This window comes from Paramisgurnus dabryanus, chromosome 3 (assembly GCF_030506205.2).
Source record: "Paramisgurnus dabryanus chromosome 3, PD_genome_1.1, whole genome shotgun sequence".
In the NCBI taxonomy this organism is placed as follows: Eukaryota; Metazoa; Chordata; class Actinopteri; order Cypriniformes; family Cobitidae; genus Paramisgurnus; species Paramisgurnus dabryanus.
The window spans coordinates 33,128,829-33,273,007 of NC_133339.1; the positions used below are offsets into that span (position 1 = coordinate 33,128,829).

Sequence of the window (144,179 nt, forward strand, 5' to 3'; positions counted from 1 at the left end):
AAAAAACTATTTTTAAAGCTGCTAAAGGTTAAATAAGCTTCTTTTGTTTTCAAGAGCGAGGTTTGATTTTATGAGTTGGCACATCTTCTGTTTTTTATTCTTTACATTCTCCACTATACCAAAGAATCTCCCTTCATTACGTAAGACTGTATTTCTTTGGCAAGGTGTGCCTAAGGTAAGTCGAGCTTTAATAAGGGGATGAAGAGGGGTGTGGAAATGCCAGGCTGCAGGGAATATATAAGCTCAAACACCAATGATAAAGTCAGAAAGATGAAGATGTTAATGAAACTGACATTGGTCTTTGTGGTCACTCTCCTTTATAAAGGTAAATGCATTTATTTTAATCTTTGCATCTAATTTAATGTTGTCTATATTTTAATAACCCAGTATACTGTACTTATAAATGATGAATAATAAAAGCACGCTGATGTAGACATAAGGATTACAGTGTTAATCTGGCACAGAGATTATAAAAAAGCATTAGAGTATGTAGCATGATCCTTCTTAAGATCAAAGTTTAATTTTGTTTGTTTGAGATTTACGATTGAGCAATCCATTAAAAAATTATTATTTTAAAATTTTAAAAAAAATAAATAAAAATGCACCTCTTCAAAGTGTAATGATGTCAATTTAAATCTATAATTAATAATTATATTCACAAATGCATTATTGAAATTTTTGATTTGGTTTAATTTTAAGTTACTAAGCATTTTGCAATGCTTTTTTAATGTTGCGTTAAAAGTTACAGATGTCTGCTTTAGCCATGCGCAATTATGAAATTTATTCCTATAGCTTAAAGAATGCACAAATGTTATATCTCAGCATCTTTAAATTAATCTTCCGTTTCCTGAATTTACAAAAATGTAATGACATTTTATCATCCAACTACAAAAAAGTATATTTTTTCTGTCATAAGTGAAAGCAAGTCATCCATTTCAAAATAAAAAATGACTTTTTGTCCTCTAAATGAATATGTGCACGCACAATTATGTTTTTTTTTATAATTCAAACATTCTTCATATCAAAAGCTTTTAAAGATAAGAAACATTTCAATTAACTTTCAACCATTTACTCTCATAATGAAAGATGTCTTGAAAATGTACTAAATTTAAAATGATTTTTATGACATTTATTTTATGGGCATCGACTGTTATCTAACTGCTAAAACAACAGAATCAAGCTTGTCAAAGTGCTATTAGAGGAAATAACCTGTATGCATGTGTATAATTAAATCTGACTGAACATCTTAACAAATGATCTTGTTTCTTTTATTTTCAGGGTGTGACTGCCAACTGGATGGTAAATAATTTATCATTTCATAATGCTAGCATTTTTTAGTAACAACGCCATACCATTGTTCTTTGAGAATCAGTCTGAAATTCCTTTTCTTTTCTCTAAGTGTGTGGCAGAGCTCCTCTTAACACTAAAATAGTGGGGGGACAGGAATCTCAAGTCGGTGCTTGGCCATGGCAGATTAGTTTTCATCTCAAAGAATTTGGCCACATCTGTGGTGGATCACTCATCAACGCTCAATGGGTTCTGACAGCAGCTCACTGTGTCGTAAAGTAATATATTCTCAATGTTACACATCCATATTGCACTAATAAAATCAATATTTCTCATGCATGAATGTAATTATGGTGTGTACAATGTCTTTCCCTTCCTTCAGTAATCTTAATCCTTCAAGTTATTTGGTGTATCTGGGCCGACACAGTCAGGAACTACCTAATCCATTTGAGGTGGCCAGGAACGTATCTCTAATCATACCGCATCCAGCCTACGACGCAAACTCTAATGACAATGACATGGCTCTTCTTCAGCTCTCCGCACCTGTCAACTTCACAGCACACATCGGTCCGGTTTGTCTGGCAGCAGACGGAAGCATATTCGGCAATGGCACAGACATGTGGTTGACAGGTTGGGGCAACATACAGTCCGGTGGTAAGAGCAAGAGAATATTTACCTTTGCTTACCTCTATATTTCAAGACACATTATATTTGTCCAGTCTCATTTAAAGTTGCAATCCCTAAAATGTTTGTTTAAAAATTAACAAAAGTTGTTATTGAGCAAGAAAATAAATGCACATTGCATCTGTTGTTGGCAAATGGCATTTACATGAGCTCCACCCACCAAATGTCTGATTGGACCACAATGGCTTCAGTGGCACAGGCAGTCGGCCGTATGGCTTGTGGGACTGGATTTTTACACAGTGTCATTGGTTGTAATCCTCCTTTTGATGACTTTATTTTCAATTAAAACAAAGTCAGTGTTTTAAAAGTGGAAATAAAGTGTTTATTAAGAGTTAAAGTATATATAGGATAGGGTTAGGGGTCGGTGTAGGAAAGGCTTTTATTCTCGCAATGGAATATCGCTAAGAAAATGCAGATATTGTCACTTGGTGTAAATAGAAAAAAATATTACTTAGTGTAAATAACATCTATCGCTAATTGCACATAGTGTAAAAAGCCGCTGGTAAATAGAAAAGAGTGTTTCAAACCATCCATAACCCTTTCACAACAGTAAGCTTGAATGATTTCTGATTTAAATTATCTGGTATGATTTTGCTTATAATGTGAGTTTGACCCTCATTTGACTTCAACCCATTTGAAGAAAAATCTCAAGTAACTTGCAGTTGTATGTTTAAGCATGGCAAAGGTTACAGATTTCAGCTTTAACAAAAATAGCATCTTTCGTTATTTCTTCAGACCCACCCTGCAGTCGAAATCCTGTACCGTGGTATACTTCTAATGCAATCGAAATACCTGCTACATGACTGTTAAAATAGTGTGGGTGCAGTATGCATTCATTTCAGACATACTGCAGCAGGCATGTTTTCATTGTCATGCCACCTATATGTTTGTTCACATGCCAACAACAACTGCGAAAATAGCAACAACGAGAACAATTCAACCATAAGAAATGCTACCTACATTACTTTCGCTAAAAATGTGCAGTTTTTCTATATTTTTATGACTTTAAAAGTTCCTCAGGCCTCCTTGAATAAAAAAGTCCCCACCCGATGCACTTCATCCATCTACGTTTTTCAATCTATTCATTTCGTTAATGTTATGTTAAAGTTTCATAAATGATTTGACACTACATTAGCATTACTATAATAAAATATTAAAATACACAGCAAATAAATCTCTCTTTATTGTAGTATCTGGATTGACATTGTTTATTATTCACTATTTCCCAGTTTCTCTTCCATCACCTCAAAACCTACAGGAAGTAGATGTTCCCATAGTTGGAAATGGGATGTGTAACTGCCTTTATGGAGAAGGAAAGATAACAAGCAACATGATTTGTGCTGGACTAATGCAAGGTGGAAAAGATACATGCCAGGTATCATAAATGTTCAATGAACTAAACTCCTTTAATAAAAACAACACTGTACAGCAGACAGGCTTAAATGAAGTAAATTATTTTAATATAAGAAGTTTTCTTCATTAGAAGTTCCTTAATTTATCATGCTTGGCAAAACTGTATGTTAAAGGTGCAGTGTGTAAATTTTAGCGGCATCTAGTGGTGAGGTTGGGAATTGCAACCAACAACTCAGTCCACTGCTCACCTCTTGCTTATGAAACACATAGAGAAGCTAGGGTAGCGGCCACCGGACAAACATGTCATCGTTGGAGACAACTTAGTAAAAAAGTTTGTCTGTTAAGGGCTTCTGTAGAAACATGGCTGCACAAAATGGCGACTTCCATGTAAGGGGACCCTCTGTGTATGTAGATAAAACATCTCATTCTAAGGCAATAAACACACGGTTCATTATGAAAGGTCTTTATACACCCCTGATAATTTAGTTTTGTATATTATTTTGCATTTCTGTCAAGAGATCTTTCTAAAAATTACACACTGCACCTTTAAATGCAGAACATACTAATAAAAATCTAAATACAGTCTTTCCTAAAGTGGCATATTTGTTGATCCTCTGTCACTGTTTACAGGGGGATTCAGGTGGTCCAATGGTCATCAAACAGGGCCCGGTTTGGATTCAGTCTGGTGTTGTGAGTTTTGGACAGGGTTGTGCCTTGCCTAACTATCCCGGTGTATATTCCAGAGTTTCTCAGTATCAGAACTGGATCACTGGCTATGCCGGAGCAGTTGGTTTCGTCAGTGCTATGATCGGCCTCCCTGATGACCAGACCAATGTGACTTGTCCACGTATGTTGGTTACCATTCACATTACCCTCTCATATATAATTTTTCCTTACACTTTCGCTTCAAAAGTTCATTTCTACCTTCATTATGTACCTCTTATTTGTCCGAGCTTTGTTGTCGGCTTAATTCATCTTAGATATTTCTTCCTACACATACTTATTGATTTATGTTGTGCATACTTTACATTTACACACTTAGTAGTACACACAGAGACACAATTACAGTTTAGACAACTTATATGATTGATTTTTAGCTGGAGGGACATTGCTTGTTAAAAGCTGCAATAAGAATCCAGACTAATAAAATGAATAGTGATCATGTTTGCATGTATGTTGAACTAATGGTATTTTATAAACCCCTTACCTTTACACAAACCTTTCTGCATTCATACAATTTCCTGTTAGCTGGGTCTCACAATGTAGGTGTTTTTAGGTTTTACTATCCTTATGTGGACATTCGCTCACCACAGTGTAGGAAAACCTCTTACACACATCCACTAATTCAAGCTCTCTGTCTATCTTCAGCAATACTGTGTGGAGGACAAAGTACCTTTTTTACAGGTGACTGGTCAATGATGGCAAGTCTACGCTTTTTTGGTTCACCTACATGCACGGGAACTGTGATCTCTCCAAATTATGTCCTGACCTCTGCAAGCTGCTTTATGGGGTAAGCGGAGGTTTTACAAAATTGCCTTTGAAATAGAATCAGTGATTACTGCTTTGACATTCAACATGTAACATCTCACCCTTCAGAGCCATGATGCCATTTCAGTGGACGGTGACGGTTGGCTTTGTCCCAGGGGACTGTACTAACAGCATGGAGATTACTTATAGCGTAGCGCAAATCATCATCAGTCCAAATTCAAACAACGACGTGGCGCTTGTGGAACTGGCTTACGCATCACAATTACCATACTACATTAATGCTGCAAATGTCAATGTGTATGGTTATGACTTTCCACCCGGTACTGAGTGTTCAGTAGTGGGTTGGAATGGCATGAGTGAGTGTTATAGATAATTTATTACACTTAGCTATCATTAGATTTGTCAATGACATCCAGAGAATGATGATTTTGGTTCCTTTTACTTTTTCAACAGTGCCAGGTCTTGAGGAATTCCAGGCCACCATTGTACCCTGCAATAATCCTTATATCAACTCTGAGCTCAACATCTGCACAACCCCTGTAAACGTACAGCAGGTATATTGTCTGAAAAGTCCTTTATGCTTGTATTTGGTGTCAGCGATTTTTGTGTGTGGACTGATCTTCTTGTGGTCCGAATGTAATGAAGGTTTGCCGGTAAATATTTATATTTTTGTAACAGTCTCTCTTTCTCTTCACACTCAGGATGATCAAGGCAGTCCCCTGATGTGTAAACTGGGTGAAATGTGGGTTCAGGCTGGTGTTTTGTCCTTGGACTACATATTAGGCGAAAATGTCCAAGTCTTCAGAAAGACATCTCAATTCACCCCCTTCATGTATGAAAATGTCAACAACATCCCATCTGTTTGGGATGGAGTGGAGTCATTCTCTCCTCTTTCTCTGACCTTCGTCCTTCTGCTCTCTCTGCCAGCAATCCTGCAGGCTTTGTATTGAAGCTGAGCTACCTGTCACTTTAGCTCTTACCAGAGCCAAAGAATGGCACAGTTGACAATAATGATAAATAATGACACAATCTAAACTATTTGATCATATATTAGACATTTAGCTATTGATTTTTTTCAGACAAAATCCATATTTTAATAAATAAAGATAATTATAATGTAATCATTACACTGTGCATATTCTAAATAAACAAACTACAAAAAAAAATTTCTTGCAAATAATATTTTGTTTGTTTTCATCTGTCAATTAACAAAAATCTAACTTCCGTTCTGTCATCCCAAAGTCAATTGGTTTTTTGAATAAGGTTTTGGTGAAACTCCTTAAATAAGATCTTTGATTAACAAAAGCCCAAGATATTTTTTAGTGTTTTATTCAATATTTAAAATTCAATACTACATTTTGAAAATAATAGGATATAATACCATAATTGATCTTTGGAACAAATATTATTATATATCCACTTAATTATTAGTATTAGATGAAATCAAGTACATTAAGACCACCGTGGTTAAGTGAATTACAGGGTTTTTTATTCAAATAATGATGTTTATTTTTACCAAATAAAATTATATACACATTTTCTTATCTTATTAGTGATATGTTTTGGAATATATTGCCATCGCAGTATAAAGATAACCCTTCCGATTTTGATAATAAAATTCTACTATTTAAAGATAAGTCTCTTGTATATGTTAAATTTCATTTGAATTTTCCTAATAAAGGGAGATCATTAAGATTTATTTTTTCTTTTGCACATCTTAATAAACAAATTAGTAATTTAATCTTTAATTGGAATGTCACATATTTAAAAAGTTCCTGAGTCATTTTATAGATATTCATGATAGTAAATAGAAATTTATTTCTTTTAGAAAAATTGCCATATCATCTGCTAATTGGTAACATTTCATTACATTATTGGCTAACTGAATACCATTGAAACTGATTGATTTTAATATAAAGGTACATTTATTGCATGACCAAAAACAGAGGAGATAATGGATCTCATTGTTTAACACCTTTGCCTCTACTGAATATGGTTGTCCCAAAAGGTAACTGTTGCAATTATATAACGTTTGGACTGCACAAATTAAGTTGTTGTCAAAACCAAAGAAATCAGGAACTTCAAAAAATGGGCTTCATAGATTATAAAGCTTTATAGAAGCCTATAAAGACAATTTAAAGAGAATTAAGTCTAGTATTAATCTAATACTGCCAATGTATTTTAAACACATAAAATTCTGATTGATAAATCATTCTATGATTTCATTTGAAGTCTATCTGCAAAATATGTGAACATAATTTTGAATCATCATTGATTAAAGTTATGGGCCTGCAATTTTTTATATTCAAAAAATCTTTACCAGTCTTAAGAATCAATGTAATCAAAGTTGGCAACATTATGAAGACATATAAAAGAAATTCTGAGATACTTTTTTATTTTTTTTGTCAAATTCACAGGTTAAGCCATTATTACCTGGTGATTTATTAGTATATATTTTCAATATATTTGTGAATTTCTTTAAAAGTTATATCTTTTATAAAAATCACATATGATTTTTGCATTTGAAGTGGATCTAAAAAGGAGCGTATTACCTATATTATTATTTTGGTTATACAGCTTTTTATGAAATGTTGTAACACTATTAGAAATTAAGTTTGTTGTAAGAGAATCATTAATATATGTTTCTTTAAAGAGGAAAAAATCGAAATATTTTTTTTTTTAAGTATGTAAATATGTAGAATTTGTTTGGCCCTTTTCTAACCACTTTTTCTTTGACCTTATAAGTGCACCCTTAGCTTTATACTCATAGATATGTTCTAATTTTAAATGTAATTTTATTAAAATATGTTTATCCTGTTCATTTTCTGTTTGCTTATCATGAATATTTATTATATTTTGAATTAAAACATTATTTCGCTTTCTTTTAGTTTTGGTCATTACTTTACTTCTTGAGATGGCAAATTTTCTAATTTTATATTTCTTAATTTCCAACTTTGTTCCATATAAGCCTGAAATTAAAGAATTATTGTAATATCTTTTTATTAACTGTATCCTGCCTAGTTTAAATACATTTTATGTTCACTAAAGAATGAAGGGATAATGTCACCTGAATTAATTTGGCTTTCAAGTTCTTCAGATGTTAACCAAAAATCTATATGAAGGTATATTTGGTGCAAAACAACTGCACACCTGTGACAGTGGAATTTGTATTTGTAGAGATTATCCACACATGTGTATCAGTAAACTTGAAGTCACAGAGGACAAGATGCAAACTTGTAGATTTTTTTTCTTTCCCTCAAATACAACACAACAGTTACACATTCACAAATCCTTCAGTGCAGCTGCACAAATCCCATTTTACAAATCACAGATTAAGAAACTCACAAGTTCACATTTTTTGCTACAATTGCTGCAGTAAATATGGTGCATAACCTACTTGAACGCCTGCATCAAATAATGTGAAGTCACACACAAGTTTTGTACATTTGCAAAATCAGTTTGTGCATCTGTGCGATGAGACTTGCATGTGTGTACAATTTATTTTTCACAAATATTTTTTTATTTTTTTAATATTTTCTAGCCCAAACACAAGTACATAAATACAACTGCTTGAATCTACTGCTACGAGTTTCAAACACTCTTTTTCATGTGCTCTCTCTCTTCTGCACCAAATATCTCGAGATAAATGGTGCGAAAGTGATTTGTATACCTGTAGGCTTTGGCGAGCACTGTTCAGCACTGCCCACCAGGTGGCGCCTGACACTCACTGAAGCAGAGTTTATTAATTACCACCAATGTTTCAGCAAAGTAAATCGCCTTTATCAAGGTATTATTTTCACCAAGTGGAGAACAATATAAATGGGAGTGCTAATTATACACACATGAAGGTAATTACATACAATACTCCAATGATTCATTAGTAAACAAAATATAAGTTCCATAAATTTCAAACCATCAATATAAGTAGATTAAAAAATACAAGCAGCAAATACACACATTTTAACTTTAAATAAGATACCAAATGATGTAAGTCCCATTCATTTTTAATATCATAATACCTATAAAAACAACCCAAATCAAAATCTACTTTTAAACCATGTGTGCCAATGTTCACATTTAATATACCTAAAAGGCCTTCTGTCTAAGTAAAAATTGGTCAAACTCACCTCACCTTCTAGATGGAAATCCCCTCTCAATTCCTATATACAATAATGAAGTAATAGGATGATTAAGTTCAACAAAATGCAGTGCTAATGGCAGGTTCATACTGCATATTATTGCACTCTGATGTTTTGTGATGTGTGTTTTATACTCTCTATTTGTTTTTCTTACATATGATTTACCACAGTGACATGTTATCAAATAAATAAGCTTGTATTTGTTAGGGGGTGAATCCCAAAGATATTTCCATATCATTAAGATTCTTAATAAAATCCTTTGGTCCCTTATATATTATTTTTAGACTTTATATATTACATTTGACCTTAAGGAAGACTTTTTTTCAATGTTAACGGATGATAACTGTCACAGGAAGGCAAGACATGGCAAGATGAGTGGATCCAAATGCAGTTTTTAAGTGTATTAAATCCAAAAAAGGTACAGGAGCACAGGCAAGAACACGAACAGTAACACATGACAGGAAACAACCAACATAAAACAACGGCTGACAAACAGGCAATCAACAGGCAGGGTAATTAAACGTGACAAGAACCAATGACAGAACAGAAACAATTAATTACTATGGAAACAGATGGGCAGTGGGTGGAGTATGAATTAATGTCCATGGCAACAAAAAAAGGGGGCGGGGCAACAAAGGAACAAGAGGGAAATAGGGCAGACACAGACAGGACTCTTGACCTTGGCCGTACCCACTATTGAGGTCCGGACAGTTTTAGTGAGTATCATAGTAAACTACTGATTATGTCTTAATATGTCTTTCGAATGTAAACATTTTATTACATTCTGTCTTAAAGTCTAAAAAACAGTACCTGTTGAAGTCATTAAAGTTACTTAAATAACAAAAGAAGAGAAAATCACTCACTGGTCCTGACTGTAACTTCGTAAAAAAAGATTAATCCATATTTAATTTTAAATAAATACCTTTTTTTGCCAACAATCCTTAATGTTGAGCTCTGCTCTTTGAAGTAAGTTGGTTTATTATTGGTTTATTATGCAAGTTCAGCCTTGCATTATGTTTGTATCTTACAGTTAGTATAATGCATGTAATGAATTCAGGGCAAGAAGAATATTTATCTAATATGGGGTAATGTGAAGTATTATAATAATTACATATCATTTTCTTTCATTGGATATGGACCCCCTAAAGTAGCCTTGGCCACCCCATTTATAAAATTCTAGTTCTGCCACTGCAATATTGATGTTGTATTTCAGCATATTAATAAGTGTGTGCATATTGTGAATGAATTTAATAAACAAATTCTTGATAGCCTTTGGTTAATTCACTAAACTGATCCTATATTCAGTTAGCCTATGTTTACTTAACTGACAGTGCCCAGGATGGTAACATAATTATTTCAATGTCTTACTAATAAACAACACAAGTCTTGCGCATACTGACATGGTTTGAAATCTATAGTTATTCGATTCTTTGGTTTTCTGATGTGTTATAATTCATATATGTAGAGCAGAGAAATAAGAATTTTTTTCCTGGCGTGCATGCCCTAAAAAAATACATATGGACCTCGGTATTTATAAAATCCTGCATACGGCCCTGCTCACGACAATAAGAATCCACTCTCAATAGTGTATTACGAGCTGTAGGTTTTTTAAAATATAAACTATATAAACAATTACGAGCTATCCACAAGTGTCAGGACTCTGCCTTGAGGTCTTGTTATATTTGTCTTTTGTCATGGTGGCAGAGTTCTGGCAGACCCTGGCCTTGTGTGGAGGTTCATGCCTTGTTTTTGTGTTTGGCATGTGCCTCCGGTGTCTTGTCCTGTGACCCCGCCCCCCTTGTTCGCCTGCTTATTGTTAATTAGTATTTATTCCCATCACCTGTTCCCCGCTCGTTATCCTGTTTGGTTTATTCTATTTAATGTCAGTGTATCTTTAGTTCTGTGCAGGATCATTGTGTTGTGTAGAGTCAAGCTCTTCTGTTACATGTTCCAGTCAAGTCTTGTTATCTTGTAAAAGTTTAGTGTTTCATGTTTCATGTCGTGAACCCCCTCGTGGGTCTTTGTTTTGTTAAGTGTAGAAATAAAAGTGTTTTCTGTTTCCCCCCGACATCGTCTGCATTTGGGTTCATCTGTCCTGCAAAACCCTCACAGATGATCCTGCCAACACTGAACCCAGCGACGGTGTCGGGGTCCGTCGCAGCGCCTCCAGTCACGGTGCTGCTGCTGCCCATTGCTGTGCGTCCAGCCCCTTGCTGGTTGACAGAGGGGGAACGCACAGCACTCTTCAGTGCGCTCTTGAGAGCCGTCGCCAGGCCGGAGCCCGCGCAGTCCGCGCAGCCAGAGCCGGAGCCCGCGCAGTCCGCCCAGCCAGAGCCGGAGCCCGCGCAGTCCGCGCAGCCAGAGCCGGAGCCCGCGCAGTCCGCGCAGCCAGAGCCGGAGCCCGCGCAGTCCGCGCAGCCAGAGCCGGAGCCCGCGCAGTCCGCGCAGCCAGAGCCGGAGCCCGCGCAGTCCGCGCAGCCAGAGCCGGAGCCCGCGCAGTCCGCGCAGCCAGAGCCGGAGCCCGCGCAGTCCGCGCAGCCAGAGCCGGAGCCCCCATGGACTGTCTTGTATTAGTATTTTGTGGACTTCAGTGTGTTTGATAGGTTTCGTTTTGCACCTTTTGTTATTTTACTGTCTGATGTGTTGATAGTCTTGTCATGTTTATTATCGGTCATGTTTTCTTGTCTTGTGTGTTCCCTTTTTGTGTATCTTTAGTTCTGTGCAGGATCATTGTGTTGTGTAGAGTCAAGCTCTTCTGTTACATGTTCCAGTCAAGTCTTGTTATCTTGTAAAAGTTTAGTGTTTCATGTTTCATGTCGTGAACCCCCTCGTGGGTCTTTGTTTTGTTAAGTGTAGAAATAAAAGTGTTTTCTGTTTTCCCCCGACATCGTCTGCATTTGGGTTCATCTGTCCTGCAAAACCCTCACAACAAGTCTAAAAAGCTGATTTGATTTGGGTTAGCATACAAAGTAAATGTTAAGAAATCAGAACAACTGTTTATATAATAATAAAAAGAATTTAGTTGTTTAGTAACCCGATTCAAAAAGACAGAAATAATCATCCAAATTTGTATATTAGAAGAAAAAGCATGATTTAAATACACATATTTTTCTTCAAAAAAAGGTTATTTTGCAAAAGAAATCACAAACGTTCTTTCCATGGCCCCACCTCCTGTTTGAATTAAAAATTAGTCTGAAAAATAAAATAATTTGTTTTATGATATTAAAAATGAATGGGACTTAAATCATTTGGTATCTTATTTAAATGTAGGCCTTTTGTGTGTATTTGCTGCTTGTATTTTTTAATCTACTTATATTGATGGTTTGAAATTTATGATATGAAACTTATATTTTGTTTACTAATGAATCATTGGAGTATTGTATGTAATTACCTCCATGTGTGTATAATTAGCACTCCCATTTATATTGTTCTCCACTTGGTGAAAATAATACCTTGATAAAGGCGATTTACTTTGCTGAATCATTGGTGGTAATTAATAAACTCTGCTTCAGTGAGTGTCAGGCGCCACCTGGTGGGCAGTGCTGAACAGTGCTCGCCAAAGCCTACAGGTATACAAATCACTTTCGCACCATTTATCTCGAGATATTTGGTGCAGAAGAGAGAGCACATGAAAAAGAGTGTTTGAAACTCGTAGCAGCAGATTCAAGCAGTTGTATTTATGTACTTGTGTTTGGGCTAGAAAATATTAAAAAAATAAAAAAATATTTGTGAAAAATAAATTGTACACACATGCAAGTCTCATCGCACAGATGCACAAACTGATTTTGCAAATGTACAGTAGGTTATGCACCATATTTACTGCATCAATTGTAGCAAAAAATGTGAACTTGTGAGTGTCTTAATCTGTGATTTGTAAAATGGGATTTGTGCAGCTGCACTGAAGGATTTGTGAATGTGTAACTGTTGTGTTGTATTTGAGGGAAAGAAAAAAAATCTACAAGTTTGCATCTCGTCCTCTGCGACTTCAAGTTTACTGATATGTGTGGATAATCTCTACAAATACAAATTCCACTGTCACAGGTCTGGAGTTGTTTTGCACCAAATATACCTTCATAAATCTATTCTAGATCATAAGATCTCTCTTTATAATCCAAGTATCCTAGGATATGCATCCATTTATCAGAACAATTCAAATGTGAATTTAGATTAGATATATTAGTGTATTGGAAATATCGACAGGGAGGAAAACAATCTAAAAAAAAGGGTCATAACTGTCTGTAGTAAAGTATGATGTCACCATGAATATTCCCCAGAATTAAAACATAATTTTATCTTCAACCACCTTTCACAGGAGTGAGTGTTTCTTTTTTTATCATTTTAATTTTATAATTGCAACACCTGCTAATTTATTACTCCCATATGTTAAAGCAGATATCACTTCCCATTGATTTGTAAAACATTAACGAATATATGTAACATGAAATGTAACATTAAACAAAGATAACCTCAGAAAGATATAAGCTCAACCAAGTGCTTTCTCCTAACCACTCTGCTGTCGATTATATTTAGCGCTCACAAATGCTTTTTCCTTGACTCCGCACAGTTTTAATCAAAGGTTTGAGGTCTCTCTTGTAGGTCCTCTTCGAACTTTTTATATTTGGCTCTTTCAGGTCGCCGTACAGTCACGGGAAGTCGTGTCAGTGTTGCCAGGGCAACATTCATCAACTGAACAATACTGTAGCATCGTGCTAACTGGAGTAAACATCGTGTTTAATTCCGTTAAAAAAAGTTTGCTGAGATAACTAAAACCACTAGTCAATTACACTGGGAATGCAGGCACGTTATAATGGTAAAAATGCTTTTATTAGCTATGTTATTCATATGAAATTAGTTTGTTAGAGAGCAAAGTGTTGTTTCACTGACGGTGAAGGTGGGATACTGCAATGATTTACATTAAACTTTTACATTGTACATGTACTCAGTTACACAGTTAATAAAGTATCATTAATAATCCTTTTACTGATAGACAGTTTTATTACAATTTATATTTGTTCCCAGGTCGTGTACAGCGATGGAGGAATTGGATTGGCGCTGATGGTGGCGCCCCACCCACTCTGTCACGCTCACTTCTTCCCGGTCTGCTGCTACTCCCAGGACCAGGTCAGTGGGCATCCGTACATGCCTGCCGAACATCAGGTAAGTAGGAGCATATCCGGTCGTGCTATGTACGCTGTTATTATAAGCTTGAAGGAGGTTTGGTAAGGCACTCACCCAATCGCTCTGTTGTCGTTGATCCAGGGTCCCTAGTAACCCTAATAGGGTCTGATTAAACCTCTCGCAGCTGCCATTTCCTTGGGGATGGTACGACGTTGTGTGGGTTTTAGTGCACCCATACAGCTGGCATAGCTCTCGGATCACCTTGGATTCGAAGTTGGCCCCTTGGTCGGAGTGCAGAAACTCAGGGCATCCGAATGTCTGGAAGACGTTCCGCCATAGTACTGTGGCGGTGGTATTTGCTGTCTGGTCAAGGGTAGGGATCGCCCAAGCGTATTTGGTGAACAGGTCGGTGATTACCAGGATGTTTTGATAGCGATCTTGCGGCCGGCCCAGTGTCAGGAAGTCCATCGCCATTATGTGGAGGGGAGCTTTAGCATGGATGGGCACCATCGGTGCTCGAGCGTCTCGTTTAGATTTAAACAACATGCACCTGGGGCAGGCTTTGATCAAGCCGCGCACAGACGTCTCCAGCCCAGGCCAGTAGAAGAATCTGCGTAATAGGGATACGGTCCTTTCCTGTCCCTGGTGTCCCAACTGATCATGGTAGGCTGAGACAAATGCTGTTACCTGATTGGCGGGCACCACGATCTGGCACACTTCCTCGCCCAGTTTCGGGTCGCTGGCTTTCCTGCAGAGCACTCCTTCCTGTATTTCCAGCTTCTCCCACTGTCCCAGTAGCCTTCTCCCAGTCTCCGTCTGGGCTAGTCTCTCTGATGACGTCGGCCGTCGGCCCTGTTCCACCCACATCTTCACCTGACACACATCCTGATCCTGGGCCTGTCTCTCTATCCACCGGCGGGGGTCCCACCCCCAGTTCCCTGGCACGGCCTCCTGCTGGCCTCCTGGCGCCTCCACAGCCCCTATCATATAGCCCTCCCCATGGCTATCTTCCTCTTGATGCACCCGGCGCCCGGGGCTCTCCACCTCTGGCAGTCTCGAAAGGACATCTGCGTTCGTATGCTCTCGCCCAAGCTGATACTGTAGTTGGTAGTCAAAGTTGGCCAGCTGGGCCACCCACCGCTGCTCAACGGCCCCCAACTTCGCCGTCTGTAAATGCACCAGAGGGTTGTTATCTGTAATTACTGTTACCTTGGCACCCCAAAGGTAGTCCTTGAACTTCTCGCTCAAGGCCCACTTCAGGGCCAGCAGTTCCAGCTTGAACGAGCTGTAATTAGCATTGTTCCTCTCGGCCGGGTGGAGGCTTCGGCTCGCGTAGGCAATCACCCGCTCGATTCCTTCCTGCCGCTGGGCCAATACCGCCCCCAGCCCCAGGTTGCTTGCGTCTGTATATAAGACAAAAGGTTTAGCAAAGTCAGCATACGCCAAAATGGGGGCCTGTAACAGTTCCTGCTTCAGCTTCTGAAAATCCGTCTCGCAATTATCATCCCAGTTGACGGAGGGTGACCCACGCCCCCGGCTTCGTCCTGTGCCAACCAGTAACTGGTTAAGAGGTTTAGCAATCTTCGAAAAATCTTTTATAAATCGTCTGTAATATCCCACGAACCCCAAAAAGGATCGTACTTGCCTCACAGTCTTGGGTGCGTTCCAATCCTTCACTGCAGAGACCTTCCCGCGGTCTACGGCCACCCCTGCTGCGCTGACCACATGGCCCAGAAATTTGACTTCTCGCCGCAACAAGTGGCATTTGTCAGGCTGCAGCTTCAGCCCATACTTTTCCATGGCTTGGAAGACTTCTTCAAGGTGCCGGAGGTGCGAATCGAAATCTGGGGAATAGACAATCACATCATCCAAATATACCAACACTGACTCCATTAACTGACCTCCAAGGCAGCGTTGCATCAGGCGTTGGAAAGTGGCCGGAGCGTTGCAGAGCCCGAAAGGCATCCGGTCCCATTCAAATAGTCCGAAAGGGGTCGTGAAGGCGGTCTTTTCCCGGTCTGCCTCGGCTACTTGCACCTGCCAATATCCACTGGCCAGATCTAGGGTGGAATACCATGCTGACTGCGTGAGGCTGGCGAGAGAGTCTTCGATCCGTGGCAAGGGGAAAGCATCTTTCTTTGTTACCAGATTCAGCTTGCGATAATCCACACAGAACCTCCAGGCTCCCGTCTTCTTCTGTACGAGTACGATGGGGGCTGCCCAGGGGCTACTGCTCTCCCTGACGATGCCCCGGCCCAGCATGCCCTGCAAAAGTGTGCGTACCTCCGCATACAAGGTAGGTGGAATCGGTCGGTATCTCTCCCTACTTGGCCCTGCGTCCCCAGTGGGGATGTGGTGTTATACCACCTTGGTGCACCCGTAGTCCTCATCGTGTTTTGCAAACACATGCTGCCACCTCCGAAGGAGTGCCTGTAGTTTCTGTGTCTGTGCCCGCTCTAGATCCTCCCCTTGCAACGACTCACCCACAAGGTGTTTCGGCACCTCTCTCTCCTTGTTACTCGACGGGTCATCCATTTGTGTCAGGGCCACCTCAATGACAGTGGGGCACACCTGACGAAAACTGACATCTCTTTCTTCCCTCACCTGGTGGGGTGCGACCAGCCAGGGGGCCTCCGGTCCTTGTGTTCCTTGCCTTCCGAATATTTCTTTGGAGAGACTTTCTGCAAACAACGTCACCTGGGAGCCCGTATCCACCAGGCACTGAATCATCTTGCCACACACTTTTACTTCCGCCATCGGGCTATGCCCGACCATCTGGTGTCTAGAGCTACCTCTTCTTCCCGGGTCTTCTCGAGGGGTCCCGGCCACACGACCCACTGTGGCCGGTCGACCTAAAAACCCCCTTCAGATGCCCGGCGGGGCCCACACTGACGACTATAATGCCCTGGTTCACCACAACGGTTGCAGATTGGCCGCTCCTGGTCGTCCCATTCGAAACGGGGCCGATTAAAGCGGTTCGGGCGTCCGGGTGGCTCTCGGCCCCTCTCCGAGTATACTCGCTCTCGGGGTGCCGGCCTTTGTTCCTCCCGCGCCCTTCCTTGACGCAGCTCTCCCAGAAGGGTTTTGGACAATTCCGACATCTGCTCTTGGACGTCCTTCAAAAGTTCTGCTTTCAGAGCCTGCTTCCAATCCGCGCGCTCAGGTTGTGTTGGTGCGTTTTCACTCACGGCCGCGCATACTGGGGTCTCACTCACTTCGACCTCATCACCCTCCAAGGCCAGCGCCTCCTTCCTTAGGTCTTCGAATGTGAGGCCGGGGTCCCTCCGAAACTGGACCCTCAGACTCTGTCTCACAGGGCCCTCTTTCATCCCCAGAAGGAACTGGTCACGCAGCAAGGTCTCCCCGTCTCCTAGCCCATGATCACGGCGGGTCTGCAGCCGGGTAAACTGCTCTCGCAGTCTCAGGGCAAAAGCTCTAATGGGTTGTCGGGGGCTTTGTTTACAATTAAAGAATTGGGAGCGGAGGACGGCTACGGGGGTGTGGTCACCATATTGCTCGGTGAGGAACTGGAATATGGTTTGGGCGGTGGCTCGGACAGCTTCAGGGGCGGCTTGTACCTCTCGCCGCGCTTCTCCCTCTAGGGAGTTCAATACGAACTGGAGCCGCTGGGCTGCACTAAGGCCTTGTAAGTTGGCCAGATACTCCAACTGGGCCTTCCATTCAGTTAGTCGTACTTCCGACTCTGTCCCTCCATACTTTTGGACCCATGGGCTACCCATAAAGACGGGCACGGCACGGGGTTGGGCTGCGGGCCCCGCGTTGTCGGTCATTGGGCGAGCTTGGTTACTCAACTCGAGGTGGAGCCCTGCCGACTACGCCAAATCTGTCACGCCCAGGGGCTGGCTACTATTTGGCTAAAGCCGCGCCCCTTCTCAACTTCCACCTCGAGGAGGTCCCCAAAGCCAGCTCAATGACCAGACAACAACGAGGACAGGTAAGTATAAAATAATTCTTTATTTATTAAATATTTAAAAGGTGCTGGGGATTGGGGAAAGGGGAATTAAAACTAAAGTCTGGCTCCGCCCTCCAGGGGGGCCACGGCCCAGCGAGCGACCGGGGGGGACGTCGAAGAACAGGCTCCTGCCTGGTTCCTTCTACCCGTGGCGCCCTCCTCTTCACTCCTGGAGGCAGAATAAAGTACAATGAGTGTTGGTATTGATTTCTCCTGTCTGCGTACCTGTATGGCGCTTCGCGGCACTTCACCGCTTGGACTCGCACAACTCTTTGTCGTCGGCTCACTCTCCTTTCCTCTCTCTCCACAGGCAGTGACTGGGACACAAAGGACATGATTAATCTGACTGGATGGCTCTCACCTCTTCGCTGGCTACAGCTCTTGGTAAGTGCAGTTTCTCTCACAGCTCGTTCTCTTAATGCTCCTCTTGTTCTCTCTCTCCACAGGCGGCGACTGGGACACAAGGACACAATTAATCTGACTTGGATAGCTCTCACCTCTTCGCTGGCTACAGCTCTTGGTAAGTGCAGGTTCTCTCACAGCTCGTGCTCTTAATGCTCCTCTTGTTCTCTCTCTCCACAGGCGGCGACTGGGACACAAGGACACAATTAATCTGACTTGGATAGCTCTCACCTCTTCGCTGGCTACAGCTCTTGGTAAGTGCAGGTTCTCTCACAGCTCGTGCTCTTAATGCTCCTCTTGTTCTCACTCTCTCCACAGGCGGCGACTGGAACACAAGGACACAATTAATCTGACTTGGATAGCTCTCACCTCTTTCCGGGCGTAACGTACTGTAAGTACGTGGTTTCAACAGTGGCTCCTCTCAGGTCAATGTACACAGCACACTCTTCGTCTCTGTTGGCCAACAGGCTTAACAGGTTAGTATACTTTTACAGGGTGGCGGACTTACGACAGCTGGTTTCCACAGTGTGTCAAATAAGCAATAGTTCCTGTTGGCGCCGGGGACAGACCCTGTCGGCGAGCTCGTTGGTCTGCAGAGGGGCGGGAACGTCACACCGTCAACCGGGTCGAGCGCTGCCCTTTCCTTGCTACCCGTCGGGCGATCGAACACTGGACAGGGGCGCCCCTTTGTAGAGACCTCGGGGCGGTGGACCTCTTTCGCCTCTAGCTCTGCGACAATGGAAATCGCACCGGTAAGGTAGCAATGTTATTGGCCCGAAGTCATACTCACACACTACCAACTCTGCAGTTCTTCACCACCACTCTATAAAGTCCACCAGATGTCCAGATGGGAAGTCACACCAGGATACCACACCGTTGTTTGAAACTGAAACACACTCACAGCATTAATATCTACAGGTTTCTCTAGGGCCGCTTGCCTCTTCGTCCCTCCTCGACGAAGTGAGAGAAGGCGGGGGTACGTCTAACAAGACACACAGCAATTTCACTGCAGTACACGGCAATACACAGCACCACTTCAACGTACAAGTTTCTACATCAAAAGACTCACCCACCACACTCGGTGCACACAAGGACGCCCGTCTTCCTCTACTTCGCTCTGGGCGAATACGGCGATGGATAACACGGCCTAGTGTTTGTTTCGTCGCTGTAGCTGCTTCATAAAAAGAATCCTTCGGCTCACCCACCACGCTGTCTCAGGGGTAGGGCCGCCCTCCTTCTCCTGGAGGTACTCAGAAAATGCACAAGTCAAAGATACACAATTCGTTCCAATGAAATAGGTTTTTGTTACTCACGGCTGCTGCACTTCCTTCGTCCCACGGTTCTCTACGTTAATCCACGCTGCAAACACTCCAGATGCACTGGCAGGGCGGTTTTTAGTCGCCAACCGGTATGCCACACTTCCGGTAAAACACACTTTTCCACAGGTGTATACTCACAGCAATACGTTTCTTCCTCCTTTGTTTCTCTCTCTAGATGTCGGCATTCGTTCGTTCTTCAACCTATAAGGTTTTCGGTATCTCCATCAACATACATCAATAGCACAAGAAGAGAGAGAGAGCAAATATAGCGATCGATCAGCGTATCAGGCGAGCACAACTCAGCACTTCAATACACACCAACACCACCCCAAACTGTGATTTAAACTGCTCTTAAGTATTCCTCTGGGTGCTGCCGTCTTCCAATCACCCGGCGCTCCTCCTAACAACGCACAGCTGTGCTTCGTTTGGCTGATTACAGCCCTCGCGATGCTACCGGATGTCCGGTGTTTCCTCTTCCCGGTCTGGGCGGAAACATCCGGGCAGAACCAAACTTTCCCAAAAAGATCGTCACCTTGTGACATCTAATCTACACATTTCTAAAATGACTGGCAGATATCGTCCCTCTATGCAAAAAACTTTTAATGACACAAAGGATTTCTATCTTCTTTTTTGCATCTCATGATGTTCAGTAATATATTTGACAAACATACAATGGAAAAACCTCGAAATACATTGATGTTATTGCTGTTTTAAATAGACTGTAATAACAAGACAAAATGGAACACGCCTTGCTATATCTGCACCTATTGTGGTGCTACAAAGTGTCTCACTACATGACTAAATGAAACCTGGAAAACTAGTTTTATTGTTAACCAAAAATGTTGATCTACGATAAAGATTTCTAGGAAAACAATTTAAGAATAATTTTATAGTGATTTGAATTCACTGTATCATATTAATTTGAGATTTTGAACTCATGAATTTAAAATGATATGTTTTATTTGGTTTTTCAGATCCCAAAAGAATCCTTAAAAATTTAAAGGATTATGAAGAACCCAAAAACCAAATGCTGATCTGAAAATATAATAATGTAATCGAACATTAGGCTATTTAAAAACATATTGCCAAAAAATTTGCTCCACCTGTCATTTCAACTTACTTTTTGATAAGTTGCTGTAGCGTGCAATAGGTTAAAACTGCTTGACTTATTCAGTGAGTTGTATAATGTGAGAACTTTCAAAATTTTTGAAATAGTACAATAGTTGAAATAGCTTGAATAGCTAAATTGATTGAACTGAAATAGTTAAGGCAGCAAAAAAACTATTTTTAAAGCTGCTAAAGGTTAAATAAGCTTCTTTTGTTTTCAAGAGGTTTGATTTTATGAGTTGGCACATCTTCTGTTTTTTATTCTTTACATTCTCCACTATACCAAAGAATCTCCCTGCATTACGTAAGACTGTATTTCTTTGGCAAGGTGTGCCTAAGGTAAGTCGAGCTTTAATAAGGGGATGAAGAGGGGTGTGGAAATGCCAGGCTGCAGGGAATATATAAGCTCAAACACCAATGATAAAGTCAGAAAGATGAAGATGTTAATGAAACTGACATTGGTCTTTGTGGTCACTCTCCTTTATAAAGGTAAATGCATTTATTTTAATCTTTGCATCTAATTTAATGTTGTCTATATTTTAATAACCCAGTATATGTACAGTATATGTGTTTACTGTACTTATAAATGATGAATAATAAAAGCACGCTGATGTAGACATAAGGATTACAGTGTTAATCTGGCACAGAGATTATAAAAAAAGCATTAGAGTATGTAGCATGATCCTTCTTATGATCAAAGTTTAATTTTGTTTGTTTGAGAATTACAATTGAGCAATTCATTAAAAAATTATTATTTTAACATTTTACAAAATAATAAATAAAAATGCACCTCTTCAATCTATAATTAATAATTATATTCACAAATGCATTATTGAAATTTTTTATTTGGTTTAATTTTAAGTTACTAAGCATTTTGCTATGCTTTTTAATGTTGCGTTAAAAGTTACAGATGTCTGCTTTAGCCATGCGCAATTATGAAATTTATTCCTATAGCTTAAAGAATGCACAAATGTTATATCTCAGCATCTTTAAATTAATCTTCCATTTCCTGAATTTACAAAAATGTAAGGGCATTTTATCATCCAACTTCTTGAAATACAAAAAAAAAGTATATTTTTACTGTCATAAGTGGAAGCAAGTCATCCATTTCAAAATAAAAAATGACTTTTTGTCCTTTAAATGAATATGTGCAAGCACAATTAAAAGCTTTTAAAGATAAGAAACATTTCAATTAACTTTCGACCATTTACTCTCATAATGAAAGATGTCATAGTCTTGAAAATGTACTAAATTTAAAAAGATTTTTATGACATTTATTTTATGGGCATCGACTGTTATCTAACTGCTAAAACAACAGAATCAAGCTTGTCAAAGTGCTATTAGAGGAAATAACCTGTATGCATGTGTATAATTAAATCTTAACAAATGATCTTGTTTCTTTTATTTTCAGGGTGTGACTGCCAACTGGATGGTAAATAATTTATCATTTCATAATGCTAGCATTTTTTAGTAACAACGCCATACCATTGTTCTTTGAGAATCAGTCTGAAAATCCTTTTCTTTTCTCTAAGTGTGTGGCAGAGCTCCTCTCAACACTAAAATAGTGGGGGGACAGGAATCTCAAGTCGGTGCTTGGCCATGGCAGATTAGTTTTCATCTCAAAGAAGTTGGCCACATCTGTGGTGGATCACTCATCAACGCTCAATGGGTTCTGACAGCAGCTCACTGTGTCGTAAAGTAATATATTCTCAATTTTACACATCCGTACTACACTAATAAAATCAATATTTCTCATGCATGAATGTAATTATGGTGTGTACAATGTCTTTCCCTTCCTTCAGTAATCTTGATCCTTCAAGTTATTTGGTGTATCTGGGCCGACACAGTCAGCAACTATCTAATCCATTTGAGGTGGCCAGGAACGTATCTCTAATCATACCGCATCCAGCCTACGACGCAAACTCTAATGACAATGACATGGCTCTTCTTCAGCTCTCCGCACCTGTCAACTTCACAGCACACATCGGTCCGGTTTGTCTGGCAGCAGACGGAAGCATATTCGGCAATGGCACAGACATGTGGTTGACAGGTTGGGGCAACATACAGTCCGGTGGTAAGAGCAAGAGAATATTTACCTTTGCACAAGACAAATATTATTTGTCCAGTCTCATTTAAAGTTGCAATCCCTAAAATGTTTGTTTAAAAATCAACAAAACGTCTGTTATTGTGCAAGAAAATAAATGCACATAGCATCTGTTGTTGGCAAATGGCATTTACATGAGCTCCACCCACCAAATGTCTGATTGGACCACAATGGCTTCAGTGGCACAGGCAGTCAGCCGTATGGCTTGTGGCACTGGATTGTTATACAATGTCATTGGTTCGAAATCCTCCTTTTGATGACTGTGTTTTCAGTTAAAACAAAGTCAGTTTTTGAAAAGTGGAAATAAAGTATTTATTAAGAGTTAAAGTATATATTGGGTAGGGTTAGGGGTCGGTGTAGGAAAGGCTTTTATTCTCGCAATGGCATATTGCTAAGAAAATGCAGATATTGTCACTTGGTGTAAAAAACATCTATCGCTAATTGCACATAGTGTCAACTATGTGCAATTAGCCACTGGTAAATAAAAAAAGAGTGTTTTAAACCATCCATAACCAATTCACAACAGTAAGCTTGAATGATTTCTGATTTAAATTGTCTGGTATGATTTTACCTATAATGCGAGTTTGACCCTCATTTGACTTCAACCCATTTGAAGAAAAATCTCAAGTAACTTGCAGTTGTATGTTTAAGCATGGCAAAGGTTACAGATTTCAGCTTTAACAAAAATAGCATCTTTCGTTATTTCTTCAGACCCACCCTGCAGTCGAAATCCTGTACCGTGGTAGATACTTCTAATGCAATCGAAATACCTGCTACATGACTGTTAAAATAGTGTGGGTGCAGTATGCATTCATTTCAGACATACTGCAGCAGGCATGTTTTCATTGTCATGCCACCTATATGTTTGTTCACATACCAACAACAACTGCGAAAATAGCAACAACGAGAACAATTCAACCATAAGAAATGCTACCTACATTTCTTTCGCTTAAAATATGCAGTTTTTCTATATTTTTATGACTTTAAAAGTTCCTCAGGCCTCCTTGAATAAAAAAAGTCCCCACCCAATGCACTTCATCCATCTACGTTTTTCAATCTATTCATTTCGTTAATGTTATGTTAAAGTTTCATAAATGATTTGACACTACATTAGCATCACTATAATTGGTCTAGTCAGTTAAATATTAAAATACACAGCAAATAAATCTCTCTTTATTGTAGTATCTGGATTGACATTGTTTATTATTCACTATTTCCCAGTGTCTCTTCCATCACCTCAAAATCTACAGGAGGTAGATGTTCCCATAGTTGGAAATGGGATGTGTAACTGCCTTTATGGAGAAGGAAAGATAACAAGCAACATGATTTGTGCTGGACTAATGCAAGGTGGAAAAGATACATGCCAGGTATCATAAATGTTCAATGAACTAAACTCCTTTAATACTAACAACACTGTACAGCAGACAGGCTTAAATGAAGTAAATGATTTCAATATAAGAAGTTTTCTTCATCATAAGAAGTTCCTTATTTTATCATGCTTGCAAAAACTGTATGTTAAAGGTGCAGTGTGTAAATTTTAGCGGCATCTAGTGGTGAGGTTGGGAATTGCAACCAACGACTCAGTCCAATGCTCACCTCTTGCTTATGAAACACATAGAGAAGCTACGGTAGCCACCACCGGACAAACATGTCATCGTTGGAGACAACTTAGTAAAAAAGTTTGTCTGTTAAGGGCTTCTGTAGAAACATGGCTGCACAAAATGGCGGCTTCCATGTAAGGGGACCCTCTGTGTATGTAGATAAAACATCTCATTCTAAGGCAATAAACACGTAATGGTTCATTATGAAAGGTCTTTATACACCCCTGATATTTTAGTTTTGTATATTATTTTGCATTTCTGTCAAGAGATCTTTCTAAAAATTACACACTGCACCTTTAAATGCAGAACATACTAATAAAAATCTAAATACAGTCTTTCCTAAAGTGGCATATTTGTTGATCTTCTGTCACTGTTTACAGGGGGATTCAGGTGGTCCAATGGTCATCAAACAGGGCCCGGTTTGGATTCAGTCTGGTGTTGTGAGTTTTGGTGAGGGTTGTGCCTTGCCTAACTACCCCGGTGTATATTCCAGAGTTTCTCAGTATCAGAACTGGATCACTGGCTATGCCGGAGCAGTTGGTTTCGTCAGTGCTATGATCGGCCTCCCTGATGACCAGACCAATGTGACTTGTCCACGTATGTTGGTTACCATTCACATTACCCTCTCACATATAATTTTTCCTTACACTTTCGCTACAAAAGTTCATTTCTACCTTCATTATGTACCTCTTATTTGTCCGAGCTTTGTTGTCGGCTTAATTCATCTTAGATATTTCTTCCTACACATACTTATTGATTTATGTTGTGCATACCTTACATTTATACACTTAGTAGTACACACAGAAACACAATTACAGTTTAGACAACTTATATGATTGCTTTTTAGCTGGAGGGACATTGCTTGTTAAAAGCTGCAATAAGAATCCAGACTTATAAAATGAATACTGATCATGAGACTGGTTTCTTTGCATGTATATTGAACTAATGATATTTTTTAAACCCCTTACCTTTACACAAACCTTTCTGCATTCATACAATTTCCTATTAGCTGGGTCTCGCAATGTAGGTGTTTTTAGGTTTTACTATCCTTGTGTGGACATTCGCTCACCACAGTGTAGGAAAACCTCTTACACACATCCACTAATTCAAGCTCTCTGTCTTTCTTCAGCAATACTGTGTGGAGGACAAAGTACCTTTTTTACAGGTGACTGGTCAATGATGGCAAGTTTACGCCTTTTTGGTGTACCTACATGCACGGGAACTGTGATCTCTCCAAATTATGTCCTGACCTCTGCAAGCTGCTTTATGGGGTAAGCGGAGGTTTTTCAAAATTGCATTTGAAATGAAATCAGTGATAACTGCTTTGACATTCAACATGTAACATCTCACCCTTCAGAGCCATGATGCCATTTCAGTGGACGGTGACGGTTGGCTTTGTCCCAGGGGACTGTACTAACAGCATGGAGATTACTTATAGCGTAGCGCAAATCATCATCAGTCCGAATTCAAACAACGACGTGGCGCTTGTGGAACTGGCTTCACAATTACCATACTACATTAACACTGCAAATGTCAATGTGTATGGTTATGACTTTCCACCCGGTACTGAGTGTTCAGTAGTGGGTTGGAGTGCAGGAAATGGCATGAGTGAGTGTTATATATTTAGATAATTTATTACACATATAGCTATCATTAGATTTGTCGATGACGTCCAGAGAATGATCGATTTTCAATCCTTTATAAATTGGGATTTTTGTTCCTTTTACTTTTTCAACAGTGCCAGGTCTTGAGGAATTCCAGGCCACCATTGTACCCTGCAATAATCCTTATATCAACTCTGAGCTCAACATCTGCACAACCCCTGTGAACGTACAGCAGGTATATTGTCTGAAAAGTCCTTTATGCTTGTATTTGGTGACAGCGATTTTTGTGTGTGAACTGATCTTCTTGTGGTCCGAATGTAATGAAGGTTTGCCGGTAAATATTTATATTTTTGTAACAGTCTCTCTTTCTCTTCACACTCAGGATGATCAAGGCAGTCCCCTGATGTGTAAACTTGGTGAAATGTGGGTTCAGGCTGGTGTTTTGTCCTTGGACTACATATTAGGAGAAAATGTCCAAGTCTTCAGAAAGACATCTCAATTCACCCCCTTCATGTATGAAAATGTCAACAACATCCCATCTGTTTTGGATGGAGTGGAGTCATTCTCTCCTCTTTCTCTGACCTTCGTCCTTCTGCTCTCTCTGCCAGCAATCCTGCAGGCTTTGTATTGAAGCTGAGCTACCTGTCACTTTAGCTCTTACTAGAGCCAAAGAATGGCACAGTTGACAATAATGATAAATAATGACACAATCTAAACTATTTGATCATATATTAGACATTTAGCTATTGATTTTTTTTCAGACAAAATCTATATTTTAATAAATAAAGATAATTATAATGTAATCATTACACTGTGCATATTCTAAATAAACAAACTACAAAAAAAATGTTTTTCTTGCAAATAATATTTTGTCTGTTTTCATCTGTCAATTAACATAAATCTAACTTACATTGGCACTTCCGTTCTGTCATCCCAAAGTCAATTGGTTTTTTGAATAAGGTTTTGGTGAAACTCCGTAGATAAGATCTTTGATTAACAAAAGCCCAAGATATTTTTTAGTGTTTTATTCAATATTTAAAATTCAATACTACATTTTGAAAATAATAGGATATAATACCATAATTGATCTTTGGAACAAATATTATTATACATCCACTTAATTTTTAGTATTAGATGAAATCAAGTACATTAAGACCACCGTGGTTAAGTGAATTACAAGGTTTTTTTATTCAAATAATGATGTTTATTTTTACCAAATAAAATTATATACACATTTTCTTATCTTATTAGTGATATGTTTTGGAATATATTGCCATCGCAGTATAAAGATAACCCTTCCGATTTTGATAATAAAATTCTACCATTTAAAGAAGTCTCTTGTATATGTTAAATTTCATTTGAAATTTCCTAATTAACGGGAGATCATTAAGATTTATTTTTTCTTTTGCACATCTTAATAAACAAATTAGTAATTTAATCTTTAATTGGAATGTCACATATTTAAAAAGTTCCTGAGTCTTTTTATAGATATTCATGATAGTAAATAGAAATTTATTTCATTTAGAAAAATTGCCATATGCTAATTGGTAACATTTCATTACATTATTGGCTAACTGAATACCATTGAAACTGATTGATTTTAATATAAAGGTACATTTATTGCATGACCAAAAACAGAGGAGATAATGGATCTCATTGTTTAACACCTTTGCTTCTACTGAATATGGTTGTCCCAAAAGGTAACTGTTGCAATTATATAACGTTTGGACTGCACAAATTAAATTGTTGTCAAAACCAAAGAAATCAGGAACTTCAAAAAATGGGCTTTACAGATTATAAAGCTTTATAGAAGCCTATAAAGACAATTTAAAGAGAATTGGACTGCCTTAATCTTAAACTAAAATCTAATACTGCCAATGTATTTTACACACATAAAATTCTGATTGATAAATCATTCTATGATTTCATTTGAAGTCTATCTGCAAAAATATGTGAACATAATTTTGAATCATCATTGATTAAAGTTATGGGCCTGCAATTTTTTATATTCAAAAAATCTTTATCAGGCTTAAGAATCAATGTAATCAAAGTTGGCAACATTATGAAGACATATAAAAGAAATTCTGAGATACTTTTCTATTTTTTTTTTGTCAAATTCACAGGTTAAGCCATTATTACCTGGTTATTTATTAGTATATATTTGCAATATATTTGTGAATTTCTTTAAAAGTTATATCTTTTATAAAAATCACATATGATTTTTGCATTTGAAGTGGATCTAAAAAGGAGCGTATTACCTATATTATTATTTTGGTTATACAGCTTTTCATGAAATGTTGTAACACTATTAGAAATTAAGTTTGTTGTAAGAGAATCATTAATATATGTTTCTTTAAGGAGGAAAAAATCGAAATATTTTTTTTTCAAGTATGTAAATATGTAGAATTTGATTTTAAATGTAATTTTATTACAATATTTTTATCCTGTTCATTTTCTATTTGCTTATCATGAATATTTATTATATTTTGAATTAAAACATTATTTCGCTTTATTTTAGTTTTGGTCATTACTTTACTTCTTGAGATGGCAAATTTTCTAATTTTATATTTCTTAATTTCCCACTTTGTTCCATATAACCCTCAAATTAAAGCATTATTTTAATATATTTTTATTAACTGTATCCTGCCTAGTTTAAATACATTTTATGTTCACTAAAGAATGAAGGGATAATGTCACCTGAATTAATTTGGCTTTCAAGTTCTTCAGATGTTAACCAAAAATCTATTCTAGATCATAAGATCTCTCTTTATAATTCCAAGTATCCTAGGATATGCATCCATTTATCAGAACAATTCAAATGTGAATTTAGATTAGATATATTAGTGTATTGGAAATATCGACATGGAGGAAAACAATCTAAAAAAAGGGTCATAACTGTCTGTAGTAAAGTATGATGTCACCATGAATATTCCCCAGAATTAAAACATAATTTTATCTTCAACCACCTTTCACAGGAGTGAGTGTTTCTTTTTTTATCATTTTAATTTTATAATTGCAACACCTGCTAATTTATTACTCCCATATGTTAAAGCAGATATCACTTCCCATTGATTTGTAAAACATTAACGAATATATGTAACATGAAATGTAACATTAAACGAATATAAACAAAGATAACCTCAGAAAGATATAAGCTCAACCAAGTGCTTTCTCCTAACCACTCTGCTGTCGATTATATTTAGCGCAAACAAATGCTTTTTTCCTTGACTCCACACAGTTTTAATCAAAGGTTTGAGGTCTCTCTTATAGGTCCTCTCCGAACTTTTTATATTTGGCTCTTTCAGGTCGCCGTACAGTCACGGGAAGTCGTGTCAGTGTTGCCAGGGCAACATTCATCAACTGAACAATACTGTAGCATCGTGCTAACTGGAGTAAACATCGTGTTTAATTCCGTTAAAAAAGTTTGCTGAGATAACTAAAACCCCTAGTCAATTACACTGGGAATGCAGGCACGTTATAATGGTAAAAATGGTTTTATTAGCTACGTTATTGATATGAAATTAGTTTGTTAGAGAGCATAAAGTGCATGCATGTCTGCGTGTTTTCTTTTTAGATCTGGAGAGTATCAAAATATAACTACAGACATTAAAGCGCTTTTACATACAATAATACAGTGTTCAAATCTTTACTTATTTTTAGTTACATCAATGTCTTCACATTGTAGAATAGTAGTGACGTTAACTCATCAAAACAACGGAATAACACAAATCTATTTTTTGTAAATATGTTGTTGTGAATGAAAAATCAGCCAAAACCACAAAACTGCCCACCCGTGGACAGGAATTTGTCAAATTGAACTCTTGATGTTTTATCAAGCAGCTTTTTGATGTCTCTCCAGATTATTTCAAACAGTAATAAATCGAGTCAAGGCTCGATGGATGCTTTTGTACATGGTCCTTTTGTACACCTGACTGCGAAAACCAGCTAAAGTATTTTTGTGATTTAATGTTTTCTACATAAAATCATCCTACATAATGTGGATAATATCATTCTGTAAAAATATAACCTTGATATATTTAATATTGGCTGAGTAAAATCATGTCACTGATTGAAATCATCATGTGGAAATTAATGCTCCAAATCTCATAATTAGATTATGAGACTTGAATCTGGTTTTTACAGACACGGTTACATATTCAGTCCAAGTCAGGCATTTCTAAAACATTTTTCTGTACCCTTTTGTACAAAATAATGAATATGTTTGCATAATTAGGGCAGTTGTGACGTAATGGTTAGAGGGTCGTGCTTGTAACGCAAAGGTCGCCGGTGGGAATCGAATATTTTAGTAAAATGGCACTAAAATATGCTAGACACTTATCATCACGCTTGATATATAGAAGAACTGTATACCTTTGTATTTGACATATTTTTTTATTTTTTATATTTTTTCTAAATACAATGTTTCCTACAATGCTCTATTTATCAGGCTGTTCCTGTATGGGCTCTGTCCCTCCCTCTCCCTGCCATCATCATGATCTCTGTTGGGATCTATATGATTTTCCTTGCGGTTGTGTTATGGTGTCATCACTGTCTCAAGGTAAAACATGCCAGGTCATAATGCGCCATCTTGAGGCCTTTTTGTTATCAAGTTTTCATGTGGACCATGATTCTCTACTTTTACAGGCCAAGTGTGATCCTCAGTGTTCAGATTGCTGTACAAGTTTCTCTCCTTGTGAGTACTGTTTAGTGTGTGCCCAGTCTTGTGACTGTCGTCCACCCTCCCTGCGCTCCTGTCTTGACTACTCCTGCCCCTCCCCTAATGTAAGTAACACACTGGGTAATTTTTCCTGCTTGTAGAGATTAACTCTTCATTCCCATAAATATAACTATGGATATTATGATAGGTTTTCTATTGATTTTTGTTAATATTATACTGTCGGAGTGTTATAACTTAGGTCATCGTTTTATCATTTCATTGCAGTGTGCGATGTGGGATTGTTCCTGTACCTGTCAACCTCCAGAGTGTGACTCCATCAACTGCTTCTGCTTTGAGATCAGGTTTAAGTAGGAGGATGAAGAAAGGATGACATGACTTTAAGAGATGCCTTAGAAACTCCAAGTGCTAAAGTGACACTAGCTATGAAAGAAAGGAGAGCTTGCATTGGCAGAAGGAAAGGAGAACTTTACTCCGAAACTTTACTCTGAAACACCATCTTCTGTTTAATAGCTAGTCCTATTGCGATGCCATATTGGAAAGTCATATTTTAACTTCTGCAAAACTCTTACAATAAATACAAAAGAATTACAGAAAGCCATACTAAGATGGTGGAGCATGGCTTTGAGCAGTGGCATAATTTTATAGATTTAGGTATGATGCTTGCAAATCAACCAGCATACCTTTCAACACAACAGGTCAACATATTTTCAATATCAGTGCATTAGTTTTGCTAAGGTTAAGCAGTTCACCCCCAAAGTTCATTTTGTCAATATTTGTTATTTTTTATAGTAAACATCTATGGTGCTTTTTCTATACAAGGAAATTAGATGGGACCATTTAATTTTGGGCGGAAGATCCCTTAATTCTATCTAATCTCTTAAAAAAGATGGTAAATAGGGTAGATGGTAAATTTGCCTTCTTACACATAGCCTAACAGATGCAGAAACTACTTTTTCATCTAAATTACACTTGTAGTAATGACTTTAACACTTAACAAGTTACATAACGCTTTACAATCTAGTTTAGAATGTTTACTAATCTGTTGTTTACAGGACATCATCTTGGTTATGAAATAAGAAATGTATACATAATGTTTTACGTCAACTATACGGTTGTGTGTGGTATGTGGAAAGTTTTTGATTGTGTGCTTAGGAGATGACAGCTAGAATACAATCTCTTTCATAATATATAGGCTTACATTTCACTGATGGTCCCTTTTTCCTGTTGTCAGGCAGTAGTAGTTTATTGTATAATTTTAAAAACAAAATTGTTATATGTTTTATTTTTATAAATGCATGTTTTTTTATGAAAAAAGAATTAAAGTTTTTTACACAATAAGGTGTCCACTAGTGTTATTTGCCACCAAGCCAATTTTTGGCTTTGACCTTTGCATTGTCTTTGCATTTATTTCTGGCTGACCCTATTTATTTAACCTTATTTAAAGCAAGTTTCTATTTTTTCTACAGTTTTCTATTGGCTGTCTGTATCCTAGCTGCAACGGATTGGTTGGATAGGTAGTTCGTGCATATTGCAGTGATAATGTAGAGATGTTTGAGAGATTAAAGGTCATGACATAACATAACATGACAGAAGATCCCTTGCCTGGTGAGAGAACAGCATCGCAGTAAAAGCTGATGCAGATTATTACTCTTCATCTGTTGACCCAGCACCAACACTCTTTTATTCATTGTTTATTTAAGATTGCATTAATTTTATATGATCTTCTATATTTGAAGCAATTGCATTAAAAACACGGTTCCTTGTCTCTGCAAGCTTTTCTCTTTAACCTTTCTTTGCTGCATGCCGGGGAGCGTGAATGTCACAACCCCCTTCTCCAGTTGCATCGTGGGTTTGCTTGCTGCTAAGATTAGCCAAACCCACCGAATGTCAAAGGTCATAGCATCTGAATAAATACAGGTCATCCAGCTCAAGGTTTGTCACACAGGCTGTCCAGACATCCTCTGTCTCCATTTGGGAAGTCGCTCTTGCTCACTGTTCTACATCCACGGTCCACATCTACGGTAAAAAGCATGTTTTGTCCTTTATCTTTTATTCTGTAATGGAAAATAATTGCTTGCCAGCTTGTATTTCTGACTGTGTGGTTGTAGTCAAGTCAGATTATTTGCTCCTGTTGTATATCTTTGTTGCATATCAGTGTTCCTGTAACACAAGGTCATGGGTTTGAATCCAAGGGAACACAAATACTGAAAAAATGCATAGCTTGAATGCACTGTATTTTTATTATTTAAAAGGTAGGCATGGTTTTACAGGCAAATTATCCTTGGTTTAATTCATAAAGTGTGCATTTAAGATTTGCTGTGCATTCAACATCTCAAAGACTTATCACTGGACCGATTAGTTAAAAGTTAAAGTTAAAATCTGCTTTGTATGATAAAATTTAACCATGGGCTTTGAGCCAATAAATCAGTGTCTATATTTAATTTGGCCTTTAGTTGAATGCAACTTGAGTGGGGGGTGATAGAGGTGCTGAGCTGGAATGTTAAGAGCCTTGGAGCTCTGTGCAGTTTTGTTATGCTGTAAAGAGATGCATAAAACGACCACACAATAAGATATTACATTTATGTATTGGTAGATGATTTTATCCAAAGATAATTATAGTGCATTCAAGCTATACATATTACCCATACTCTGGGATCGAACCACTGACCTTTACATTGCTACCAAGTAAACTGCAGAAACACTAATAAAAAGAAGATAGCCTGTCTATTCTAAATTTCTGTTAAGAAGCATTACTTTCACATCTCTGTATTTTAATAGAATTTTTCATAAATTTCTATTGGAAGAAACATGTAAACAAAACCTTGACCAGGTGCAGACAAGATAATATATAATATGAATATTTACAAAATCAACACTTACGAGATTCATTTACGGGATTTAAAAGATGATGCACACGCTTGTCAAGGTCATATGTATTCAAACACGGAAAACTATATGACATCACTACCAGCCCTAAAGGCATAGGTGTGTTCGACTTCATTCGGTGCTGCGCAGACCGAATTGCACATGATATCAAAATACCGCGAGAGCGATATAAATGCACATCTTCCTAATCGTTCTCGCGTTACTATGACGCAATGTATCATGCATGAATTCGAACACACCTCATGTGAGGCTTGTCACGTATCATAAAACCACAAACACCCGCCCCTAATTGTATTTGTAATGCGTCACTCTTAAACCCGCCTTACAGTCCACACCAGCCAATCACTGTCGCTATAAAGTCAGCATCACTTCATCCCAGCTCTATGCTCTCTGTCAATCAAAGCATTAATTGCGTCCTGATTGGCTAATTCACCGTCTTGTTACATTACTTACCCTATTTCCTTATTGCACGTTCTTGCAAAGGCGGAAAGTAACGTGGTCGGTCGGTAACTGTGATTTGAAAGCTGTCGCATCGTAAAGCGCATTCATTTGGTGAGTATTTCCTTTTAGGATAAAGCGAGATAAGTATCTTATGAACGAAGGAGAAGCTAGTCTTTTTCCTGTAACGTAGTTTGTGCGTTCACCGTTACTATTCAAAGTTTACTGTTATCCTAACGTGCCACACGACGTTACATCTCAAGGACACGTTGCGTAAGGACTCATTAACTAGTTTGTTAACAGGATCTAGTGTAAAAAAAAAATCAGTTCCTTTAGTAAGGTTTGTGATCAAGCACACACGCCCATCTGAACAGTGTTGGTTTAAGACGTGGTTGTTGTTGTTGTTTTTTAATAATCTTGGGTTATGGCGTGTGTCTTATATTTCGGCTACTTAAGTGAATGAATTAATAAATTAAACACTTTTAATGTAGCTTAGTTGTGTGTTCTAGTAGCTCAACTGTGTGTTCCTGTTTAAATATCGGATTAGAAGCGCAAAGGTCATGGGTTTGATTCCTTGGGAACACCCATACTGATAAAATGTATTGCTTAATTGCACTGTAAGGTGCTTTGGATAAAAGCATCTGCCAAATCAGTAACTGTATTCTTTTGTTTGACTTCTATGTAATTCGAGCCATCCCTGTCTCATCGTTCCAAATATATCTTTCCCCAGAGTCAAAATGCCTCACGCATACCCATTCCTCACCCCAGAGCAGAAGAAGGAGCTGAACGATATCGCTCTTAGGATTGTTGCTCCTGGCAAAGGAATTCTTGCTGCGGATGAGTCCACAGGTACATCTGCAAGCCTATGGTGAAATATCCAATATGCATAACACCTCACATTGTCTCATACGGTCTCTCAAACTGGCCTTTTGCAGGTAGCGTGGCAAAGCGATTCCAAAGCATCAATGCTGAGAATACAGAGGAGAACAGGAGATTGTACCGCCAGCTGCTCTTTACTGCAGATGACCGTGTCAAGCCCTGCATCGGTGGAGTTATCCTCTTCCACGAGACTCTTTACCAGAAGGCCGATGATGGCAAACTCTTTTCCCAGCTCCTTAAGGATAGGGGCATGGTAGTTGGCATCAAAGTCGACAAGGGTGTTGTCCCCCTGGCTGGCACTAATGGAGAGACCACCACACAAGGTAAAAGAGGAAATGGATAATTAAAGGAAGTAGATTATTATGCAATGGGACTTGACTAAATCTATTTTTTGTTTTTCGCAGGTTTGGATGGGCTGTATGAGCGCTGTGCCCAGTACAAGAAGGACGGTGCAGACTTTGCCAAGTGGAGGTGTGTGCTGAAGATCACTCCCACAACTCCTTCTAGGCTGGCCATCATTGAGAACGCTAACGTGCTTGCCCGTTACGCTAGCATCTGCCAGATGGTGAGACGCATACAGATGGATATTCGCACACAATAACCATAAAAATCAATAAAGTAATCGCTCACATCCTTATGTCTTTTCCTCAGCATGGCATTGTGCCCATCGTGGAACCAGAGATTCTGCCCGATGGAGATCATGACCTTAAGAGGTGCCAGTATGTGACCGAGAAGGTTCTGGCTGCTGTCTACAAGGCCCTGTCAGATCATCATGTGTACCTTGAGGGCACTCTGCTCAAGCCCAACATGGTAACTGCCGGGCACTCCTGTTCCCATAAGAACACCCCCCAGGAGATTGCCATGGCGACTGTCACAGCTCTTCGCCGTACTGTTCCTCCTGCTGTTCCTGGTTCGTGAATAACTTGGAATACTTAAACATGCATAGTAATGCGGTTTGCTTGTATCTAATTTTCTTCCTTTTATCTCATCATAAAACAGGTGTCACTTTCCTCTCTGGAGGTCAGAGTGAGGAGGAGGCCACACTCAACCTGAATGCCATGAACCAGTGTCCCCTGCATAGGCCATGGGCCCTGACATTCTCCTTTGGTCGTGCCCTGCAGGCCTCTGCACTCAAAGCCTGGGGTGGCAAGAAGGAGAATGGCAAGGCATGCCAGGAAGAGTATATAAAGAGAGCTCTCGTAAGTATAGGTGGAGGCTTCAAGCCGTGACTAATAATGTTTCAATTTTTTGGAACGTAACTGTATGAAGTATGTTTATTAGTAGGCTGTATTTAGGATTTTAATCAATGTTTACTTTTCTCCTCTACAGAACAACAGCCAGGCCTGTGTTGGAAAATATGTGTCTTCGGGAGACAAGGGTGGTGCTGCTGCTGCAGAGTCTCTCTTTGTGGCCAACCATGTCTACTAAACACCAAGATGCCTTTAATATTTCAATCTTATTCCTGAAGAATCATAGAACCCAAAATAAAAAGGCTCTGAAGTTCATTATTTGACCCATTCCCTTTCAATGTTTGTTATTTCTATTTGTAAAACAAAACTATGGAAATGTGGAGAGATGAAATCTAAAATATATTTATGAATTATTGAAGTAACGGTAATTTAATATAAACTTAATATAAAATTGAGATTTAAATATGTTTTTGCCCTAATTTCCTCCCTCTTCCTATCTTTTAATAACACTCCTATGTGTCCTACTGTGTAAACTTCTTCAGAAACTGCTCTTGTACTTGTAGTTGCATATAAAAATTGTATTTGACCTGTAAAAAGCACACCTACCTTTCAAGGGTATGTATTTGTTGTTGTTTAATATGACGCACTGGAAAAAAATTAAAGTGTTTATCACGGCTGACTCCGTTTTGTTGCTTTCTGTGCTTTTGTTGGAGCTGAAAGGAAACAATTAGTTCTTATGAACTGTGTAGGATGTGATGTTTGCCTTTATTTAGACTGTTGGCTGGGTCAAAACCAAATAACTCCAATTTTATGGTATGCTCAAGTTTATTAAAGAAACCGAAACAAAACCGACTTTACTATAGGCTATAGTTACTGGAAAAAAACATATGAAAATGCAAACCTCTAAACAAAAAACCAAGGCTTGCTGTTTAAAACCACAACAGTTTAACATTAACACACTATGCTGTGTGTCAACACATTTTGAAACAACATGTTACAAATTGCGTACAAAAATGAAACTTTCCCCAGCATAAGCTGGTGGCTGGTTTAAAAGGGACATTTAACAAGACTTTTTTTTAAGATGTCAAATAAATCTTTGGTGTCCCTACATATTTGAAGTTCTACTTTAAAATTGTATATATTTTTTAATAAAACATGTTAAAATTGCCACTTTGTAGGTGTGGGCAAAAAATGTACAGTTTTGGATGTGTCCTTTTTAATGCAAATGAGCTGATATCTGCTCTAAGTGTTGTGGTTGGATAGTGCAGGTTAAGGGGCGGTATTATCCCCTTCTGGCATCACAGGGGGAGCCAAATTTCAATTACCTATTTTTGTCACATGCTTGCAGAGAATGGTTTACCAAAACTAAGTTACTGGGTTGATCTATTTTCTAGGTTAATAGAAGCACTCAATTAAACATGGAAAAGTCAGATTTTCACGATATGTCCCCTTTAAGCTGGTCCTCCCAGCCTGGCAAAGCTGTAGGGTCAGCTGCTCTTATAGCCTGACCTGCTAGCTAGACCATCTTAAAAAGTGACCAAAACACAGCTATACCAGCTTGATACACCAGCAAAGCAAGCTAATAACAAGCTGGGAGACCAGCTAAAGCAGCTCACCAGCTTATAAAGGTGAACAGGTTTTACCTGTTGATTTTTATTGGGGCCAGACAACAGTAAACAAAAAGCTTTTAAAATGGTTTAAACTATAAGAGTAAACTTTTTTGCGTGTACTTTATCCGCTGTTGTGGGAAAACCTCAAAAATCCTCTCATATACGTTATATATATATATATATATATACACACACACACACACACACACACACACACACACACACACACACACACACACACACACACACACACACACACACACACACACACACACACATATATATATATAATTTATTTTTATTCTATTTCCTGCAGTTAATCTTTCTTTGCAGTCTATGGTTCAAATAGTCATGGCCATGTTGTATGGCGGAACTGTTTGCGTCTCGCCGCAGTGTGGTCGGACATATTTCTATGTAGCACCTCTTGTTGTGATTGGTGCTTGTCATATTAAAAGTAAAAGATGATGGATCCGCTTCGGTTTTATTTTTTGACGTAACATGTCCGCAGATGACCTACGGTCATACCGATAGACATTTTAATTAATCTGTATTTTTATGGATGTCTGCGGTTGAATTTCTCCCTCCGAGAGATAAAGTAACATTTCTACAGTCAACGATCGCAATGGACCGAGCTGAGAGTTTAAATTCTGACCCTGTCATTGCAACAACTGACGGTGAAGGTGGGATACTGCAATGCATTTTACATTAAACTTTTACATTGTACATGTACTCAGTTACACAGTTAATAAAGTATCATTAATAATCCTATTACTGATAGACAGTTTCATCATAATGTATATTTGTTCCCAGGTCGTGTACAGCGATGGAGGAATTGGATTGGGTTTTGGTCAGTAAATCATTTTTCAGTTTAACTCCGAATTAGGTCAAGCAATAATCAATAATGTGCAGTAATTATCGATATGTCTTCCCATAGGTTGTTAGGGCTTTGTAATAACTTCGCATATGTGGTAATGCTGAGTGCTGCACATGACATCTTAAAAAAACAGGAATCTCAAAACACAACAACACCCGTAAGCATTTTCTGAGCTTGAATTTGCATTGATATAATAGTAACTACACCTTTATTCTTGTCTATTTAATGTATGTTTTCTTTTTACCTAGACTGTGAATTATGTAGAGATCAAGAACAGCAGCAACAGCAGCAGTGGTGGCTATGACTGCAATCCTGTGTCCACTGCAGTAAGTTTTGTCATTTTTAAAGTTAGCTTGTATGTTGACTCTTGAAACTAGCTCATGTTATTTTTTCTCTCTCTTTGTAGGCTGTGCTGTTGGCTGATATTCTCCCCACCCTCATAATCAAACTCACAGCACCTTTTTATATACACAAAGTGCCTTATGGGTAAAATTGACAAGCACTTGCTTATTCAAGCATTATTATTATGATTTGTTTTATGTAAATGTTCATGATTATTTTTTAAACTCATATTGTCAACAGCTTCCGTGTCTTGGTGTGTTTCTTCACGGCAGTGCTGAGCTTTCTGCTGGTGTCGTTCTCTTCAACCATATTGATGAGCATTTTTGGTAATAAGTGTGTGTGTGTGTGTTGTTTGTCCTTCTTTTGAACTGCAAAAATGAGACTGGATTAATGTTAAATCTTTTATTTTCCTCAGGTGTTGTCTTTGCCAGTGTTAGTTCAGGATTGGGGGAGCTTTCCTTTCTTTCCCTCTCCGTGTTTTTCAGCAGGTACAGCCTCTAAAATTCACAGGTTCATCCATTTAGTCCATATATTTACTCACTTCTGCGGTATATATAATGTATAGTGTGCAAGCATGCTATTGCACATAGTCACACTCTTTTCTTGTCCATTCACATTCTTACTCACTGCGTATTAATACATTAGTCTTTTTGCTTTAATTTTGTGATCTTATATTTCTTTACGTCTCTTAAAGAGATGTGTTAAGTGGCTGGGGGTCTGGCACAGGAGCAGCAGGGGTTGCGGGAGCATTCCTCTACTCTGCCTTCACACAAGCTGGTCTGACGCCCCAAGTTACACTTTGGATTATGCTGGTTGTCCCCGTTATTTTAGCAGTTAGGTCAGAGGAACATACTTGACTTTTTAAATTATACATGTGGATCAGTTGATCTTAGTTGAAATGTAACTCTTGTTCTCATGGTCTTTTTTAGCTATTTCTGTCTACTGGTGTTTCCAGACTCATTTCCACAGTGGGCACGTAGCGAAACTGGTCACAGTCCTTCCACAGTTGAGAACTTTGAGGAGAGACGGGCTTTAATTGTGGAGGAGGAGGATTTAGAAACTGAGGTGGAACAAGGTGATGGTTTTAGGGGATCTTTAGGATTTTTTATACTCTGTGTTGTATTTGGTTACTGATTCTGATCATTATAATTTTCATTGACAGAAGACAAGCACATCACTCCCCTCACCTTCACTGACAAGCTGTACATAATAAAAGTAAACCCTGCTTTGTTTATTATTAATTATTATATCTGTTTCAACTCAACTGCAATGATTATAAAAAGTGCACTGAATGATTTTTTGATGATGCAAAATCTGATGGTGTGGATGGCATCACATAGTTTTGTTAAAAATACCATATTGACGCAGGTGTATTAATCACTCATAAGTGATTTAATCATGTTTTCTATTGTCCAAAAATAGAGGATTACATAAAGTGAGTAGTTAGCAGCATAGAAGACAATGGGTCTGATCCCAGGAAACACACACACATGCATAGTAAAAAGTTGCACTGTAAATGCATAAGAATGTAAAAAATATGTAATACAAAAAATAAATGGTTATCAACTGCTCATGTGATAGCCATCATGAGGGTTGCCCTACACTTATGTACATAGATATCATTTTAAATATTTATTGGTACGATTAATTTCGATAAACAAATTTAGTATACGCTTAAAGTATGAGTGCAGCTTGTGAGCTTAATTTACATCTTGTTGAGTTGCCGTCAGCAGTGCACTTTCTTTTTAAATTTGTTTCTCTATTCAACGTACTGTATTGTCCATGTCGTCTCCTTTAGGGTCTTATGAGGTTTATTGTACCACTCGGTTTGGTTTACTTTGCAGAGTATTTCATTAACCAAGGACTGGTGAGTGCAATGTACTGCCTCCGCTCTAAGGGGTGCAAGAAAAACAAACCATTGCTTTAAGATAATCTGTGATCAATATGTTTCCATTTATCTTTCCTCTCTTCTCGCACATATTAGATGGAGCTGCTCTACTTCCCTGCCTCTCATCTCTCACATGCAGAACAGTATCGCTGGTAAGATATTATAAATAAAAAAGAGCGAGAATAAAGGATGTTCGTCTGCTAAATTGGACTAATAGAAGTTTTCTGTCTTGTGTTATGATGTCATTCATTGTTTTAATTTGATGTAACTGTATATGATATCATTGTTTCAATTTAAAGAGGACATTGCACAAGAGTAGACTTTATTAAGATGTAAAATAAATCTTTGGTGTCCCCAGAGTGCGCATGTGAGGTTTTAGCTCAAAATACCATATAGATAATATATTATAGCATGTTAAAATTGACACTTTTTAGGTGTGAGCAAAATGTGTCGTTTTTGGGTGTGTCCTTATAAATGCAAATGAGCTGATCTAAATAGCAGTGCTGTGGTTGGATAGTGCATATTAGGGGCTGTATTACCCCTTCTGACATCACAAGGGGAGCCACATTTTTAATAACTTATTTTTACACATGCTTGCAGAGAATGGTTTACCAAAACTAAGTTACCGGGATGCTCTTTTTCATGTTTTCTAGGTTGATAGAAGCACTGGGGACCCAATTATAACACTTAAACATGGAAAAGTCAGATTTTTATGATATGTCCCCTATAAATTAGATATGTCTCATTTAAATAGCATTATTATTTGTCCTCTGTAGGTATCAGACACTCTACCAGTGTGGCGTATTTCTTTCCCGCACTTCTCTTGTCTGTTTTAAGTTCAGAAAGATCTTGGTACTTTGTGTCTTACAGGTAAGAGCTGCATATGCGGAGAAGGATGTAATCGTTCAGTACATATGTCTTTAACAAATGAAGAGTTTCGTTGCAAAAAAATTCAGAAATCTTGTTTTTTTGGTTGTGCATTCCAATTAATATCAAATTAACTGCAGTTGGTTTGTTTTGATTTAAACCTTCATAAGTTAAAAAATACAGCTAATCTGCACCATAAAACAAAATGCATGATAACATAATAATATAAAAATGTTTTGACAAAAATGTTAAAAACGGAGTTATCTCGTTTTGCAACGAAACTCTTCAAATATGGGTTTTTCAATGTAACAGCATATATAGAGAACGTGGTGGCTGATGGCCAATGTATATAATGATGGCATAAAGAATATAATATACATGCATGTTTATAATAATAATCAATTATGCAGTTTATTTGAGAAACAGAGGCATGTGTAAATTTGCTGAAATGTAACATGTATTATACACAATACAAAATTATCTAGAAACAAAAATGTCTGGGGTGACTTTGAACATTCCCAATACTTTTATTCTGTCATACAGTGGCAATAATTTCAAAATGACCAAAAATCCAAATGCCTTTTGTCTTTTTTACAATGTGGTTCATGACCCAGATTTTTCTCTTACACTTTCTCTCTTAGTGTTTGAATGCGGTACTGTTGATTGTGGCAGTGTACTACAAGTTCTTGCCAAACCCATGGGTGGTCTTTATTATTATCCTCTATGAGGGTCTGTTGGGAGGTGCAGCTTATGTAAACACCTTCTATTTTATCAGCAAGGAGGTTTGTGCAAGTCACTTTGTATAAATACTTGGATTTAGAGATTCATGTGTCAGTAGTTCATAGTAAATTTTTCTACATTTTTTTGTTTGTTTTTTTGACAGACCGGTGACCGTGAGAGAGAGTTTGCTATGGCTGCAGCAAGTGTAGGAGACAGTCTGGGAATCGCTCTTTCTACTGCTGCTGCTTTCCCTGTTCACCGTTACTTCTGCTCATTATGAGAGAATGTGAAAGAGAGAGATGTTGTGATAAACCTTTTTGCTTGGAAAGTCTGTTTGTGTCTGTGTTTATAACTGTCATAATGATCACTCTGTATATAATTTTAAACATGCTGACTTAATAAAATCCTGCTAAAAAGATTACTTCATAGGCATAATAATGTATAATGATTTGTCATTTACATAATTTTAAACTCAAAATCCTGGCTTATATAGATGTAAATGATTTCTGAAATAAATTTTTTATAATATTTTGATTGTGATATTGATTGTGTGCTGCTTTTGTGACTAATGATCGTCATTTGTAAAAATCGCCAACTAGTGTGTAAATTCCTTTTATAAAGTGGTTTCGTTTCCCTTTTTGTGGCTACTGGAACTGAGTTTAAGGGCCTCATCCGTGGTGTCGCAATTTAATTTATTCAGCAAATACAAAAAGATCTGCAGACTAAGCCACAGTATGTTTTTTGAGCTATTTATTGCCAAGTGGAGCTTTCGTTTCCTTTTTATGTAGCGTATTTTTTCAAATCGATCTAAAACACGCTGTTGAGGCAGAAGGGGAAACAGAATATGAAAACAGCTACAAATTAATTTTACCCAACCATTAACAACAGACATTTATTACAGTCGACCACTAGATGGCCGCTAACAACCGAAAATAGGTTCTGACTAGGGAGTATACAGCTTCTGACAAATCTCGCGAGATTAAGTGTATATTTCTATGGGGAATTAAAAAGGAAACTGCGCTCATCCGGCGAGATTTCACGAGATTTTAGCGGTAGCTCTGTCCCTTCTAACCACAACCCCGACTGTCTGTTTATGATCCTGATTTATTAAACAGAAGCGGAATTTAAGGATGCTTTCTTGAAATCATCAAACTATTTTATGACCAAAACTGCACTGCTGTCAGAGTCTAAATATTTTAAATGTTTAACAATTTTTTCTTGTGTAGGGTTTTTGTAACATTTCTTTAAACCTGAAGTTTGCAATGTCTGTCCAATTAGTGCATGAGTAACAAATGAAACAAAACTTTCCGTTTAAAAAATAAATTAAAGGTACTTTATTAAACTATTGCTAAATTTAAAGTTGTAGCACCTAAAAAAATATATAAAAATGTCATGACATTTTCAACGAAATATCTTTGGCAAATGAAACAAAAATCATTAAAAATAACCTTAAAGAATAGTAGATAAGTCCATTTCTAAAAAGCTTTTATTTTGAAACACTCTGCGTCTAGTGACCATCTTGGACAGTCCTCCGAGAGCTGACTGTTGTTGCCTGTGATAGAGGAAACCCGTGGAAGGGGTCTATTAAAATATTAAAACTGGTGAGATTTGTTAATATTTTTAGTTCACGACCTAAACTATAACAATGAAACATGTAACGCTGATATAATTAGGGCAGATTGTATTTTCCCCTTTCGTTTTGTCGGTAGAGAAGTAGCTAGCTTAGCAACTTCAGTCAAGTGAGGTTGACTAAGCAAACTCATTTGAATGATAATTGTGTTGTTGTTGTGTACGTTCGGGTGAACAATAAAAATGTTGTGGTGTACTGAGAGAATTTATTGTGCAGTTAATATTAAGTTAATTAACTGATTTTCAATAGTAGTTACAGGCTGACAGGTTACCTGCTAAATAATGGTGACGATCACCTACCTTTAACACAAATAAATACTCGTTAAGTGTATCGGTAGTCGTTGTTTACATATGTTGTTTCTACTGTCTAAATATTCCACCATCCCTCTGTGCTTGCAGGAAGTTTCTGGTGTTAAATTAACAGTGTGATCCTGTTGTTAGGAAGGGCTCAGCAGTGCCTGGGTGCCCAGGGAGCCACTGCGTGAGTCCCTAGTGGTAAATACAGCAAAACCACAGGACATGAGCGCTTCCAAAGGAGGTCTGGTCATCTTCGCGGCGAACTCCAACCCCTCAAGCAGAGAGTTGGGGAAGAGGATAGCTGAGTAAGTTTGAGGTTCAAGAAACTTGCCGGTGTTATAGTGGCTAGTTGTCAAACAGTGGTGAGACATCCTTTTTGTACCTGTATTCTTTGAATCAGTATGAATTATTTATTCTTTCTCATATATAATAAACACGAATCAAATATGTATCTTACATATTTAAGTGTTATTCTCGGAGGGATTTGTTTTTCTTGTATATTCCTCTGAACATTTGTTTTTGAATAGGAGGTTGGGTGTTGAACTTGGGAAGGTCCAGGTTTATCAAGAAGCTAACAGAGGTAAATGCCTCTTCATTTTTTTGTACCTTTTATTAAATGCCATGTGATCTGCACCAGTGAAGGCTGCAGGCTAAAGATTGAATTTTCTGTATTTGCATGTTAGAATATTACATGCAAAAGAGTTTGTATCAGTGCTACTGTTAACTAAGTCACCTGCTTTGTAAAATAGAGAAATTGAGGTCTATTTAAACTTCCTGCTTAAAGGAAAACACCACCGTTTTTCAATATTTTACTATGTTCTTACCTCAACTTAGACAAATAAGTACATACCTATTGTTTTTCAATGCGTGCACTTAATCTTTGTACAGCGTGCTGTGGATTCGTTAGCATTTAGCCTAGCCCCATTCATTCCTTATGATCCAAACAGGGATAAATTCAGTGCACGCATTGAAAAAGGATAGGTATGTATTAATTTGTCTAAGTTGAGGTAAGAACATAGTTAATTTTTTTCCGTTAAACATTTATCCAAGCATACACTGTGATTATATTGTCCAGGCACTTACTGCACAGTCATGTCTTTTTGAAAAATTTAAAGGATTAGTAAACTTTCTTAACAAAAATCTAGATAATTTACTCACCACCATGTCATACAAAATGTTGATGTCTTTCTTTGTTCAGTAGAGAAGAATTTATGTTTTTTTGAGGAAAACATTCCAGGATTTTTCTAATTTTAATAGACTTTGATGGACCCCAACATGTAACAGTTTAAAATTGCAGTTTCAACGAAGTTTCAAAGGACTCTAAACAATCCCAAACGAAGCATAATGGTCTTATCTAGTGAAACGATTGTCATTTTTGACAAGAAAAATAAAAAAATATTCACTTTAAAACCAGAACTTCTCATCTATCTCCAGTCCTGTGACGCGCCAGCGCGACCTCATCACGTCAAGAGGTCACAGATGATGTATGCGAAACTACACCCCAGTGTTTACAAGTGTGGAGAAAGAGAACCGTTCCGACATTGTTGTATGTCGAATGATACTAATTAATGTCTTTGTGTCTATTTGTTATAGTTAATTGTTTAAAATGGTCCACAAATGTGCGTTTCATATATGTTTGTGGTTTAAAAATGCATATTTTTTATTTTTCTTGTCAAAAATGTCAATCGTTTCGCTAGATAAGATTCTTATGCCTCATTTGGGATAATTTAGAGTCCTTTGAAACTGCAATTTTAAACTGCATTAAAAAGGGTTAAGTGTTGAGGTCCATTAAAGTCCATTAAAATGAGAAAAATCCTGGAATGTTTTCCTAAAAAAACATTATTTCTTCTCGACTGAACAAAGAAAGACATCAACATTTTGGCATGCTGACATGGCGGTGAGTAAATTTTCTGGTTTTGAAAATGGACTAATCCTTTAAAAGTGTAATTTAGCCAATAAATACTTTCATCCAAATATAATATTATGCAATCATTATTAATGCATGTATTTGCATGCTGCAAAAAGGACAATATAGTAACCAGCAGCTGTCAATCTCCAAAAATAACCATTTGAAGAAACTAAATGACCTAATAAGCATAATGAAGCAAGACTTGGACATGCTTTTGTGGTGTTCATTGTCCGTTGGGAGCTTGCGAGCCCCAAGTCACTATGATCTTGATTGTATATGAAGAAATAAGCGTATGGGTTTAGAACAACATGAAGTTAAATAAGCAAAGACAAAAGTTAAATTTTTGAGTGAGCTATTACTTTAGCGTAAACACATTTATTACAGACATATGGATGGACCAAAGAGAAAACTAAAGCAACATTTGTGTCCCCTCAGAAACACGGGTCCATATCGAAGAGTCTGTTCGTGCTAAAGATGTCTTCATTATCCAGACCGTATCCAAGTAAGGAGCTGTTAAAAGCAACAATATGAGTCAATCGTTCCCCCAAACCCCTACCACTATCAGCACTCATTTCAAATACAGATGTTTAATATACAAATCCCCCAAAATCATGAAAGCTAAAGAGGCATTCTTCATCTGCAGGGATGTTAACACCACCATCATGGAGCTGCTCATTATGGTGTATGCATGCCGGACCTCCTGTGCACGCAACATTATCGGCGTCATTCCCTATTTCCCCTACAGCAAACAGTGCAAAATGAGGAAAAGAGGCTCCATCGTTTCCAAGCTTCTCGCCTCAATGATGTGTAAAGCAGGTGAGGGAGTCTGTCATCAGTTTTAGACTGGGTCATTGTCTGTAGACGGAATTGTGCCTTGCTAAAATAGGCTTTTCTGTCAGTTCAAATTTGCTTTGTCTGTTCTTTTTGACCACCGTGGCCCTGAGCAGGTCTGACTCATCTCATTACTATGGATTTGCATCAAAAGGAAATCCAGGGTTTCTTTAACATTCCAGTGGACAATCTTCGGGCCTCGCCGTTCCTGCTGCAGTACATCCAGGAAGAGGTAGGTTCTCGTTTAATGCTAATTGAAATCTCATTTGCATGAATTCCTCCTTAAGTTGTGTATATATTGTTCTTCCTGTATTTCCTTTACTAAATGCCCTCCGGTTATCCGGTGGGCAAGTATATAATTAATAAGCTATTTTTCTCTAATCAGTATGTCGCACAAAAATAGACACCAGCAGTGTTCCCAGATTTTTATTTTTGAATAAATAAATATGTCGACGCAAGATTATTTTTTTCATTTTTATTCATGGTGGCATATACTTAATTTTTTTCCTTTGCTCAAATTGAAGGTCATGTGCAAATAGGGATCAGGGATTTTTGTTTTACCTTTCCAGATTCCTGACTACAGAAATGCTGTAATTGTTGCCAAATCTCCAGCATCTGCCAAAAGGTAAAATTATGTCTCACTTGTGCACATTTCAGTAGATTACATCAGTTCATGAGGCACCAGTAGTGACCAAAAGTGATGTCCTTTTTTTAACTCAAATATATTATTAAAGATGCACTAAAGATTTTCTATGCATGTTGCATTTGTGTTTTTGGAGTATAAACTAAAGCTCAGATTTGAGAAGAGTTAAGGAGGCTACATTTGTGCAAAGTTTATAAAGACAGCCCAGGACAATAACAGCAAAATATTACCACAAAAAATATCAACAAATATCAATAACCAATGAAGTTGTTTGGTATGTTTAATGCGTTCAGTATAGCCAGTAGTGATGGGGACGAGATCACATGCATCATCTTCTGCCTATTTTTATAGAGATAAATAAATGGCTCTGATGGCAGTATCATATATTGCATTGCAACATGGGATGTCATTTTTGCAAATAATGCCCGTCAACATTGCATTTTATTATTATTGTTATGTGTTTGTTTTATATGAACAAAAAAAAATGCGTTGGTCTTGAGGACTCGGTCTGAAATTACGAGTCATTCTCCTCCCACTGTGGTCCGAGACCAAGTCAAGGCAGAGTCTTTGAAGGAACGAGTCTGAGACGAGTCCAAGAAAGCAGAAATCGGTCTCGAGACCGGACTCGAGAACTACATCACTAATAGCCAGATGTCCGGTGTTAAACTTGGACTTTCTGTCTCCTGTCACAGGGCCCAGTCATTCGCCGAAAGACTACGGCTGGGGATCGCTGTGATCCACGGTGAAGCCCAGGATGCCGAATCGGACCTAGTAGATGGACGTCATTCCCCACCCACTGTCAAAAATATGGGGGCTATTCATCCAAGCCTAGAGATACCTTGTGAGAATCCTACCTTACTACCTATCATCTACATTAAATCAGACAGGGTTCCCATGGGTCATGGAATTTCTGGAATATCATGAAATTTTAAAAGGTCTATTCCAGACATTGAAAGTCAGTAAGTTATTTATTTTTTGTCCAAGTCATGGAATATCACGGATTTTGGTCGTCGCTTTACATTTTGTTAAATGTAAAACCAAAATTTAATCCGCTTGTTGTGATTTATGCTGTTTTCGGGTCCAAGCCTCCACTGATTTTAAGTGACACTAAAATATAAACAGTCATTGTTTATTCATTTATTATCGCATTAAGCTACATTTTGTATAAACTCCCAAGGTACACTACATTATCAAGCTCATGGCATCTCAGACATAAGTCATTAAAATTCAGCTTTTTAGTCAGGGAAAAGTTAGGGAATTTGACATTAGAGTGGGAACCCTGTTTAAACTGTTTTAATACTTTTCTTCAGTTATCCCAAAGCTATAGTCTTTGTAGCAAGCTATCTTTTTCTTGCATAGTGCTAATTCCCAAAGAAAAACCCCCAATAACTGTGGTGGGAGATGTGGGTGGGCGAATCGCCATTATAGTGGTGAGTTTGAAAGACTATGCCGTTATAAATGCTTTTACTGTTCAAAGTGCTATGTATGTCCTTAGGTGATCACTCTTCTGTATTTTGTTTCTCTTAGGATGACATCATTGATGATGTGGATAGTTTTCTCGCAGCAGCTGAAACATTGAAGGAAAGAGGTGCCTACAAGATATTTGTCATGGCCACTCATGGGATCCTGTCTTCTGATGCACCTCGGCTCATAGAGGAGTCCGCCATAGATGAGGTCATTATTTGCATGCTACTTTTCAGCGAAACAAGCTTAAATCTTGTATGCTGTATCACTGTATGCTTCCTCATTTCTCTTTCTCCAAGCAGGTTTGGAATGAATGTTTATTTTTGAGTCCTTTGTATCTTCAAGAGTCATGGCTGTGTTGACATCAATTATGATATTTTGACTGTCGTCATGTTGCTTCATACAGGTAGTCGTGACCAACACCATTCCACATGAAATCCAGAAACTTCAGTGTCCTAAAATAAAGACGGTGGACATCAGCATGATTCTGTCAGAAGCCATTCGCCGCATCCACAATGGAGAATCCATGTCCTACCTCTTCCGTAACATAGGCATGGATGACTAAGAGCATCATCTACAGCCTCTACTAATATGTGCAGAGGTCAAAGTTTTTTAGTCCCTCAGTTATTTCTGTTAAAACTATCACCTGTGTTATTTACTGTCTCTCCAATCAAAACCGACATAATTTATTTTATATTGCTTCCTCTAAGTTACTCCAAAAAAGATAGTCTGAGCTGTCACATGAGTTTGTTGTCCTGTACACTTGACCTCTTAATGGCACCTTTCGAAGGATTCACATTTAAATTTTTCATTTAAAAAATGTTAAAAACATTATTGTGTCGATCTGCTGTAGTTTATTTATTGAAGGATGTCTAATTCTTCCGTGTGGCCAACGATATGTTAACCATTTATGAAAGCTGAGACATACATATCCATGTCAGTGCCTCATTAATTGTGTACTATTATGCCACTTGTTGTTTCTTTGTATATGTGTGTTAAACGCTGGCGGTGCTTATGTTAATTTCAGTAATGATTATTTAAAGGCAAATCAAATGCAATATTTGTAGTCATAAATGGCGCTTAAAGTTACTGCTTATGGTAGAAGCTAAAGCTTCATAATGTACTTGACTGAATGTTTTTTTTTTTTCTTGCTAAAGTCCTCTACTAATACTTCAACATTAGCATCCTCTCATAAATGTTGGTATATGGCTGCCAGATTTCCTTTTGTCTATGAGAATTCTCAATTTTCGAGTGAAGTGCAGGGTTTTTGTTATGTAATTAATATTTCAAGCTTTTATATTTAGTCACTTGATGACAATAAATCAATAATTTAAAGAATTATATGTTTGTACTATTTGTTACACAACTCGTTGAAATAATTGATTTTGATTGGCCAGAAACAACCGCTCAAACCTAATAACACACTGTAAACAGGACCTGCAAATAATTTTGACAGGTACAGTTTACACAAAATTAAGTTCAGTTCAATTTATTTATATAGCAGATTTAAAAACAACCATGGTTGACTAAAGTTCTTAACAATGTCCAGAAAAAAAATCACACACAAATAAGAGAAATACAGTTAAAACATAAATTACCTAGTGCATCCACAAAATCACTTGAATCCCAGGAGGACCAAACACAACAATCTCTGTCTTATTTTCATTAAGACAAAGAAAGTATTGATCCAGCCATATTTTTAAATCTCTCAGGCAATTAGGTAATGACAGAAATGAGCTTTGTCATTTGTTTTGTCAAACAAGTAAAAATATACACCAAGGGCAGCATATACACAGAAAACAACATAGGGCCCAATACTGGCCCTTTGGGGACACCACAAAACAAAGGGGCAGCAGATGACGAAAATTCACCAAGATTAACAGAAAAACTTCTGTCAAATATGATTGAAACGATCAAGATTAAATACAAATGTATTTTATTAACATAAATGATATTTACAAATTATTAAAACAAAAAGCGTGTTCATGACATTTGAATGTAATGTCTGCATTTGTTACGTAAATAAAATATTTCAAATCAATATGTAATGTTCCTTACCTTATGACTAAAATGTAAAGGCAGCCAGTTGTCATCGCAAAATAAACCCTGGCTGTGTGATCAGGACCTGAATTATTCCTTAATAATCCATCCCTTCATCAAATCTGGCTAGATTTTAGGATAGACAGGACTTTGTTTCTAAGCCAGTGTTGAAAAATATGCTTATGTTTACGGTGTGCATAAATTACTTGCATTGATGCTGGTAAAAAGCAATGGCTTTTAAGTGGTCAAAGGTATATTAGCCTATTTTCATCTGGTTTTGTCTAACAAAAAAATAAAAGGGTGTGCGTTTTAAAACATCCGCTTAGTTAGATAAAGTTTATTCTTGTTTGAGATTTAGTTTTACCCAGTTACAATCTTAAGCAGGCAGCTAGTGTTCCCAAATAGTTACTGAAACCTTAAAGAGAATAAGATAAATAAAGACTAGTAAATGCAATGAGTTTATTTCTGGAAAATGGAGTTCCTCCCATTATTTCTGTGGCAGTCAATACTGTAACAGTGTAAATGTGAAGTACATGATAAACTGGCTGGAACACACAATGATCAAAAACAATTACAAATGTTCTCAGGTTGGGTTTGAGATAAAGTGATCAAGACTTTTGATGTACATTACAGACACAAACATATAATGTTTTGCTGAATAAGAAAGAACATGCTCCCTGAAAAACATTTACCGCATTACACAAGAGTGAAATTCTGCCATTGGCAAGATATAATTAAAAAACACATAAAACTGTCAGTCCAATACCATAAATTAATACTAAAATAAAACAGTTAGTTCTCTTAGCATTTTGTTTTCTATTGCACACCATAACATTTATAAAATGAATATTACACCTGGAAACTCTATCTTTATTCTTTTTTGCTCGTATGAGTCTCTTTAAATGTCTGCTTCAAGTTCTTCGTTTGTCTTAGATTTGGCATCCCAGGTGAACTGTATATTATGGTGGATGCAGGATGTTTCCTGAGGACTGGTTGGCAAGATTGTCTGGTCTTAGGCCCATTCAGTTGGACATAAGGCTGTTGTGGGGATGAGGTAGGACAGCTTGAAGAGCGGACTTTCCAATGCTGACTCTGCTCTAACTGCATTGACCCAAAAGCTACAGCTTCTCCTGTTGCCAGGTTTTCAGGACATGACGAGGCAGTAACACAGGGGTTATGTAATGGTGGTCCAGGCGGGTATCTATGTGTTCCAGTTTGAGGCCTCTGTGAGCGATTAACACTGTGTGGTTTGGTGATGGGTAATGTAGAGAACTCTCCTCTTGCTGCTTTTACGTTGGGAATTATTTTCGATGCTTGATGTGGTTGCTAAGTAAAAAATAACATTAATTAATAACAATTAGCTTAATCCATTTCTCCAAATCATTTTGAAACTTGTGTTATCTAGCAACAGTGAGAAAATATTACCTCCCTAACCTGACAATCCAGCTTTGGTTTTGCCCCTGGCAGGGTCTTTATCACTTGAGTTGTAGAAACACGCTCCCCTTCTTGTTTCTCTTTAACCTGTGATGTCAAATGACATGTTTGCTTTCCACGTTTACTGTAATGATCCTCTATCGGCTTTCTAACATTAACTATCCTTAGTCTTGAAGGTGCTGTTTTGCATGGTTTGTTTTCTGTGCTCACTGCGGCTTTTGTTCTTCTGGGATAAGAACGGTTTGGCTTTTTTTCTTCGAGGTCAGAATCCTCTAGAATCAACAGCTCGACTTTTTCAAAATCTTCTGGCAGTTTTGCGCTGTGCCTCTCAGAGTCCTTCTGCAACACTGTTTGATTGTCCTTATCGTTCTGTAACTTTAATTCTTTGACATGTACTGCAAATTCCAGTTTGGAATTTGCAAAATCTAGATCAGCCAGTAAGTTTTGTAGTTCGTCAGTCTTATGCAGCCCTGTGGACACTGTCACAGATGCTTTCTCTAGTATTACAGGAGTTACAGCTACTTTGTCAGGCACTGATGAGACCCTATCAGATATACTGCCTGCTGCTGACTGTGATTTGTAGCCATTTACTTCTGAATGTTTGAAAATTGAACCACATATTAAAGACACATCTAGACCTGAATCTAGATTTAACTCAGACGAGTTTAGGACTGCCACTACCTTAGCTACCTTTACAGAGTGTTCCTCGCATATTAAATCTAGACTTAACTTAGGCTCAGAGTCCAGTTTTGGTGGTTTGTCAGTTTTCTCAATTAACTGTACAGAGTGTTCCTCGCATATTAACTCAAGACTTGACTTAGGATCACAGTCCAGTTTTGGTGGTTTGTCAGTTTTCTCAATTAACTGTACAGACTGTTCCTCGCATATTAAATCTAGATTTGACTCAATCTCAGAGTCCAGTTTTGGCGGTTTGTCAGTGTTTTCAGCTAATTGTACAGACTGTTCCTCGCATATTAAATCTAGACTTAACTTAGGCTCAGAGTCCAGTGTTGGTGGTTTGTCCGTTTTCTCGGTTAACTGTACAGACTGTTCATCACATATTAAATCTAGACTTAACTTAGGCTCAGAGTCCAGTTCTGGCGGTTTATCATTTTTTTCAGCTAATTGTACAGATTGTTCCTCGCATATTAAATCTAGACTTGACTTAGGCTCAGAGTCCAGTTTAGGTGGTTTGTCAGTTTTCTCAGTTAACTGTACAGACTGTTCTACGCATATTAAATCTAGACTTAACTTAGGCTCAGAGTCCAGTTTTGGCGGTTTGTCAGTTTTTTCAGCTAATTGTACAGGTTGTTCCTCGCAAATTAAATCTAGACTTGACTTAGGCTCAGAGTCCAGTTCTGGCGGTTTATCAGTTTTTTCAGCTAATTGTACAGATTGTTCCTCGCATATTAAATCTAGACTTGACTTAGGCTCAGAGTCCAGTTTAGGTGGTTTGTCAGTTTTCTCAGTTAACTGTACAGAGTGTTCTACGCATATTAAATCTAGACTTAACTTAGGCTCAGAGTCCAGTTTTGGCGGTTTGTCAGTTTTCTCATCTAACTGTACAGACAGTTCCTCACATAGCAAATCTAGACTTAACTTAGGCTCAGTCTCCAGTGTTGGCGGTTTGTTAGTTTTCTCAGTTAACTGTACAGATTGTTCCTCGCATATTAAATCTAGACTTGACTCAATCTCAGAGTCCAGTTTAGGTGGTTTGTCAGTTTTATCAGCTAATTGTACAGACTGTTCATCACATATTAAATCTAGACTTAACTTAGGCTCAGAGTCTAGTTTTGGTGGTTTGTCAGTTTTCTCAGCTAATTGTACCGATTGTTCCTCGCATATTAAATCTAGACTTGACTCAATCTCAGAGTCCAGTTCTGGTGGTTTGTCAGTTTTCTCAGTTAACTGTACAGAGTGTTCTTCGCATATTAAATCTAGACTTAACTTAGGCTCAGAGTCCAGTTTTGGTGGTTTGTCAGTTTTCTCAGTTAATTGTACCGATTGTTCTTCGCATATTAAATCTAGACTTGGCTCAATCTCAGAGTCCAGTGTTGGTGGTTTGTCAGTTTTCTCAGTTAACTGTACAGACTGTTCCTCGCATATTAAATCTAGACTTAACTTAGGCTCAGAGTCCAGTTTTGGTGGTTTGTCAGTTTTCTCAGTTAATTGTACAGATTGTTCCTCGCATATTAAATCTAGACTTGACTCAATGTCAGAGTCCAGTGTTGGTGGTTTGTCAGTTTTCTCAGTTAACTGTACAGACTGTTCCTCACATATTAAATCTAGACTTAACTTAGGCTCAGAGTCCAGTGTTGGTGGTTTGTCAGTTTTCTCAGTTAATTGTACAGACTGTTCCTCGCATATTAAATCTAGACTTGACTCAATCTCAGTGTCCAGTTTTGGCGGTTTGTCAGTTTTCTCAGTTAACTGTACAGACTGTTCTTCACATATTAAATCTAGACTTAACTTACGCTCAGAGTCCAGTTTTGGTGGTTTGTCAGTTTTCTCAGTTAACTGTACAGACTGTTCTTCACATATTAAATCTAGACTTAACTTACGCTCAGAGTCCAGTTTTGGTGGTTTGTCAGTTTTCTCAGTTAACTGTACAGACTGTTCTTCACATATTAAATCTAGACTTAACTTACGCTCAGAGTCCAGTTTTGGTGGTTTGTCAGTTTTCTCAGTTAACTGTACAGACTGTTCCTCACATATTAAATCTAGACTTAACTTACGCTCAGAGTCCAGTTTTGGTGGTTTGTCAGTTTTCTCAGTTAACTGTACAGACTGTTCTTCACATATTAAATCTAGACTTAACTTACGCTCAGAGTCCAGTTTTGGTGGTTTGTCAGTTTTCTCAGTTAATTGTACAGACTGTTCCTCACATATTAAATCTTGACTTGACTCAGTCTCAGAGTCCAGTATCGGTGGTTTTTCAGTTTTCAATTTCTTGGGCTGTATCTGTAATATCTTCTCAGGTCTACATTCTGGCAAAAAGTTACAAATCAACTCATTCTCTACTGCTGACCGTAATATTACTTCAGACTCTTGTATTTGCTGTCTGTTAATGTTTTCATCCAACTGAGGCTGAGCATCATCTTCAATGCCAGAAATCGCCTCTATTACAGACTGTTTTTCTGATCCAGACTGCACTTTACGTTCATCAATTTCTTTCATGTTCTGACAGGTTGACTCAATGTTGCAGTGTTCAGTATCAGCTTCCTGTGTGGTCATTTCCTGTGAGCTAGGTTCCATCGAATTTACCATACCGTCAAATTTAAAGCCCACTGTATCACTGCACTCGTAGTATTCCTCTGAAATAGAAGAGAAGTTAAATTCACTATTAGGAGTTACAGTAATCACCAAATGGTAATGTAATATTATTTGTTACTGTACCTTTGTCATTTAAACTCTCCTTTAAAGGTGCAGGTTGTGTGGTTGATGCTGCTGATGGGTTTGTATACGACACTGAATTGTATACATTACTGAAAGATGTCTTCAAAGATTCAGGAGTAAACCAGGTTTGTTTATTTTCTTCAGAATCGTAAATTGTGTCCGAATTTAAACAAGAAAATTCCTGTTCTTTATGAATGTTTTTGATCTGATTATGCAAAGATTGCAGGTCTGATGTTTTTTCCAGTACAAAGGCCTCACTTTCAAACCTTAAATCAGCAACAGGGCTAATGCAATCATAATAATCAGACAAGGAAGAGATGTTAGAGTCAGATTTAGAAATCTGTCTATCATAAAAGTTCTGTTGTGTCTCATCCAGTACCAACACTGGTTTTGTATCTACGTGGTCCTGAATGGCACCATCAGTTAAGACTTCACTGAAGCCTTCAACAGAAACACTTCCTGGGTTATCAAGTGAGTCAGACCCTGCTGACGGTGATTTGAAATCAAGATTATTTGGGGTTTGAATAGGACATTGCAGTATTTGTGGGGCATTCGTGGTTTGCTTTGTATCCGAGCAAGAAGTTGAATCTGGCAAGTCTTTATCAGTATAAATGTTTTGGTTCTGCAAAGAGTCCTGCTCTTTTTTCATCACATCTGGTGCTCCTTTATCTTCTATGTGATCAGTAAGCACATGCATCGTTTTAGGCTGTGGAGATTGTAGAAGCAAATTAAGATCCTTGGTCTGGCTCTCCTGTTGCTGATTTTGATCAAAATATTCAGCATGCTTCTGTGCTTCCTCTAAATTTTTCTGCGCTTCTGTACATGTCTGAGCTGGATCTTCATGCGCAGAGCCAATTTGTGATATGGAACAAGCCCTCACAGATAAAGGCTCTCTTGGCTTACACAAAGTATCCTTAAATCGAATGGCTTGAGAGACTTCAAAGAGTTCTGAACGCATCAGATGAGCTGGCAGCGGCTTGTTGTTGTCCCTTATGTTAATGAAACCAATGACATCCCTTGGCGGTTCAGGATCTGGCCAGGTCGGCACGTAATTGATCATGTTTGCTTTCTCCAGGTTGAGCAGCCCCGGGTGAAGCGCAGGTAGCACTGGAGCATCTCTAATTTGTTTAATCGCTTCCTTTTGATTGGTGTTTTTGGCACATGTCTGGTTGGGCACAGGTCCATTGGTAGTGAAAGTGCAGTTGGATACCAGACTGTATTTTGGGTTAATGAGTTTATGTGCAGTATTTGCTGTGGGGAATACAGTGGGTACTGCTTGAGGGAGACGCTCGGGCTCACTGCCCAGATTGATCTCGCTCAGGCACACCCCATTAGAAAGCAAATACATATCCTGAAACAATCTGTCAAATATGTCGACCGTATGGCCGGTCAGCACAGTGATGAGGTTTCTGTCCAGTCTAGAGGCAGACCATGTAAAACTGAAAGTATAAAGAAACATTGCTGTAATGTATATCTATGGAATTTGTATAAAAATTAGTTATAACCTTGGTAAACTTGACTTAACAGACGTACCTATATGAGCCTGAGACTGCTTTGTCTCCATCAATGAACATGAACTTCTGGCTTTGACTTCCACACACTTTCTTTGAAGATCGGCTGAAGAATTCGGCTCCTCTGATGCTGCGTACTCTCAAATTCTGATTGAAAAATGCAATTCAGTAAAGTATGGGAAAAAATAAACAGGAGAATCACAATAAAAAAGAAAACCTTTTAAATGGTTTAATGGATCAAGATGTAGCAGAAGCTAACCTGGTCGTCTCTCTATCGGTTCTATCACAGAACATCCAAATCAATTATTTATTTTTTTGTGTTATTTTTTTCTTGTACTGTACACGCTATACAAAAGGCATATCTTTTAAAAATACTTTACCATGACTACACTACCATAAACTATACTATTTATCTAGAATCAGCAATCTGTTTCTGGCTAAAAACAAAACTAAGTGTTAAGCCAAATGATAAGAGCTGATTTACAGTTGCTTCTTTTTTTTATAGTTGTTTCATGGTTGGGTCAAATATAGACATTTTCCAGTTTCATTTAGGTGTACACACTTAATATGTTTTTTTCTGGTTCAACAGCAGATGTGGAATAATTTGATGGTCCTTCTACTGATAAATAATTAAACTCGGCTCAATCTGTCATTTCAGGTCTAATGGGTTTGCAATATTAAATGTGACGTGCCTTGAGGTGCCCTGTGTGCATGCCTGCTTTGTCACACATTCTCATGAAGTGAGTCACTCCGGTTCTCTCCAGTATAATATACACAGCAACTTTCCGTCTGTAACTTGCATCCAGGACATCTTTAAAGATGTCAATATCTGTGAACAGGTCCATGACAATTGCAACAACCTGCAAAAGGACGCAGGAGAATATGTTTGCTGATAACATAATAATTCATCATTTTAACAATAAAAACGAAAAATGAAAAGACTGCAGATCTAAAACAAAACCCACTGAAAGGAATAGTTTCCCCAAAAATTTGAATTTACTTACTTATCATTTTCCTTAAGTTGTTCCAAACTTTTTTGTAGTTCTGCTAAATACAAAGGAAGATATTTTGAAGACCAAGCAGATCTAAGGCACAATTGACTTCAAAAGTATGGAAAAAGTATACTATGGAAGTGAATGGTGCCCCAGGTCTGTTTGGTTATTAACATTTTCCAAAATCTTCATTTCTGTTTAGCAATGGAACAACTTGATGGGGGGGGGGAATGATATAATTTTCATTTTTTGGGTAAGCAATCCCTTTAATCATAAGACCCGAGCTTGGGTTTGGCTTGCATTTTAGATTTCTTTCAGCTATTTGGGGTTAGGAATAACCAATAAATATAACCCCCAAATATTTTTATTTGAACATGAAGCATTGTCCATGCTTGTGTAACAAGTTCCAGTTACACAGAATGAAGTATTATGGTGCAAACAACAAAAAATTTGATGTCCATGTATGTGGACAAACCAGTGGCTGGTTGTATAAACATAGCTGTAACGTTAAGACTGCGTCTTAAGAATGATTTTGACTAACTAGCAATTAGTTAGGGCTAATCAGTCTTATTATTTGGATTTAAATTAGACCAATCTACCTTTCTATGTAACATACTTAAAACAGTTATGATCAGTCTTGAAGAAAAAATTCATGACTAACTTTTAAGACTAGTCTTAAAGTTTTATGCAACCGGCCACTGGTCTTAGGAGGATAAAGCCATTCAAACAGATCTAGCTGAAATAGAAAACAAACACATATGATTTCGACAAAAACTTGTTAATGGTTTTTAGCTTTGTTTATAGTAATGAAATGAACAGTTAGCAGTTTCTGGAATAAATATCTGTCTTTTTGCACCATTTATTATTCATATTAATATGTATATTAATGTCCATATTTGCTCTTTCTCATTTTATTGTTGTTGTAAATTCTTCCGATTATAAAATTTTTCTAATCTTAATTTTGCTTACGTAAATTGTACGATTTTAAAGATTTATTAGGCCTATATTTAAGATTTATTATATTTTTATTCTAATAATATTATTGCATACTGTAAGAAGACTGATTTTCGCATACTGAAAATCAATGTACTTTCTGCAAATAACATAGATATGAAACTGAATAGTATCTTTATGATTTAACCAACCCTACTTTACCAACTTTACTCTTTACTCAGAGCTTTAAAATGTAGCCTACACCATGCTCTTTTTATGAGCTTAAGCACAGAACTAACGTTACACACCTTAGACTTTGACCAGTTTCCCAATGGGAATCACAAAAATAAAATAAAAATTACATACAAATGTAATCATAATATTGTGATGTTAACTTACTTTCTGGGCTTGGCCAATCATTTTCCTCACCACCTCTTTTATGTGTGATTGACCCTCATAAGGTGGTTGAGTGTACACGTGAACACGGGTCACTCCTCGGTAAGACGCCGGGTCCGGCCATCCGATATCCAGCTGTGGGATGGAGTAATCCGAGCGCTCAGGCCAGTACTGGAGAGAAAACTTATCTCCATCACTCTCGCCATGAAGTTCCTCAGGGTTATCACAGGAACCCGGGCTGTACACTTCCACAGTGTTGAGAATCCTCTCGAGTTCAAGGTCCGATAAGAAGCATCTCAAGTTTTTGGTTTTGATGTAATCCTCAAAAGCATCACGTCCCTTTTGTATCAGTCTCTCAATCGCGAGTCTCTGCTCTTCGCTGTAGAAGAAGTCCGGTTTGGATTCGTTAGTTCGCACATTGATGTGATTGTCATCGAGGCACTGAACCTGTGACAGTGCCATTGCTCCAGAGTCTTGTTAAGTGCATTTAAAATAGTTTTGCCATTCATTTATGTGGAATTTTCATAATTTTAACTCTTAAACGCTTAGCCTACCTTAGAAATTAGAAATATTTTCAATTTACCCGTGCGTCTACAATGCACGTGCTTTCTAGTCTAAGGGTATTTATTAAATGTGTTCGCTTACAAATGTGACAGCAGGTAAACGTGCACACCTCAGTCATGTGACCCAACACTCAACCAATGAAAATAGAAACCTAATATCTGCATGAGCACTGTTTGCTTCGTGCGGCGTTGCGCAGAGCGAGCGGCATGTGACATCAAAATACCGCGAGAGAGAGAGTCGAAAGCTGTGCTCTCGCGGTACTGTGGTGCCAACACACCTCATTTACACGTTACGGTACATTTTAACTCAAATTTAGTTTGTAGTCTAAATCGTCAAAAATAAAAAAAAATGTCTTTTGTGTATTTATTGTTAACTGTAAATAAGAGTTGAAAGTTGCCCTAAATGTAAAATTTTAATTATGCTGGTTTTAGCTGGTCTCCCAGCTTGGTTTTTGCTGGTTTTTGCTGGTGTAGCAAACTGGGAGCTTATGCTGGTTTAAGCTGGATTTCTCAGTAGGGTTACAAAGGAAATTTTCAGATTACCAGATTTTCAGTTGTATACTTACAGTCAGTTCCTTCATAGTTTTTATTTAAGTTATTATCTAAAATTCGACATTTAAATGCCTTTGATGGCTATGTTACTACAGTCTCACATTGAAGCCGTTGAGCATGCTCGATCCAGTGCAGGAGACGTCCTTTTGCAATGTTTTCAATATATTAGCTCATTATCAGTGTTAGGACTTAATTTCCATGACTTTATTATATGAAATTTATACCAGCCCAAAGTGAAAATTGTAAAATTGACACATATCAATTTAATGAATCATAAACGCTTTATATTCATTTTGTCATCACAGTGATAATATTTACATAATCAATCGAAAAAAACAAGACAACACATTTATAAACAATATATACACACAATAAAAGAAAGGTGTATAATAAATACAGCACAGATTAAAAGAAAAGGTAAAAACAAACAGCAGAATGCGTTAACAAAATTTCCTGAAGTGAATTGTAAGTAAGCAATCTATGTGAAGTATATATGGTGATTATTTTGCATATAGTCATGCTTCATAGTAGACAGTTTAGAGGCTAAAAAGCAACAAAGTATTCTTTTAGTGTCAGCAGTGTGTTTGTTGTTTAGTAACTGTGGCTGAACAAATAAATTTTTGTCTGTTTGATTATTTCAGAGTCTTTATCAAACAAACGATTAAGTCTTTCACATTAAACCATAATATGTACATTCAGTGTTATTATGTATCGCATTATCCTTGATAGTCAGTGATAAATAGGCTGCACGTATTCCTTAGGAAAATAGCCCACACATCCACGACAACGACCTTTCCAGCGTTGGGAATCAGAGCAGTCCAGCAGGTCTATGACATCACCCCGCAGGAAGTGCAGCTGGGAATTGTGTTGTGGATTGAAGTCCAACAGTGCATGTGCATGATGCGGCCTCTGATGACAAACAATAACAGACAAAGTTCATTACAGCTGTGACTCAGTGATCGGACCACAGATACCACAGAACAATTACTGGCATGTAATGCTTTCCTGGTGTGGATTACATGTTGTTTTTGGATAAATGACAGGGAATTATTCAGTTTTTATGGAACGTAACCTTAAAAGGGTCCAAACATGCACTCCTGACATTTTTGAGTACACACTTACAAGCACAATATTAAATAGAGTGTAGGACCCTATTTCAATGACATTTGAATAAGCATTGTTTATTTAAAAAAAAAAAATTCGGTTTCCATTCAACTTATATTGTTCTTGCTGTTGAGTCTTTCAGAAGTATTTTATGAATTTTTTAGTCTATTGTTGTAACTGTAAACTTTGTCCCCTTGAACAATGCTTTTAAAGAATTTAAGAAAAAGTGGTGTTTAAAAGTGTCTTACTTTTTGTGTTTGTTCTGTATCGCTAAGAAACACGGTCCTTTCCCTTGCAATGCTGTAGGTCTTGTAGTACTCCACAAGCTGATTTAAGGAAGGGAAGACCTCCTCCCAAACAAAGTAATAACCGTCTCTATCCTTTAACACCTTGAAATGCTGTACATGATCACCGTAACTGTTGAGAGGAGAAAACATTTTTAAATATATTGCAGTGGCCCCACAATGTTTATTCTATTTCTTTGAAAATAGTCAAACATTTTTAAAAATTTCATTTTATAATACAAAGTTTTTTAATGATGTGTTCAAAGCTTGAAAACTAACTCTTACACAGCAAAAATTGGAGAGTTCAAATTACAGTGTTAAACATCTCTGAAAAGAATTCAACACCCAAGAGTAAATGTAACATATTTAGAGTAAATTGTTGTTCAGAGTTGGAGTTAATATACAGAATTAATCATGCAAGTGTTAAACCAGATGCAATTACACTCCCCCCATACATTTCAGTCTTCCATTTCCATGTGTCCATTATTTCATTAGCTCATTTGCATTTTAATGGTCACAGCTAAAGATGGCACACTTTTGCCTGCACCTAATTTTAACATGCTATAGTAAATTACATGTGGGGTATTTTGAGCTAAAACTTCACATTTGCACTCTGGGCACACCAAAGATTTATTTTACATGTTAGAAATCTCATATCATGACCCCTTTATGACTTTTTTTAGTCAAAGAAACTCTGACCTAGTGTTAAAAAATTTACTATCTTGAAAATGTTCATTTAACTCTGATAAGTGTGGCGCTATATAAACTATATAACACTGGACTTTTTGCTGTGTAGTTAGTCGGAACAGATCAAATACATTTCTATGACTCTCTAAAAAGTTGACATCTTTTTTCGGTTCTGTTTAAGCTGCTTTTGATGAGTCGTGGGGACTGAAAATCTTCTGAAAATGTTACTTTCAAAGCTGTGACAGCATTTAGATAATTTAATGATTTAGACACAGTACTGTTGGTTCTTAAAAAAAAAATAATAAAAGCAAGTCTGAGGATAAAAAAGCTTTCAAAGGATATCATTGTGTATTTTTGCAATGATGCACATGGGTCAATGACAAAAAAATTATTTTCGAAATATATGTAATGCAATGCATATTTTTGAGTCAGGAATAATGTGTTTTAAAAAGTTGTATTAATTATTAAACAAGATTTCAATTCATTTAAATGCATTTTTTTTACAGTATTTTGATTGCCCCACCCAAAAAATGTCAGATGTTACAACCAATCATTGTCTGTTTGCCAGATATGTTTTATCGCGCTCCTTAGTTTTGTGCTGATTGTTTGTTTACTTGATAGTGGCACTGGCATTTAAAATTAGAATCCTAAAAATGGTTTGAAAGTCTAAAACAATATTAGATCATCTTAGCATAAATGTATTAAAACTAAAATTATTAAGTAAATAAATAGCAGTTGCGCCCTTTCACCTCCTAGTTGCTTCACCTTTTACAACTTATTTACATGTATTTACATGAATATGCATCTTCTTGGAGGCCAGTATATACTTTCACATCTGATACTAAGTTCCTTAATTGATTGTTTAAATTACATTTAAAATATGTTTGATAAAATATAATTTTCCTAGTTTTACATTGGGTGTACCACCTGACACAAAAAAGGTGTACCAGTCCACCCATTACATTCAGACAGTGACGGCCAATGACTTCTTTTTTGAAGCCATTGGCCGTGACTTCAAAATGACTTTGCAGGATGCAAAAATTATCACAACTTGTATGTAGTCCGTCATGTTTGTGGCTAGGTATGTCAAAATATGTGTTTGGCGCGTCATGTTAACTTATGTGCATCACCCGTCATTTCAAAATACATGCCTGCTGCAGATGCTTTAAAGGGGTTAATGATTAAAGAGACATTCACGTTTGCCAGATAATCTCATGTGTTATCAGAGTTTATGTTAAGTAAGTGTCTTGCAAGTATTTTGTAAAAGTGATAAAAGAGATAATGTTTTTTGAACATATAATAATCCCAAAGTATCTTATTTTGAATTTTTAATCATTTAAACACCATTTTTAATAGTTATCTTAAACGATTAATTTGTACAGACAGTTGCCCACCTGTCATTTTACAAATTTGAAACATAAATTAAATATTTATTTATTTATAACTATATAGGTTTTATAGAATACAAGTACATTTTCAAGTAAATAATGTCCCTGGACACACAAAAAATATGCATGTTGTGTCATTGACTCAAATCTCTTTGCTTTAAACAGAAAGTGAATTGTGTGCAAGTTATGCTCATTTCAAAGTAAACTAGAATTTGCTTTTAAAAAGTCTTAAAGCTTGTGACTGTCAGTGTGACGCGCAACACTTCCTCAAAAACATTTCTCAAAAGTCAGAGGACGCATGCTTGATCATAGACAGACAGTAGTGCTATTTAAGGACTAATCAAAATAGCTTAGGCACACAGTCTGAGATTGAGTCACAAGACCACTAGAGACAAAAGAAGTAATTTTAACGAATGTAGTCCAGCAACAACTGTTAAGCAGATTTGATTTATATAGGGCTCAGTGAGGTTCATAAACAGATAATATGTAAAGTAATATACACGTTGAACACATTGGGCACATTTTTCAAAGACTGGGACATATTTATGTAACAAGCAGCTTTGATGGAATTTTTTGCTTTGAAGGGCTTTTTATAGTGTGCTGGAAATGAGGTCCGTGGAATAGACGCAAATGATGTACTTAAATATAGATGTGCAAGAGTTGTGGTCAGCAGATACAAGCCATTTCACAGCCATCAGTGTCACTAAATGACCTACATTCACTGCTTGGGGTTTATGGCAAGTTTGGTTCATATCACAACTGTTAAGACAATTCAACAATATAATAAAGCAGCTATATTACATTCTGACTTTGTATCATACTTTGACTTTACATAGTTCACATAGTTTTCTGCGGTTTTGTTTAATTTGAATCCATGTGATTGACAGTTTCATGTTTTTTTCTACTAGAGACATCAGCCTTTTCTCTTCAATGCAGGTTTACCTGCTTGCTGGCATTCTCTCCTCTCACTGTTCAAGGTGAAAATGATTGACAGTCTGACAACTATCTTAAACAACATGACAAAACCACAATTCAAAGGTGAAAATGAACTGGAAAATGAAGTGCAGTGACAACACCATTCTGCCAGATTTTAAACAAATAGCTATAGTTTGTTTTTAGATTGAATAAGCTGCACACTGTTAAAAAAAAATCCGTAAAAAATACTGTAAAATAACGAGCGCATGGACTTGACGTGTTTTTCATGTGATTTTAAAGTGGTTATGTAAATGTGCAGTATATTTCTGTAATTTTACCATTTAAATTGTATTTCAAAAAACGTGGAAAATGTGTAAAATAAAACTGTAAAATTACATACAAATTAATTTTTATCATGGTTTAAACTCTAAAGTGTTTGTTTGCAGCAAGTTGTTATGTGCTTGCTAGGTCATTACAAGAGGTTTTTATGAAATATCAAAGATTTTGGATATAACGAGATGTATGGGGGATACAACGCTCAATATAGCCACTCCAGTTAAAACAACCAATTATCAATCAATAGACCCTTTTACTGTTTGTACACAATGATAACATCAAAGTCTCGAGTACTACAACACTGGGTGCAACTTCACTAAAAGGACTTTGAAAATACTCAGAATCTATAACTAGGGTCACACCAAAATATTTTTTAAAGAGGACATATCACGAAAATCTGACTTTTCCATGTTTAAGTAATTGGGTCCCCAGTGCTTCTATTAACCTAGAAAATGTCAAAAATAACAACCCAGTAACTTTGGTAAACCATTCTCTGCAAGCATGTGAAAAAATAGGTGATTGAAATTTGGCTCCCCTTGTGATGTCAGAAGGGGATCTTATTATAACAATACCCCCCCCCCTTAAATCGCAAAATCCAACCACGGCACTGCATTTTAAAGGACCCACCCAAAAACGACACATTTTTGCTCACACCTAAATTTTCGATATAGTAATTTATAGAACTTCACATATGTCTTCTGGGGACACCAAATATTTATTTTACTTTTCAAAAAAGTCTTGTGAAATTTCCCCTTTAAATCTTATTTTTAAAAGGTGAAAGACCACGAACATGACACTTTTGTTCCTATAGTTTGAGGCGTGCCGCTATGTGGTCATGACAGCACAACACCCACCAACTTTACTAACAACGTGAGTCTCCCCTGAAAACACAGGAAATCTTGCGGAGATCTCACAATGTTTCTCCGGGCCAAACGTAACTTTACAGTAAAACGCATGGTGAACAACGGGCATAAAAAATAGCATTAACACAATGGACTGCTTTTTTATGTATTTGATGTCCATCTCACTTTGAACTGTGCCTGCTGTGCCATGACTGTAGTTGTTATGGTTTCGTCTTTCATCAGCTCGCTTTTTGCTTGGGTTTCATTCCATGTGTGTGTTTGCCCTTTGGGGTTCCCCCACACAACAGGATTTTTTATCATAAATATTAAACATGTTGAATATTTAGGATGTCTATCGATCAGTGACCCAGACATGCTTCTGAGCAGGTTCAGATGCACACCGCGCACCATGGGAAATCGGTTCAACCACGAAGACAATCGAGACTTTACCTAGGTTTGTCGTAAGCCCAAATTCAGCACGATTATCTTTTGGTGTGTACCGGGCTTTATCTGGTAAGTACCTTTGATTGTACCCAGTGCATTTAGAACACTGAACTGTCTTGATCTTAGGTCTTTTAAACACATGCAAGACATAGTAGATTAACACTGGATTGGCTATATAAATGTGAAATTAAAAACAATACAAATGTCATAGTTTTTATACATTTTGAAAAAACTTTTCACTCAAAGGCTGCCCTTCTGTTTAAATCAAAACGCATGACGTCAAATGATTTCAATCAAAACCCGTACTATTATCGAACAAGTCTTCAATTACTAGATTGTAAAATGAAAGTAACAAAATAATGAACAATACAGACAACATGAAAGATGATCAAAATACAGATGATCTGAGTGGTAACCCTGCTGAAAAAACAGCATACCGGCAAGACCAGCATATGTTGTGTTTTGGTGCTGGTTTGCTAGTGAACACCAGCTAAACCAGCACCAAACCAGCATCAGCACCAGCAATAGCACCAACTAAACCAGCACCAAACCAGCATTAGCACCAGCATCCCATGCTGGTCATACCAGCAAGACACAGCATGTGTTGTGTTTTGGTGCTGGTATGCTGGTGACCACCAGCTAAACCAGCATAATTCCCATGCTGGTCCATGCAGGTTTGATGCTGGATTTTTCAGCAGGGAAGAAGGAAGGACTGGGGAGCAAATTCTCACATAAAAATATAGTAGATACCATTTACTATGATAAACTTCAGTAATATTTAGTGACAACCATTACACATCATCGACCCAGAATGCACTATGCCCAAAACATAATGGTGGCCTACATTAAAATGAATATATATTGGGATATATATATTTCTGGGGTGTTTCTATCAATCGATTGCAGTAGAAGGTAAATATAAAGTATTAAAGCATATGTCTTCATGGTCGAGGTACTCTTTAAGATTTTCTATAAGAAAATGTAATATGGTAGCTGAAGTGGTTACTTTCAGGTTCAAATCAAAACAGTGTTTTTGTTAGACTGTACAATACAAGGTAGCAAGACTTTAGTTTCAGTCATCCTGACCAAAGATTTGTTACAATTTACTATGCAGTCTGTTAACATGTCAAATGCTTCTATCAAATACCTTTGTAAACCAGTTAGAGGGATGATTTCTGAGTGTAGATTTTGTCTATATTTCCGACATTTAAGAGGAAATTTGTGACCAGCCAGATTGTTTCTGGCATCCCAAACAAGCTTTCACTCTCTAATATCTAAACCCAACCTGGAACTGACAAGTAACGAGCCGAACAGAATAATAACACGATTTAGCATCAGAGCTCTTAATGAATTTTAAATGAAATCTCTGCTCGGACGTAATAGCTTTCTCTTGTTTCAGAACACTTTGCCGTGCATTTTCTAAAACAGGCAGTGGATATTGTTGTCTTTTAAAAAGTAGGACAGATGTGTTCAGTGGAGCCATCAATTTTTTTACTATACTTTTTCATTCCATGAATGCAGCAAATAAGCAATGACTCCGCTTACAGCACAGATTAACACAATGTGATTTGCTTACCTTACTGATATGGAGAATTCACCGGGTGCGCTCTCACTTTCTCGTACTAAGAAGCTTCCACACTCACGCTGACGCAGTCGATTCTCAGCCACTTGTCTGGAGATACGGCCTGCAAACCATCTGTGGATAGATGACCCAACATGCAGAGGCACAGCAGCACTGTTAGACATACAATAAACTAGACATACAACAAGCTGCCTACTGCTGGTGTTCAAAAAATAAATGTTGCTTTTGGATGTAATTAGTATATGGAAAACAATAATATATGGCCAGAAACGTTTTCCCTGTTTTGAATTGGCTCTTTTATATCTTATGATAGTCCAAATTGAGTGCATGCTCTGTTTATATCATTGTTGTGTCAGAATTTCTTGTAAAATTCTGAAAAAAAAAGATCAATAGAATATGGATAGAATAACAAATAAATAAGTCAAGATTTATGGAAGTGACCCATCTGTGAAATCTGGGCTAAAGACTCAATCTAATCATTAGATTAGGACCATTAAAGTTTTACTTATTGATTTTACTTTCAATCTTTAACATGGCTTTACTTAGATAACAAGGGTATATTTTTACAGAATGTTCGTTACATTATGTAGGATGTATAAACAAGTCACAAAATAAATTTATTTAAGATGGGTTTTTACAAACATGATTTGATCTCACAGAAAGTCGTGTTAAAGTCACAAAAAAAATTATTCATTTATTCTTGTCCTTGGCACATAATTCAGCTTTTGTCGTGCCTTGAGCATGAATGTCTTTTTCATGTCACTCGCCCAAATTTCTATAAATAGTTTTCGTGTCCGTAGCACAACTTTCTTGTCATTTTTCACCCTATTTTTAAATCATTGTCGCTTGGGGTTAGGGTTAGATCTGGGGTTTGGTTTACTACTTTTATGTATTGGTTCCTACATGTTTTTCTACCACTTTTAAAACTATTCCTGGGGTTGATGTTAAGGTTTGGGTTAGGATGTCTAAAAAGTGATTCTAACCCCAACCCCAAGCGACAATGTTAAGAAATTAGGAAAAAACAAATAGAATACAACAGTGTTCGAATTATGTCAAAGCTTATGGGGGGTCCCCTAGCTAAGCCCCACCCCCGGCTAAGCTCCACCCCCCTCATTATAGGGTCGCTGTGATTTCACAACGTAAGATGTGATCGTCCTTGATCAACAATCATCTGATCCTGGTTTTAATCAAAGAAACCCCAAATTACCCTTAACTCAAACTCTAAAAAAATGTTTACCCCTCAAATTAGTGTGAAACACTGGCAAGGGCAGAACTTTTAAACAGAATAGGGGTGAAATAGGGTGGACTCATTCTTAAATTACATAATTTCACTATATAGTAGTGGTTAAATTGATGATTACATTGCGTTTTTTGAGTCATAGATCGAATAATTTTCGGAAATTATGAGCATATAAAAATAGAAAAGAACAAAGTTACAAATAAAGCAAGATCTTATAGTATTTAGGTACATAAATAGAATCAAATGAATAATAACACTGTTTTCTTCACTGTATAAATTAAATATAATTAATCTTTTTAAAGATACATAATTTTAAAGATAGTTATCATGCCACCAGGTTCAAGGTTGCTGTCCCCAGCACTCACAGCAGCCCCACTCGCGTAATTTGCGGGTGGTATACGTCCCCACCGCTTTATGACCAAGTTGATTGTGCCCCAACTTCCGATCACGAAGTAATTCTTGCGTTCATAATCATAATTAGGGTCCATATTCATTTAAAACGCATGGACAACGCATGACGCGCCGCCGCCTTCTGCTTTTCAAAGCGGTCGCCTGTGAACACGAGTTTTGTTTTAGACGCGTCTATATTTGAGTGCACTTGCCGCACGTTTAGATTTAAAATAAACTTGAGCGCAACTTGATTCGAACGGCCTCTAAAAGGTAAACGTCGTATTTTTTATATCTACCGGTAAGTTATATATGTAACAATGATTAATCTATTAATAGTTATTCTTCATCTATTTCATGCAAAACTCTAGGGGAAAAAATATAGGGGAAAACATTTGTTCCCTTTCAGCAGTTTTTGAATAAGGTTAATTGAATAATATTAAAATACCTTATGGTAGGGCTGCACGATTATGGCAAAATCATAACTGTTTTAGACTATTTGCATTGAATTGGAAATTATATTTTTGGAAAATATATTAATTGCAAGGCTGCAAAGAATAGTGCACTGAGGATTTAATTATATTATTTTAATATAGTCAGTGGTGAACTAAAGTGGGCCGGTCTAAGATATGAAACTCCAGGGCTGAAAATGAGTCCCACTTCGGCCATGCGACATTTTTCAAAGGTTTAAAAAAACACATGCAAAAGATACTTTCTACAAATTATTTATTTCTGAAAGATGCGTAGTTGAGCGATAGGCTAAGTATTAAAGAGACTATCATTTATTATCATTTAAGCGTGATTTCTTCTGCTTTCCCAATAAAATATTTTGTGTGACTGGGTTGACCAGCCGTCAGTCTGAGTGAATAGCTTTGCCACTGTTATGAAATAATTGTTTGAGAAGATTTTTTAAAAAACCCTTAAACCTAAAGATTACTAAAGATTCTTACCGCAACTGAGATAAAAAATACTCCACACGCAGATAGAGACTCGTCTGTCAATTCCTCCAGAAAACAGCATGAGGCGCACTTGCGAGTTTCTATATTTCAGACAGAAGTCATTTGAATTATTTTATTGCGAAATTGGGACAAATAACGGACAGTATCGCTTTGTGACACGCAAAATGAGGATTTTAAATTTATGTAGTATTTTAATTTTAATAAAAACCAGGGGACCCCCCTAATTTATATTTTTGTGCTTTATGGGGGGTCCCTTAAGGCTTATAGGAGGTCCGGGACCCCCCCAGACCCCCTTCAATTCGAACACTGGAATACAATACATAATATGAAACGAAAAATAAAGTTTTTGCAGGACACGAAAAACTATTTATAGAAATTTGTGCGATTGACATGAAAAAAAACATTAATGCTTTGTGTCCCTGAGCAAGACACTTAACCTCTAGTTGCTCCAAAGGCGTGTGACATCTAAGTCGCTTTAGATAACAGCGGCAGCTAAACGTAAATATTGAGGAAAAGATTGAAAAAATTTAAAGTTGAAAGCCTTTAAAGTTGTCCAAATGAAGTCCACACATGGAAAATATGGAAAAATATTGAGAAAATTGCCTTTAAAATTGTCCAAATGAAGTCCACACATGGAAAATATTGAGATAATATTTAAAAAATATTAAGAAATGTATCTTTAAGTTGTCCAAATGAATTCCACACATATTAAATATTGAGATAATATTGAGACAATATTGAAAGTTTGTCTTTAAGTTGTCCAAATGAAGTCCTTAGCAACACATATACGGTAAGTACATTTTTGATATATCTATAGTAGGAAATGTACAAAATATCTTCATGAACATGATCTTTATATTTAATATCCTAATGATTTTTGGCATTAAAATAAAATCTATAATTTTGCTTATACAACGTATTTTTGGCTATTGCTACAAATGTACCCGTGCTACTTATGAGTGGTTTTGTGGTCCAGGGTCACACATGAGAATACCAGGGTCTTTAATTTTGGATAAAAATTTGAAAACTGGAGCTCTTAAGTCTCCATTTTCCCCAATTTCATCTCATTGCTATATGTAAAAACTGTGATCTTCTTTGTGTCTCATTTGTGTCTTTTGCCATTATCCAGTTTCAGTCAATCCTTTCTATCTACTGAAATGTAATTTATGCTTTGATACTTACGTGTGTGGCCTTAGACTGATATAGTTTTTCGGCACATAGCCCTTTTTGTTCCCCAACTCTGCTGTGTACCAGTTAGGATCATCTTCCATATTAGTTATCTAAAAACAGTCAACTCTGATTTGAAGTTATCTCCAGCAATTAATTTTGTACAAAAATTATGTAATTAATAAGTCATGCTGCTTAACATTATTTTATCTCATCAAAATAAGCTAAGCAAGTTACAGATTTAAAATAGTCAAGTGGAAATAAGCCATTCAATCAGTGCTGGTTTAAAAACAGTGTGCGTATGTACAAAACTACTCTTACCTTAAGTACATTTCCCTTGTAAAAGCTCAGCTCGTCGCTTTCAGTGGCACAGAAGTTGTAAAGAGCTTCTGCTTCCATTTTGAGACCACTACTATGCTGAAGCCACTCCACAGAAGATCAATGTGGTTCCAGGTCCCACTAAAGACAAAAACAGGTCTGAAGCATCCACACCGAAACAGACTGCCCACTGGCAAAGAGAGAAGCACGTTCACTGTCAAACACTAAAGGGTGAGAAGTATCTAAAAGTGAGAGAGGCAGAAAAAAAGCGTGTGGGAGGCAGGCAGGGGTGGCAGTTCCTGTCTCAGTGCACTTTAATAGAAGGAAATACAGCAACGTGAGAAACAGGAAAAGTAAAAAAATTAGAGGAGGACAAAGAAAAGAATGGCTCTTCTAAAACTTCCCCTCATCATCATAAAGCCGGATCTGCGTGTTAGAGGAAAGAAAAACACACAAGTGTTTGGCCGTCATAGACGGTTAGCAGATAACTGCGAGGGTCTCATGTGAGGATGTTTATCTATAAAACTACACTGCATTGTACACCTACAGACATCGTCTAAGGAGCTCATATGATTAAAACACACAAGATGACCAAACCTCCTCATAGTCTGACTCAACCTGTCTAGAAAAACCTCACATTGTCCTTCCTGTTTAATTCATGACGTTAACAAATTATCTTTCTTCTTCTCATTTTTTTTCATTGAGGTGCAACATACATCGCCTTACTCATCTTATTGATGTCAAATTCAGAGAAGTGCATCTTGTTATTGATTATGCAAGAAATGGAAGAGAACAGTAATGGGGTCCATTACGCACAAAGTCCATCATTAGTGCTGTCTGTGCTGATGTTATGATCATTCCCCGGGGCGGATGTGAGCTGTTCAAAAATTCTCTTTTAGAGCATTTGCGTCTGATCTTAAAGGAGAAGTTGCATTATAAATGACTGCTTTAAAGTGACAGCGTACAAATAAGGCCTTAGTCAAAGTCAATACTCAACAACACTGCGCTCTACTGTAAACATGACTTACAGGACAATGGACACTTTAACAATCCCAGCAGTATTTAAAGTTAAGACTGCATGCGATACAGGAGCATAAGAAAATTCTACTCTGTTATGTAATACAATGTTTGCAGTCTTTGATCTAAAAATATAAAGGGATGATAAAGCAAGACATTGTATCTTTATTGATATCTCACAATGCTGTCACTAACTCTGAGATGGAATTCACTTTTTTCTCTTTACCCTTACTTACTTGTTTCCACTTAGGTAAATCATGAATATATCAAACCAAGAAATGAACACACTTGATAAGAAAAGTAGTTATGATGGACCTTTTATATTAAAAACAATTGGGACAGAAAAAAGGACTTCCTGCGCATGCAGAAAGGAAACCACAAGCAGCGGCATCTCACTGAGTGCAGAAAAAAAAATATATATATATATATATATAGTGCATATCTCATCAACTGCTGGGATTACTTAAACGCATTACACCCTCATTTGAAAAGTATCATGTACCAATTTTTTCAACAAAAATTAACAAATTTAATAATACATTGCACTAATAAATAAAGGAAAGTGCATTTACATTGTACCAAAATAATTTGTCAAATGTCCCTTATTTTCAGAATAAAGCATATTTTAAACTAAAAATGCAAAATTTCCACCTAAAGTCTAATGTGCATTGTGCAAATGTACGTCAGACCATTAAAAGTAAATTGTAATGGTCTGATAAGTAGCCTACCATAATAATTAAAAGCTGACTGTGTCAAAAAAAAATAAGGTATGTAGGCCTAATATAAACAATGGCAACCAATCATCTACAAACAACAAAGAGGAGCACCAGATGCAGGTAGAAAACTATGAAGGCAACATTTCTAGATTGCTCAACGGAAACTTGTGACGTGGTCTGTGTGCAGGTGTCATTCAATCCGGGACCACACATTTTAACCACAGCTGCTTTGGTAAGGTTATAAACATCTCTAAACACCTCAGAGACGAACATCTATTGTCTATCATATTCTACAATTGATGCCAATGGTGACATTTAATCTCTAGGACTAAAATAAAGACAATTTTTTTAAATGGTTTTGGTACCATAAAGAAAGATATTTACTATGGTTCCCTCTGCTGGCCAACTCATGTCAACGTAACTGTCTTCATTCTGTGTGCATGTATGATATTCAAAACCCAAGTGGTCATCAATAAAAATGCCATGTTATTGAATGCCATGTTATTGCTGTTATTGAAAAGATTTTACACCATTTTATCCATGTAATTAATTATAATTTTATACAGGATCATTTTGTTACCATGTATTGGAAGATCAAAATAAGAATATTAGATAGGAAAAGAACATGGGCCTTTCCCGGACAGGGCTTACCCTCCCAGACTAAAATGTATGTTTGAGCTGCCTTAATTTAATAACATCTTACACTGACGTATCATAACATATATCAAGTGCCATTGTTTTGTCTCAAGATGCACACACCAGTAATGCTTTTTATAAGGTATGTTTGTAAAAACTACTTTCACATATCTTGAAAATCTGACTTGTTTCATGTTTAAGTGCTGTAATTGGGTCCCCAGTGCTTGTATCAACCTAGAATTTGAAAAAGATCAACCCAGTAACTTGTGAACGAGCCTGTGAAAAAATAGGTCATTAAAATTTGGCTCCCCTTGTGATGTCTTAGAGGGATAATTCCACCCCTTAATTTGTACTATCCAACCACGCATTTACATTTAGTGCAGAGATCAACTAATTTGCATTTAAAAGGACACACCCAAAATGGCACATTTTTGCTCACACCTACAAATTGGATATTTTAACATGCTATAATAAATTAACTATATAATATTTTGATTTTGAACCTCAGATACATACTCTGGGGACACCAAAGATTTATTTGACATCTTAAAAAGTCTTGTGAAATGTCCCCTTTAAATATCCTAATATAACTAAGGCCTAGTCCTGGATCAATCTAAAACCTGTCCGGGAAACTGCCCCAAATGTACTGTGACATTACCATGGTACAGTGAGGGTAATATAATGGAGTACAGAATAATTACCACATTTATATTTTATACGATTTACATACAATAATACAGCAGCTACTTTTTATTAGTGGGGCCATGAAGCATTTGTAAAGTTGTTGCACACTTTTCTATTAACAATAATGTCTTTATTAAATTCTGTGTAAAAGCCTAGTAATGCATTAACTAATGTAAACAAATACCTGACCAAAAAACAAACAAAACAAAACTAATTGCCTGTTACCATTTACAACTACAGCAAATCTACAGCAAATATGCAGTTATAAAGAAAATAACAGAAAGAAAGCTGTGTTCGCTTTGGCTAATGTTAACAAATACAAACTACTTATTGTAAAGTATTACCATTATTATTACTAGTCTACAGCAAATACGTGTTAAATAAAGTAAATAACAGAAAGATGATTTTTTTTTAGAACTATGTAAATATTGGTTTTCAATGACACATATGAGTTTTACCATAACAAAAGAAAATGTTTCCATGTTCAAACTCCTACTCTTTAAAGTATTTTTCATAAGAATATGACGTGAAGTTTATTTCCTAGAAACAATTTATGCTCGAGGTCACAGTAAAATATCTCTTATATAACTTAAGTCCACTTGGGGGCCACATTCCGCAGATTTCGTCACTTTCGCTATCAGTAATTCAAGAGCACGGTTTTACCATTGACGGAAAAACACACTTATTGTAACTGCATATTGTTTTACAAGTGTCTCTGTTGACTTTAATGTGCGTTTAGTTGTTCGCAGCGGTGATATGTCGTGGAAAAAATCAGTTTTAAGAATGAAGCATAGTGACTTTGGTCACACCCTTTGGCTTGTCTCGCCCCTCCTGAGGAGAATGAATGTGCAGTCAGATCGCCATGTTGAACGGTGTGGGTGTCACACACAAGCCCAGCGCACTAACACTAACGCACACACCAACATATCACCGATCTCGGTTGTTTCTTACAAAATAAACTTTGTAGTTCTCTTAAACGTTAAGTTTGTACTTATGCCGGTTATCATCACCACGGGAGGTTTGGTAAGTTACTGTTTTTGTTTTCTAGTCGCTTATCTCAGTGTGGCGATATCTCCACCGAGGACCACGCATATTTCGGCTTAAAGTTGAACATAATTGCGTAAACTTATTTTTGAAAGTAACCGGGTTTGGTAAAGTTGAATTTTGTTGGAGGTCTGTGTAAAATTGAAGCAACATTTGGTTAAACTATCAAGTTAGTCGGAGCATAGCAACATTTGGCTAGCCTGAGCGGCTAATAGTCAAACTCACTTTGTGCCTCTTAAATAATCCGTGTATCTTCAAATAAAACATTAAAAACACACTTTCGGACACGCAACTTGTACAACATTGTAAACGACGTTGTACTAGTTGTACAAAATAGTTTTTTTAAAGTTCACAGTTGAGTAAACTTTCATCGAGGTTTGTGTAGCCTGCTAAGTTAGTTAGCAAGTTGTAGGAAACGTTTGGTTAGCTCCCGATGTAACTACGTTTTTAACGTACACATTTAACGTTACACTTATGATATTATTTACATGTTGGTTTGTAACATGACATTTTTGACGTAGTATTGCTAGCGTGCTATAAACTTAGCTTGATATTTTAATTAATCTTACCGGCCTGGTTTTTTTAACAAGTCTGTTTTGTTGCTGTTACAGTAATATTGCACTGTATTGTAAAACATACACACAAAAGGAAATTAGTTTAGTCGTGAATGTCTTGTTAACGTAGTGTATGAACTGTAAACGCATCTCGTCCGTCTATTATAGCTTTTATGATTATACTTTGGTTGGTTTATTGCATGTGCATGGTATTTATACCTCATGTTCACTTTTATTGATTCTGTTTCTGGATTAGTTTTGTTTTATGTGTCTCTGTAAGATTATTGTGTAATCACACATCCTTTGTTAAACTTTTGGATTTGTGGTTTGACCAGTTTGTTTTGTCGACGCTACGGTTGGCACGTCACAAAAGCCTGCACTGGTATTCAGCTGATCGCTGAATAAATCTTTACTGGAAATAATGTTGATACCGATACAGCGTGGACACTGCATCCATAATGCTGTCCGATCTGTTGGAGGACACACCCGTGAATAAAAGATCATTGTCTATTGCTTTTGCAGCTATGCAACTGCATCTTTTACTGTTTTGCTTTCTCTAATTAGACAAGCAGGTCTCTGGAGGACAGCTGAGAAAGAGAGATGTTCCCTTTAGAGAAGATCATGTCTTTATTTAACAACTCAACTAACGTTACAGATTTATCTAGCATATTTTTCACATCTTTACTTACTGATTGAATCAAGCATGACACAATTGACATTACACTGAATACTCTGCATGATATCTTCAGTATTATATTAGCAGGACACACTTTATATCATTTAGCATTCAAAGTGGCATAACCAGCTTGTTTACCTGGGAGCAGTGTGCAGTGCTCATGAATTCATTATAAAGCGCTGTTGCAGAGGACCTAAGTTCTGTAATAAATGTGTACGTTTTCCCATATAATCCTAATGATGACTTTTTTATCTGATATATTTTGGACCATGGTGCTACAGTTTAATCATGCAAGTCTTTTCTTGCTGCTGGATTATCTCCACACACCCTTCTCTAGTACCTCCACAATGAATCCGTATAGATGCGAAACATGTTGACACATGCATGCAGCTTTCTTTTGTCAGGATTGAGTCATATCAGGGAAAATTGTCCTTCACAGCGGTGCAGAACTTTCTTTTCTTATGCATTTCTCTAAGATGGATTAGTATTCGTTGCATGTGTGTCATGGATTGGCGTGGCCTGTGGACTTGCATTTTAGATGATGGAGGAATAGGTCACATCAGCTATGAGCTGCTGCAAGGTCATTTGGTACTACATGTTTGTTAGTTGTAATGAATGATACTTTAAATCATCTTTACTGTTATTGTTACTCGCCTTTGCTTAGCTTGTGTATTGTGTTCTGTTTTTATTAAGCGTTTGTGCCTTTATTTAGATAAGCATTAGAGCAATTCAAGCATTATGGGTGTAACATTTGCAGTCAAAACTTGAAATGTAAATTCTTCTCAGCGAATGCATTCATCACCAATATATTGAACCCATTTGTTTATATTTTTCTAATGTCCAGACAGCAGAAAAATAGCAGTCTATACTCATGTTTTCTGTTTTAGATGTTTAGTTTAAAACACAAAATATTGACATATGAGTATCATAGTATGGTTAAAAAGTTTTTATGCTAAGGTTGACATGTGCCTGAGGCTATGTTTACATGAAAAACGATCTGAAAAGAAAACGCAAAAGTGGCGTTGTGTTATTACTTTTTATTCCTCGTTTATACGAGTGTTTTGAAGGGGAAATCTGCGTGCATATGGTGACGCAAAAGTGTGTGATATTTGATGTAGTATGCACTCCAGGCGGCTAGGTGGCAATGTGAAGCACTGACACACAACAACACCAAGTCCATGTGCCTACGTACAACCTTCCTCCTGGTTCTCCCAGGTCTTGTCCAAAGCCTTTTGGTTTGCCTAAGATGAATTGGCACATCAACAATTTGATGTAGGTAATTAATGCGCCTTCTCAGATCCGTAATACTAGCTGTGAATATTTTGTACAACTGCTGGAAAGACTCCTGTATGTTTATCAGAGCTGCTATGGCAACTTGAAGGTCCGACGTATGGAAATAATACGACTAGTGATAGACCTATATATCGGCCGGCCGATATATCGGGTCGATATTTGCGAGTTTTATGTCTATCGGCATCGGCGGATATGTGGCTGCTGTGTTCGCCGATTTTTTCCGGCATTATTTACAGACAGAGTGCTGGAAGCCGCAAGCGATTGCAGGTCATGTGACTAAAAACAACCAACCTTTCCATGACAACATCGAAAGCTCGGCCTAACAGCTGATCATAGCTGCACAAAGCGAGTTTTTATTTTTCATCTCTATATGTATTTGTAGTAGTAAAGTGCTAGAAATCAATGTCTTTTGCTGATAGTTCCTCGTCATTGTGGAGAGCGCAGTTCATGGTTCCATAGCACCCTCACCTGTTTTTACTATTTGTTAAATATAGGTTTTTTTTAAGTTCAATAAATGTTACTTTTTTAAATTGAGACTTGTAACATTTGGCCTCATCATCGTGTCATTTTTGTGATGTAAATTGAGTGAGCAAAAGCAGTATTGGCTCCAAATATCGGCTCAAGAAAATCGGCAGCCTGTATCGGTCATCAGCTAAGGCTGATGAAACAAAAATCGGTATCGGCACAAAAAAATTCATATCCGTCGATCGCTAAATCCGACATGTTTGTTGTTATTTTCCTGAACTGATGCAGTACACAACGAGAGCCACCGTGAGCAGACTTTTGCGTTTTTACCCTTTAGACGAGAATGCGACGGTAGATCGTTTTTAAGATTTCCACTCTGGAGGGTGGTTTCACTTTTTTTTCGTTTTTATGCCCCCAAAACATTGTCGCCGTGTAAATGAAAGGCACATCCAATAAAACATTTTTAAGTTTTCACCCTCGAGCGTTCTCGTGTAAACAGGCCCTGAAATTGCCCATTATTTAACAGTGCTTCTGCTTAGATTAGTGGTAGAGCCTTAGCAACCCAGGGAACACACATACTGCAAAAAATGTATACCTTGTAAAGTCGCTTTTAATTAAAGTATCTGCCAGATGCATAAATATATGTGCTAAACTGCTAAAGCAATTTTATTTTTACGGTTATTAGTTAACGTTTTTACTGTAGCACAAAAATATAACTAGTATTGAGTTGTTTTTAGATCATTGGAATAGTTGGTGAATGAGTTTAAGCAACAGCTTAAAGTAAATCTAAAAATCTGACAGTATTTTTTAATTAAAAATGCTAAAAAAATCTTTATTGTATCCACTTTGCTGTTAAAGAGCCAAATATATGGTATTAATGTTAAAGGCCATTTCAAGGATATATTCAACAGTTCTCAGAATAATGAAGCACTTTCTCGTGATCTGATGTTGATAAATGTGTGATTTCTGAAAATACGTTTAAGCAGCATTTCCATTTATTGCGATTGATGTGTTTTCTCAAAACTGTGTATTGTGGACCACACTCGCAATCTGTTGCATTCACATTTTCGAAGAATTGTGTGTATGCGAGTATCCTAAAGTATTGATTCTGTCCAGTTCCCAGGCAGGTTTTATGTCGCCTAAAAATCAAAACCTTGTCAGTTCCTGTTTCTCGGCGGACAGAGAGATCAATATCAGAATAAAGCCAGTGCTTCTCACAGAACTTGCTATGCTCGGTCTCTGGCTCGGCTTCAACACCGATCATTGAGACTCCTTGAAATTGGCAGGGCTTTGCCAGACCTGTTCTTTAGTATGGAGGAGACCACTGCCTGCCCTGGATCCTTACACAGACCCGGCCTGTGTGCTGGCTTCCTGGGCCCCCGTCACAGTGAGGGTCACTGGAGCTTTGTTCCGGTGGTGATACAGTTGCCCCTCTCTTCCTCTTGATGTGCTGAGCCTGAATCGGTCATTAAAGCAGCAGATGTTTCATTAGGCCGTGGCTGCATTCATGTGTATGCAGACTTGGGCGAGAGGCAGTGGGGGTTGCTTGGAAAGCATGGCTCTATTGGCTGCTCCACAGGAGAGCAGGAGTCACATTTCAGTGGCTTTTAATGAATTTATGGGATGGGCTGAGATGTTTTGTAGGCAATTGCAGCATCCCAGCATGCTCGGGACAGGAAATGCATGTTTTGTAGAACTCTGATGCTTTCCTATATGTTTTAAGCATGTCATTCACTGAGCAGCAGGCTAGTTTTATACACAACACAGCATTGTAAGGACTGTTAAACCATACTAGACACAACTGAATCACTTTTAGTCAAGGATAGTGGCTGAGTTTACGTGCCGTGCTGTAATGGAAAGCGCAGTATGGTGCAATTACTTTTGGGAAATAAGATGTCTTACCACATGCCGGCAGAGTATTTTGTTACCGTAAAGATGAGTAATAGGAACCAATCAGATACTCAGTCACCCGTTTGTATGTACATAGTTACGTTTTACTCAATGGGTGATAAACGTCTACACCTATGATTCATTTTTCTTTATCTGAGTGTTGGATTTTACACAAGGAACTGGGTTTGGACCATTAAAGTTATGTATGATTCACCATGTGAATACTTTAAGGGTAGATTAAAGATCAAAGTAATGCCCTTTGATGTTCACTATATTGAAATTGTGCATTGGCTTTGTTTTAATCGTTTCATTTTCTTTCTGACATTTTGGTTTTGTGTTTCAGGTAATGGAGGAATTCATCGAGCTGTCTCTCTTCACTATGTGGAAATGGTTTTAGCAGGCACGGAATAACACAGAGAAACTGTTCAAAAGGAGAACACGCATTCAAACCATTGCACAACAGAAGTTTTTTAAGGAAAAACAGAACTGAGTTTTTAATTTCAGCTTAAGGATTTTAACACTACACACCAACATGCCAAGCTCTACCATTCGGAGACAAATGAAAAATGTGGTTAATAACTATTCTGAGCCAGAGAAGAAGGTCAGAGAAGCGACTTCCAATGACCCATGGGGTCCATCCAGTTCTCTGATGTCAGAGATTGCAGACCTCACTTACAATGTGGTGGCCTTTTCGGAGATAATGAGCATGATTTGGAAGAGGCTCAATGACCACGGCAAGAACTGGCGACATGTATACAAAGCCCTGACGCTGCTGGACTACCTGATCAAAACGGGCTCTGAACGAGTGGCCCTGCAGTGTAAAGAGAACATCTTTGCTATTCAGACACTCAAAGACTTCCAGTATATTGATCGGGATGGCAAAGACCAGGGCATCAACGTCAGAGAGAAGTCTAAGCAGCTGGTGGTGCTGCTCAAGGATGATGACCGCCTGAAGGGTGAACGTTCTCAGGCCCTTAAGACTAAAGAGCGCATGGCACAGGTCGCCACCAGCGTGGGTAGCAGCACTCAGATTAGCTTTGGCCGTGGCTCCAGCCAGCCGAACCTTTCCACTAGCTACTCGGAGGAGTACGGCAAGTCGGAGGGATCACCGGCGTCATATCATGGATGTAAGTTGTTTCAGCTAGCTGTGAAAGTTGTTTTTTTAATCTTGTGAAAGGTTACATTATTCCCTAGCACCATATTAGGCCTTCTATCAACAATAAGAGGTTGGTAGCCTGCTGATCTATTCATTTTATAAATGTTGCTGTTAAAGCAACAGTTAGATTTCGGCCCGTGTGGTTGTAAAAGTCAACTTGGGTTAATTCATTCAGAGAGCATAAGAGAGCGACTCTGCACACCTGGAGCGTTGAGTGCAGAGGGTAAATTCTTGAAGCTGCAGACCGGGAAACTGCATGTGTGCTGTTACTCAGCAGGAGACACATCCTCTGTTATGCATCCCTGCTGCATTGAGTGGCTGTATATCTGCCCCGGACAGCTGTATGCCTTCAATATCCCGCCCCTGAGTTTGTTACAGGAAGACAAAATTCCTAAACTCCCTGAGGTCTTTTGCTCTGCCCTGCTTCAGTGAGGAAGCTGCTAATGTCCTCTGTATTTCATGCAATATAAAATAATTTTTATAGATTATTTGAGGGTAGATCCATGTAATTTTAGGGTTCAAAATCTAATAATGAGGGTTTTTTCTTAATATCATTGTTCTTTCTGCATCATTTCTCTCGTAGGCTGCATTTGCACTATTTTGCAAGTGTGTGCAAAGAATATGCTGAAAGTGTATGTGGAGAAATATTTTATAGATACAAGTTGTGCTTAAAACGTGTGTAAAGGATTAATAACACGATGGAATAACAGACAATTAGAAGAAAAGTAGATATGGTAACAGGAAAGTGTTTTGCATTCCTCAGAAGGTTTCCTGGAATTGTTTTTCCAGAATGTGTAAATGGGCTCTCAGTTTAATGTTATTCGCACTTCGTCTGACTAAAAATAACGTTAGGACCACACAACACCGTAGATGTTTTGTTGGCTTGCCAATTGACTGAAATTAAAAGCAGCTGTTTTATAAATAGAAAGTATATATTTTTTGAGAGTAAATTATGATTTGTTGCTGTTTAGGATTTGTAATCTGTCACAGGAGTGATGTGACTCATCAGTTTGACTTTCATTGTCCATTTAAAGTGGCAGATAACATTTATTTTTTATAATTAATACCATTCCAGCATCAATGGCTATATTTTTTTTTATGGTGAGAACCGGTTAATGTATAAATAAGTTAAGTGAAGGGCAATCTGACATCTCCAATTCACCTAACCTGCATGTCTTTGGACTGTGGGAGGAAATCGAAGTACCTGGAGTAATCCCACGCTGATATGGGGAGAACATGCAAACAGCACACAGAAAGGCCTCCTGACCTTTTCAATGTCCGCGATATTTGTGTTGTATACACAGTTTGATGGGGGCGCGAAGACGCATCACGCTGTTAGGACCGGAGCACGTCTTCATAGAAAATACATGATGATAGAGAATCCAAATTAGCAGGTCGCACATGAGCAACGGGTTGTGAAAATGGTCTACAATTGAGGCCGCATTCAGGAGCCCATAATGACAAAAGTAAACAAAAAGTTTGATTCGTGAGATTGGCAAATTTAGCAAGTACTGATCAAGTCATTTAATGCAATAATCAACCGATGCTGATCTGCGGCCAATCCATCAGAGCATCCCTAGTGCTCGGTACGTCACATTAAATCAAAAGTCGGCGAGTAAGTGGTCTTATGTTGCTGCTCGAACACATTCGACCACATGCACGTGGCAATCCGGTCGAATGCATTTTTTGACTACCCCTAAATGTGGTCAACAGTGGATGAACTCAAAATGTTTCACACCCTGTTTACACCTGTATTTTGCATTGCCCACTTCTGATCCAATGGAACAAAACGCATCTTAATACCAGGTGTAAACATCCTTTAAGTGCTAAACTGCATTCCAGTGATTTTCAGGACAGGAGTAGTGCTTTTAAATATCATTTGTCATACTGCTGTACTAGTAAATTAGTTAGTGAAACTATCAGGTGATTGTTTTCTAAGTATATTTTAAAATTCATTGTCAGATTATATGAATTTTACTTATAACAATGCATTTTCCTAAAATGCCTAAAATGTAAGTTGATATCGAATTTAAATGCCATGTCCCAGTGGCATTAATCAACTACCCAGATGATGTCAACAACAAGTAGGTTAGTGTGATGACTAGAAAAGCTACTGATCTGCTGACGGAAATGTCTTGAAAAACCTCTCTAGTTTCTAAATTAGAAAACACTGCAGATAAAGTCTTGTGCAGATGTCAAAATTTGCATTGTTTCCTATGTGTGTGTGTGTGTGTGTGTTTGCTCCATGTCCAAAACATTGTGAAAATTTCCTTTGGTTGTTGATTTAAGCTCTAAACGAAGATGTTCTTACTATCATGCAGATAAAATGTTAACATTGTAAGATGTTAACACGTGCATCTAACTATGAGGAAATACAGCTGCACAGTGAATGCCTGATGTTTTCCTTTAGTCCCTTTTTTAGTTTGTGGCTATATATTAGACCGGTTTCGGTTATCGGTTTAATTCGCTGTGTCCTTTAGCCAAGCAAAGAGCTTGACCTGTGTTTTAAATAGATTCTGGATGCCTTTATCCAGCCGACCTAATGCAGCTAAAGTACTTTCCTATGTCATTTTTAAGTTTTTATTTAGTGCTTATGTGCTTAAAATCTGTGCTCAATCTATGATTTTTACTTCAATAGAAAGTACAATAATTACAATAGTAATTTTTCTAAATCTAGGGTAAAAACTGGTGATGTTAAAATATTTTGAACATTAACTTCATTCAGCCATGTTTTGAAACTTATGTGACTTTCAAAATGTGATGTACAAGTATATACCATCATGCTGTGTGTTTATTAATGTAGTTGTATAATGTCCAACAGTTGTTTAATATGTTAATAATTATTCACAGCCTTGGTGTCAGCATATATCAAATTCAGTTCACGAATGAGTCACATTTCCACTTTAACCTATTAAGGGTGGCGTGGACTGCTGGCACTTGTGATGTCATCAATGGTCTCAGGAAACCCCACCCCATGGCTCTTCCCCGCCTCCACATCTGTTCCCACAGAATCAAGCCCTTTAGTTGTATTTTGTAGTCCGGTCCCTCTGGGTTTGAATACGGGAAACTCTTGGATTTCTCAAGGCACCGGGGGTTTTGAGTCGCATCTTTCTGATCATTATGGAAGCAATGCATCAAGACAAGGCCTAATGGCTGTCAAAGACCGTATAGATCACAGCCGGGCAATCTATTGATTGATGGCGCCGCTTACAGCAAGACTGTCTAATAAAGTAGGCTTAAAACATCAGAACGCTAACCCAGTCTACTTCTGTTGGCAGATGCATTGCAAATATGTGCAACTGTATTGCTTCTGACCTTGTTTGAACTGCTTTTTGCAAGTTGCTTGGCTTTCAGCGGCCTGTGATTACTCCCATGTGCTCTTGAGCTGGCTGCTGGTGCTTCTGTTTACTAAACGCATGGTTCATCCTAATCCAATCAGTGTAAGAAGAAACACCATCATCCACTGATTTAGCCACCACAAGCCTATAATAACAGTGCTAGCGGCCTGTTGTGACTTACCCAGCATGCATCATTCTGTATGTGTCCCACACAGTCCCTGCCTCCATCCAGTTAAATCTTTATTTTTCGATATCTTTGAAGGAAATAGTTCTCCCCTTTCTTAAGCTCTACACCAATAAATTGTTTTGCAGTTTTCATTCAGCATATCGACTGATAAGAACAATAGCATTCCTTGAACGTTTAGCATAGTTCTCCGGCTATGAGATTATGAGTATTAACCTAGTAACTCATAAAACTCGTTCAGCTTATTGTTCCTCATCTGTAGTTTTTATATGTGGTCATTGATTCAGAAGGGAAGAGCCCAGCCTTAAGACAACCCATATGGGTGTGGTTGCAGTACTTGATGATAATGTCATGCGTCTGTGTTTCAGCCACGTCCCCCAACGCGAATTCAGAGTTGGAGCAAGCCAGGCCTCAGACCAGCGGTGAGGAGGAGCTACAGTTGCAGCTGGCTCTTGCTATGAGTCGAGAAGCTGCTGAGCAGGTACGGTATATTGTTTTACGAAATGTCACCTATACTGTCTATGCTTGTAGAAATAATTTGTCATGAAGTTAGATACACACTTACCTGACAATCATCCGCCAGGCTGGTTTATTCGTCGTGCACTGTCGACTCAAGTTAGTCACCGTCACCTTTTTTGGCCAATTCAGCATGTGGGGTTGGTAAGCTGTGTACTGTAATTTATGTATGAGCGAAACGTCAAAGTCTCTTTATATAATGTCAACCACAGGCTTTATTTCACTCTGAAATTAAAACAGACAATCTAAAACCCACAGGAAATTCCTAAGGGAATCCATGATTTTCAAATGCAAATTTTGGGTGGGGGTTTAGGACTACAGACTGAACAGCTATTATTCAATAGACATAGCTGTTGTCTTCATTTGTGGGAACACTGTACAGATAAAATTGTATTGTAACTTGCTCTAATGGATCACATTACCGAATCTCTGCCCACAGTGACTGCAGAATAAAGTTGTCCTTTATTGCATCAAAACTATATAAAAATAGATATAATATTTGTGGAATTTCTAGGAGTGGCATTTGGTAGTGTATTGTTTGAGGTTATATTCGTCATCACGTGCCAACACCACCATAAGCATTTTTCTAAAGGTTCAGATAGTGTTGTAGTTCTCGAGACCGGTCTCCGTCTCAAGACCACTTTTTAAAAGTCTTGGTCTCGTCTTGGAATCGACCGCATTTTTACTCCGTCTCGGACAAAGAGGACTCGGAATTTTATTTCAAGACTGGTCAAGACCACAGCTGATGCACACTGCAAAAGATATTTTCAAGAAAAAATTCTTAGAATTTTTGTCTTGTTTTCGGTAAAAATATCTAAAAATTCTTAAATTAAGATGTTTTTCTTGATGAACAAAATGACCCAAGAAAAAAAGTCTAGTTTTTAGAGCAAAAAGATCAAATGTAAGTGATTTTTTGAAAAAAAAAAAAAACAGGCAAAAAAATCTGCCGATGCGGTAAGCAGTTTTTTCTTGAATTTTTCTTGAATTTAAGAAAAAGGTTCAAGATTTTTTTCTTACCCCATTGGCAGATTTTTTTGCTTGTTTTATTCACAAAATCACTTAAATTTGATATTTTTGCTGTAAAAACTAGACTTATTTTTTTGGGTAGTTTTGCTCATCAAGAAAAAGCATCTTAATTTAAGAATTTGTAAATATTTTTACTGAAAACCAGACAAAAATACTAAGATTTTTTTTTCTTGAAAATCATTTTTTGCAGTGCATATCACAAATTTATTTTTATCATTAATTTTATGCAGTTTATTCAGGTTAAGATGTTGGCATTGTTTAAGCATTGCTTAAGTTTCTCCCAATGACAATTTTTCTAATTTTATTACTTTGTGTTAAGTGGATGGCAAGCCATGGAAAGACAGTTCAGATTAAATGGTCAAGTTGATTTCAGCTCTTTAGTGTTTGTTCACTTTTATTTGCTTATAGACAAAGATAAATTCCCACATATGCCTTGGATTTTTTATCAACTTCTCTGATGGCACACACACACGCACAGACAAGAAGTGCCTAATCATATGCATATTCCACATTTTATCATAAGTGTTTTAATGCAGTGACTTGCACTGGTCTTGGTCTTGACTTGGTCTCGGTTTAGGTGGTCTTGACTACAACACTAGGTTCAGATGTGTACTTAAATGATTTACTTTGAATAGCTGATTCAGGAACGGTAAGATTTGAATGCAGCTTTTATCACACTTACATGTAAATTTCTAAGGTAAACCATTATGTGTAAGGCAACTAAATTTTTTGTTTGCTCTTTTGCTGTCTTTTGCATTTACACACAATTGCTTGTTTGTCCTTTTCTATTTAAAGTTAAGCGACCAAAATGGTTGTTGGGTGTTGATGTGGGAGCCCACAAAACTGCCTTGTGATTTTAAACCAACAAATCGCACATCTTAAAAAAAGATGCTGATACAGTATAATGTCAAATGATGCTTGGGGTATGTCAGCCATTGCTGTTTAAAGAATAACATGTAGGAGGTGTGTGCACACTGACATCTGTGATAAATTTCCAAATGAAAAAGCAAGGCTGGTGGGTGATGGTAAATAGGCACTTCCTACATTTCTGTTGGCCCACTGTTGACTCTGCTAATGAGCTGTACTGGGCGGTATGACGTATACACTGGAATGTTAATAATGTGTCAACCCGTAAAGCTGTCTGCAATGTGAAATCTCTAACACTAGACTGTCACTTCTATGTGGACAGCTTTGTTAATACTTACAGTTTAGTTTTATATTTAGTGCAAACCACATCTAGCATCAACTAATAAATATTGTTGGCTTTTAGGGCTTTGTATTGGCAAGAATCTTGCAGTACGATAGGTCTCATGACACATTGCGGTGTTGTAATACTTTAAAGCAAGGTGATTTATTGTGATGTTTCCTACTTTGGGAATATAATAGGATATTATTTTAGGAAAGCTGTCATTAGCCATGTTTCCATCACACTGATTTTATGCACATTTTTAAAGGTCCCGTTCTTTCTGTGTTTTTGAAGCTTTGATTGTGTTTACAGTGCGCAATATAACGTGTTCATGTTTCATGTGTAAAAAACGCGGTATTTTTCACCCAATTTACTTATCTGTATAGCGCCGTTTTCACTGCCCTAAAAACGGGCGGATGTCTTCCTTGTTCTATTAAGTCCCTCCTTCAGAAATACGTACCGAGTTCTGATTGTGTAGCTTGTTTAGTGTGTTGTGATTCGATAGCAGCTTAGCTGGTGACTGACGTATTCCTGTGGGTGGAGTTTAGTCAAAAATCTGTTCTATTGACGTCATTAAAGCAGGAAGTATAGGGCTGTAGTCTAAACCATCCATTTGATGTAGGCTTTGAAAGGTGAATTTAAAGAAAATATATCGCCTGGCAGTGAACTTTGAGCTTTATTATTTTACAGGTATTATTTATGCTATTATAGCAATATTACACACTAACTAGGATTAAAAAAAAAATGGGATCAGAAAGAACGTGACCTTTTAAGGATTGCATCAAAAACGAGTGATGGAAATGCCAAATTTGGATTAAAATCAAAAAGTTTTTACGCTCCCTTGAGGTGGTTGTTGACTTGTGCAAAAAAAAAGAGTATATGCGAATTAGGGATGCACCGATACCGATACTGGTATTGGGTATCGGCCTCGATACCACATTTTCTAAAGAACTCGTTAAAAGTCCCCCAATACCTGGGATCGATACCACGGTCTGAGAAATGTCTATGTTTGAGCGGCGTGTAAGGGGTTAATGCCTCTTGTGTTGTCCAAAGAGGCAGAGTTTACAACAAACTGGAAAACTAGTCGCTTGTTTTTTTTGTTAAATTATATGACTAAAGCTGTTACCTGTAAATTTAAATCATGTTTTTTATTAAGTTCTCTGTATCGGTATCGGCAAGTACTGAAATGCAAATACTCGTATTCCAAAGTAGTGGTATCGGTGCATCCCTAATGCGAATAATGAAAGATGGAAACGCATATGCAAAATAAATTCTGACGTAGCGAACATTAAACCCACATTACTGATCATCTAGCTGTTTCCGCTGAAGTTGTCTTTACCATATATGGGGCTCGATGTCGTTGCAATGCCCTTGCTGCTAGTTGCTGTCAAAAAATGTTGCTTTTTCATTCAGTTTGGCAATTACAAGCTGCACTGCTAGTAAATCTATAAAATCGTAACTTTATGCAATCCTGTGTCTCTATTTTCGTGCCAAGCGTGCCTTGTTTTATTTACTGTTTTCTTTTTTAACAAATTTTGAAAAGATTCGCCTCATGTTTGGATGGAAACCCAGCTATACAAATTGCAAACCTTAGCAAAAGATTTGTGGCATGCCCCTTTGCTAGTACGTCCTGTTTAAGTTCAAAGATAAGAAGAATGCTATCTAGTGGTCAGAATGTGAACGCCAAATGAGAATCTATTCATTTATGCATCAAAAGTGAAAGAATTTGACATTGCAAAATAGTTTTGGTATATTTTAGTAAAATGTAATGGGGCAAACATGAGTGTTTTTCTAAGTTTAAAAGTGCACTTTGATGGTAGAACTACTTTGAATAGCTGATTCAGGAACTGACACATTTGAATGTAACCTTATCAGACACCGATCATACCTCACAACACCTCCCATGTGTCTGTCACACTCACTAACCAGTGTTGCAGTATAATTATTACAGACAAAAGTGGTCATATTTTTTTTTGTATTGTTTATCTATTTTTTCCATATTTCATAAATATTTTTAATAAATACAATTATTTTCTTTCTTGAATGAATAATAAATAAATGAAGCATTACTAAATGACGTCTGAAATGTTTTGGTTGAATTTCCAGGATCTGTACCTAATTTACCTAATTTTTATTGTCAGTTAATGTATTAAACACATGTTTATCTGTGTGTCAGTTCCCTGATAGGTCTTGAGGTACACGAGGGGTCATTTCAGAATAATTACATAATTACATGTGACTGTCTGATGTCCTAGTTTTGTGATCATTGAAGGGAACCATAGCGTTACAATCAGTGATTACAATGAGGCTTATTTAAAGTTATTTTGTTGAGTAAACTTCATTCTTTCTGTTTCTTCTGCTTCCTCTTTCATTATTCATTCTATACAATATTTCCTTTTAAGGTTTAAGTTTCAGATTTATATTTTATTTCTTTTTTTTCTGCTATTGGTCTTCAGTATTAAAAAAACATTATATTTAAAGTGAATTACAGTGCATTTTATCAATATGTGTGTTCCCTGGGAATCAAACCCGTGGCCTTTGTGCTGCTTACGCAATGCTGTTGAACTACAGGAGGTGTAAATCCATGTCAAAACCCTACAGTGATTATATATTAAGAGCTTTTGTTAGTAATAACTGCTGTTGAAGCTTTAAAAGTTATAAATAAAACTTATTTACTGCCACCTAAACATAGGGACTAGGTGACAGTTTTACATAATCAACTTCCTGTCTGCTCTGCCCTTTAAAAGACCCAGATAAGCAAAAAGAATTCTGGGTGTGTCTCTTGGTTTGCAAACAGTTTGACTTTTTGATTTCGTGTATGCTTGTGGATTTCTGCATGCTTCAGTAGCTCAATGTTTAAGTTCAAGTTTACTTTATTTATAGCACATTTACAACAGCCACAAGACCAAAGTGCTGTACAGTAAGAGAAGGCAAAATATAAATCCTAAAACAAGGACTCATAAGAAACGATAATAAAAGAATTTTAAGAGTACTAATAGGCCATGATTCAATTGAATCATGCTGGTAACAGTGCAACGAAATCATGATAATCTGCTGTCTGGACTAAGTTCACGCTATGATGAAATAAATGAGGTTTTCTTAATGTTGATTTAACTGGTGTATTTTTCGTATGTTTTCAGGAGGAAAGGATGCGTCGTGGGGATGACCTACGGCTACAAATGGCTCTGGAAGAAAGCCGCAAGGACAACAGTGGAACTAAAGGGTCCAAGAAGAAGAAAGATGTAAGTTCACACTCCATGATGGTGCCATAAACTTTTTTTTTGCAGGACTCGGGTGCTCTCAAAAAACACATCCAAGTTTATAATGTTTCAAACCCAAATGACACGGGAGATGTTTTACAGAATCTTCATGCTGCTCTTTTTCCATAAGAACAAACTAAAGCATACAGTGTCAATCTTCAAAAAGGATATTCAAAAAAAATCTCATTTATTAACTTCTTTTTCCTTTTCTTGTCTTGCGGACTTGACTCATTATGTGAGTATTCGGCTACCAAGTGTTTGTTTAATATAGCGGTGTGATTATTTTGGATGATGCTATGTTGCTTTGGGTTCTGATCTTTGATGATGTCTGTGTGCAGCCTCCACAGTCTTCTCTGATGGATCTGATGGACACGGTTCTGGAAGGCCCTGCCGATCAAGCGGCAGACCCGTGGGGAGCAGGAGCTGCTGCAGCAGCAGGCCCTGCCTCTGACCCCTGGCAGCCCTATGGTAAGCCCACAGACACAAACACCCTGTATATGTCCGAAACTGACAACTTCCATACTACATAGGCCTAGTAGGTGAAAAGCAGGAGACAGATAAAATGTCAGATTTCTTAGTATTCGAAAAACAGTGGGATGAAAAGTACCTGTCTTGAAGGCAAGATCCCGAGGTGTTCATTTGATGGACACTTTGCTATCCCGTGATTCGCAGGTTTATTCAATGAAGAAGATGGAGGGGCATTGTTTTCTTTTAAAATTCCCAAAAGTGGCAACGCTCTATTCAAATGCAAATACACACACACACACACACACACACACACACACACACACACACACACACACACACACACACACACACACACACATATATATAAAATTGCGCTTTTTTACATTATTCCAGTTAATGACTAACTTGCTCTTATGACAACGTATGTCACGTGATGTATCAACATGGCGGATGTAGTACGTCTAAATTCATTCATAATATCCATATTCATACTGTTATAGTACCTACTGTTTTAACGGTCAATGAGTAGGTATTTAATCTAATTCAATACCTACTGTCACAGTATGCCATTTCAGACACAGCACCTGAGCTCACATTTGTCCATGGACGAATAATAGCACATTGACAACAGTGTGCTGTAACGCCCTGCTGTTAATCTCATTAGCATGTTCTTAAAGAAGCAATGAGAGCACTTGGTTCAATTGCATAATAGATTCCCAAATCACATTTACATTAAAAGTCATTAACCATCTGCTTATTCGGTCACTATTGACTTTAAACGTGCTTTCTTGAGCACCAGAGGGATTACATAATACTGTCACACCTCCAATGTGTTTACATTTTAAACAATACTTGAACATGAAGACCACAGGTTTATAGAGAACCTCCTTCCCCCACAGGCTCTGTCTCATGATGACATGACACTGGGACGTATCTTTTTGTGGCGGCTCAGTAATGCAGCTGGGCTTGTAGTTGTGCATTCCAGTGTGGCCAAAACAAAGAGACTCGGTATTCAGATCTGCACTGCTAGAATAAACACCTCTTACAACCCAGCGCTGTCAATCTCTGCCCCATATTCTGAAGCTTAAAATAATCTCAGGGTTAAACAGTAAAAGTATGGAGAGAAGCACTAAGGCAGGATGCGTTTTCTCTAGTGGAAATGGCAAGAACTGTCAACTAAAATGCAGTTAATTGGGTCACTTTACAGCTTTTAGCCTTCATAAACTTGAAATACCTGTCACACTGATTTGGTAATCTCAAAATATTAAAATAATTAAACTCATGCTTCATCTCAACATTTGAACTCCTAATAGTTTTCTTCAAAACATAGCGCAAATAAACCATAATATTAAGAATCATATATACATATATATTGTAGGTGCTGGCCCAAAGCCAACTGCCCCTGTGGATCCTTGGGGTCTTCCCAGTGCCTCTTCCTCACTTCCACCTATGAAGAGCAGTGACCCCTGGGGGTCGACCCCGGCTCCTGCCGCTGCTGATCCCTGGGGCGCAATGCCTGCCACCCGCCCCAAAGTTCCTGTCTCAGGTAAGCTCAGAAATCCAAAAATCGAGACTAGTTAATGTTTTAAATATATCATTACTTAGGAGTAAGGAAGCTTTGGCTTTTTTGATTGAAAAAGGAAAGGCTTTCATTTTTTTTTAAATCCCAACCTCCCCATCCCAGAAATACATAAATGATTTAAAGTGATGCAGATATCTCACACGCTCTCTTCTTTGACTCAACAGGCAGTTTTGATCTTTTCTCCACACCAAATGGTACTTCCAAGGAGGACCTCTCTGATTTTGATAGTCTTCGCTCCTCAGCAATGACAGGTACATATATTAAAGGAGCATTTCACCTGTAGAAACATAAATCTTTAATGAAAGTGTGTCATATTTGTAGTCGAAATATAACATACATTTAGAATTTGGTGCCTATTTGACCGAGAAAAGGGGTGTTTGTAGTCTCACCCCCTCAACAAAGATATTGGACTTCCTGCTTTCAATGATGCAAAATGATGATTTTTACAACATTGAAAGAAGGAAGTGCAAAACTGAAATCTGTATTTCTCCTGTCTCATGGGAAACACAGGCAATGATGCATGACCATTCAAAAACATGACTGGGGTTCTAACTACAAAGCTTAATGCAAATGGGTGAAGTTTCCTTTTAAGTACTTAAGGGGACATATCATGAAAATGTGACTTTTTCCATGTCTAAGTGCTATAATTTGGTCCCCAGTGCTTGTATCAACCAAGAAAATGTGAAAAATAAAAACGCAGTCACTTGGTTTTGGTAAACCTTTTTTTGCAAGTATGTGAAAAAATAGGTAATTTGAAATTTGTCTCCCCTTGTGATGTCAGAAGAGTATAATACCACCCCTTAATCTGCTATTTCAAACAATGACACTGTTATTTAGTGCAGAGATCAGCTCATTTGCATTTTAAAGGACACTCACAAAAACCCATTTTTGGGCACATCTACAAAGTGTCAATTTAAACATGCTATAATTTTCTATATGGTATTTTGAGCTAAAACTTGACACATGTAAGATTTATTTTACATCTTAAAGTCCCCTTTAAACCTGACATATCTACATTTAAACACATGATTCTGTATATCGATTAAAGATGATGTGATGTCATCCCGTTTCGCAGGAGAATTCAGAGGGAGCACTTCCCTGCCATCACAGAGCAGCTTCTCTGTGGGTTCAGACCTGTTCGATGTACCCAGCGGGCCAACCAGAAAAACTCCCGAGTCCTTCCTCGGTCCCAACGCAGCCCTCGTTAACCTGGATTCTCTGGTCAGCAAACCTCTACAGCCAGCTCCCATCATCAACCCCTTCCTCGTAGCAGGTATTTTTCAACACCATACCATGCACCTACAAGACATGCATTGGATTGACATGCGGTGCGCTCACATGTATTTTCCTACCTTTTCATCCTTAGGAGCAGCCCCTGTAACTGCGGCCGCAGCTCAGGTCAACCCCTTCCAGGTGAACCAGCCGCAGCCACCCACCCTCAACCAGATGAGAGTCAGCCCCATGATGGGCATTAGCGGTCAGAGCTTCATAAGCAACGATCCCCTGCCACTGTCGTCTCTGGCTCCAGCTGGCCCTGTCCCAGTGGTACCCGTGGGTGGGATGGCTCCTCTTGCGCCTATGGGCCCAATGATGCCAGGCATGGGTATTCCCATGACCATGCCCCAGACACTCATGAGTGGGGGGCTGCAGCCCACAGGCACAGCGACGCAAGACGGTGGCGCAACCAACCCATTCTTAATTTGAGGAACAATATAGGCTGCCTGCCTCCCACACAAATCCTTTTCTCACCCCTGTTCCTATGGTATAGACAATGTAGTCTAATGTCTTTCCCAGACCGGTGTGCTATTTTGAGACTTTTTGGAGTAGCAGTGACGTTTACAGTTTATACATCGGCAGGCGATTCCCTTTCCTGTCTCAGATAGGTACCATACAGTGATTTGGTATGCTTTTCTAAATTTTCTTGAAGTGATACGGTGTACAGGTAAGATTTCCTGCCGAAGACGACCTCACATTCAAAGGGGTTCTGATCGTTTTTAACTCGCTTGCGTTTCTTATCAAAAGCTTGAAAGTAGGAGTACCGCTGTCTTAATTTTTTTCTAATTTCTAGCAGTTTATTAATAGATCCAGCTAACCCTTTTAATCAGCACAGCCTGTATGTTCTACGCAGTGCATATACACTATGTGTATTTACAGTACGCTTAAGTAGACACAGTTTGGAGACTCTCTATCCGTTTACATTGAAATGATTTTGATGTTCTAAGCAGGGATTTTGCACATGCTCTGATTTACCTTGTTTTGACTGTTGGCCCACCGTTAGTCCTTAGCATGAGACACGTTGGGAAGACCGATGTAAGACGCAACATTTCTGTGCAAGCAACCTATGGCACAAACAATGCTAAGGACTGAGGGAGGGATATATCCGAACTGCATGTGTGAAAGGTTTCGGACCTAATGCGTTGAAAGAAGAACTTCATAATGAAGTGGAGAGTTGATCTTTTTTCTTTTTGTTTTTTAAGCACGGTGGGAAGTTGGTTTGCATATCATAATATGGCTCTACTTTTATACCGAAGCCTGTTTTTTACTGCTTTACAATCCCAAGAAGTTGTTGATGGGGTGAATGGGTTATTTCGATTCAGTACGACTCACTGTTGTTTGCACATGACCTTCAATATCTGACGGCTAATCCATACTAATGATTAAAATTCATCCGCTTGCCTTTTTTTCAGAATCACAGTGAGTATCAAACAATCTGAAATGTGATTATTTCACTAACTTTTAATTTATGTGTGTGGAAAATAGGAACGGCAAAGGGAAACGGGAGGATTACATTTATGTTATATACATACATATATATATTATATCTTCAGGTCCTAACGCATCTTACTGTTATAATCGACAAATGTATCACTAATCGCTGCTTCCAATGTCATGTTAATGTATCTGGGGAAAAACCCAAGCATATATGAGAGCTCACCGTTGTTGTATGACAAAGCCAACTTGCTTATAGTGTTAAAGTAAATGCTGAGAGAGGTTGCGATTAAAAAATGATGGGGTGTGAATGGTTGCATAAACGTTGAGTGATTGGTTAACTAGGTATTTAAAATGATTTGAGGATGTGTAGGGGGGTCAGGTTTCATAAATGTTGCAGCTGGAAACCTGTCAATGAAATTTCATAGTCCTTTATTCAATGACTATTTTATCTTTTTTTTTTAAGGCATACTCCATGAATGCCTTTGTTTCGGTTAATGGCTTGATCTCATTCATCTATGAATTGTCACGTTTGGCAATCAATATAAAGAGAGAACGTTTATGCTTTGGTGTGTCGTGCGTATGCATTCGATTTTAGTTCGGCCAGTCAAGCACAAGATGTCAACATCTCACCAATAGTAGCTTACCAAAGTGACAATGGCTGCTGTTAACTGCAGAGCTGTGGTTGTTTTTCAATTCTTGACTACACCTTTATCCTTCATTCGTTACCCAAGTATTTTAACTATCCCTGGTGTTTTTTAATCAAACCAGATTACTGTTCGAGTACTCTTTAACTCTTCATGTGAGCTAGTGACCTCTGCTGGAAATATTGTGGTTGTGCTGCATATGTGCAGCATTGTAGCAGACCTAGCCTGGGTGTGTTGATGGTCAATATCCTGCAGGCATACTCTCAGGCATTTTGGAGGGCGGGTGAGAGAGCTTTAAGATGTGTGTAATGCGCTTTCGGTGGATGTGACGGTTTAAGCGGGCAACAATCCTGCAATATAAGACTCTCTGCTAGTGAACATCACTGTACACAATTATGCATACAATATCTAGCTCATTTCGTCTCGACTGTCTCGTTTCGCTGTTACCGTTTTAAATGCGTCACGCGGTCTTCTGTTACCATGTACTCATTATGCATTTATCGTGGAGGACTAACTATGTGAACATGCATAACACATTTTATTTTTCATGTTATTGTGTCTGTGTATTACTGAACTGTCTCATATTACTGGGAGCAGGCTGCTTTTTATGGATACGTGCTCAACTTGTTGGCATTATAACTGTATAGTATAATTTATCATCTGTTCTATTGTAACATATTGCTCTGTACCTTATTTCTGTGTAATGGTTTTGTAGGAAAGTCACATTGAAGAGTGTGATGTTTATTGCCATCTGAATCGCAGCGAGTGATAAAGGACGTGTAGCTGCAATGGTAAAATAAATTGTATCAATGACTTCTGATCTGTGTTTTAATGCTGTCATTTTGATGCCTTGATTTAGGGTCACATGTTAACTTATGGGTTTTTAAAAATAAAGTCACCAGTTTATTAAAACTTGCAAAACATCTATAAATACAAAAAGGTGTAAAACTACATAAAACAAAGCATTTTTTCTGCTGTTGAGATTACGTTCCATACGTCTGCTCTGTTCGTGTCGGTCCTGGAGCGGGTGTATGCTCCGAAGTAGTGTCGTAACCCAGCTTCTTCATGTCCTTTGTAATAATGTTGAACTGCAGTGTCACGAAACCTTGCGAGCGCACCCTTGTAACTGCAAATAGACAAAACTGCATCAGTAATGAAACATAATTTCACTCCATTAAAGGAGAGCCATGTTTGACGATCCACACTACATGTTTACACTAAGGGTGTGCAATCTTACCTTCTCTTCCCTCTCCCTGGGCAACAACTTTGGGATCGGTGAACTCTGGACGCCTTCCCATCAGCCAGCTGAGCACAGGACATTATATTGAGAGCATATCATTGCATGTTTATCAGGCATAGAGTAAGAGCTTACATATGGGAGTGTCATACTAATTATACATTACACATCCATAAAATCTTAGTAACAGGAAATTAAATCTAGACATAAAGCCACATCTTTAAAAGAGGGGTTGGGTGGATAAGAACATTACAACATGTACATAAAGTCATTCATTTTATCTGATTTAAGTATTACTTCAATGGCTTACAACCTTGTGAACTTCTGCAGTCTTGATGTGGACTCGGGAACAAACATGGGAATGGTTTTGGTGTGTCTAGAACAAGAGTGCATTTATGCATCATCTGTAAGACATGTTTAATGCTCTGAATCTGTATATTTTAATAGCAAAAATTATATGAATCTTACTTTCCAGGAGTGAAGGGGATGTGCACAGCTCCATATCCTCGGACAACGTCATTCCCAAAGGTATCCGGGCCATACACACTAACTACAATTTGAGGCCCTGAAAAATAAACATCTATCATGCCATCCATAAAGAAATTATGCATTTTATATACTTTAAAATTTTAGATTACATTTTCTTTTTAACCAAAATTTGATATGCTTACAGCCAAATGGATTGGTGCTTTTAAACGTGATGTCCAATGGGAAATTCCACACCAGATTCTGAGATCCACTTCCCTTTGATGTTATTTGAGATATTCCTTCTTCTAACCCCTTTGTATTTTGAAAAAAAGATGCACAAACTTACTACAAATATATTGGCATGACAAAATCGCACAATGATATGATGTCACTTACTGACGTAGGCGCCCAATCGTGTCCATACACAAAACAATACTTGCAGTACAGGTCATCATATTCTGGAAACTATAGACAAAATACGGCAGTTATTACATTAATTCCAAGTCAAAGATATTTACACACAGCTAGTAAAATGATTTAAAAACACATTTAACAAAACATTCGCTACTTTACGTGTACACCAATGCTAACTCACATTAGCTGCTTCGATTTGCCCGTTAACCATGAGAAGAAAAACTGATGGATTATTTGAGGTCATCTTCACATCATTAATAATCAAAAAAACATTTAAATAAAAGCCAAATGTCCTTTGCTTCAGTGAGTTCGATCGGGTTAGCTTTTCGTTGCCAACATCTCTGTGGGTGCTATGGACGCTTTCAGAACGGCAAACGACAAGGTCCAAAAATGATTGGAGACGAAATGCGATTTTTTAAATTGCAGTGCCACTAGGTGGATGTCGTGGACATGAAATTAAACCTGAAGAAAAATTTGTCGAGATTCGTGTTTGTACATAAAGACTTTAATGTACTTTATGTCATAAATATTATATTATGGCTGCAAATCGATAAAGCAGGTATTGCCTCATACTTAGAAAACCACATACATACATTTAGAAAAACACAAAACATTAAAAAAGACAAAATATGAAAATAATAGATGTTAAAAAAAAATGGCCTAACAATTAAAAAATAAATTAAAAGGTACATTTTAGCAACTAACTGATGGCAGTAATGCAATAAATACTAATACGTGAAATCAGAGCAGACTTTCTAAGGATGTGCAGTTATGAATCTGGCTCTGACAAATGCATGTCTGGCCTGGCCCTTTAGCTAATACCCGAGTTTGAGTCCCTCCTATGTGACAAAGGTTCAAATAAGCTTTACTGGCATTAATAATGATATATTGATATCCATTAGACAGAGGCAACATGAGAAAAAGCACAGGTTAGATGGTGGAATCCAATCTATAAATATATGAATTCCAGTAGTCTTTGATTCAAGCACAGTTTACATTGACAAAGACCTGGCCATCACTTTTTAGCCTAATGGTATCTCAGTTTGAGCTGTTGCCAATTTTCCTTTTCTGGGCCCATTTCTTTGACTCGGGTGGCTATTATTAGCAGGAGACGTCTGTACTATTTATAATTCCTCCATGGGACCTGTGTTTCATTTTTAGGCCTGAAATAAAGATTTATTCAGTGATTTCCATGTTTAACCCATGTGGCTTTTATATTATGCTGAGCTTGTCCTTTATTGTATAGCATGTGACAGATTTTCCATTTGCAATATCTATTTAATATTTTTTAATCGAAACGTCAAATCAAACCCATACAGCAAAAAAAAATACGTTTTGGAAATATGTTTTGAAAACATATTCCCTTTTTTATATATTTTTAAATATATATAAAATTATATTTAAAAAAATATATAATTTTAAATATATTTAAAAATATACAAAAAAGGGAATATGTTTCCAAAACATATTTCCAAAACGTATTTTTCACCAATATAATGTTTGGCCATTTTTTGTATATTTATATATATATAAGCATTTATATACTTTGTATGTTACAAACCTGTAAACAACATGTTTGAAAAAGTTTAAATTAAATATATTTTCAACTGCAAAAGTGTACTTATAATTTTATATTTTGTACATACTTCTACATTTGATACAAACTTTAATATTTTGGTATGGGTTGTAAAATTAGAAATGTATTTGTTGTCCCTGAAATACATTTTAAAATATGTTTTATATATGAGTTAATATTTAAAGGTTAAAACTAAATATATTTTCAAATTATATTTATTTAAGCTTTATTTCTACAAAATGTATTTAGCATATAATTAAAATATATTTTTGGCCAGAGAAAATTTTTAAAACAGAAAATGTGAACAGCATGTGAACATGTGAACAGCATGTGACCGGGCATGTCTGTCTTACTGACATTGTTTGTTTGGGTTGACATTTGCTAGTGTCACCAAACCATGCACCAACTGTCCACACCATAGCAAATGTCATGGAAATGTCATTTGCCCTGGGCTGTAAGTTGGAGGGCTTGTCTGCTTCGTGCTCCTCATCATCTAAAAAATGATCTTGTGTCCTCCTGAAGACAACTTTTCTCTGTCAGGTGGTCTTGAAGATGTTCAGGAGCTTATAATAGCACTGCGTCACCCAGATTGAGAGGGATTTAGATTGAGGTCCTGTCCCAAACACCCTTGTGGACCCTTTAAGTTTACACTTTGTCACATAAACTGTATAGTCCACACCACTTCAGGCTGTACAAAAGAGCGGCTACTTATGCAACCTCCCTGAAACCAAAAATAATAAACTGTATAGCATTCAGTCTTGTTGAATTCAAAGATCTGAACAAGCAAAGGCCACAGAAAGCTAGCATTATGACTATGCATTATAAAGACTTAAAAGCTCATAACTATATTATGTGGTTTTATAGATGCCTGCCTGATGACTTTACTGAATTGATGGAGAAAGTTGGCCATTTGGTGTATTAGCAGCACAGTTTCTGAGCTGAACACACTGTGGGCACCGTGAGCCCCTTGTTTCTTTTTGAAACTCTCAATGTCTTTGGAAAGCTCAGCCGAGACACCCGGAACGTATGTCATGTAAAATTGTTATCGATTTATGTTCTTCCCCCACAAACTCCAATCTCGGTCAGAGTGCCATTTATTTTGTGGGCTGATCATTAATATTGCCTCTCCATTAGCTGGAGTGCAGGTCTGTGACGGCATAATGGCTTGTGTCAAACAGATGAGTCGGTCACCGTGGATCTGCATGAGGCAGGGAGCAGATATGAGGTTTTTTTCCTTTTGACCACTGCCCAATTATACATGCAGGATAAATCTCCCCAACCAATGCTTTTAGGAATTTACCGTTTGATAAATAATAAAAGAATAGATTTTCATAAGGGAGCACATAAATGCTTTTGTCTCGGGCATTACCGTAAGTGACGTTTACTGAATTCCCAGACCAATTTGCTCTTATCTGCTTGAAGTTGAAGACAGGAAATGATAAAAAGCACAGGATGGGTTTCAACATGCTTTCTTAGATTCTTTCATTAAACATTATGATCCTTTTAAGTCCGATTTTACTTGAATTATTCAATTTGCTTTATTTCACACCTTTTTATTGCTATTGTCTTTCACCTTTTAAGGGCCACATTGTTTCATTGTTGATGATTTTTCAAATCATTGCATGAGATATGTAATTAAACTTTATACTTTAATTACATACTAAGCCATACTTTGCTTTGTAGAAAAATTGATTTTGAAAAGTGTGTCACAGTAAAATACAGGATAAAATATTATTATCTAATATTGAGATTAGAAGTAGCAAAGTTTGATTTCAATCTTTGACGGGACATTATTCAGTCAATATAAAGATATCAAGCTTATATTTTCAGTGAATGTTCTTTACATTATTTTGAATCCAGGATTTTATGTAAAAACAGGAAATCACAAAAAATGCCTTTTGCTGTGTTTTTACAGGAAGGGTCACAAATAAAGAGATAAAGATGGCCATTTTGTAGGTGATGTGAGTTCAGATAGATTAAACAAGGCTTTTGACTCCACAAATTCAAAGGTCATGACCTTATTACACTAATATCCATTTACATTATAGTCTCGTCTGTATACTTACAGTTCATTCTTCAAGACATTTACATTTGGCCTAATGCACCACTGCCCATTATGTAAAATGAGTGTAATGGCCTTTGTGTATACCTGAATAATTTGTGGTCCTTTTAGAGAAATTAGATGTTGTGTGTTCTCTCCGTAACCGTTAACCTTGCCTTCTGAAATACTTGTTTGTCAATCACAACATTTAATAAACAAAAATATCTAAATAATGAGTGTTGTCTTAGACAAAAATTTAAGCCTATGTTGGTGTATGTGCTTACTGTCTAAAAATGCTTAAAAAAAAAAAATGCTGGGTTAGATTGTGAAAAAGACTTTCACCATTTCTGCCCTAAAGAATTCATTATATTTGTGCATAGGTCCTAAGGCGTAGCCGCGACGGCATTGGTTACACGTCAAGTTTTCATTTATACTTTTGCGTCATTGTCCGCTTCGATGTGCATACACATGCAGACCACTGGTAGGCAGTATCCACGTGTGTAACCACAGCGTGACCATCAATCAAGAAGCAGCTTGGCAAGTTGAACCCACAAGCGAAGAAGAAACAGCAACTTGTTGTGTATGTTTTGAGATGACCAGCAGTGATGGAAGTAAATAAACAGCGACTAAGGTTGCAGTTTTGAGTTAAATCACGTCTCAACTTGGTCCATCTTTGTTCTCACCGTCGCAAATGGAATTACCCGACGAGAGGGGTTCTAGTGGACCAATCACAGCGCTTGCGGTCCGCATAACCGACGCACTGTTAAAAATTTGGCGAGGTGCACGTCAGGCTACGCAGAGGCTATGGATAACCTACGATGTAGACCTTACACACGACTATAAATTGAACTTAAAACAATAGCTCAATGACACACTGGAGCCACCGCGTATGGCCCTGCCCCTAACACAAATCAGCAAGCATTCATTCAGGTTGTAGCAGCAATTGGCCCTAGGCCCTTGGCTTTAGGTCTCATGGCCTTAAGTTGTGCGCTCCCTCAATGTACATTTACATTATAAGCAACTTTGTCGCTGTGTGTTGCTCGACTCTTTCAAAAGAGGCATTTCTACATCTGGTTGTCATAAACAAATGAGTACCGTCTACTGCAGTAACTGACGAGAGACGGATGACGTGAACTCCACTGCTTCGCTCTTATTGGAAGTCGCTCCAGAAATTCGCTCATAATTTGCATAAAGATAAACTTTTCGCAACTTTGTCGCGTGACTGGACACGCCCATTCAGACGCCAATGGTCACTGACGCTCTTCTCACCGGAAGTCAACAAGCTTCCACTGATATCAATGAGATCGAGTTGCTCTGCTACTGCTAGTCGCTACTAATGTGAATGAGGCTTTAGTCTACGAGTCCGTAGGGTGTCCCATCTGTCATTTTTACACTCTGAAGTGTGCTAATCAGCGCACCCTTTGCATCCTTGATGGGGTTTTCGGCTAAGCCCGCACTGCTGCAGGCTCTGAGGAAGTCCACAAGTCTGAAGTGTGCCATATGGGACAGTTCCTTTGAAAGTTGAGAGAGAGGGCAGCTGTCCTGGGAGTGGGCGTGGTTTCAGCGCTGACACCGGACACGATCCTCCCACCACTTGACAGCAGAGAATGCTGCTTTTATAGTAACTTATTTAAATTTTAATAACTGATTTTATTAACTTTGCATTTTCAATATTAACAATTTTTTCTGTGGTGTGACTCAGAATATCAGACTTTACAGCAACTTCAAGCTGGGCTCACACTACGGGATTTCTAAAATCCTGGCCGATTGTAAAATCTGGTTACATAACACACATAAGGAGAATCTTGACAGACTTGTTTTCTTTCAAATCTTAAACATGAACACTACAATTTCAAAAAATCATGGTGCATCACACACTACAAGATATTAAGATTATTGTCCCAGAGCTAGCGCTTCACATCACCTCACAGGGGATGTAAACAAATGGAGATTGTGACACATTTTTTTAATGTTTACATTTGTTAGCTAGTGTGCTAGTAGCTTTCGACACTTACACAGTGTTTTTACAACCGAGGCAATTCCTCCTCAGCTCTTGTTTTTGAGGTAAAAGACATGATGTATTTTCACAGATGCATTATTCAGGAGTTATTCACATACTTCTAAAAGTCGTTTTTCCATCTCTGATGTCTACTGGATATCATTCAAAAGTCCCTTGTTTATTTGTTGGCTATTGTGAAAGGACATCAATTTAGGATTTAAAATCCTAAATATCACACTGCAAAAAAAATCTTTCTCACTTAATATTTTTGACTTGTTTTCAGTACAAATACAGTTTACAACAGACAAGAGTTTACTTCCTGGGATTGGTGATGTAGTAAAGACCGACATTGTCATAATTCCTCCCGCTTGCACTCACAGCCTGTAGTGTAAGTTACCTCCTGTTAGCATTGCATTGTGAGCGAATCTTTCAAACATGGTAAGGAGTGTCACATTTCAGGCAGACGTCAAAGGTATTCAGACCAATCACAACGTACAGATTAGCTGGCCAATCAGGGACACAGCGCTTTTCAAATCAATGAGTTTTGTACAAAATCAGTGCATTTCAGGAAGTTACATCTGGAGCTACAAAAATGTACGGTATGTGGAAAATAATGTGTTTTTGAACCATAAACCACGCGAATACATTGTATTATACCAAATACACAAAATAACAGTGTTTTTTTAGCAATGAAATAGGTGCTCTTTAAATTAAGATATAAAGAAAATACGTCTAGTTTATTAAAGCGTAACTAAACCCCTGGTCAGAGCATGACTCCGCCCACTGTCAATATTTGAAAAATGCAAGAAAAGTGGAATGATCCCAACGGAGATATAGGGGACGAACTAAGCTCATGCCAAGTGTGTAGTGAGATCGTAACAAGGGCGTGGTGAGCTTGAACCTGCTTACGTCACGAGTCATTTTTTGGACCCAACATCCAATAGGAAAATTCAACTGCAGTAGCCACCGTTCAACCTGAAGAGGGCAGCACTCGGACGTTTTTACACCATATATTGTAGTATTGAAACACTTTATATCCAAATGTCAAAAAACTTACTAAAATCAATGAACAGCACTAATAAAGCATCATTCTTACAGATCATTAACTAAAAAAAGTTGGTTTAGGGTTTAGTTACTCTTTAACAAAATCTATAAAATTTAAATGAATTTGTGCTTAAAACAAGGGAAAAATCTTCTTGAATTTTCTATGAATTAAGTGTGAAAAAGTAAACTTACTTCAAGATTTTTTTTCTTACCATATTGTTTTTTTTTTGTTTTTTTATCCAAAAATAAATTTTTCTTAGGTAATTTTGCTCATTAAGAAAATGCATCTTGATTCAAGAATTTTAAATATTTGTATTAAAAACAAGACAAAAATACTAAAAAAGTAATTTTTTGCAGTGCAAACATGTTATATGATCGGGAAGCCCTGATTTTCTTTTCAAGAGGTGTAAGATTTGATCTGTCACATCACAACTTACATGATAATCTGAGCCTGGCATTGTTACTGATGAGGTCCAGGAGCCGATTTTCTCTCGTATCCTTAAAGAACCCGGCTGTAAAGTTGATTAAACAACAAAGGCCTCTTCATGAATGATATATAAAGGATGTGTTGGGCAGAATCTCATAGGTAATAAAATCTATATTTCAAGAGCTGCAAACATGGCCTGTCTACTTTAAAGCCTTTATTGAAGAAGAAACTGCTTTGAGGCTGCGGTTGTTTTTTCTTTGCTCTCTGTTAGGTTCATCCAGTTTTCGCTGTGTGCACTGTGCTGACTGCTATGAAGCATTTACAGTGAAGATTGTTTGTGATGCAGTTCTGCGGCATTTCCTTTTGTTAGATAACACCTCTAAACAAAGACAATTTCAATGAGGAAACGCACACTGAATCACATTTGAAGAAGATCTGAATCATTTTCTCCCACAATGGCCACGCGTTGAACGCGTGCGCATTGTTTCGTGTCGTGCTTGTGCTTGTGTGTCTATCTCTGCGTGCGACCTCACAGCAATAAAGCTTTCAACACAGTTTCAGATGAAAACAAACCTTGTCAGCATCTAGTCTCTCCTCTTTTCCACACTTCATGCTGTAAAGCCACTGCAAACAAATGAATTTTTATCTTAGTGTTTATCTTACCCGCAGTAACTCAGCAATACAGTCCATTTTATTTACTTGTGTGCTTCACGACAGTGCATTCATTGCTTTTCTCTTATTTCTGATGCATGCTGGGATATCACTCTTGAATTCAGTGATGTCCATCCTAATAGGAGCATCATAAATAAAACATTGTCAAATAAAGATGAAGAGCGAACAACAAGAGGGAGCTTTTCCTGTATTAACTGTATCAACATAACTCAGACAGATGGGAGGAGCTTGTTCATTCAATCCTGTCAATCACAATGCAAGGCTATATAAACAACTGCTTACCTCACTGCTGTGACAACATGTCATGCACTACTTCCATCTCTATTTCTGTCCATTATGTATTACATAATCCTTATTAATTCGACAATCCAAAGAAGGAATATAAATCTCACCCTCAAATCCTCAGTGATTTTTTTTTATACTCTTATATTTATTTATTTGGCAGATGCTTTTAAGCACATTCAAGGTTTACATTGTATTAATATATGTATTCCAAGAAACAAACCTGTGGCTTTCGGCATTGGCTATGAATTGAAGCTATACAGAACAACAGAAAGCCAAACATGTTCATCTGCATGTCATTCAAGGAGTATAGGTAAATGTAAACATGACATAATTCGACCAACAAAATCCAAGAACTCTTTCGGTAAAAAACAACAATTGATGCTGAGGTGACAATTTTATTTGGAATCGCAAGTGGAATAGTTACATAATGTGTCCATTTCAGACTGTCAGTAATAGGGTCAACGCTTTGAGACATCCGGATCCGGGCGGAAAATAACATGAAGGCAGGTGAGTCTAGAAAGGTGGGAGTGTTGATGCCAAAGAGTTTGATTGAAGTCTACTGCATGACTCACATCACTATTATTTTAAAAATGTTATTCACAGTTGTGTTTTATTCATGTGAAGAGGCTTTAAGTTTCAATCGCTGGAATGTGTGAAAAGGTATTAGAGCCGGAAATTAATATCGCTCCCTTTGTGGATATCTGAATACACAAATTAATCGCTTCATTTGGTTTCTTAAGTTCTTCACAAGAACCCGCCCAAAGGAAAATATTATTTCTCATAACCTGTCTCAGGAGACTATTGGATTCTCTATTATGTTTGTTTTAAGGTCTCAGATGTTTCCCCTAAAATTCTCTAAAATTAATGAAAGTGGACAAGTCAGTGCATGTAATTTAGCTTTAAAGTTTCATGAGAAATGTCTCTGTTCATGTTAAAGGAAAACAACACAATTTTTCAATCTTTTACTATGTTCTTATTGTGAATGTGTTAGCATTTAGCCTAGCCCCATTCATTCCTTAGGATCCAAACAGGGATGAATTTAGAAGCCACCAAACACTTCCATGTTTTCCCTATTTAAAGACTGTTACATGAGGAAGTATGGTGGCACAAAATAAAATGTTTTATTTTGTGCCACCATACTTACTCATGTAACTACTCATGTACCAGTCTTTAAAGAGTAACTAAACCACAAACCAACTTTTTTTAGTTAATGATCTGTAAGGATTATGTTTTATTAGTGCTGTTTATTGATTTTAGTAATTTTTTTGACATTTGGATATAAAGTGTTTCAATACTGCAATATATGGTGTAAAAACGTCTGAGTGCTGCCCTCTTCAGGTTGAATGGTGGCTACTGCAGTTGAATTTTCCCATTGGATGTTGGGTCCAAAAAATGACTCGTGACGTAAGCAGGTTCAAGATCACCACGCCCTTGTTACGATCTCACCACACACTTGGTACAAGCTTAGTTCGTCCCCTCTATCTTCGTAGGGATCTGCCCACTTTTCTTGCATTTTTCAAATATTGCCAGTGGGTGGAGTCAGCCTCTGACCAGGGGTTTAGTTACGCTTTAAATAGGGAAAACATGGAAGTGTTTGGTGGCTTATAAATTCATCCCTGTTTGGATCCCAAGGAATGAATGGGGCTAGGCTAAATGCTAACACATTCACGACGCGCTGTACAAAGATTAAAAGTGCACGCATTGAAAAAAAGGTATTAATTCATCAAGTTGAGGTAAGTACATAGAAAAATATTGAAAAACTGTGGTGTTTTCCTTTACTGTGGTGTATTGTTATATATAAACTAATGAGATAATAATAATAAAACATTATTAGTAACTTTACAATGAGGTCTCATTCATTGACATAAGTTAATGTGTTTGGGTTACAAACTAATAATGAGCAATATAGTTTTTCAGCATTTCTAAATCTTTGTCAATGTTATTTTTTAAAGCCAAAACAGTTGTTCATGTAAGTTTATTGTGCATTAAATAATGTTAACAGATGCAGAGTTTGATTTTTTAATACTCTATGAATTGTTTCATGTGTGTACCTTTAAATGCAAATGAGCTGCCCTCACTCCCTTAACAACAGAGGGAACTTTTGGCAAAAATACATCTGATTCCTTTGAATGCATTCTGAGACAAGGTATCTTAAGAAAAGCTTTGGGGTAAAATTAACCAGTTAGTAATCGTGGGTGGGGCTTTATCAGTGTGATGTCACATTAACAAGAGAATCAAAACTGCATGTCTAATGAGACTGATTTGGTTTAATGGGGAGGGTGGAGTTTTTTTCGTTGTAGTTTGTTGTGTTTCCACACTGCCAACACACATTTATGTCTAAACACCTTGTAAAAGTGGATTGTGCATAAATATAGGCCCTATAATTAACAATAGCTTACATAAAAAAGTAATGCTGCTACAACATTTATTCATGTAATTAACTTATATTATCAAATAAATCAAGTATTTTCATTTATAAATTCGTTTATCTACAGTCAAGCAATTTTCCTAACTCACATCCAGTCCTAACACTGCAACAAATGACTTTCTTACTTAGTATTTTTGTCTTGTTTTCAGTAGAAATATCTAAAAATTCTTAAAGCAAGATGTATTTTCTTGATGAGCAAAATGACCTAAGAAAATAAGTCTTGTTTTTAGACAAAAACTATATAATTTAAGAGAATTTGTGCTTAAAATTTGTGCTTCTGCCAATGGGGTGAGAAAATTTTGCTTAAATTAAGTGTTTAAGAAAAAATAAATCGTATTTTAAATTTTCACCCCATTGGCAGATATTTTTGCTTGTTTTAATCACAAATTCAAAAATAAATTGTATATTTTTTGTCTAAAAACTAGACTTATTTTCTTAGATAATTTTACTCATCAAGAACAAGCATCTTTATTTAAGAATTTTTAGATATTTTTACTGAAAACATGACAAAAATACTAAGCAAGAAAATCATTTTTTGCAGTGAAGAAACAAGATATTTTGTGCACAGATTTAAAGATTTCCCTCTGCATCACAATAGGAAGTAAAGCAAAACCCCTGGTTCACATCTGGTAATGTTATGGTTTGGGTATCCATGCCTTACTAATGTGGATGTCTCTGTTAGTTGTTGAGGATCTCTCATGGGAAGAGCAAACAACTGTGACAAACCACTGTCTTCACTTTCTAGAATGTAACGTTCCCAGGGAATTCAGGTGAGACTCTCTCCATATGAACCTCCTGTTTGAGTTTCAAATAAATATGTGTTCATCTTAAGGATAGAGGAAATTCAAAAGCCACTGTGATCACCGATTTGCCAGTGTTTTCATAGCACCAAGTTCTATTACAGAGAGAATGTTAATGCTTTCATACAGAACCGTCTTGTTGCATAGCAACTAACTTATCAGACTTCCCCCAACCACCCCCTCCCATGCTAGTTCAACTACAACCCGAAAAAAAAAATCTTTACCAAGTGCTTTTCTTTAAGAACAGGTGAATGGCATTTGCTACACAAATTTTAAGGGGAAAATGTTGCCTCAACCTGCCAATGGCTTTTGTCCCCATTGAATCCATCCGAAAGCCCACTTCAAAGCCTGCGAAATCCCAGTAAGCGTTTGTGCAGACTGCCTCTGCAGTACAGACAAACACAAAAAAAGAAATAAGGAGAGTAACTGAAACTAGTGAATCGACCACATCTGACCATTTCAAATTCAGATTTTATTGCAGCAGATAAAAAACAATACTCCCCTTTCCACTATATGACCCAAAGCCAAACTGATATAAAAGAGCTTGCACATATTTATTCACTCTACTTTGCTCAGATTCTCAGTGGAACATCAGCGTTATGAATTCTGCATGTTGGGATAATCAGTGTTGCTCTGTCATATTTTTCCTCCCCCTCCATGCCCTAATTTGGAAATATATCCTCTGCACTACAGTACCTTCATTTCAGAAGCAACTGCAAAGCAGAATGTATGTAAATACAGTTCGTGTTGTGCTTGAGGTCTAAGGAGGTTACTCTGTTCGTGTCTGTATATCATACCGCAACTCTGCACCATTCTAATCGCAATTTTAAATCAACAGACATTTGTATTGCTCACCGTTTAGCAAAGGAAAGTTTTGTTAATCAATCTAGTTTGTTGAGAGAAGAGAAAATAAGTCTGAGCTGTGTGTCACGCACAGGACCCTCAACACATGTGGGTTTCACAACATAGCATGTCAAAATTAAAAATATATTACATCACATTTATGCATTTATTTAATTATGAATTAGACAGGTCTTATCCTAGTCCCGCACTAAAATGCATGTTTGAATTTCCTTAATTTAAAAACATCTTGCATTGACATATCTTATATCAGTGCCATTGTTTTATCACCAGTAATGTTTTTTGTGAAGTATGTTTGTGGAAAACTACTGTCCGCCATAACTCAGGCTTAGTCCTGGATTAATCTAAGCCCTGTTCGGAAAACTGCCCCATAGTGCATTACAAGGCATACATTTTATATTAGCATTTGTGTTCCCTGGGTTCGAACCCATGACCTGAGCTATACAACTATACAAAAAGTATATTCAATAAATTAATTGGTTTAGGTCAGTGTTCGAATTGAAGGGGGTCTGGGGGGGTCCCGGACCTCCTATAAGCCTTAAGGGACCCCCCATAAAGCACAAAAATATAAATTAGGGGGGTCCCCTGGTTTTTATTAAAATTAAAATACTACACGAATTTAAAATTCTCATGTTGCGTGTCACAAAGCGAAACTGTCTTTATTTGTCCCAATTTCGCAATAAACTAATTCAAATGACTTCTGTCTGAAATAAATAAACTCGCAAGTGCGCCTCATGCTGTTTTCTGGAGGAATTGACAGACAAACAGTGGCAAATCTATCCTCTCAGTCTGACGGCTGGTCCAACCAGTCACTCAAAATATTTTATTGGGGAAGCAGAAGAAATCACGCTTAAATGATAATAAATGATAGTTTCTTTAATACTTAACACCAGGGCACATAAATTCCAATTTCCACTTGAGCGTGTTTGTGACCAACCCTCATTGACGACAAGCACACATACGCGCGTTTGTGAGTGGCATTGACAAGTACATAGACCCTGTGCGTGTTTGCTGTGATTGTTTTAATGATAGAGAACACGAACCATTTGATATTTCAGATGAAATAAAACTTATCACTAAGTTAAGCAGATCTTACTTGTAATTGTCATCTATGTGACGCGACAGTCGGCACTCAGCAGCACATCATCATTTCAAATCCGTTTACAAGATGAATTCTCTTGTTATGTTAAATATGAAGTTTACATTGCGTTGTAAAATTGATGAAATTATCTTCATACGTGCTTAATTCATAATGAGAACGTATTAATACAAGCTTTCTTATGCTGCTATATTATATAACAAAATAAACAATACATGTCATTTTATATACAATAATTCTATCTTGACAAGCACATTATCTGCTTCATGTTGGTCCGGTTTAATTCAGAGGACTCATTGCTTTGGTGTATTCATTTTCATTTTAAGCCTTTAAAAAGTAATTATTTTAGATGCAATTTTGTAATATTTATAGCTTAAATTATTTAATATAATTTTTAAAACATTTAAAATCATTTTGCAGAATTCCGCAGATTTTTCCAAAACATTTCCAGAGATAAAGCAAAAAAAGTCCGCATATTTCGTCTGGCCCTGTTTATCGCTCAAATACGCATCATTCAGAAATAAATAACTATATTTATAGAAAGTATCTTTTGCATGTGTTTTTTTAAACCTTTCAAATGTTAACATGCAAGCGATTTTAAACAATTTGAGCGGAAGATATTAAAGTGGGCTGTTTTATGTGCGCAAAGACAAGGACGCGTCGCGCACACATACTTAAATGGACGCAACACTCATAAGCGGACGCACAGAGACGCGCGATTCCGAAAGCATGCAAACACAAAATTATTTGGAAATACCACAGTCTTGGCACCTATTCTCATAAAAACATTCATTATGTTTTAAAGTAAGTGCAATCAGTTCAGAAAGAAATCAGATGTTTGTGTTGGTCTGAAAGTAGCAGTTCTTATCTGCTTGTGTTTCTGTCATTTATATTAATTAAACAACAGAAAACAAAGGAAAATCACTTCTGTATCTAAAAACAGATTAATTATTCGATGAAGAAGACAGTGTTATTATTCATTTGATTCTATTTATGTACCTAAATATATCTTACTTTATTTGTAACTTTGTTCTTTTCTATTTTTTCCTTATAATTTCTTAATTTGTTCTTATGTTATTTTCCCCAGTTTTGCTGATCTGAAAAGTATTCGATCTATGACTCAAAAAATGCAATGTAATCCATTTAACCACTAATATACTGTATAGTAAAAATATGTAATTTAAAAATGAGGTCCACCCTATTTCACCCCTATTCTGTGTAAAATTTCTGCCCTTGCCAGTGTTTCACACTAATTTGAGGGGTAAAAAATGTTTTAGAGTTTGAGTTATGGGTAATTTGGGGTTTCTTTGATTAAAACCAGGATCAGATGATTACTGATCAAGGACGATCACATCTTACTTTGTGAAATCACAGCGACCCTATGATAAGGGGGTGGGGCTTGGCCAGGGGGTGGGGCTTAGCTAGGGGACCCCCCATAAGCTTTGACATAATTCGAACACTGGTTTAGGTCAGTAAGCATGTTCCCCCTGCTGAAAAACCAGCATACCAACAAGACCAGCATATGTTGTGTTTTGGTGCTGGTATTCCCATGCTGGTCCGTGCTGGTTTGATTCTGTTTTTTTTTCTACACTCAAAAAAATAGTTTGTTCATTCAACTTAATTGAAATTAAGGAAAACTTTTTGTGGAATTAGTTTAGGCTTCTACAACGAGAATAGAATTAGTTCAATTAAACAAAGAATCTTTTGTTGCAATCTTTTCCCTGCCAACAACGAGAATTTCCGGCTTTCCGCAATACCGCTATTATCCACCAGGTGGCGCACATCCGCAACTTATACAACCCGGAAGTAGCGCCTCACGTGAAAGAGAAAGAACTCCGTAGCCGTTTCTCAATGTCAAGGATACTTCCTTAGCAGGACTAGTCCTTAAAAGTCACTTCCTTCAGAGGCTAGGCGAGGCTCCTTTTAAGCATTCGGACAACACGTTAAATGGAACAGGCTAGCAAGTGCACGTCATTACGTCATTGCGTGATTGAAAGGTGTGCTTTCGGTGCTGCGCGCATAGGATTGTGGGTGATTTCAGCGCGTGAAGAGCGCGAAGGATACAAATTTGCATCCTTTCCTGTATATGGGATATTGCTCAAACGAAGGACTCAGTCCTTGGCTGAAATTTCGAGGATCCTCGACATTGGAACAGTCCTTCGACGGACGACGATGACGTAGCATCCTCGAAATTCTAGCTTCCGAGGATCCTTCCTTGACATTGAGAAACGGCTCGTGTATGTTTTAAACAAGCGTGCCGCACAAGCCCTGAAAAGTGAAGCCAAAACGTCTCGATCGCCCCCCAGTGACTGGTCCCAGTATAGGTCATAAACCCCACCTCCCCATGTTATTCAATGGGACTTGAGACCAACTAAAAAAATTAATCACACTTCAATTATCTTTTTTCCGAAGCTGGTTTCTGTCATTTACTGTAGTTTATATCACGCTGATGTAAATTCAAATGTTTGTTTTTAAAATAGGTTTGTGTTTAGTTAGTTATTTAATGATATAAAAACGATGGTGTCACGTCATGATTGACAGCTGTGATATCGTGTGATATGCGCATTCTGCGGGAGCGAGGGCAGGGTTTTGACTTCGCGGCTTCCCTTCCTGCTCACTACTGCGCATGACTGGTCCCGAAATCGCTATTGCGCAGACTCAAGACTCAAGATGTCAGCGCCATATCGGGACACTGGCGGCTTCACTTTTCACCAATGGAAGAGAGCGAACAGGCGTCGTCCATCTTTTTTTACAGTCTATGGTTTTAAACTAAGATCGCTCTGAATCTTATCTCTATCAAAAGTCCTTCACAAATATGGAATTATCTCAGCTTTTTGCTCAAAAATTGGTGATTTTGAAGAAAACTACACATATTTGAAAGGTGATAAAAAGAGAACTAATGAAGGTAGGATGAAACTTTTTTATTGAAAGCAGAGGTTCTGTTCTTTCATTTGATATATTGTTTGTTTATATATAAAGAAGAACATTTTCTGGAAGGCATTAAACCGCTGGCTGGCAACTTTTTGAAAAACGCTGACAGAGAAAGAGTTAATAAATAAAACTTTTTTTAATAAACTTAACTTAATTCAAACAAAAAATGTCTTGTTAAACCAACTGTCAGTTTCCATAATAACAATTAGGATAAGCACATGTTAGCATGCTGCTAATAATAATAATAACATATGATATATTGGATAAGCATCTGAGAAGAGACTCCAGACAGGCATTAATAGAGACGTCACATCCACAACTTAACCATAAGCGCCACTTTTCTGCACGATAACCAAACAATTTGAAAAATAAAACACAAACTCATCTAAATCAATAAGGTAAACGTAAATTAAAAGTAAATATCAAACACAATAAAGTTTTTCTTTTACCTAAAAATGAATAAAAAATAATTTGAAAAATGACTCTCCAAAGGCAGTTGCATGCAAAGCATGCTGGGAAATACAGATCCACAGCCCAGTTAGTAATATCAACAAAAATCACTCATGTGGTCCCAACATAAAATTCTTAAGTTAATGTAATTTTTTTCATTTAAGTGGATTGAACATGATAAAATTAAGTTGAGACAAAGATAAAAATGTGTTGTATTAACTTGTTTCATTTAAGTAAATTGGACAGAGTGCAAAAATATTTTTTGAGTGTATGGAGTGGCCATGGAGGAGCTTAGTGGTTAAAGATCTGGGTTAAAACTACACAAAGAGTTATCTATGAGGCTGTTTACACCTGGCATTAACATGCGTTTTCATCGATCGGATCACAAGTGGACGACGGTAAAGCCAGGTGTAAACGATGTTCAAAATGTTTTGAGCTCGTCCACTTTTGACCACTTTCAACCACATTCAAAGGTAGTTGAAACCCCTTTCGATCGGATTGCTTTTGTAGTGTGAACGCACATGTGGTTGAATGTGTTCGAACAGCCACACACGACCGCCTTCTCCCCACCCTTTTATCTAATCTGAGCTACTAAACGCGATGTTTTACGTCTTTTCTGACTTCTGGCGCGAACACAGGGTAAACAGTGCTATTTCTAGCCTTTCAGAGCGGTTGATCTCCACAGTTTCATTTTGCAAGCGTGTGATCTTGAACAGGGCATCAGGTTGCTATAACGGGACTGTCATTGAGTCTTTGAGCTCATAATAATGTACTAGCAAGTTTGCTGTATGGAGCTTATTTGTGCAGTAAGTGTTCCTAAAGGTGCTTTAAAGTTTCCTCACAGCAATGCCATAGATCAGGGTTCCCCAAATCTTACCCTGGAGGGTCAGAGCACTACAGAGTTTAGGTCCAACCCTAATCAAACTTACCCACCTGTGATTTTCTAGTGATCATGAAGACCTTGATAAGCTTGCTCGAGTGTTTGATCAGGGTTGGAGCTAAACTCTGCAGTGTTCCGGCCCTACAGGGGTAAGATTTGGGGAACCCTGCCATAGATAAACCATTTTTGGTTCCCCAAAGAACCTTTCATTCAAAGGTTCTGAAAAGAAGCATTTCTTTTTAAACTTTTATAAATTAAAGAACTTTTTTCCCCTACAAAGGACTTTTTGTAAAACAGAAAGGTCTGTGGATGTAAAAGGTTTTTTATAGAAACCATCAGCCAAAACTGATTCTTCTATGTCATCATGTAGCACCTTTATATTTAAGAGAGTCTAGTCATTAGAGTGCGACAGTGAAAAAGATTGTGTGCTTTTTGTAGTGCAACAATAAAAGCATCGGATGAATTAGTAATTAGAATGACATTAGGCTATAAGTGCCAGATTTGGACAAAGACATATTGGTAATAAACGTAATTGTCTTGAACCCAGTAAGGTCACACCAAAGAAATAGACCCTTTTATTTGAAACCCTCCCCTGCGGTACACACACACACATCCTCCACAGTATAAAACATTAACTGAGAATGACAAGTACACAGAGGTGCCACTGAATCTAATGCTCTCATCAGTTATTCCTGGTGCTTGTGTTATTGTAATTTCCTTTTTTCTTTGTCTGATAAATAATCCTCTAATCCAACTGGAACCAGTGGTGTAATACATTTTGTACATATGAATCTATTCATTTTCAATTTTGTAAAAAGTGAAATGTGATAATCACACGTTGCCACTCCTACATTGCCTGTAGTTTGCTGTGCTCAGGATCCCCACCGCCTGGCTTCCATTCTTTGGCTAGTATCAACTATCACTGCCTGTGCGTGTCATATTATGTAAGACCACAGCTTTAAACAGAGAGCGCAGTGACATTGACTCCAACTAGCACAGTCACATTGGCTTGAAACTCGTGATCATTTTACGGTCTGCCGTTTTTAACACGTCTGTAAGTAAATAAAGTGACTCTGTCCAAAGGTGCCTAGCGTACTCCATTTTGTAACAGGTCTTCTGTTATTACTTACGTATACAGTATGACATTAACATCAGAGTAACAGAATATACTGTCATGAATTAAAGATTGTTTTTGTTGGAGTCTGGGCTTTTTATAAGGGCTGTCAATAGTTCAAACTAATAGTTCCTTTAAAAATTAAAAACATATTTACATCACAGACATTTATTTAGTTAATGCAAATTTTAAACATCAATATTAAACACATTGAAAAAAATATATAAAATATTTTATGTTTAACAAACTAATTAAACAATTCAACTTGTTAAGTTATGTCAACTTAAGTTTTATTCATAAGTAAAAACTTTTTTTTAACTAAATCTGTAATTTTTAAAATGTTTTTAAATTTTTTCATCTTAGTTGTCACAGCTAGAGCTCATTTCATAATGTTTATTTAATTAAGTGTGGGAGAAGCATGGTCATGTAATCCAACCAATCAGCACGATATATATATACTTTATATATATATAAAGCTCGGAGCCCTTCACTCAGACAGCACCCCAAATATCGTTTACTATTATATTTGATTACATGTTAATGCATGAAAACTCTTAAAAGTAAAATTGCTACAAAACGATGCCATACTCTGTAAAAAAAAAAAGTTGGATAATTTTTAAAGGAAGCCGAGAGAGGACATACACTATTATTATTTTTGCTTGCTTGTTTTCTTGTGATCACGACTTTATTTCTCATTATCTCGAGATAACAAAAGTTGTTTTTTCGTGATCACGACTTAATTTTCTCATGATCTTGAGAGAAAAAAAGTTTTTTTCTCGTGATCACGACATAATCCAAATGTAATTTACTGTCCATAATATTTAGTGTATTTTGAAGTGGACTAATGCATATGAGTTGTGGTCTTCGCCATTACCACAAGTGTAGCTAATGTGTAGCCGATAGACTTAAATAAATAAAATTGGATGGTTCATGTTCGTGAATTTAGGGGCCGTCTCTAAATTAATACTGTACACGTTTCTATCTTCAATAGTACTTAACAGTTTATTTAAATAAATATCAAAAATCTTAAAAGTGTGCATTATAGCTGACAACCACAAACTCATTGGTTTTGTTGGAGTGTTTGTTGACTTTAAGTCATTCCATTTAAATGCTGTTAAAAGTAGAAACGTGTATTGAGTAACTTAAAGATGGTCCCTAAATTCACCACTGTAAAATTGTAAATATTGACAAATCTATTTCAGCTTGAGCGAATCTCTGATCCAAGTAAAATCTCATTTGTTCATCCATGCTAATTTAGCAAAATATGCTTTTGCTGTTTACAAACAAAACAACACGTTCTATCAAGTACACGTAAGCTTTAATCACGTCTCAAGAACTTAACTAATCTTTGTTATGTCGAGATCACGAGAAAACATTTTGTTATCTAGAGATAACAAGAAATTAGGTTGTGATCACGAGAAAACAAACAAGCAAAATTAATAATAGTGCATGGCCTCTCTCGACTTCCGTATGTTTTTAACACAGCATTGGATCAAAAAGGGACATACCAACCGTTGGGCTACATTAACCCAGAAAATGTTTATATTTGACCGAAAAATTGGTAAAAAAAAAAAGGTTCTTCTATATGGCATCATGTAGCATTAAATCATCCCAGCAATTATGTCATTGATTTATTAGCAGAACTATTGAATCGAAATGAACATTGATGTTTGGATGTCAAGACATTTACATCTGGATACATTGTTAGAAGTAATGGATGATAACCTGCCTGTCGACTGCAATCTTTCATGCAATCAATCATTATTTTAAGAGCAAGTCTATGGGATATCTTTAAAAAACCATCTGGTCCTCCGAGCTCCATTTAGGGTTTTTGTAATGGCCGATGTTGCAGTGTGGCAGAACTGAAGAAAGAGCGAGGTGATGTTAACAGGGCCCTGTGCTCACCCACACACTGTCTTCTCATATCTGACAGGCGATGGCTTCTCTTACTCTGATAAGAATCCTGTTCCATCTCATGCTGTTCTCTCTCTCTCTCTCTCTCTCTCTCTCTCTCTCTCTCTCTCTCTCTCTCTCTCTCTCTCTCTCTCTCTCTCTCTCTCTCTCTCTCTCTCTCTCTCTCTCTCTCTCTCTCTCTCTCTCTCTCTCTCTCTCTCTCTCTCTCTCTCTCTCTCTCTCTCTCTCTCTCTCAGGTGATGTGCGCAGAAGAACATGTCTAATGTAAAACAATTAGGAAGACGGTAAAACAGATTCACATGCGCATTTCAGTATTGGGTGTAACTGGTATAAACAAATAAAAGTCAGGGGCAGTCAAGTGCATGGAGGAATGTTTCACTAAATATTTAACCCACATTTTTCTGCAACAAGAAAGCATGATATGATGGCGCCATAGCATTTCCCATTGCGGCTTCTCATTTGCACATTACCTGCAGGCTAAAAGAGGATTAGCCTGCAGATGTCAAATGCTTATATGTGTAGGTGGGTTGGTGAATTGGTTTGTCTGTGTATTTCCTGTGACATTTCTTAGAATTTCTATGTCAGAATGATGTTTGTAAACATTTTAAGTAAAGTAACCCGTTCAGTAATGCACAAAATTTAGTATTGATTTTAGCATTCCTGCACTATTTGTTGTATACAATAATTAAATATATAAAATGTATTGAATATATAAAGCATACACTCTTAAAAAAGTGTTTTAGTTGTATATGGGTTAATGATAAAATATCGTCAAGGCCATGTTGTCATAGCATCATCCCTACAATTTTGTATCCTAGATACGCCAATCCTGATAAATATTGGTATTTTTTGTCAGCTATATCTGGCATATTATAAACACAGATACACATTTTACACCTATCTTCACTTACTGTCACAGTTGTATATATTCCTAAACAATATAAATGATAAAGAGGGATATGCCAAGGACAAATGTTGCTTAGCAACTTTGCTGTCACCTGTCCTGTGTTACTGTAGCACAATTTAGCAGGCAGTGTGGCTGTGTATTATTGCACCTTTCCTAAACGTAACTGTAGCTCTCAGTACTATTAAGCTCTTAACATCAGAGCGCTATTCAGCACAGCACTTTACTCTCCTGTGTGCCCACAGAATCAGACAAAAGTTTGCTTTGAGATGGATTATGCTCTCTAAGGCAGGATAGTTTAGTGAAAAAGCAATCAAATTCGTGTTTATGCAAATATTTGCCATATTTGAATAGCAGCCATTGACATGAGTAGTGTGGTGTGATGATGCAGTATTCCCATGATCCTTTACTGAGATATGCAGATTACAGATAGTAAACAAAGCAAGGAATATTTTACTTAGTAGGGGTACGGTGACAAGCAACTGCGATGGCGTACTGATGGTTACATTATGGACAGGGCCATAAACTACATTTCCTAATTGCTTTCGATGTCACTGAGTTCTCCAGACTCTACAACACTGGCCTTTAAAGAGACTGGTTCAGTCTCCATTATTAAGGGCTGACCTCTTCCTTTTCCAATAACAGTGTGTTATGAGAGGTCCCAGGGTTGAATAACACATTCCACAGATCGATCCCTCGGAGATATCCTGCCGTATTTCTTCTGAGCTCAACATAAAAAAGTGCAAATGCTGCACTATTAAGATAATGCCGAGATGTTGCTTTGAAATCGACACAACAAGCTATTATGACATCTTGTAAGATGTAGGTCATGGTGCGATATGTAAAGATTCACGGGGAATTGCGTGAACAGAAATGTCTCCGATATTGTTTTGACAGCATTATGCTTTATTAAGATTTCAATTGCGCATCATAAACGATCCATTTGTTAAACCTGTCAAAACTATTCTTGCACATAATGCATTAAGATAAAAACTGTCACTCGACGAACAGCTTGAATAACCCCGTTCCCCACAGGCTCGGTGTGTTTACATAAAGAAATGCGTGATTTTTCACCGTGCAAGTCCACTTTTGTTTAAAACAGCATTTTAACGTCTGTAAAGTCTCCAGTGTCTGACATCTCAGGAAGGCAAAACAGATCACGGTTCACAAATTTTACTAGAGTGGACAGAGTGCACATGCACAAACAGGAAACCAATGTGTCATGATAAGGTTTTATGGTAAGTTACTGTAAAAGTGTTTATCGTGCGGTAACCGTGGTGATCGGTCCCTGATCAGCCTGTAATGACGATTGTTGGACACCCTTATATGCAAGAGTCCCACAAACAGGGGCAGTCCACTGAGTCAACAGCTGATACACCAACCCCAAGACCAGATGCCTGGTTTAGTCTGCCAACATAACAGATGCATTTAGTACATATGAGTATATGGCGTGGTATTTCAGAAATAAGCTTCAGCGTGAACATGTTTGGATACACTGGGCGGAGACATTTTTAGGCTTTAATTTTGGGGTGTAATGATAAATCGCGACACATACTAATATACCTGTCCAATATTAAGGCGATATTATACAATAATATCAATCTAAAATCACTGTGAGTTTGAGGCGTCTATAACATGCATTTAAAACACATTATTATGTGTGTTCATATAATCATGAAAATACCTTGAAATGGTTTAAAAGGCGGGGTGCATGATTGTTGAATAACACTTTGGAAAAGGGGGTCAAGCCGAGTACCAAAACACACTTGTAGCCAATCAGCAGTAAGAGGCATGTCTACTAACCGACATCGTTGCCTGGGTTGCGTATGTGCGGGGTGGGTCTATCAAAAGAAAGTTCCGATTTTATACGGGGTAGGGGTGTGTTTGTTTAGGTGATTTCAAATGTCAACATTGGCTTTCAGAGATTATGCACCCCACCTTTAAAGAACGGTGATAAAAATATGCTTATAGGCATTTCTTGGAGCTGCGTGTATAAACGGTACTTCTTCAGCGACCCATATTGGGTTTCTGCACAAGAGCGCCCTCTGGCCTTTGGATGTAGCAACATTTTACTGTAATTCATTGAGAAGAAAGTCGCACGATTTATCTCAACACTCCTACTTTTTATAATAGATTTTTGGTGCTGGAAAGATGATATAAAATATATACAAATATGTTTTCTTGTTTGTCATTTGCTATTTACAGCAAGTAATAGCCATTATATCAACATCTAGGTTCACTATAGACCTGATCAGCTATAATTAACCCACTATTATAACCAAAATAAACTTGAATTTTGTTACATGTATTTTTCCTGAAATAATGATGATATTTTATCATGTAAGCAAAGTCAGTAGTGATTACACGGTGTTTGGTTTCATTTATTTAGTTAGTTGTCTATTAAATTTTCACTGACAGCCCAAATTTTGCCTTGTTTTAGCCTAGACGTCTGTGGCTGGGCATCTTTAAGATGTCTTTTAAACACAAAATTGCCTGCTGGGTTATTAATCTAATTACATTTAGTGCTTAAAACACACACACACATGCACACACAGGTTTCCATGTTTTGTGGAGACGTTCCATAGACGTAATGCATTTAATACCGTACAAACTGTATATTCTATTCCCTAACCCAAACCCTAACCCCAACCATCACACAAAACTTTCTGCTACTTCACATTTTTAATAAACATCATTCTGTTTGATTTATAAGCTTGTTTCCTCGTGGGGACCTCAAAATGTCCCCACAAGGTCACAAAAATACTGGTTTTCATATCTTTGTGGGGACAATTGATCCTCACAACGTGTTAATTATCAGGTGTACACACACACACACACACACACACACACACACACACACATGTATATGGTATATTGGTATATGTGGTTTACAGTACAAACTGTATATGATATTCCCCTGTCCTACCCTAGTCTTTGACCATTTAGTATGTTTTTTAAGTCGTTAAGTTCACGGGAACACACACACACACACACACACACACACACAAACTGTAATAATAATCGGGCAATGAAACGTCAAGATATATTTTCTAAAAACCACCGTTAATATTTTAGTCACCTTATTTAAGAAGCTCCTTTGGTAAAACAACTAATATAAATAAAACATTAAACATTCATAAAGTAAATATTGTACATCCCAGCATGTGTGGGGGGGGGCTGCACACACTAACACGGGGTTAGTTGTAACGCAGCTACTTTACATATTTCTACAGGGCCGAGCAATCTGTGGTTTCAGTCTTTTTCTCTTCCTGTCAGATTATTTCCTGTGAATTTCTGAAAAGTTTTGATGTGTTTTGCTTCAGATATTTTTGGAGGCATAAAAGTACATTTCTTCATCTTAAAGGTGACATAGAATGATTGAACGGGGTATTTATCCTTGTTCTGTGATGTGACATGTAGACAAAAATGTTTTTGTTTGGGTCTGTAATGCCTTAGAAGCTTCCTAAAAACCTCTCTCAGATAGCTCTATTAGGATGGGGGATTTTAAACAAGTGGTTTTGCACCTATTTGGCTTAACTTGCAATCTCATTACTGATTGGCTAACTTTGCTGCCACTCAAAAAATGTAGCCAATTATTTTAAAGTGGAGGGGCAGTGAGATGCCTGTGATGTCGTAAGCATCAGTTTTTCAGATTGGGCCGTTTTCTGGCTGACATTTCTAAAAGAGGAATTTCTATGAGACTGAGATGTTTAGCATGTCTAGCACTTTTTGGATGTTTGTGAATGCGGGTAGACTACCATTATTCAACAAAGACAAGGTTAAAATGGTTTTTGATTCTCTGTCCCCTTTAAGTTTTTTTTTCAATTTCTGAGTTGGGTGTGTAAGTCACCAAATTCAACCTTATATTATTTTAATTACTGTCTTGTTACCTAAAACATAACACCATTTTGAAACATGTCAGCAACTCCTAGTAACTGATAGCTGGGATTGAAAACATTTTTTACACAGCGTGGTTAGTTGTCACACAGTGTTACAATTAATCCTCCAGTATACAATGATAATAAAATGAAAACAATGTAAATATTATTCATTAGAATGATAACTGTGATTGCAATATTTGGGGAAATAACTGACTATATAATTGTTTTGTCTTAATTATGCAGCCTTTTCAAAAAATCTATTTATGCATGATGCATGGTTAGATGAAGGATCATGGATGGATAGATATCCACACATTCATTTATTATAGGCAGATAAACAATATCCACATTTAGTATATAGATTTAATTGTATTGAATTATTTGTCTTTTAACCAAATTTTCTATCAGGTGTTACAACAAACCCTCTGTTTGTTACAATGAACCCCACCTATGGGGTTAGTTGTAACGTTTGCACTCCTCTCACTTTCAGTGTTATTGTACGATAACGATAGGTCCCACAAACAAACTTTAAGTGTTTATTTGTAGCAGAGTTGTGTGTGTTGATTGTGTAATAAAAATGATTGATCTAACTTAAATATTTTTTGAATGATAGAGCCAAAGTCAAAAAGCGTTAGGTTGTGCCCTGCTCTCCCCTATATAGTACTGCCCATCACACGGCACCCTCACACATATTCAACCAGTTATCCAACATAGTTACCATCAAGTTATTGCAAATGTGTTGCATCACTCAGTCGGATAGTTTTTATGTGCCTACAGTGTGTGTAATGCTTTTAGACATGGATCACGGGACCAGAACAAATCACCTGAGTGCCCCTCTCAATGCTTGAAGCTCTCCTCAGGCCTTTACAGTATATCACACATTTGTGTCCATGCCATTAGCAAACCCTGTTGCTGGCAGCTGTAAGGTACAATCTCACAGCTAGGTTTACTTGAAGGGGTCAAGGTTTAGTGTGGCCAGGTTATCCCTGCTGATAGATCATCTGGTTCCAAAAACATCCTTTGGCAAACATTAACATAGCTGATACTGTCATGAATTTTAAGGGACAAATGATGAAATTCTGACTTTTTTCATGTTTAAGTGCTATAATTGGGTCCCCAGTGTTTCTATCAACCTAGAAAATGTGAGAAAGATCAACCCAGTAACTTGTTCTGGTCAACCATTCTCTGCAATCATATAAAAAAATTGGTCATTAAAATTTGGCTCCCCTTGTGATGTCATAAGGGGATAATACCGCCCCTTAATCTGCACTAGTATCCAACCACAGCACTGCCATTTAGTGCAGATATCTACGGTGGCCGTCAAGGGTCACTGCCTTGCAATGAAAGAAACCAAATTGCTTGATTTTGATTGGCTGACAGATGATCTTTGGGCGTGCACTTATTTTCTGAATATGGACAGCTAAAATAGTTGACCCCTGACGGCCACCGTAGATATCAGCTCATTTGCATTTAAAAGGACACACAAAGTGGCAAATGTTATAATAAATTATCTATATGATATTTTGAGCTAAAACTTCACATATGTACTCTGGGGACACCAAAGATTTATTTGTCTTGTGAAAGTCTTGTCTAATTTTTTTAAACAATGACATTGCTGAATTGCTTGATTTAAACAATGACATTGCTGAATTTCTTGATTTTGATTGGCTGACAGATGATCTTTGGGCGTGCACTTATTTTCTGAATATGGACAGCTAAAATTGTTGACACTGTATGACAAATGGGTGTGCATTAAAGATTTAAAGAGGTCAGTCGTCTATCATTCATTACTTCTTATTTGTTTATTTTATCTTAAAAGTGCAGAACTACTAACATTATTATGCCGTCATTTTCCCGCGTCTTCAAAACACGTTCAAGCTTCAAATCTCTATGTACCAGCCGAACAGCTGAAATGGGAAATGCCAGCAGATAGCCAGGTGTAACCCACAGTTCAAATAGAACCATAAATAATATTAGTGATATAAATAATATATATAATAATATATAATATAATAAATAAATAGCAATAAATACATAAGTTATTTAGAAACAACACAATATATTAAAATATTTTGATTTTGTAAAGGTTTCAATTCTTTTAATGATGTTGAACCATCCCTTTAGTTTAATATCACTCTGCCCCTTTAAGACACTTTCACAGTTATGCACGAGCTGTTTTGTTTTGTTTTGTTTTTTAACATAAACGGCAGACGCTAACGGAAAATCGATAAGATACACACGGAATCCAGACACCTTAAACTAAACTTCAAAATTAAGCTTATTTAACACTTCTAATATTTTGTTCATCAAGAGTCATCCCTATAATATCTTAGCGGTGGTTTTGAGGAGTGTTTTGAAGACGGTTTTGGTGAGTTTCACTGTGTTTTAATGTGCATTGAGTTCAATATATTACAGTGTACCAAGTTATCGGTGTACAATCTATGTGTATCAGCTTATGAATGTTTTATGTTAAAAAAAGGAAAATGTATGTAATATTAAGATTATTCTCTTATACTTTGAGAGTTTATTGATTTATTTGTGTTTTGAGAAACTGTTTAACAAGTTTGTTGATGTTACCATGGTGACAGTCAGTAGCGAGAGGAATCGCAATCCTCCGTTATCAGTGTTAAAAAATGTTGTTACTGTTGAGATAATTTATTTTATTTATTTATTTGACATTTTCTTTATGGCCTGCTGTGCAGGCCAGGTTTTTTTCCCCTACACGGAAAAGTTTGTGGACAGCTCGACGACAGATCGGACTTTTGGATAATCAGCGTATTGCGAGACAGCATACGAACGAACAGATACTTCAACTGGATACCAGATGGCGAGCCAACCCAAGGATCTCTAACCTGCAAGAATTGAAACACCACACTTTGATCGCTTATACGGTTTGACCTGAAAAAAGTGAACCACTGAGCTATATTCTTTTGATCACATAGGATATTGACTTTTTTTTGAACACATCGAATTGGACTCTGAAATTGCAACACAATAATTTAGATTTATTGAGTAGAGAAATTTGTGAATAGGTGAATGCATGAATGTAAATTGGTTGATGTATTGTATTCTTTTTTCCATTTATGTTTTTCTGTTAAAGTGAGACTCCTTACATTTTACCTGCAAAAAAAAAGAGTTAGACCCTCTAAAGTGAAACAATCACACTAACATAAGCACACTAAAATACTTACCTGTTCCCATAAAGAAAGAAGAGTTAACTCAAAAGAAAACTAGAAACAAATAGCTTAAAAATAGTTAAAGCAACTGTTCTAAAAGAGCTGATTAAAATTTAATAGACCGGTCTAAGAACAAAACTAACCAGAATAAACCCATACTTAAACCAGTTAAATCCATTTAAACTTATTTAAATAAGAAAAGATTAAATATAAAGGATTTAAAATTATTTATTATACATATCGTACTGTAAATATTTTTTGATTATTTATTGACATACATCTTTTACTATGAATATTTATTGATTATTTATTGATCTACATTGATTATTTATTGACACATCTTTTACTGTAAATATTTATTGATTATTTATTGATCTACATTTTGTGGGGTAAATATTTATCAATATATTTATTGAATCATTTATATTGATATATTTATTTAATTATTCTATTTATCTTACTAACTTACCTATTCCATTTTTTATTCCTGTTCAGTAAACTGCTAATTAATTTATATAAGTTTTCATGTCTCATGTGTCTTTTCTAATATAACATACACCACTCAACGAACCTAGAACTGGTCCAGTAGCATAGTTATTACGATTGCAGTGACATAAGTGCTACATAAAATTTGGCGAGCCAGCAGCCAGGAGTGGTATTAATCCAAATAAAATAGAGTTAAAACTAGAGTCTAACCTTAACGAGACATGGAAGCAGTCCAGCATAACAATGTAAAAGTCCCTAATGCTGTTATCGTTAGTGGCATTACCGATACAGAAACAGATGAAGAACTTTTTGACTTTCTTAAGCAATATGGTTCCATCGAAAGAATAATCCCAATAGACTCCACACACACAGTACACTCAGACAAGCAAGTCATTATAGAATATAGATATGGCACAGCTGTACAGGCACTTGTATCTTTATTGCCCTACACACTTGACACTAGTTCCCCAGCTAACTACAGTTACTGTATTAGAACCCTAGCTAGTGTCTACACACCTGTAGCTAGCAAAACAGCCACACAGACCTACCTCTCTGAGCTGAAGGAGATAGCGAAGCAGACTGGCAAGGACCTTGCAACTCTCCTTAAAGAAGAACTCTCCATCATCAGCAATGCTGTTGACCTTGAGAATCCCGAAACTCAAAGTGACAGCATGGAATTGAAATCACCTGAGCAACATCTTCCACAAAGAGCCACACAGGTTGGCCCTCACAACACATTTCCAGAGCGGCATGTCCAGTCATGCGGCGACTGGACGCCACCTCCAGCACCAGCCAAAGACACACCATCTGTTCTGAAACTCTGTGACGTGAATCCACCAGAAATTCAGAAAGTAATCGTTGAACACATTGTGCGAAACGAAGACTCTGCTATGCATGTAAACACAGCCCTAAGACTTCGACCCTTTTCTGGGCGTCTCCCTAGACCCAACAATGAGGCAGATTATGAGACCTGGCGCTCTAATGTGGGACTTCTTCTCAAAGACACAAGGCAATCAGACCTGCACAAATCACGGAAGCTCCTTGAAAGCCTCTTGTCACCTGCCATTGACATTGTGAAGCACCTAACACCTGAAACACCTCCAAGTGTATATCTGGATATCCTGGACTCTGCATTTAGCACCGTTGAAGATGGAGACGACCTATTTGCAAAGTATCTCAATACAATGCAAGACAGTGGTGAGAAACCCTCAACTTACCTCCAACGACTGCAGGTGATGTTGAATGCCACCCTCAGGAGGGGGGGTATCTCTGCAAGTGAGTTTGACAGGCAGCTTCTGAGACAATTTGTCAGAGGTTGTTGGGACAACACCTTGATATCTGAGCTGCAACTGGAGCAGAAAAAGCAAAATCCACCTACCTTTGCAGAACTGCTGCTGTTACTCCGCACAGCAGAAGACAGGCGAGCTTCCAAAGCATCTCGGATGAAGCACCATCTCACTTCCTCAAAACCCAAGGTGTCATCCCATTACCAAGGCATTTGTGTGCAGTATGATGAAGAATGCGGTACATCGCATTTACCTTCTCCTTCACCAGAGATCCAAGATCTGAAAAGGCAAATAGCAGATTTACAAACCCAGCTTACACGTGTCACGCAGAAAAGTCACAGAAAGAACCAAGCTAAGCCAGCTCCCAAACTGAAGGTGCCCACACCAGGTTTTATGGGAGTTCAAACTCCCACATCTCACAGCCAAGATGAAAAGACCAACAGCAGCAGGAGACCAAAACCTTGGTACTGCTTCAGGTGCGGAGAGGATGGACACATCAAGCCACAATGTGATGGTGAACCAAATCCCTCTCTGGTAGCCTCAAAAGGAAAGCTGTTGAAGGAAAAGCAGCAAGCATGGGATGTTGTAAACAGCGCTTCAGAGCCTAAAAATTTTTAGAGCCAGTTCCTGCAGAGGGACAAACAGGAACTGGGAGACAGACAAAGTGTCCCAAACAGAAACGACGTGTTTCCAACATGTTCTCTAACTCTACCACCAAGAGACAGTCAGCAACCCTGCCCAAGGGACTGATTGGAGCACGTTGCACTGCACAAGTGACCATATGTGGCAAAGTATGCAGCTGCCTATTAGACACAGGCTCTCAAGTCACGACAATCCCAAACTCCTTCTATCAAGAAACCCTGTCTCATCTTCCCATCCACTCATTAAGTGACCTGCTTGAAGTGGAGGGAGCAAATGGTCAGGAGGTACCTTACCTTGGCTACATCGAAGTCACCATCAGCTTCCCTAGGAGCACCTTTGGAGTGGACATTGACGTTCCTACACTAGCGTTGATTGTACCTGATATGCGCTCAACTCTTTCATCAGTACTAGTAGGAACCAATGCTTTAGATGTTCTTTATGAGCAGTATGCAGATGTCACTCCTCAGAACTACCAGACATTGCCATATGGCTACAGAGCAGTATTAAAAACTCTAGGAGCCAGACAAAGACATACTTTTGATTCAAGCATGGGGAAAGTGAGACTACACAGCAAAGACGCTGAGACCATTGCTGCCGGTCAGACAAGAGTCTTTGAAGGATCGGTGAGCTGCAGAACAACTAACTGCAGTCAGTGGGTGATAGTAGAGTCACCAACAGCAGTTTCGTTACCAGGTGGCATACTGGTAACTGACGGGCTAGCAAACCTGCCATCTAAGCAGCCCCACTGCTTACCAGTCATTTTGAAGAATGAATCAGATCATGACATAACTCTACCCCCTAAGGCTGTGATAGCAGAGATACATGCCATCAAGAGTGCCCAGTCTCTTCAAACTCTTGGTTCCAAACACTCAACAGACCTGATCCCCAAGAAAAAAATAGAATTTAACTTCAGTAACTCTCCAATATGTAACAAGTGGAAAGACAGAATATCTGAAAAGTTGAACTCCATGCCTGAGGTGTTCGCGCAGCACGACCTTGACTTTGGCCGTACTGACAAGATCAAACATCACATAAAGCTTAGTGACGAGACACCTTTTAAGCACAGAGCAAGGCCTATACACCCACAGGACATAGAGGCTGTACGAAACCACATCCAGCAACTCCTTCATGCAGAAGTCATCCGCGAATCTGAATCACCCTTCTCATCGCCAATTGTGGTCGTCAAGAAGAAGAATGGCGACGTCAGACTCTGCGTGGACTATAGAAAGCTGAACTTGCAGACAATCAAAGATTCATATGCCTTACCCAATCTAGAGGAGTCCTTTTCAGCATTGACTGGATCAAAGTGGTTCTCAGTGCTCGATCTCAAATCTGGATTTTACCAGATCGAAATGGAGGAACAAGATAAGCAGAAAACTGCATTTGTCTGTCCACTTGGATTCTATGAATTCAACCGGATGCCTCAGGGGATAACAAATGCCCCAAGCACATTCCAGAGGCTCATGGAACGCTGCATAGGAGGGCTGAACATGAAGCAGGCTCTCGTCTTCCTGGATGACTTGATTATCTTCTCCTCAACACTACAAGAGCATGAGGAAAGACTGATGCGGGTGCTCAACCAGTTGAAAGAGTTCGGCCTGAAGTTATCGCCCGAGAAATGCAAATTCTTCCAGACCTCCGTAAAGTACTTAGGACACATTGTGTCTGAGAAGGGAATTGAAACAGACCCAGAGAAAATAACAGCTTTAAAAACCTGGCCAAGACCAACTAAACTGAAAGAACTGAGAGCATTCTTGGGATTCTGCGGTTACTACCGTAGGTTCGTTAAGGACTATTCAAAGATTGTGAAGCCTCTCAATGCCCTCACTGCTGGATATCCCCCACTGAGAAAAGGCTTTAAGACTACGGTGAACAGTGAGAAGTACTACAATCCAAAAGACCTCTTCGGTGACAGATGGACCCCCACTTGCCAAACAGCTTTTGACACTCTCATCGAGAAGCTAACCACTGCCCCTGTCCTCGGGTTTGCTGACCCCAAGTTGCCCTACATCCTGCATACAGATGCCAGCACTTCAGGTCTTGGTGCAGCACTCTACCAGGAGCAACAAGGACAGAAGAGAGTCATCGCCTATGCAAGCCGTGGTCTGTCAAGATGTGAAAGCAGGTACCCTGCCCACAAGTTGGAATTTCTTGCCCTTAAGTGGGCAATTACAGAAAAATTCCAAGACTACCTCTACGGACGCCCATTTCTTGCTGTCACTGATAGCAACCCATTGACCTACATACTTACCTCTGCCAAGCTTGATGCCACAAGCTACAGGTGGTTAGCTGATCTGTCAACCTTCGATTTCCAGCTGCAGTACAGGGCTGGGAAGCAGAATCAGGACGCAGACGGGCTGTCCAGACGTCCACATGGTAGGCTACCTGATGACTCATCGTCCCGTAAAGAGATGGAGAGGATACAGCAGTTCACAAAAAGACACCTGTCAACAGAAATGGATGAAAGCACCATCAAGGCCATCTGTGAGAAGCACTTGGTTCATGATGAAGGAACATTGCCTGGAACAACTTTGGTTATGTCGCTTGCTCACCATTCAAGTGCTATTCCAGAGGGCTTTGAAGAGGAATGCCAGCTAGACGGTGTGAACGTCATCCCGATGATAACACCCACTGAGATGCGGGAGAAGCAGAGGGCAGATTCTTGCATCAGTGCAGTACTCAGACAGCTGGAGCTGGGAGAAAAACCTCCACCATCTCTCAGAAAAGAACTCCCTGAGCTCTCCCTCCTCTTCAGAGAGTGGAACAGGCTGGAGATCTTAGATGGCGTCTTGTTCCGTAAGCGACAAGAGGGTGCACAGACTCACTACCAGCTTGTGTTACCTGAAGATCTGAGACCTATAGTTCTGAAGAGTCTCCATGATGACATGGGCCACATGGGTGTAGACCGGACGCTTGACCTTGTCCGCAAACGTTTCTATTGGCCAAAAATGTCAGCTGAGGTAGAGACCAAGATCAAAACCTGTGACCGCTGCACAAGGCGTAAAGTCCCACCAGAGAAAGCTGCACCTCTTGTGAACATCACAGCCACACGACCTCTTGAACTGGTATGCATGGACTTTCTCACCCTAGAGCCGGACTCCAGTGGCACCAAAGACATCCTGGTCATCACGGACCACTTTACGAAATACGCAGTGGCCATTCCCACCTCAAACCAGAAGGCTCAGACTGTTGCCAAATGCCTTTGGGACCACTTCATCGTCCATTATGGCATCCCAGAAAGACTCCATAGTGATCAAGGTCCAGACTTCGAGTCCCGGACTATCAAGGAGCTGTGTGACCTAGCAGGCATCCGTAAGATACGAACTACTCCATACCATCCAAGAGGTAACCCTGTTGAACGCTTCAACCGTACCCTTTTGAGCATGTTAGGCACTCTAGAGAACCAGAAGAAGAGTCACTGGCGAGAATATGTCAAACCTTTAGTACATGCCTACAACTGTACTAGAAGTGAAGTCACTGGTTTCACCCCTTATGAACTGATGTTTGGGAGACAACCAAGGTTACCAGTAGATTTAGCATTTGGCTTACCTGTCAACTACAAGCCAGGCTCTCACTCACAGTATGTCCGCAACCTGAAGTCCCGACTGGAAGCAAGCTACAAGGTAGCAACAGAAAATGCAAAAAAGACTGCTGATCGCAATAAGGCAAGATTTGACAAGCATGTTGTTGATTCCACCCTGACTGAAGGTGACAGAGTCCTGGTGAGGAATGTTCGCCTCAGAGGCAAGCAGAAGTTGGCAGACAAGTGGGAATCTGATGTGTATGTTGTCATCAAACAGTCTGGAGACATCCCAGTCTATGTTGTGAGGCCTGAAACCAAAGATGGTCCCATACGAACACTTCATCGAGACCTGCTACTGCCTTGTGGATTTCTTCCTCTTACCCCAGTTGAATCTGAAGTGGTCAACAAGGAGAGACCTAGACGTCCAAGGACTCGTCAGTGCCCAAAGAGTGAACAGTCATATGAATCTGAATGTCAAGACTCTGATTCCGAAGACAATGACATCCCCTACTTTAATGGGCATGAAGCCACGGTGGTAGATACTGTTGGTTTTCACCACACCCCTGCAACCATAGAGTCCTTCATGAGAAACACAGAGCCGAGGAAGCCAAAGCATTTCACAGTGTCCACCATTGAGAAAGACCTTCCAGATGTAGCTAAAGCTTTTCCTGAGGCTGCTTCTGTGATAACTGTTACAAGTCTACCAGATGAAACCTACCTACATATGAATCCGGGAGAGAATAACTTACCTGAGATGAATCTGGGAGAGAATAACTTACCTGAGATGAATCCGGGAGAGAATAACTTACCTGAGATGAATCTGGGAGAGAATAACTTACCTGAGATGAATCCGGGAGAGAATAACTTACCTGAGATGAATCCGGGAGAGAATAACTTACCTGAGATGAATCCGGGAGAGAATAACTTACCTGAGATGAATCCGGGAGAGAATAACTTATCTGACATGAACCTGGTAGAGAATAACTTACCTGATCCAAATCTACAGGAAGATGCCAGAGAGAATGGAAGCCACCTAAGAAAGTCTAGTAGAAACAGACAACCCACAAAGAGACTTACTTATCCCCACTTAGGAAATCCCTTAGTCACAGTAGTGCAGTCATTGTTTCAGAGTTTGAGTGCAGTCATCTCAGACTCTTTAAATGAGCCAAACTCCTGGCAGTCACATAGGGTGATGGCCGTGTAGTTGCTAATAGGATGCACAGGGACGTGCATCGGGAAAGGAGGGGAGGATGTAACCCACAGTTCAAATAGAACCATAAATAATATTAGTGATATAAATAATATATATAATAATATATAATATAATAAATAAATAGCAATAAATACATAAGTTATTTAGAAACAACACAATATATTAAAATATTTTGATTTTGTAAAGGTTTCAATTCTTTTAATGATGTTGAACCATCCCTTTAGTTTAATATCACTCTGCCCCTTTAAGACACTTTCACAGTTATGCACGAGCTGTTTTGTTTTGTTTTGTTTTTTAACATAAACGGCAGACGCTAACGGAAAATCGATAAGATACACACGGAATCCAGACACCTTAAACTAAACTTCAAAATTAAGCTTATTTAACACTTCTAATATTTTGTTCATCAAGAGTCATCCCTATAATATCTTAGCGGTGGTTTTGAGGAGTGTTTTGAAGACGGTTTTGGTGAGTTTCACTGTGTTTTAATGTGCATTGAGTTCAATATATTACAGTGTACCAAGTTATCGGTGTACAATCTATGTGTATCAGCTTATGAATGTTTTATGTTAAAAAAAGGAAAATGTATGTAATATTAAGATTATTCTCTTATACTTTGAGAGTTTATTGATTTATTTGTGTTTTGAGAAACTGTTTAACAAGTTTGTTGATGTTACCATGGTGACAGTCAGTAGCGAGAGGAATCGCAATCCTCCGTTATCAGTGTTAAAAAATGTTGTTACTGTTGAGATAATTTATTTTATTTATTTATTTGACATTTTCTTTATGGCCTGCTGTGCAGGCCAGGTTTTTTTCCCCTACACGGAAAAGTTTGTGGACAGCTCGACGACAGATCGGACTTTTGGATAATCAGCGTATTGCGAGACAGCATACGAACGAACAGATACTTCAACTGGATACCAGATGGCGAGCCAACCCAAGGATCTCTAACCTGCAAGAATTGAAACACCACACTTTGATCGCTTATACGGTTTGACCTGAAAAAAGTGAACCACTGAGCTATATTCTTTTGATCACATAGGATATTGACTTTTTTTTGAACACATCGAATTGGACTCTGAAATTGCAACACAATAATTTAGATTTATTGAGTAGAGAAATTTGTGAATAGGTGAATGCATGAATGTAAATTGGTTGATGTATTGTATTCTTTTTTCCATTTATGTTTTTCTGTTAAAGTGAGACTCCTTACATTTTACCTGCAAAAAAAAAGAGTTAGACCCTCTAAAGTGAAACAATCACACTAACATAAGCACACTAAAATACTTACCTGTTCCCATAAAGAAAGAAGAGTTAACTCAAAAGAAAACTAGAAACAAATAGCTTAAAAATAGTTAAAGCAACTGTTCTAAAAGAGCTGATTAAAATTTAATAGACCGGTCTAAGAACAAAACTAACCAGAATAAACCCATACTTAAACCAGTTAAATCCATTTAAACTTATTTAAATAAGAAAAGATTAAATATAAAGGATTTAAAATTATTTATTATACATATCGTACTGTAAATATTTTTTGATTATTTATTGACATACATCTTTTACTATGAATATTTATTGATTATTTATTGATCTACATTGATTATTTATTGACACATCTTTTACTGTAAATATTTATTGATTATTTATTGATCTACATTTTGTGGGGTAAATATTTATCAATATATTTATTGAATCATTTATATTGATATATTTATTTAATTATTCTATTTATCTTACTAACTTACCTATTCCATTTTTTATTCCTGTTCAGTAAACTGCTAATTAATTTATATAAGTTTTCATGTCTCATGTGTCTTTTCTAATATAACATACACCACTCAACGAACCTAGAACTGGTCCAGTAGCATAGTTATTACGATTGCAGTGACATAAGTGCTACACAGGTATTACAGACTTCCTATGTTTACATAGCAGGTTTCAAGTGTTTAGTCTCTCTGGCTGATATGGCTCTTTAAAACAGCTGATAAAATGGGACCGGCCCCCTACACTCATGCACTCAATTTTGTTTAAGCAAAGTGACACAGGAGCAATCAACAGAGCAGAAGTCCCCTCAAATTCCTTCCCGAAACAACTCACCTCAGTTTTATATATTGTGATTTAATATTAGTCACTGAGATACACCATTTCTCAAAATTTGGGCTGTCAGTGAACATTTAATAGATCTAAGCATAGCCCCAAAAATGAATGAAGATAAATAAATAAATTAAGTAATTAAACCAATTACAACTTGTATTTTGACTTTGCTTACATGATGGAATATCATACATCTCAAGTTACAAGTTATACAAGTTATTTTGGCAAAAATGACATGTTACCGAATTCAAATTTTGCCTAAGTGGGTTACACATATAGCCAGACTATATCAGGTCTATAGTTAACCTAGACTGTGAAATGCTGTCTATTGCTCGCTGAGGCTGAGCTAGCAATGCAAAAGATGTGGGTTTGATTTCCAGAAAACACACCTACAGTATTGAATGTAAAATATATACCTGGTGTCTGCCAAATAAATAAGTGTAATGCATGCATTTAATGCTTTAGTTTCTCTGAATTAGTTTTTTGCTGTAATTTAAGCACCATTGGAGGACATGGCAGTAATGCCTTTTTTGCATCTGTTTCAGGATTGGATTTTAACAAGCTGACACAGGATCCTGCCAGTTGTCTGGGTAACCCCTTTTGATCTCTGGTGCGTATTAAAGGCATACACTGGAAGCTAATGTAGTGTGTGGGTTACATTGAACTAAGAGACTGCGTCATATATTACTGTGTCTTTGTCAGGATATGAGCTGAGAATAAAATCATGCCATAAATTGTTTGAGGGAAGTGATGCCGTCCTTCTTCATCAGGCAAACACCACTCCAGACCAATTCAGGAAAGAGACATCACTTACTATTGGCAGTATAACAGCATCTGCCGACAGGTTATTATGAGTGTTATTCAGATGAGATAAACAGGGAGGTGATGGATCATTATTTACTCAAACAGTTATCATAGAGGACAAGTGTAGTATGGGGCTTTTAGTTACTTTGATGGCCATTTTGGATGTCAAAATGTATTCAACCTTTAGAAAACATGAGTGAAATTTTTCTCATGATCTTAAAATTTTTTAATCTAAAGGTGTAAGTTTAAATGTTTGAATTTGTAGACAAAATATAAGTGTGCCAATATATTTTATAAGAAAAGTAAAATTTTATTAGGTAATTCCAAAAGGATGGCTTGGACACAATATTGAAGAAAAAGAAGCAAATAGGATCTAACAATTAATGTGAACTCCTTCAATGTTGGTTTAAAGGTCCAAAAAGGTTTGATTGTGTTCATCTTTAACATGTGTTAATGTTTCACGTGTAAAAAACACATTATTTTTCACATAATGTACTGATCTCTATATTGCTGTTTTCACTGTCCTAAAAACGGTCTGATGTCTTCTTTGTTCTATGAATTCCCTCCTTCAGAAATACGTATCGAGTTCTGATTGTTTGTTTAGTTTGTTGTGATTCAATAGCAGCTTAGCTTGCCGTTAGCTTAGCTGGCGACTGATGTATTCCTGTGGGCGGAGTTTAGTCAAAAACTCTTATTTTGACGCCATTCAACCGGGAAGTAGAGGACTGTAGTCCAAACCGGCCGTTGAAAAGGGGAATTCTGTTAAAGAAAATATATCGCCTGGCAGTGAACCCTTGAGCTTTATCATTTTACAGGTATTATTTATGCTAATATAGCAACATTACACACTAACTAGAGTTTAAAAAATGGGATCAGAAAGAACGTGACCTTTAAAATGCTTCTCAGGGTGAGACTAAGAAGCTGCTTGATAAAATGCCAAGAGTACAATTTTGCACATTTTATGCAGAGAGTGACAAAGCTTTGATTTATTTATATATAACATAATTCATATAGTTACAGCTGTGGTATTCCTAGTATGAGTTTACCATTATTCTTAAATATGGAAAAATATAAATAAGAAATGAGTAAGTGCACTCTAAAAAGTGCTGGGTTATTTTTAATCCATGCAGGATTAGGTCAAATAGGGACAAACCCAAGCTGTTGGTTGTAATTTAACCTGTGCTGGGTTTTTCAACCCAAAATACTTTTAACCTATTGTTGGGTCAAATATAAACATTTTCTGGGTTAATTTAACCCAATGGCTGAGTTTTTCAATTTTTGACCCAATGCAGGGTTGCAGCATTTTTAAAGTGTGTTTCTAAACTTTTGAGCAGTACTGTATCAATATTTAATACCTACATTTTAACATTTGTCTAAAGAAAAAAGACATGTTTTGAAATTGATGTAATCTTTTTTAAATTGAAGATTTTTGTCAATCTGATCACTTAGAAATAGAAAAATGCAATGCTCTTTTCCACAATAAGATGTATCATTCATGTCTACAATCTTAAAGGGGCCATGGCATAAAAATCTGACTTTTTTCATGTTTAGGTGCTATTGGGTCCCCAGTACTGCTTTTAACCTAGAAAATGTGAAAAAGATCAACCTAAGTAACTTAGTTTTGGTAAACCATTATCTGCAATAGGTCATTGAAATTTGCCTCTCCTTTTGATGTCATAAGGAGATCTTCTTATAATAATATCGCCCCTTAATCTGCATTATCCAACCATGGCACAGCCATTTAGTGCAGAGAGAGAGAGAGGGAGAGAGAGAGAGAGAGAGAGAGAGAGAGAGAGAGAGAGAGAGAGAGAGAGAGAGAGAGAGAGAGAGAGAGAGAGAGAGAGAGAGAGAGAGAGAGAGAGAGAGAGAGAGAGAGAGAGAGAGAGAGAGAGAGAGAATAATTCACAGCACAATTGAGTTTCAATTGCAACAAACCACCATCATTGAGATCAGTGTTTGAATTTCATCAGCTCATTTGCATTTTAAAGGACACACCCAAAAAGCCACATTTTTGCTCACACCTACAAAGTGGCAAGTTTAACTTGCTATAATAAATTATCTATATGGTATTTTGAGCTAAAGCTTCACATATGTATTCTGGGGACACCAAAGATTTATTTGACATCTTAAAAAGTCTTGTGACATGGCCCCTTTAAAATATTAAGTGCTTCATAGAGCCATAGAATATCAATTTTTGTCTGAATGGTTAAACTTTTAACATAATTTTTACACCTTTCTGTTTCAATAAAGGATTGAAAACAGAACCTTTCTGTTTCAATAAAGGATTTTTGTTCTTTAGGTTATAAAAAGTTTGACTGAATGGTTCTTTGAGGAACCAAAAATCACATAGCTAAGAAGAACCTTTTAAACACCTTTATTTTTTTTAGTGTAGCCCAAGAATAGCTAAGCTCAAGCTGTAATAATTGTAATGCTTGCCTTGGCGAGCTCCATTCATTAATAGAAGACAATCATGCTCATGATCGATTTCCAGATGATGCAAATGGATAATGCACTAAAGCTTAATTTTCTGTGATTGACATAAGACTATAGTCTCTGGTATTTGTTTCATGATGCTCTTCACATTATGTTTAGCCAACATCTCTGTTGGTGACCGTCGGGCCAGTCTGACACATGTTTAATGAGCAGGTTTTCACAAAGGAAACCTCACTGGAGATCTCAAAGCCATGGATTACTGCTCAGCACAATTACCCATTTGCAATTTCCTTCCAAGCCAGCAGTGTGAAAGTGCTGTAAATCGCAAAAAGTGGTGACTCATGGCTCATGTGTCTTCTGACAGCGGTGAGTTACTACGGATATTTTGTGCATATTATATTTAAATATGATTAGCTCTGTCATGCACACTAATTCAGGTAATGCTGATCTGGACGACAGGAGGGAATTATTAAATCAAGATCACATTATATCACTTTGTCACTGTTGCCAGGGTAATATTAGGCAGTCACATCCCTAAGGGAAAGTACGGTTCACTTCATATTTGCATTATTTAGTCAAGTCATTTGGAGGGATATGAAAAGAACGTGTGTTGTTTTTTGCAGAAGCTCGTGGAAAAACGGCATTTTTGACATTGTGAATAGATCTCTGACCTATATTCGCTGACAGTGGAAAGGTCAATCCATTGCGTGACCTTTCATGCTATGGCCGAGACATCAGTACATAGAGGACAGTGATATAGAGCACTTTTCAAGGCCAGACCTATAGTAAACCACATCACAATAAATGATTTCCACCACTGAATGACAGTTTTTGAATAAGGTTCATCATGAAAGTGGGTGATGTCTTGTATTACACAGCTCCTTATCACATTCCAACAGCTCCGTGGAGAGATTCATCATAGCTCTGGTTAAGTCAAATGGGCTTCATGAAGTGCCTAAATACGCCTGCTTTGAAACATTTACCCTTTGCTCCTTCTGTTCTTCAGGTAAATTAGGTGCCAATTTCAAAAATCAAGAGCTTGCTGCATGCTATTCTTTTATGTGAAGATTACATCTTCAAGAAGTCGACCGGAAGCAAGAAACCCATTTTGTAAAATGAAAAGGGCCTGCCACCTCTGCTTATCCTTAAAAAAGACAAGAAAGAAAATAATGCGTAAAATACATTGAGGAAAAATGGAAATGGTCGAGGCAATATTGCAAGTAAGGATGGAGGCAGTGGTAGCATCAATTTGAGGAAAGGCATGTTACTGTACACTGTAAAAAAAGATTTGTTCGTTCAACTTAAAAAAGTAAGTTACCTGGTTGCTATACAATTTTAATTAATTAAATTAAAAAATATGAATTAACATTGAAAATGTTAAACATTTTAAGGCAACCATGTAATTTATACTGTAAAAATGTTTGCTGCCTTAAATTTCTTTGTTGAATAAACTCAGATTTACAAGTCAGGTTAACTTATTTATCTTGACAAGAGATGAGTTGCTACAACTTATAAAATTAAGTATGAAGTATAGTTTTCAACTATATTTACAACTCATCTGTAGTTATAACAAATATTTAGTCAAGATAAATTATAGTAAGTTGAAATGACTTGTAAATCTAAGTTGATTAAACCAAGGATTTAAGGCAGCAAAAATATATTTTACAGTGCATAAACAGTATCATATATAAATGTATATAAAAATGTCTAGATACTGTACAAATGGCAACCACTTCTTGTTCAAACTATTTACTTGACACCTAAACTATTACAGAAATATATGTTAAAAAATATAATCCAGGCAAAATCAATTAAGAACCAATGTCTCAGTGATAGTCTAGAAAGTAGGATTTAGGTTGTGCAACTATTTTAATTGTGACTACACAATGTTGACACAGGGCCATGGCTCAGTAGATGAGTATTGGTTTGGGCTCTCTCTGGTCAGATATCCGGGCATCAGCTTGTTAAAGAATCAGTGAAGGCCATTCTCATTATCTGTGTTTATCTACCCAAAAATATTTCAAATGTTTGTATAATTTCTCTTAAAAGATTGAATGTAATCATACTGGCCACAGATGGACATTGGTGTTGGATCTTTACCGCTGATAATATGTCTGCCAGATCAGTTATCTTTTCCTGTAGGCTACTGGAGGATTAAAGCATTCAAGAAGATCAAAACAAAAGAAAATCTGCATGACGTCTGTTGAAAGAATTCTTTGATTTGGTCTTGCAGGCTGTACACAGCATATATTTTCCAGCATATATTTTTTTGTCTTTTGACAAAATTTAATTTGTCATATTTAATTTGATATTTGTTAAAGCTCACGTAACACACGCTGTTTCTGCATTTCTGATATTAATCTGGAGTACCTATGGAGTAGTATGACATCCTTTATATCTCTGAAGAGTCTTTAGTTTAATCAGATTTATAAAAGAAAGATTAGCTTTACCGAATCTTTCCGATAACGTACGAAAAAATGAAGAAGGAGGAGTTATAACACGGGAGGAGCGAGTACGAGTCATGCAACACTATACAACACTGTTTTAACTTATGATTCACTACATGTTCGTGTCATTTATATAATATACACGCGCCTATTTCCAACATAAGACAGAAGTCTTACTTACCACGTGTAACTCGTCATGAAAATCCACCGCATCAAACACACACGCAAAACTCCGCTGCTAATCCGGATAATAAACTATATCCATTGTTTCCATAAGGCTGGATGTCTTCTCCTTACATCCAAAAACACACTTCTTGTTGTGCCATTGTTGACTTTTGAAATTAAACAAAGCTGAGTGGCGTGATAAGCTGTTAGCAAGCTCTAGCGTCTCCCGCTGACTGACGGCTGGGCGGGGTTTTCCGGGGGAAGTTTTCCGGCGGAAGCCCATATAAAGAAGTGATACGTATCGAAAACCCCTGAAACGTCAGTTAGAACCGTAATCGAAAAAATTAGCCGAAACTTGTACGAACCCTGGCGAAGTGCATTCGGCACAGAAATACTCTGAAACACGCCCAACTGCATTTTTGACACTTTGCCTACGTTTAGCATGAGGAAACAACTCTATAACTGTGTTAATAAGTCAGAATGCTTGAAATACCATTAAACCCCCCCTTTAATATTAGTTATGTGAAATTCATATTTTTTGTACAAATAAATTATGTCTATCTCTAAACTAACACAATGCATTTATATATGTTTCACTTATGCACCATTATAATATACAGATCACTGGAAGTAGTCACATAAGG

At 37.5% G+C, this 144,179-nt stretch overlaps 8 protein-coding genes and 1 long non-coding RNA gene across 15 annotated transcripts; 6 read left to right on the top strand and 3 right to left on the bottom strand.

The window, feature by feature from the left end:
* Window positions 1-269: 269 nt before the first annotated feature.
* On the top strand, window positions 270-26,937 carry LOC135770969 (uncharacterized). Its single transcript, XM_073814119.1, has 30 exons — window positions 270-325; window positions 1,279-1,299; window positions 1,400-1,565; window positions 1,670-1,941; window positions 3,201-3,346; window positions 3,955-4,171; window positions 4,693-4,834; window positions 4,921-5,168; window positions 5,266-5,366; window positions 5,514-5,755; window positions 10,878-10,909; window positions 11,064-11,239; window positions 13,971-14,108; window positions 14,442-14,581; window positions 14,737-15,238; window positions 15,294-15,461; window positions 16,243-16,365; window positions 17,444-17,643; window positions 18,489-18,572; window positions 18,625-18,698; window positions 21,210-21,359; window positions 22,282-22,302; window positions 22,403-22,568; window positions 22,673-22,944; window positions 24,196-24,341; window positions 24,956-25,172; window positions 25,705-25,846; window positions 25,933-26,183; window positions 26,314-26,414; window positions 26,562-26,937. Exons 1-30 carry the CDS (start codon window positions 271-273, stop codon window positions 26,808-26,810), a joined length of 4,962 nt encoding a protein of 1,653 aa, XP_073670220.1. The 5' UTR covers window position 270; the 3' UTR covers window positions 26,811-26,937.
* Window positions 26,938-32,721: 5,784 nt separating this feature from the next.
* Window positions 32,722-36,929, top strand: aldoaa (aldolase a, fructose-bisphosphate, a). 2 transcript variants are annotated; one of them, XM_065266720.1, is made up of 7 exons: window positions 32,722-32,878; window positions 34,912-35,030; window positions 35,117-35,383; window positions 35,465-35,625; window positions 35,712-35,970; window positions 36,060-36,259; window positions 36,390-36,929. In XM_065266720.1, exons 2-7 carry the CDS (start codon window positions 34,919-34,921, stop codon window positions 36,486-36,488), a joined length of 1,098 nt encoding a protein of 365 aa, XP_065122792.1. In that variant the 5' UTR covers window positions 32,722-32,878; window positions 34,912-34,918; the 3' UTR covers window positions 36,489-36,929. The 2 variants fall into 2 exon arrangements, with proteins under 2 accessions (XP_065122792.1, XP_065122842.1); XM_065266770.2 differs by lacking the exon at window positions 32,722-32,878 and adding an exon at window positions 34,168-34,295.
* Window positions 36,930-38,268: 1,339 nt separating this feature from the next.
* cln3 (CLN3 lysosomal/endosomal transmembrane protein, battenin) lies at window positions 38,269-43,079 on the top strand. Its single transcript, XM_065255456.2, has 15 exons — window positions 38,269-38,540; window positions 38,671-38,707; window positions 38,795-38,891; window positions 38,983-39,060; window positions 39,141-39,220; window positions 39,317-39,402; window positions 39,492-39,564; window positions 39,771-39,914; window positions 40,006-40,151; window positions 40,239-40,291; window positions 40,875-40,943; window positions 41,061-41,116; window positions 41,741-41,834; window positions 42,473-42,613; window positions 42,715-43,079. Exons 1-15 carry the CDS (start codon window positions 38,420-38,422, stop codon window positions 42,829-42,831), a joined length of 1,392 nt encoding a protein of 463 aa, XP_065111528.2. The 5' UTR covers window positions 38,269-38,419; the 3' UTR covers window positions 42,832-43,079.
* A 920-nt stretch (window positions 43,080-43,999) lies between these two features.
* Window positions 44,000-50,682, top strand: prpsap2 (phosphoribosyl pyrophosphate synthetase-associated protein 2). 3 transcript variants are annotated; one of them, XM_065255458.2, is made up of 11 exons: window positions 44,000-44,152; window positions 44,622-44,782; window positions 45,005-45,057; window positions 46,822-46,888; window positions 47,030-47,202; window positions 47,334-47,449; window positions 47,787-47,842; window positions 48,553-48,701; window positions 49,220-49,290; window positions 49,388-49,534; window positions 49,731-50,682. In XM_065255458.2, exons 2-11 carry the CDS (start codon window positions 44,700-44,702, stop codon window positions 49,887-49,889), a joined length of 1,074 nt encoding a protein of 357 aa, XP_065111530.1. In that variant the 5' UTR covers window positions 44,000-44,152; window positions 44,622-44,699; the 3' UTR covers window positions 49,890-50,682. The 3 variants fall into 3 exon arrangements, with proteins under 3 accessions (XP_065111530.1, XP_065111531.1, XP_065111532.1); XM_065255459.2 differs by having other exon boundaries at window positions 44,040-44,152; window positions 44,580-44,782; XM_065255460.2 differs by lacking the exons at window positions 44,000-44,152; window positions 44,622-44,782 and adding an exon at window positions 44,821-44,839.
* Window positions 50,683-50,831: 149 nt separating this feature from the next.
* Window positions 50,832-60,893, bottom strand: fam83ga (family with sequence similarity 83 member Ga). Of its 2 annotated transcripts, none has more exons than XM_065255373.2 (6): window positions 60,030-60,893; window positions 58,398-58,565; window positions 57,728-57,852; window positions 56,195-57,633; window positions 52,799-56,112; window positions 50,832-52,690 (listed from the first exon to the last, which is right to left on the bottom strand). In XM_065255373.2, the coding sequence occupies exons 1-6, from the start codon at window positions 60,486-60,488 to the stop codon at window positions 52,235-52,237; spliced, it is 5,961 nt and encodes a 1,986-aa protein (XP_065111445.2). In that variant the 5' UTR covers window positions 60,489-60,893; the 3' UTR covers window positions 50,832-52,234. The 2 variants fall into 2 exon arrangements, with proteins under 2 accessions (XP_065111445.2, XP_073670120.1); XM_073814019.1 differs by having other exon boundaries at window positions 52,790-56,112; window positions 60,030-60,891.
* Window positions 56,047-60,226, top strand: LOC141281937 (uncharacterized). The gene is made up of 3 exons (XR_012336372.1): window positions 56,047-56,167; window positions 58,364-58,445; window positions 60,092-60,226. It is a non-coding gene; the product is annotated as an uncharacterized lncRNA (long non-coding RNA).
* Window positions 60,894-61,513: 620 nt separating the features above from the next.
* grapa (GRB2 related adaptor protein a) lies at window positions 61,514-73,340 on the bottom strand. Its single transcript, XM_065255461.2, has 5 exons — window positions 72,798-73,340; window positions 72,492-72,589; window positions 68,718-68,837; window positions 62,494-62,662; window positions 61,514-62,050 (listed from the first exon to the last, which is right to left on the bottom strand). The coding sequence occupies exons 1-5, from the start codon at window positions 72,873-72,875 to the stop codon at window positions 61,871-61,873; spliced, it is 645 nt and encodes a 214-aa protein (XP_065111533.1). The 5' UTR covers window positions 72,876-73,340; the 3' UTR covers window positions 61,514-61,870.
* A 3,342-nt stretch (window positions 73,341-76,682) lies between these two features.
* On the top strand, window positions 76,683-98,654 carry epn2 (epsin 2). 3 transcript variants are annotated; one of them, XM_065255454.2, is made up of 9 exons: window positions 76,683-76,870; window positions 82,113-82,896; window positions 86,816-86,928; window positions 92,316-92,417; window positions 92,783-92,903; window positions 94,282-94,449; window positions 94,650-94,736; window positions 95,561-95,758; window positions 95,852-98,654. In XM_065255454.2, the coding sequence occupies exons 2-9, from the start codon at window positions 82,302-82,304 to the stop codon at window positions 96,187-96,189; spliced, it is 1,722 nt and encodes a 573-aa protein (XP_065111526.2). In that variant the 5' UTR covers window positions 76,683-76,870; window positions 82,113-82,301; the 3' UTR covers window positions 96,190-98,654. The 3 variants fall into 3 exon arrangements, with proteins under 3 accessions (XP_065111526.2, XP_065111524.2, XP_065111525.2); XM_065255452.2 differs by having other exon boundaries at window positions 76,684-76,870; window positions 92,774-92,903; XM_065255453.2 differs by lacking the exon at window positions 76,683-76,870 and adding an exon at window positions 78,587-78,701 and having other exon boundaries at window positions 92,774-92,903.
* Window positions 98,655-98,777: 123 nt separating this feature from the next.
* b9d1 (B9 protein domain 1) lies at window positions 98,778-100,333 on the bottom strand. Its single transcript, XM_065265989.2, has 7 exons — window positions 100,142-100,333; window positions 99,943-100,011; window positions 99,750-99,858; window positions 99,547-99,643; window positions 99,392-99,454; window positions 99,079-99,146; window positions 98,778-98,967 (listed from the first exon to the last, which is right to left on the bottom strand). Exons 1-7 carry the CDS (start codon window positions 100,202-100,204, stop codon window positions 98,825-98,827), a joined length of 612 nt encoding a protein of 203 aa, XP_065122061.1. The 5' UTR covers window positions 100,205-100,333; the 3' UTR covers window positions 98,778-98,824.
* Window positions 100,334-144,179: the final 43,846 nt, after the last annotated feature.

Bases quoted from the DNA above. Each gene is read 5' to 3' on its own strand.
- LOC135770969 (XM_073814119.1), top strand. From the start codon at position 271: ATGAAGATGTTAATGAAACTGACATTGGTCTTTGTGGTCACTCTCCTT. The intron at 4,835-4,920 runs GTAAGCGGAGGT...CTCACCCTTCAG, and splicing joins TCTGCAAGCTGCTTTATGGG to AGCCATGATGCCATTTCAGT. The intron at 14,582-14,736 runs GTGCTCGAGCGT...TGATCATGGTAG, and splicing joins AGCATGGATGGGCACCATCG to GCTGAGACAAATGCTGTTAC.
- aldoaa (XM_065266720.1), top strand. From the start codon at position 34,919: ATGCCTCACGCATACCCATTCCTCACCCCAGAGCAGAAGAAGGAGCTG. The intron at 35,031-35,116 runs GTACATCTGCAA...GGCCTTTTGCAG, and splicing joins TGCTGCGGATGAGTCCACAG to GTAGCGTGGCAAAGCGATTC. The intron at 35,971-36,059 runs GTTCGTGAATAA...ATCATAAAACAG, and splicing joins TGTTCCTCCTGCTGTTCCTG to GTGTCACTTTCCTCTCTGGA.
- cln3 (XM_065255456.2), top strand. From the start codon at position 38,420: ATGTCTGCGGTTGAATTTCTCCCTCCGAGAGATAAAGTAACATTTCTA. The intron at 38,892-38,982 runs GTAAGCATTTTC...CTTTTTACCTAG, and splicing joins CTCAAAACACAACAACACCC to ACTGTGAATTATGTAGAGAT. The intron at 40,944-41,060 runs GTGAGTGCAATG...CGCACATATTAG, and splicing joins ATTTCATTAACCAAGGACTG to ATGGAGCTGCTCTACTTCCC.
- prpsap2 (XM_065255458.2), top strand. From the start codon at position 44,700: ATGAGCGCTTCCAAAGGAGGTCTGGTCATCTTCGCGGCGAACTCCAAC. The intron at 47,450-47,786 runs GTAGGTTCTCGT...TTACCTTTCCAG, and splicing joins TGCAGTACATCCAGGAAGAG to ATTCCTGACTACAGAAATGC. The intron at 49,535-49,730 runs GTCATTATTTGC...TGCTTCATACAG, and splicing joins AGGAGTCCGCCATAGATGAG to GTAGTCGTGACCAACACCAT.
- fam83ga (XM_073814019.1), bottom strand. From the start codon at position 60,488: ATGGCACTGTCACAGGTTCAGTGCCTCGATGACAATCACATCAATGTG. The intron at 57,634-57,727 runs GTACGTCTGTTA...TTATACTTTCAG, and splicing joins GCAGTCTCAGGCTCATATAG to TTTTACATGGTCTGCCTCTA. The intron at 56,113-56,194 runs GTACAGTAACAA...CTTCTATTTCAG, and splicing joins GGAGAGTTTAAATGACAAAG to AGGAATACTACGAGTGCAGT.
- grapa (XM_065255461.2), bottom strand. From the start codon at position 72,875: ATGGAAGCAGAAGCTCTTTACAACTTCTGTGCCACTGAAAGCGACGAG. The intron at 72,590-72,797 runs GTAAGAGTAGTT...GACTGTTTTTAG, and splicing joins ACAAGGGAAATGTACTTAAG to ATAACTAATATGGAAGATGA. The intron at 68,838-72,491 runs GTAAGTATCAAA...ATCTATCCACAG, and splicing joins ATCAGTCTAAGGCCACACAC to ATGGTTTGCAGGCCGTATCT.
- epn2 (XM_065255452.2), top strand. From the start codon at position 82,302: ATGCCAAGCTCTACCATTCGGAGACAAATGAAAAATGTGGTTAATAAC. The intron at 82,897-86,815 runs GTAAGTTGTTTC...TCTGTGTTTCAG, and splicing joins ACCGGCGTCATATCATGGAT to CCACGTCCCCCAACGCGAAT. The intron at 95,759-95,851 runs GTATTTTTCAAC...TTTCATCCTTAG, and splicing joins CAACCCCTTCCTCGTAGCAG to GAGCAGCCCCTGTAACTGCG.
- b9d1 (XM_065265989.2), bottom strand. From the start codon at position 100,204: ATGACCTCAAATAATCCATCAGTTTTTCTTCTCATGGTTAACGGGCAA. The intron at 100,012-100,141 runs GTGAGTTAGCAT...TTTTGTCTATAG, and splicing joins GGCAAATCGAAGCAGCTAAT to TTTCCAGAATATGATGACCT. The intron at 99,644-99,749 runs GTAAGCATATCA...TTTATTTTTCAG, and splicing joins AAGCACCAATCCATTTGGCT to GGCCTCAAATTGTAGTTAGT.